The sequence below is a fragment of the Drosophila obscura genome, unplaced genomic scaffold, assembly GCF_018151105.1.
Source record: "Drosophila obscura isolate BZ-5 IFL unplaced genomic scaffold, ASM1815110v1 contig_176, whole genome shotgun sequence".
Lineage (NCBI taxonomy): Eukaryota > Metazoa > Arthropoda > Insecta > Diptera > Drosophilidae > Drosophila > Drosophila obscura.
Window position 1 is genome coordinate 330,346 of NW_024542763.1, and position 144,179 is coordinate 474,524.

The window sequence follows — 144,179 nt, forward strand, 5'->3', positions numbered from 1 at the left end:
CCACCTTCATGCTCTACATGCGACTTCGTTAGACAGGGTGATTTTGGCTACGTCGATCGTAAGTGTCAGAATAATAAACGGTGAACACATTTTGGCCAGAGCTCTCCTTGACTCTGGATCCCAAACAAACTTCATCAGGGAAGTCCTCGCCCACCGCTAACAGATCCGTAGAGAGGAGTCGTGTATTGGTATTGGTGAATCCAATTCTCATGTAAAGAATAAAAGTGATTTTTGGATCCTGAAATCCATTACAGGTTATGACCCTGACCAATCAGTTAATGTAACTGATTGGAAAATCGCAGAGAACCTAACACTGGCAGATCCATATTTCTACAAGCCACAAAGAATATACATGCTGATTGGAGGTGAATCATTCTTTGTGTTATTAGCTGTTGGTCAAATCCAACTCTTTAGAAGACACTTCATGGCTGGGTTGTTTCGGAAAAATATTTTTCCCCCCAAACTGCAAACAGTTTGAATTGCAGTGAAGAGTTGTTCGTTTCCATTGATAGAACCTTGCAAAAATTCTGGTCACTGGAAGAAATGCCATCTTCAAAGCAAATTATAAAGGATTTGGAATTCATGGAGAGTACCTCTCCTCAGGTCATATGTCGCCGACTGACAATACGGTTCATTCTACTCCACACTACGTTATTCCACATCAGTGTGTCTTTCGGCCCCAAAGTACGTCCACCAAGCTTCGCGTCGTGTTCGATGCGTCGTCGAAGACGTCCTCTCAGGTGGCCTTGAATGAGATTCTGATGGTCGGACCGACCATTCAAGAGGAATTATACTCAACGCTTCTCCGCTTCCGTCTGCACAGGATCGCCCTGACTGCCGATGTAAAAAAGATGTATCGCCAAGTGATGGTAAATGAAGCGGATAGGCAGTTTCAGATGATAGTGTGGAGAAGAGACCCATCTGAGTCCTTAAGATTATACAAGCTTAACACCGTGACGTATGGGACTGGACCAGCCCCCTTTTTGGATATTCGGTGTTTACAAAGGTTGAGTGAGTCTGTGAAACTATCATTCCCTAAAGCTGCTGACGCTATTGGGTCCGACTTTTACGTTGATGACATGTTGACTGGTGCTGCATGCGTAGAGGAGCTAAGGACAACTAAGTCTGAAGTATCTCAGGTTCTTCAGACCGCAGGGTTTGAGTTAGCGAAGTGGTTTTCGAACTCACCTGAGATCACCGCATCTGAGAGCACAGCAAAGCCCATAGCGATCCCGCATTCAGAATCGACTAAGGCGTTTGGATACAGCATGGAATATGTTGAAAAATACACTGTCTCAATTGGAAGAGATTGTGTATTCCGATCCGATGTCACCGGTCCAGATACATGCCAGATACATGCCTGACGCCTCCATGAGAGCTTTACTGCAGAAGGTTTAAAAATATCATTGTTGACTTCAAAGTCCAAAATAGCGCCGCTCAAGACCAAAACGCTCCCACGGCTTGAGTTATGTACCGCTCACCTTCTCGCGGATCACTGTCAGAGAATTAAGCCCCTATTATCGAACGAGCTGTTTATTGGTCAGACTCTGAAGTGAACACGGATTCGGTCGCATCTATCTTCGTTGTCGACGTTCGTTTCGAATAGGGTGGCTGAGATTCAGGGGTGGTCAGATGAAGCTACGTGGCGGCATGTCCCTACAAAACAGAACCCAGCAGATATTGTCAAGAGTTTGTGACGTCTAGGAAATCGTCCAGTCAATCTGGTTTAAAGGGCCATCATTTCTGAAGGATGAAGAAGAGAACAGGCCTTAAAACTCTCATTTCGAGCCTTCAGAAGATGTTTAGCAGGAGAAGAGGAAGAACGCGGTCGGGCTGACCGCTGCTGTGGAAGTTTCGGAATTAGTAGATGTCATCGAGGGATTCTCGTCACACCTCAAGCTGCTTCGAGTGTTTAGTTAAACTCATTTTTGAGTACGGCTATAAAAAATTCACTTTTGTTTTCGTTTTTAAAGTTTGAAAAATCGTTGTTTGGAAAAATCGTAAAAACTTGTAAGTTACTTATTGGGAGTTGTTTACGTACTATCAACTTTTTCAATAAATGTATGTTTTTATACCCGTACTCAAAAAGAGTTAAAAAGGGGTGCCACAGAAATCACTTCCCGCCGTGCACACCGATTTTTCAGCGGAATCAAAATCGCTCACAATTTATACAGCGATTTGATTAAATACCCCCATAAAACACACCTAAAACGATTCGAATCTTACTTTACCATAAAGGTTGTTCAATTGGTGATTAATCCTCATCCAAATAATTTAACATTATACACGTTAAGTTAATAAAATAAGCATTTTAGTAAATCACTATCCAATCCGCACACTGAATTTTCACTTAACAATTCCGCGCTCAATCCGCTGCAGTCCGAGGTGGCAACCTAGGGCGATTCGGACTTTCGAAGTTAATACAGTAATGCCACCTTTTTTAAGTCGAATTCGGAGCAATATATTTAATATTAATTATATTGAAAGCATTCTGTTCTTCTTTAATTAATAATTAAAAAAAAAACACCTGTTCGGCTAAGTGCAGACCAATGGCAGCACAAATAGAAGCATAGCGATCATTATACCAAAAACTGGTAGTTTTAATGAACTAAATTAGCAATAGTTTGAGAAAACAATCACAAAAACCACATACGTATCGTCTGAACGATGCGCATCTGAGAAGCCTGCGCTGCAAGGTTTATATTCTAATATGTTGCCTCCGTAGTTATTCGATGGCCAACAGTCTCGGTAAAAGCATTTAATTAAGTTTACCGTAAAATTCAGATGTGTGTTTTTTATGAACAGCTGATTGTTGCCTTGCACGGAGAGTTGCCAGACAACTGCTGGAGTTGCTGAGTACATTGTTTGGTTTGACTCGCACGATATGGGATGTTTTTTTGCTTTGAAATTATAAAAGTACAGCTTTGAAAAATCAATTATTTTATATCATAAAAGAAAAAAATAAAAACCAATTGTTTTGTATATGATAAAATCAATAAAACTGCAAAGTGAACCCTATTCGAATTGAATCTTGAAAGCTGTCAACCCTAGCCTTAGTTCGAATTTGGTTTGTGACAATGCTAAGAAAAATGAAATCGCTCGGAATTCTGTGGCCTGGCGGAAATTTGTAAGCGGAAATCCTCTGCGCGGTTTTCCATTTCACTATTGCTTCCTGTTGCATATATTGGCTATATAGGCTATATATTGTATTTGTGGTAAAAGTGAATGTCTGTCTGTCCGTCTTGTTGAGCGCCTAGATCTTAGAGACTATAAGAGCTAGGGCAACAAAATTTGGTTTCCAGACTCATGTGATATCACACTGGTACAAGTGTATATCAAAATTTCGCCCCGCCCCCTTCCGGCCCAACAAAGGACAAAAATCTGTGGCAGTCACATTTTTAAAAATACGATAAAACTGCAAACGCAGTATCGTATCGTAGAGAATGACCATATCTACCAGATTGAATCAGATCTGAATCAGATCGGATCATAATTATAGCCAGAATGAAGAAATAAATTTTTTTCAGTTGCTTCCCCCGCCCCCCACAGCCAGAGACCCGCTACTCATTCTCATTCTCGCTCGCACACTGCCTCGTTATGTACGCGAGCGCCCCCTAAAAGAGGAGATGTTGAATCTAAATGGTACATATATAATCTACATGTTATATGTAGAATATACATTGTAGATGTAGATAACAGATGTCGCAAAAAAATGTAAATATTTTTTATACCCGTACTCAAAAAAGAGTTAAGGGGTATATTAGATTTGTGGTAAAAGTGGATGTGTGTAACGCAGAGAAGGAAACGTTTCCGACCCCATAAAGTATATATATTCTTGATCAGCATCAAAAGCCGAGTCGATATAGCCATGTCTGTCTTTCCGTCCGTCCGTCTTGTTGAGCGCCTGGAGTATTTGGGGTATTTCTTCCATTCTTTTTTAGGCTAGCCTTTGCATCTGCCTTCGGCTTCGTCAATGCCTCGACCCGCGTCAAGTCGAGCCACAGAATACACCAACAAAATATGAAGTCTGACGACAGGAATTGGACCATGGCCGGATTAGCAGTTGCCTAGGGCCCCCCTAGGGCTAAAAGAAAAATTTGTTGAAAAAACAAAACTGCAAATAACACTACTCGACAAAATTGAACTTTTTATTTAGGCTGAGAACCAAAATGACTTTTTCTGATTAATTTCGGGATTTAAACATTTTTGCAGTACTTTTATTTTTGTGGTCATTTTTTTTTAAGAATTTTTAAAATCTGTTATTTTTTTCATGGTTTTTTTCAGAGGTAGTGCATCTATTTTTCACATAACTTAAGTATCTTTTATCTTATTGCATAGAACTTTGCAGTTCTGTAAAGCTGAAGCGCAGCTATAAATCCGACCCAGACATTTTGTAGCTGCAGCCTAACGCCTGGAAGATATTAAGCTTTTAAATTCAAATTTCATAATTTTTTGCGGTATTTTTTTTTCCAAATTTCGACTTTAAAAACTCGGGAAAAGTCGAAAAAAAAATAATTCTTGTCATGCATTTTTAGTTTTAATGCGTCTAGTATTTAGGCGTCGTTTAAGGTATTGTTCATTAAAATCTATGGATAAACGGTCAACTTGCAGCCGTTTGACCAAAACTACTCAAAACGAATTTTACCTGAAATTAGTGCTTTTATTTTTCACATGACTTAAGTATCTTATATCTGGTTGCATAGAACTTTGCACTTCTGAAAAGCTGACAAATGCACTTGCCAGCTTATCAAATGCTGCCTGTCACAACACAAAATGTGATATATATATTTTTATAATTTTCGATTTTCCGACAGTAAACTAATTTTTCAGATGCGCCTTTTTATCCGTTTGTTCCACATGAAAATCATTTCTAGCGGACCCGACAGACGTTGTGCTGTCTTAACTATAAATATTGATTTCGAATTGGTATCATTAACTAAAAAATATTTCAGAAAGAAAGTGTTTATTATTGTAATGCTTTATGATAAACAACATTCTCTGTTTTTTTCTCTGGCGCGTATATAAATAGTTTGGTTGGTACTCCGACTCGTGAACAAGCGACATATAACTGGCCATGCGAAAAACATTGATTTTCAAGATTAATGCCACAAACAATTAGCGACAGCCTTTGAGATTTATTTATCGACATTGCAATTGCTAGCCTCACTGGAAACTGTAACCGGTTAAAGTCGAATGGCATGTCGTTCGAAATCAAAGGAATCCGTGGTATAAAAAAAGTCTTCTCCTTTATACATATTTCCCTTTCAAAATTGTGGCTTCGATGACGTTGTTCATTTTTTCACCGCAAGTCGGGTGTCATTAGAAAGAAGTGGCTGGTTTATATTCCGCATCATAATAATTACCGATCCGATCTTAGTTGCAGATTATGAGGTGGTAATCCGGGCAATTCCATCGAATTTAAGAACTCCGTTGGATAGGTGACAATATCATCTTGGTAAGTAACGGACTCAATCGATTTGTATGTTATTAATTCGCCAGCTATATTATTTTGAATTTGGAAATTTATTTCGTTGACATCAATGTTTTTTGTAAGTTCGTCGGCTGGTGTTGATTGTGGTATCACTGGTAGTGTTTGGCGAAAATCTCCTGCTAATAAAATCAGTGCACCACCAAGCCGGGTTTGGTTATTTCGGAAATCTTGCAACTTGCGGTATAATGCTTCCAATGATTTTTTGTGTACCATCGTGCACTCATCCCAAACTATTAATTTGCTCTGTTGCAACACTTTGGCCATCGCAGAATTTCTTGAAAGTTTGCAAGTTGGTGTTTCATTTATTTGCATGTTCAACGGCAACTTGAGTGTGGAATGAGCTGTTAGACCGCCTTCCAACAACGTAGCTGCAATACCTGACCAAGCAAGTGCAAGTGCGAAACCATTTTGCGATCGAATCGTTGCCAAAATCAATAATATCAAAAACGTTCCCCAGTCCCACCGGAAGCATCTAAAAAAAAAAAAATATCCGCCAGTTCCATCGTTCACTACTTTCATTAGCGTACCGTAGACATATTTTTGTTGCTCATTTAAAAGGGAAACGTTTCTTTGAACGGTTTCTTTTAATGCTTCGGAATCATATTTCGTTTCGCGTCCCAACTATTTATTAAATGCGTCGTGCATTTGGCGATTGGGCGTTGTCATTCCTAAGCTCAAAAATGTATATACTGACTGAGTACGGGTAGAAGTAGAGTCGCGTCCCCAGAAGCGACTCACACGTTCCTTCTCGTTTTAATTCTAAAATTCTAAAAAATCAAATCAAAATCAAAAATGTATAGTACGGGTACGGGTATAAGTAGAGTCGCGTCACCAGAAGCAACTAGCACGTTCCTTCTCGTTTTTTTTTTTGGTAGTTGTTATACATGTACTTAGGCCGGCGAAAATCCTCCAGCTGAACCCTCCCAGAGGTTGCCGGCTGGGCAGTGGGCACTGCATTATCCCGGATCGGGTAATGCATAGCCGCTTGCTCTTTCCGGGGTAATGCAGTGTCTAGCCAAGGCCAGGTCCAGGTCTTCCCGACCAAAAATTTGGGGGAACTGAACCATGGCCATGGCTGGAGGTGCCTGGCGGGTAGGCATAAAACGCTAGGGGGTGGTCCCCCCGAAAAATATTAACCAGTGTTTAAGCCGCAAAGTAGGCACCGATGCAGCCAATAGGCTGCAAGCTTATGCTCCCGAAGCATGAAAGCTTTTGGAGCGGCCTCTTCATTGCTCATTAGATCTAAGCTTAATCATGTGTAGTTAGTTGAAATCAGACCTTTGACTAAAGAACGACGCGCACGCGCATTATTTTCCGAAAATTCTTACATCTTCTTTTTTATTTGGTTTGGGCACCTAAATCCCACGATCCAAGATAATTGAAGGAAGAGACAAGCAGGCAAGGATCTCCCACTACAATCATTGGTCCTTCGAGCCGGATGGCAGAAGAGTCTTCTGATTCCGTCTGTGAAGACAATTTCATTCAAACTACTCGTAGAGATTCAAGTGGCAGATATATGGTGTCATTACCCTTTTGAAATCCTGAGTGTGTCGACTTAGGCCATTCAAGATCAATTGCGCTGGCTCAGATCCTCAAAAATGAAGGCCGTTTACAACGGAACCCACCTTTAAAAGAGCAGTACGACAGTGTCCTCCAGGAGTATGTAGACTTAGGTCACATGCGACGAGTACCTCCAAGCAATGACTCTGACAACTTCTATATGCCCCATCATTCTGTCCTTAAACCAGACAGCACCACTACAAAGTTACGGGTAGTATTTAACGCCTCCAGTCCATCTTCAAATGGCAAGAGTCTTAACGACATCCTACATCCAGGACCGGTTCTCCAATCAGATCTGACCATTCAGATACTGAAATGGCGTTTCTTCCAATTCGTTTTTAATGCTGACATCACAAAGATGTATAGGCAAATCACCTTCGAGCCAACGCAGACAAAGTTCCAAAGAATCCTTTTCCGGAACAAAGAGGGCGAGCTCGGGGACTATGAGCTTACAACTGTCACTTTCGGTGTGAATTGCGCACCATACTTAGCTATTCGCGTGCTAAAGAAACTTGCTCAAGATGTGCGGGAGATATACCCACTGGCAGGCGACATCATATCCGATACCATGTATGTTGACGATGTGCTTGCTGGCGCGCACACAAAGCAGACGGCCATTGCAGCGATCAAAGAGCTTCGCGCCGCTCTAGATAGTGCCGGGTTTCCGTTGAGGAAGTGGACTTCTAACTCGAAGCAAGTCCTTCAGGACATTCCTACGGACCATTTACTGTGCGCCGATTTCCTTGAAATGGAGGATTCCAGCTCTGCAAAAATATTAGGTATCCGGTGGCAGGCTCAGAGTGACGAATTCTTTTTTAAACCATCCGAGGTAGAAAAAGGTTCCTCATACACGAAAAGGGAGGTCCTCTCCCAAATAGCGAAATTATTCGACCCAGCGGAATGGCTGGCTCCGTTTGTAGTCCGAGCGAAAATCTTTATGCAGGAAATCTGGCTTAAAGAGCTCGGATGGGATGACTCTCTGCCAACAGACCTCCTCCAAAGGTGGCGAGACTTTCTTCTCAGCTATCCCGCTCTCCGCGAGATTCAGATACCAAGGTGGGTACAGTATCACCCCAGGGCAAAACTGCAATTCCACGGGTTCTGTGATGCATCCCAAAGTGCCTTTGGTGCCGCAATCTACGTTCGTGTAGAACGTGACCGAGAGGTCTCTGTCCATCTACTCACAGCGAAAACCAGGGTAGCTCCTGTGAAGACCGTGTCCTTACCTCGTTTGGAACTATGCGGGGCGGTACTTCTTGCTGAGCTGTCCTCGTCGCTCCTTCCTCAACTGTCCATTGAAAGCTACGAGTGCTTTTATTGGACAGATTCCACCATCGTGTTAGCTTGGCTGAACAAGCCACCATGCAAATGGACAACGTCAAGAGGTGTCAGAAGCCAGACACCCAATTTCCAGACGAGCTCAGTAGCAACGAGCTATCCGATACCCAAGAGCGTATGATCATCCATACTCAGCGCTTAGAATATTCCAACGAATTCCGGCACTTGCTAAATAAGTAACCTCTTCCTACGTCTAGCTGCATCATTAACTTGAATCCATTTATCGACCAACACGGGGTCATAAGAGCATACGGTCGTGTGAGAACATCGGAGTCCCTAAGCTATGATGAGAAGCACCCGATCATTCTCCCGTATTCAAGCGCATTTACACGTCTCCTCGTTCAGTTCACTCATCGCATCGCACTGCATGGGGGGAACCAATTAGTGATGCGGCTCAACCGATCCAAATATTGGGTTCCGAAACTACGGACCTTAGTCAAAACAACGATAAACTCCTGTACGGTCTGTGTGGTCCATCGCAGAAAGTTGCAAACCCAGCTTATGGGAGACTTGCCCGAAGAGAGGACATCGTTCTCTCGTCCATTCACTTGTACAGGTGTCGACTTCGCTGGACCATTCGAGATCAAGACGTACGCAGGTCGAGCTTGCCGCATCACCAAAGGGTATGTGTGTGTCTTCGTGAGCTTCAGCACGAAGGCGATCCATTTGGAAGCAACCTCTGATCTCACAACCAAAAAGTTCCTCGCAGCTTTTAATCGGTTCGTAGCAAGGCGAGGTTGCCCTCAGAAAATGTGTTCCGACAATGGGAAGAAATCCATAATCAACCGTCAACGACTACAGACGTATTTTTGTATCGCTCCGCGGTGAAAATCAATTAAATCAATTAATCGCGATTAATCATAAATTAAATTCGCGAAAAAAAAAAAGCGCTCGGGGTAGGCATGGGTACTAGCGATCGTGCTGCCCATGAATACCATCCAATCGAGTAATAAAGACTAATAGAAATAATAGAAAAGAAAAAGTGTCAACGTTTAAGAGCACCAGCTCGGTAAAGAGCACAAGCTCTGTAAGCAAAGCCAAAATGAGCCAAGCCCGGCAACAACAACAAGACGAGCGTCGGCTCTCGCAAGCAAAAAACAACGCGTACTTCTCTATACGCTCGCCAAAGGCAGCAGTACCAACAAAAACTGCATCACTGCAAGTGAACGAGGAGAGAGCACGCTCTCTCTCCCCTGCATTGCAAAGTGGGTCATGGAGTGCTCAGTGCCCATCCCCCGACTCGTACTGCCTAACCAGCGATTTGCTAATATCGACAACAACTAGTACAATGCCCTCGCTCAAAACTGTGTCTTCGACCACAACAACGACAACAACCACAACAACAACCACTGCAATTGCTCAGCGCCCGATACTGTCGACCCACTGCGACAAGCCCCAACTCTCCCAACCAATAAGTTCAAAAAATGCTAACGGAGCGTTAATTCAGACTGGGCTCGATCGCTATGTGCAAATCAAAAGAAAATTGAGCCCACAAAATGTGAAGAACAACAATGCAGCTAAAATAACTAAAATAACCGAGAACACTGTGCCACATAAGGCACTAGCAAACAATAGATTTGCGATACTAAGTGTCCCAAATGAAGATGAGATCACCCAAACACCCAAGGCCAAAAAATTAAGACCGCCACCTATTTATGTTCGACAGGCAAATTGTGCTGAACTGGTCAAAAAAATAACTGATACAATTGGCGCAAACACATTCTATGTCACGTACATAAAAAGGGGTAATATAAATGAAACAAAAATACAAGTCAATGACGAACAAAACTATCGATCAGTTGCGAAATACCTCGAAAATGAAAAAATGAATTACTACACCTACCAACTTAAAAGTAGCAAAGGATTACAAGTGGTTATCAAAGGAATCGAACCAACAGTCCCAATCAATGAGATAATAGATGGACTTAACGATAAGGGCTTCGAAGTCAAAATGGCAATGAACATAATAAATAGAAACAAAATTCCCCAGCCAATGTTCAAAGTAGAACTGACACCTGAAAGTATGCATATAAGTAAAAATGAAGTTCACCCAATATACAAGCTTCAATATCTACTTCACCGTAGGATCACCGTTGAGGAACCACACAAACGAAATGGACCGGTCCAATGCACAAATTGCCAGGAATATGGACACACGAAAACCTATTGCACTCTACGGGCAGTCTGCGTTGCCTGTGGTGATGTTCATCCCACTGAGGCCTGCCCCGTAAATAAGGAGGACCCATCTGCCAAAAAATGTAGCAACTGTGGGGGAAACCATACTGCCAACTATAGAGGTTGTCCTGTCTATAAAGAATTGAAAAATCGCCTAAACCAACAAATAACTGCAGCTCGTAACCCGGTCGTCCGACAAAACTTAACATATATACCATCAACTACGACTCCAGGAGTTTCTTTTGCTCAGGCGTTAAGTTACAACAACGGGTCGTACGCCTCAGTCTCTAAGCCGACACTTCAACCAACCACAGCTGGAATAATGCAGAATCAGGCATCAAATCAGATCCCAGAAATCTCTGCCCAACATACCCCTGCTAATCCATCCCAATTGCCTAGTGGAATTGAGTCAATGCTGGTAACTATAACAAATACAATGGTAGCAATACAACAAACGATGCAGGAGCTTATGCGCAACCAAAATCTCCTCCTGGAGCTCCTAATCAAACAGAAATCTATTTAAATGGCCTGTCTAAATATGTGTTTCTGGAATGCAAATGGAACTTCGCAGCAGAAATGCGAGCTCTTACAGTTCCTCGCTCAACATGACATTGACGCCATGCTCATATCAGAGACTCACCGAACAAATAAAAACTATTTTCACCTCGATGGCTATAACTTCTATGCGACAAATCATCCCGATGGTAAGGCACATGGACGTAAAGCCTTCTGATCGAGAATCTCATTAGGCATTATCCATTGCCTTCATTTGCTACACATTATCTACAGGCAACAGCAATTCATATTGAAATTCAGAGCGGCTACCTAAACCTAGCCGCAGTATACTGCCCACCACGTTTCTGCATTTCCGAAACAGAATTTGTAGCATTCTTCGACCTACTAGGTAACCGATTTATAGCAGCTGGTGACTACAATGCCAAGCACACCCATTGGGGATCTAGACTTACCAACCCGAAAGGAAGACAACTATATAACGCTATAATAACCCCCCGAAACAAGCTAGACTTTATCTCTCCGGGCAAGCCCACATATTGGCCCACAGATCCAAACAAGCAACCCGACTTGATTGATTTTGCAGTTACACGAAGGGTGCTGCAAGCTCAGATTAATGTAGATCACTTAACAGATCTATCATCGGATCACTCGCCCATTCTACTTCACCTTTACGACCATCCACAGCATTCGGAACGCCCACACTTTCTAACTTCTAGCAAAACAGATTGGCTCAAATACAGGAAGTACATAAGCTCTCATATTGATAGCTGCCCAAACATTAATTGTAAAGATGACATTGATAGGTCAGTCGAAGCATTGGTTTCCTCAATGTCACTGGCGGCAAAACACTGAACACCAATATTAGCATCTAATAAACATTCCAACAGCAGTCGTATTTCTAGGCACATTGAAGTGCTGCTACGCGATAAAAGAAGGCTTCGCCGAGAGTGGCAAGCACACAGATCACCTGCATCGAAAGAGCGGCTAAAAATAGCCAACCACCTACTACGCAGAGCCCTAGAAGATGAAAAAAACCGAGCTCAAATATCCTATATGGAGCAACTCTCCCCAACTAGCAAACGATTCCCACTGTGGAAAGCAAAATCAGGCGTATGCCCACCAATCGAGAGTGAATCACCTTTGCGTACACAAACAGGAGAGTGGGCTCGCAGCAACAAAGAGAAGGCAAATACATTTGCCGTCCATCTAGAAAACGTCTTCAAACCGCACCCAGCAACGAATAGCTTAGTGCTCCCACCAACCAACAATCCCGAAGCTACTCCGCCTATCATATTCCAATCAGGAGAAGTCACAAGGGTCATTAAAGACCAAATCTCAAAGCAAAAGAAAGCTCCGGGCCACGATTTCATCTCTCCTAAAATGATCATAGAATTGCCGAGCTGTGCAGTGTATTTTCTTACTATGATATTCAACAGCATGATGAAATGGGGCTATTATCCTCAAGAATGGAGGAAATCAGTCATCACAATGATCCATAAAGCCGGAAAAGACAAGTCCAAGCCATCATCATATAGACCTATCAGCCTACTGCCTTGCCTATCAAAGATATTTGAAAAGCTGCTCCTGAATCGTATCAAACAACACCTACACATCAACGGTGCCAACCCGACTCACCAATTTGGATTTCGCGAAAAACACGGAACCATTGAACAAGTAAACCGTATAACCTCTGAGATACGAAATGCATTTGAAAGACGGGAGTATTGCTCCGCTGTTTTTCTGGATGTCGCACAGGCTTTCGACCGCGTTTGGTTAGATGGCTTAATCCACAAAATCAAAATATTACTTCCACAGAACATCCATGGAATAATGGAGTCATACCTACAGCAAAGAAGTTTCGCAGTACGATGCAAAGATTTCCTCTCTGAATATCATCCAATTGAAGCTGGTGTACCGCAAGGCAGCGTGCTTGGACCGACACTGTATATCATATTCACAGCAGATCTACCGACAAACAGCCTAACAACAACTTCGACATTTGCTGATGATACTGCCATATTAAGTTGCTCCAAGTGCTCAAGAAGGGCCACGGAACACTTATCATCTCATCTCGTGGCCTTAGAAAAATGGCTAGTAGACTGGCGGATACATGCCAATGAGCAAAAGTGCAAGCATGTCACTTTTACGTTAAACATTCCAACATTCCTCAAACCAGCGAAGTAAAATACCTTGGTGTTCATCTGGATAGAAGGCTTACTTGGAGTAAACACATTGAAGCGAAGAGAAATCTACTTAAATTTAAAGCTAGTAATCTACATTGGCTAATAAACACCCGTTCACCACTAAAACTGGAGTACAAAGTACTTTTGTACAATGCAGTTGTCAAACCCATCTGGACATACGGCGCCGAGCTATGGGGAAATGCTTGCGTTAGTAATTTAGAAATAATACAGAGAGCTCAATCGAAGATACTAAGAAGTATCACTGGGGCACCATGATACATACGGAATGAAAATATCCGTAAAGACTTAAATGTAGGATCAGTTAAAGATGAAATTGCCAAAGTGAAAGCAAAGTACCAGGCCAAGCTTCAAGCTCATCCTAATAGACTTGCGCAGGCTTTAACTTGGCACACTAGCCATACACGACTCCGGCGAAGAGACCTTCCCACCCAGCAATAATACTTAGCTAGGGACGTACTCTAAGTAATTAAGTGTAAATAATTAAATAAATATATTAGGCTAAGATTTGTATACTTGTCGTAAGTCTCTAATAGGGAAGATTCGATAAATAAAATCCCGTAATAATAAAAAAAAAAAAACAATTGGAAGACGTTTGTCGGAGCTGAAAAAGCCCTTTCCCACGATTTCCTGGTCGCCAACAGAGCAAGTGTTCTTGCAGCATATCCGCAGCAGCACCTCACGTGGCGCTTTAACCCTCCAAGCGCACCTCACATGGGCGGCCTGTGGGAAGCGGGTGTGAAAAGTTTCAAGACGCTTTTCTACAAGTCTACCTCAACATGGAAGTATACTTTCGAAGAACTGTCGACCCTCCTTTCCAAAATCGAAGCGTGCTTGAATTCGCGGCCCATTTCCCCTATGTCAGAAGATCCAACTGACCTTCTAGCCCTAAATCCAGGCCACTTTTTGAAAGTGCTGAAAAGCGTTTACGGGCAGTGATCATTAATAAGTACTGCCACAATTGCCTGGCCCACCAACACTCAGGGAGCTCATGCCGAAGCGGCGACACGTGCCGGGTTTGCGGGAAGAACCACCACACTCTCCTCCACATAGGGGGATCACAGCGGACTCCACGTCCCAAGGCTCGCTCGACTGGGCCGAAGGCAAGCTCGCCCACAGCGAGATCGCGCTCCAGATACGCTGCTCCTCCAACGACGCTGACATCGCTCCTTCAGTCCAGGAGCACTAGCGTCCTCCCAACAGCAGTGGTTGTGATCGACACGGGCCTCAAGACGTTCGAGGTGGGCGCTCTAATTGATCCGTGCAGTCCAGTCAGCCGCATCAACGCATCCTTGGCAACGGCCTTCGGGCTTTCCGTCACTCGCGTTGGTGCGGAAGGTGCTTGCACCACCTTCATCCTTTCTAAGGTGAAGAGCGATGTCAGGCTAGAGGTGGTCCTGACGGTGGAGCCTCAGCTCCAGATACGAACACCGACGAGACCCCTGGGAGACCACGTAAAGGAGCACTTCGCCAACATGGACCTGGCGGATGCTCACCTCTGATATGACGGGAGCAGGTCATATCAGTTGCAATGCTACTGCCACAAAAACGACTCACTCCAGGTTGAGCCGCACAGGTGCCGTGGTCGATACAGACTCGGACCTGGAGAGCGTGCTCTCTGTAACCAAGACGGAGGAAGACAGCCTTCTCCGCTCCCCGGAGCCAGGTTCCAGCTCCCTGCGTACGGAAGGGCCGAAGCGTTCCAAGGAGGGGTTGAAGGCGAAGGCACAGTACAAAGCGGCCCTCAAGATCATGGGACGGCTCCAGGGCAGGAAGGACCTCTCTGAGGAGGAGAAGGCCAAAATGACCTGGGCCGAGCAACGGATAGAAGAGGGACGGCTGCACTTCTCGCAGATGCCGCAGATGAAGGCATCGACGGAGGAATTTACCAACAAGGTGGAGGAGAGTCTCGCCACCAAAAGGCAACGCTCGACCGAGAGTGCCATCAAGGACACTCCGGTGAGCAAGCGGCAACGCGGGCCCAAGCTGGCAGGCCCCACACCCAAACAGGCGAAGCGACCCCAAAAAGCGAAGGACAGTGAGATGACCAAACGACACTTAATCGTGGCACTCATTGACCGGAGCGAAGAAAACGGCAAAAAAACCGGCGGCGCGGTGGAAGACGGTGCACGCGCGGCTCGTGGATGCGCTGTTCGCTAGAATGGAGGAGGACCCAACGGCCCCCATGCGCACGTTCGATGGTGCAGGGTGGCTTAACGGGGTAAAAATACTTAAATGTATTGACGACCCCACACTCAAGTGGCTGACGCAAACGGTCTGCCAACTGGATGCGTTGTGGGAGGGGGCCAAGCTGGAGGTGGTGGACAGGTAGCTAATCCTGTCCATACCAAAGGCAAAGGTACTCTTCCCCATCGTAATCCAAGGGGACCGTGCGCTGAAGCTGCTACAGTGGCAGAACCCTGATGTGCCAACGGCGAACTGGAGGATTCTGCATATCGGGAGCCCACTACCCAATGAGGGGGGCCAGAGTGCGATCATCCAGATCAGCAAGGAGGCAGAGGACCTGCTGTACCCAAGATTCTGGAAGATGGCGTGGGAGATGGGCAGTGTGTACCTGCGGCTCAAAAAGCGCCACCCCGAGGACAAAGATGCGCACACTCTGCAGGCGGGCGAGGTGGAGAAGGACCTTGGTCTGGACACCATCGTGGAGGCCGCACAGGGTCTTGCGCTGGACTCGGAGGAAGAGGGGGAGGACGGTGACCTGACGGTAGTAGTCAACCCGTCGAGTGGAGCTGAGCCAGACGCACATGGTGAGTGTGCTGCAGCTCAACCTCCACAAAAGTAAGATTGCGTCTGCGGAGCTCCTCTTTGCCATGGAGCAAAGGCCAAAGGACATAGCCTTAGTCCAGGAGCCATGGGTTGCCTCAGGCAATGCTGTGGCCGGACTAAAGTCCTCACATTTTAACGTGTTCTATCCACCATCGGTAAGCAGGAACAGAACCGCCGTACTCGTACGAAAGGGAATCCATGCTCACCTTATGTCTCATTACAGCACTGATGACCTGGCTGCGATGATGCTTGAAAGCGAGGACAAGCGCCTTATGGTAGCATCCTGCTACATGGCACACGAGCTCCACCGGAGGAGCCAAGGAGTCTGGTGGCGGAAGCCAGTCCGAAAGACCAGCAACTCATAGTTGGTAAGGTCGCCAATGCCCACCATAGCGTGTGGGGAAGCCCCGATATCAACAAAAGAAGTGAGTCACTTCTAGACTTTATACTATCCACTAATCTAGATGTAGCAAACGTGGGGGAGGAGCACACCTTCGTAGGCCCCACCTCGTCTAACGTACTAGATATAACACTCGTAACGGGAACAGTACTTTGGTATCTAGCTGGAGAGTCCTTGAAAGACCATCCTTCTCAGACCACAAGTACATTCAGTTTAAGTGCGAATTGAAATACTCTCCGAACATAACTTTCTATAGAAACCCCCGGAACACAAACTAGGAAAAGTTTATAAAGACAGTTACTTCAAAGCTCGCGACTCGTCCGGGCACAGTGCAATCCCCGGAAGAAATAGAAACGTCCCTAGAGACCCTCTCCAAGGAGCTACTGGATGCGTACCACGCAGCATGCCCACCCTCGAGAACGAAAAAGAGAACCAGACCACTCTGGTGGAACCGGGACCTATCGCTTCAAAGAAACAACCTCAAAGAATTCTTCAAAATCGCCAAACAAGCGAGCGATGAAATGATCAATGAGGAATATAAAATCCTACTCAGGGAGTACAAGAAGGATATACGAAGGGCACAAAGAAACTCGTGGAGGAACTTCTGCTCCAACATCGAGAAAGTCCCAGAAACAGCTAGACTCCGGAAGCTGCTATCAAAGCAACCTACTATACTACCATACATACATACAAAGCAACATACCAGTCAGCTCAAACGAAACGATGGACAGTGGACTGAGGGCAGTGAAGAAGCCCTAACAGAACTAATGGAAGCTCACTTCCCAGGATGCACCGAGGTTGCTGACGCTACAACGCATCAGGACCTAGCAACTGAGGAACAGCATCCTTCCAAAGGCAGAAGAGTGTAGCCATATGAGCCCCAATGACTACAGATCGATAAGCCTCACCTCGTTTCTACTCAAAACACAAGAAAAGCTGCTGGATCTACACATCAGAAACGATGTAGGGGGCGAATGTCAACCAACCAGCATGCCTACACCAATGGGAAATCGGTGGAGACGGCACTGCACTCGATAGTAGCCACCATCGAAAATGCCCTTTAAAATAAGAAGTATGCTCTAGGAGTGTTCGTAGACATATCCGAGGCATTCAATAACGTGAATACCAACGCAATAATGGACCACCTAGAAGCGACCAACACGCATCCCGCAATCAACCTCTGGATAAAGAACCTTCTAAGTTGTAGACGGGTGTACTCAGAACGGGGCACCGCTTCCTTGGTGAAAGGGGCACACAGAGGCACACCTCAGGGTGGGGTCCTCTCGCCCCTCCTGTGGAACCTGGTGGTCGACGACCTAATAAAGAGATTCGAAAGGAGAGCCCCAAAAATAACAGCTTATGCTGATGACATAAGCATAATTATTACGGGAGTATGTCCATCGACATCAACACTCAGGGAGATATGTGAGTGGGCGGGAAAAGTAGGACTCAGTATGAACGCGGACAAGACGGACCTCATCCTCTTTACCAAGAGATACAAGGTACCGGCATGGATCCCCCCGAAAATTGGAAAAACCAGGCTGACCCCGAAAACACATGTCAAACACCTCGGCATAGTACTGGACAGCAAGCTGGCGTGGAGACCCAATGTTTTGGAAAGGGTCAAGAAGGCCACCATTGCGCTATATGCATCCAAGAAGATGCTCAGCAGCACATGGGGCTTGTCACCTGCTCTAATGCACTGGATCTACATCTCGGTGGTGCGACCGTGTAGTCAATCTGTTCGTGGACATCCAGGCGGCGATAAGATCCATGCAGTCGTCAGCTGTCAGTTCCAAAAATGTCCTGGCAAGCAGGGAGGCATTAGATTTAGAAGACAGTGCGGATCTATTGGGTTCCCAGCCACCAGGGCATCGAAGGCAACGAGACAATAGACGTGCTGGCTAAGGATGGCGTCGGGCTGGCAAATGACAGGACTGAGAACGTGCCTGTCTCTCTCAGAGCGCTTCAAAGCGGTCTAGAGAAGAGGGCACACATACAGACCAGCAGCAGGTGGAGGAGAACCATTGTGAGGTCCTATTTCAGGCTGAGGTAAGCATCAGCCTGTCCAGGGTCCACTACAAGACAATTTGTAGATCGCAGGTGACTTTCAGGTTTGGAGCGGCCTTGTCTGACCGAAAGAGGTAGGACACCGGAGGAGCGTTTTGTTGCTGACGAAAACACTTCAAGAAAATCGTGGTTTTCGGTTTTGCTGGTGTTTATTATTTTTATTACTTAATTCTTTGTGGGTTTGTTTACGATGGATTACCCGCGGATCGTGTTACTTGGCCTGTGAGCCGGTGGTTGGTTGTTTTTGTTGGTGTTCTTTTGCGTTGTTTCCTTTATTATTTAATTCTGGTTTGTTTACAATGACTTAACTCGCGGATCTAGTTACTTGGCCTTGGAGCCGTTGGACTGGGGTAGTGCAGTGTCTTGTGTTTGGGCTGAGGGACTGCCTAATGCAGTGTCTTGGGTGTGTGACTGAGGGACTGCGTAGTACAGTGTCTTGGGTGTGTGACTGAGGGACTGCGTAGTACAGTGTCTTGTGTTTGGGCTGATGGACTGCCTAGTGCAGTGTCTTGTGTTCGGGCTGATGGACTGCCTAGTGCAGTGTCTTGTGTTCGGGCTGATGGACTGCCTAGTGCAGTGTCTTGGGTGTGTGACTGAGGGACTGCCTTGTGCAGTTTCTTGTGTTTGGGGCTGATGGTCTGCGTAGTACAGTGTCTTGGGTGCGTGACTGAGGGACTGCGTAGTACAGTGTCTTGTGTTTGGGCTGATGGACTGCCTGTATCTTGTATTCGGGCTGATGGACTGCCTAGTGCAGTGTCTTGGGTGTGTGACTGAGGGACTGCGTAGTACAGTGTCTTAGGTGTGTGACTGAGGGACTGCCTTGTGCAGTGTCTTGGGTGTGTGACTGAGGGACTGCGTAGTACAGTGTCTTGGGTGTGTGACTGAGGGACTGCGTAGTACAGTGTCTTGGGTGTGTGACTGAGGGACTGCCTTGTGCAGTGTCTTGTGTTTGGGCTGATGGACTGCCTGTATCTTGTATTCGGGCTGATGGACTGCCTACTCTTTCAGCCGATCTTGGCCCTTTTATGCAGCTGGCGATCGCACCTGAGACCCGGAAATAATTAATTCTTGCTAACTTATGATTACGACAATAAATGTGGGGCTAGTAAGTGGGTCGAAGCTGGGTGGTTCGTTGACAATTGTTAGTGGGGCAGTGTGTTTTTGCTGAGGCTGCATCCCGGAAGGTGCAGTTGCAGTTGGGAAAGGTGATATCTGAATTTGGGTCGGTAGGTCGATAATTTTATGCTAGCTTGACTTATTGTGAACTAACGCAAATGATATTTCTTATGTAGGCCGTCGATTGCGAAATGTCCCAAGAGGTGGGGTGTTTTAAATTATTGTGTGGACAAGAATGTGTAGAGTTGTTGGTCGAGAGTTCTTAATTAATTGTGAGCGTTGCTTAAGACTATTTTATTTCCCGGAGTGCTGACACACCGCTATTGGTGGCTAGAGCCATGGTTCTTCTGTTCTGCATATTTTAGTTGAATTTTGGTTGCTGCCTACCGTAGAGGTGTCGCTGTGGGAGTTGTTTGCAACGAGCCATGGGTAGAACCATGGTTCGTTACACCCCCCCCCCCTTTCTTCCGGGTGGGTGAGGGAGAGATTAGTGGCGTCGCTTGGCGGGTGCTGAGGATCGCCTTTTTATCGGGTTATCCTGTCCTTGGGCTTGTGCCGAGTCTTTGGATTCGTCGGTGTTAATCTCGTAACGTTATATTTTCTACTGCTGCTGTGATCGTGGAAGTTTTTCTTCGGTTCTGGGTGCTTTGTAGTTGGTGTCTGCTTGGTGGGTCGATTATCCCATATGACGATGGTTTTCTCGGCGGTTTTCTTCGGTCGTTCTTTGCATTCTTGAATTTGATTCGTTTTGATTCGGTTGATTCGGTTTGATTCGGGTCTTTCCGTAGGATGGGTCTGTCGAATGTAAATGCTTGGATCTGCGGGGCCAAGTCCGGCGGCCACGGCTCCGGGACTGGTTCGGGCTCATGTCCGGTTGGATCGGCGGCTTCGGAGTCAAATGGCTGAGAGGGTTGTGTCGAAGGCGCTGGGCGTTTCGATCCTCCGTTGGTAGTCGCTTATGTGGGCGACGATGGGTGTGGTGTCGACCATGGGTATGATGTTTTGGTACGCCGGGTGTAGTACTCGTGTTATACTACAGCCAGACTGGTACGTGAACAGGTGAGTCGCGATGACCCCTCTGGTATCGCAGCAACGACTTGTGTGGGCGACGAAGATCTCGAACAAGGCTCTAGGCATGGCTCGCTGCATGGCGCTAAGAATCATGTCAGTACGCGGAAGGTACTCCGTTGTGTTGGCGAGGATCGGTGTGGCGTCGGCCGTGGGTCGGACAGGACGGCCGGGCCCTCGTTGAGGGGCTCTGTGGAGATCAGTTCGATTATGGGCCCCGTCCAGCGTGGGGTTTAGCGTGGCTGTTTCCCGTGTGGCTGGGCTGTCGGATGGTGGTGGCCGTTGTCCTTTTTCGCTGCTGGCGGTCGGTTTTGAGGGTGTCCGTGCGTTCCCTGCTTCCGATGCGGTTTCTCTGCGTGCTTGCTCTGTTGCTTGTCTTGGACATGGGCTTCCTGTTCGAGCGCCGGGTTCAAGTGTGTTTGTCTCGTGTGTGAGATCCTCGTGGTTTGTTTGGGGTGTGTGTCCCCTGTGGTTGGCCTAGGACGCGGTTGCTCCGTAGTGACCGTGGGACTCGTTTTCCCGATTGCTTGGTTGTGGTTGGCTTGTGTTGGCCTCGGATTCGTGTTCTCCGTTGTGGGCCGGCGTTTCGTATTCGTTGCGATTGGTTTGGGTGTCAAGTGCTGCGTTGCGTTATTGGGTGCCGTGTGCGTTGTGGTAGGTCGTGGACGTAGGTTCGTTGCGATTTGTTGGGGTTTCTGGTATGGGGTTGGCGTCTGTACGTGGATGGTAGTAAGCACGGGTTCAGTGGGCATGGTTTGACGGTCTCGTAGCTGTAGCAGCGTGGAACCGATTGGATCGTCGTTTCGGTGGCACCTAGGAAGTCCATGCCAACAATAACTTGTCCCAACATGTTTGGCAGGACCAGGAGCGGGATTTGAACCTTCGTTGATCCAGCTTGATGTGCGCCAGTAGAACTTGTGAGTTCTCTGACCGAGCCATCGGCCACGTATGGACGATGCTTGCAGGTTGGTGTTGTTGTAGTTGTCGGGCGAGGTTTGCGCTGATGAAGCTTCTGGATGCCCCGGTGTGATTGTGGCTTCCGTTGCGTGTCCTCCTATGGTCACCATCGCCACTATCCGGACGTTGCTTACGTGTAGAGAGTTATTTAGTCGCGGGTTGGAGGAGGCGTCGTTCCCGGCTGATCCCGTGTCAGTTGGGGACGCATGTCGTTTCCCGACGTGTTTTGGCGGCAGCAATTTACGGTCCGTGTGCCGCGTTTGCCACATTCCCAGCAGAATAGGATGGAGGGATTATGGCAGTCGTATGCCGCATGCCCGGCTTCACCACACCGGCGACAGGCTGCGCGTGGGTTGGTGATGGGGGTCGTGATCATGTGATGGGCTATGTCGGGATTCGCCGTACTGTTTGGATGAGCTGGTGGTCTCCCTGGTGTGTCTGTCGATTCCCAATGGGGACTCAGAAATGGCGTCTGGTGCGAGTCGCAATTCCTCGGCTCTGAAGCCGGCCTTGCGTATCTTGGAGTGTTACGCGGGGGTGCGAAAGTGGTCGGGATGGTCCGCTCTTGGATGCTCTCGATCTCGGTGGCCAACATTGTGAGCTGCGCCAAGCTTTGGAGTTCGTGTCGCCGCACGTACATCTGGTATGCTGGCAGGGCGTTATCGTAGATCCTGTTCAGTTCCTTGGCTGCGTCGTACCTGGCGTGTTGCATGAGTAGACGTATCTCGATGAGGTAATCCTTGAACAATTCTCCTACCGCTTGCTTGCGGGCTCGGATCTGGTCTTCCAATTGTTCAAAATACCGTGGCGGCAAGAAGAAAGTCAAGAATTCTTGGCGGAAATATGCCCATGAGCTGCCTTGTAGTTGGCTGGTGCGGTACCAGCGACTGGCCCGATCGGTGAGAAGCTCTGTCATGGCCCGAGGTAGCTGATTTGTGTCCACCCCATATGAGAGAGCACGTTCCTCGAGTAGTTCCAGAAACGCGAGTGGATCGTCCTGTCCGTCGAACCTGATCCCCCATTTCCGAATCTGTTCCGCGATGTGGGCGGTGGAAGAGTCCATGGCTGGCACGATCCTCTGGGTGGGCGAGCGGCTGGTCTCCGTAACTGGAGGTCTGGGCAGATCGGCTGGCGTTACGATGCGTGGTGGGCAGGGTGTGCTGTATTCGGCCGCTGTGGGGACTTGTAACCCGGCTTTTGGGTCGGTTTTCCGCTGGTCAGACGGCCCAGGAGTGGTGGGCATGGGCGACTTGGAGCGTCCTGCTGGTCTGGCGTATTGCCGTTCGAGGTCGGCCAGTCGAACCCAGGCATCCTGCGAGAGTGTTCCGGCGACTAGTGCGGCGAATCTCTTTCTTCGTTCCTCGACTGTTCCGTCGTTTCCGAATCCGAATTCCTCGGCCAGGACTTCCAGCTCATCCCGCCGGAGTTTGTAGATCCAGCCGGTGGTGACTCCTGGATTGGTATGGTGTCCCTCCGGGCAAAATTCGTCGGGTTGACCGGCTCCGTGGGCTTCCATGGTGTGTTTCTGTGGTCTTACGTGTTGTTGGTGGTATTTCTGCTTGCGACCGGATTTTGCGTTTTGTGCTTGACGGCTATTGATCCTTGCTAGCCTAGTTTCTTTCAGTGGCCGTGGGTCTTTACTCCACAAAGCTCCGTATTAAGGTGTTAGTCTCCTTAAAGTCACCAAAAAGTCCCTGCTCGGGCGCCACTTGTGAGGTCCTATTTCAGGCTGAGGTAAGCATCAGCCTGTCCAGGGTCCATTACAAGACAATTTGTAGATCGCAGGTGACTTTCAGGTTTGGAGCGGCCTTGTCTGACCGAAAGAGGTAGGACACCGGAGGAGCGTTTTGTTGCTGACGAAAACACTTCAAGAAAATCGTGGTTTTCGGTTTTGCTGGTGTTTATTATTTTTATTACTTAATTCTTTGTGGGTTTGTTTACGATGGATTACCCGCGGATCGTGTTACTTGGCATGTGAGCCGGTGGTTGGTTGTTTTTGTTGGTGTTCTTTTGCGTTGTTTCTTTTATTATTTAATTCTGGTTTGGACTGGGGTAGTGCAGTGTCTTGGGTGTGTGGCTGAGGGACTGCCTAGTACAGTGTCTTGGGTGTGTGACTGAGGGACTGCGTAGTACAGTGTCTTGGGTGTGTGACTGAGGGACTGCGTAGTACAGTGTCTTGTGTTTGGGCTGATGGACTGCCTAGTGCAGTGTCTTGTGTTCGGGCTGATGGACTGCCTAGTGCAGTGTCTTGGGTGTGTGACTGAGGGACTGCCTTGTGCAGTGTCTTGTGTTTGGGGCTGATGGTCTGCGTAGTACAGTGTCTTGGGTGTGTGACTGAGGGACTGCGTAGTACAGTGTCTTGTGTTTGGGCTGATGGACTGCCTAGTGCAGTGTCTTGTGTTGGGCTGATGGACTGCCTAGTGCAGTGTCTTGGGTGTGTGACTGAGGGACTGCGTAGTACAGTGTCTTGGGTGTGTTACTGAGGGACTGCCTTGTGCAGTGTCTTGTGTTTGGGCTGATGGACTGCCTGTATCTTGTATTCGGGCTGATGGACTGCCTACTCTTTCAGCCGATCTTGGCCCTTTTATGCAGCTGGCGATCGCACCTGAGACCCGGAAATAATTAATTCTTGCTAACTTATGATTACGACAATAAATGTGGGGCTAGTAAGTGGGTCGAAGCTGTTTGCTTCGTTGACAATTGTTAGTGGGGCAGTGTGTTTTTGCTGAGGCTGCATCCCGGAAGGTGCAGTTGCAGTTGGGAAAGGTGATATCTGAATTTGGGTCGGTAGGTCGATAATTTTATGCTAGCTTGACTTATTGTGAACTAACGCAAATGATATTTCTTATGTAGGCCGTCGATTGCGAAATGTCCCAAGAGGTGGGGTGTTTTAAATTATTGTGTGGACAAGAATGTGTAGAGTTGTTGGTCGAGAGTTCTTAATTAATTGTGAGCGTTGCTTAAGACTATTTTATTTCCCGGAGTGCTGACACACCGCTATTGGTGGAGAACCGTGGCTAGAGCCATGGTTCTTCTGTTCTGCATATTTTAGTTGAATTTTGGTTGCTGCCTACCGTGGAGGTGTCGCTGTGGGAGTTGTTTGCAACGAGCCATGGGTAGAACCATGGTTCGTTACACCATCAACTGCAAGATCGCGAAAACCATGTTCAAGGAGAGCAATGGTAAACTCAGCCAATACCTACTGCACCTACCACGGAAGGACTGTAGGATGCTAATATGTATACTCACAGGTCATTGCCTGGCTGCAGCACATGCAGTCAAACTAGGCATCACCAACAGTGACAAGTGTAGGAAATGTGATGAATCTGGGGCTATCGAAACCCTGGAACATCTGATCTGCCAATGCCCGGCCCTCTCAAGGGCAAGAAACAAACATCTTGGCAGCCCGGTACTGGCATCGCTGGAAGATGCATCCAAGAGGACGCCAGCGGAACTCCTTGCCTTTGCAAAACTCTCCTCGATCCTCACGGATTTCGAAACCGCGTGAAAACACTCAGAAGGTACATACGCACTGATCCGGACAACTAAGGGCCATATTGGCCTATGCGTGGCCCCGTGAGGGCCGTCCGGGACAACCTAACCAACCTATACATGTACTTATGTACATATATTTTAAAACTATTGATTATAAATATGCATTACTAATAGATATAATTTTAGGTGGGGAACATGGACGTGCATTAATTAATTCGAATTTTTTTAATTAAGTCATATCAAGTCGACTCAAAGGTCAGATTAACTTTTGACCCCATTATAGTTTATATAAAATGACCTCCTCATGTTGTTCCCTGAGTACCGATCTTCAATCGGGAGCCAATATGAGCGGCGACTTGATGTAAATATGTACAAAAAATACATATACATACATACATGTATGTATATAACATTATTTTAGTTCATATCACTTTTTTTATATGTAACTAGCGGACCCGTGGAACGTTGTACCGCCCCATTTTATCGCCTTCAGATAAACTCCACCTTGATTAATCCAACAGACTACACTAGTCAACACGAGAATTATGCTGGGGACCAAAATGACTTTTTCTTATAGATTTCGGGGTTTCAAATTTTTTAACGAATTATGGTTTTTTTATAGTTTAGTTTTGTTTTAAAGAATTTTTTAAAATCTGGTATTTTTTTAATGTTTTTTTTCAGAGGTAGTGCATCTATTTTTCACATAACTTAAGTATCTTATATCTGGTTGCATAGAACTTTGCAGTTCTGAAAAGCTGAAGCGCAGCTATAAATCCGACCCAGACAATTTGTAGCTGCAGCTTAACGCCTGGAAGATATTAAGCTTTTAAATTCAAATTTCATAATTTTTTGGTATTTTTTTTCGAAATTTCGACTTTAAAAACTCGGGAAAAGTCTAAAAAAAAATAATTCTTGTCATGCATTTTTAGTTTTAATGCGTCTAGTATTTAGGCGTCGTTTAAGGTATTTTTCATTAAAATCTATGGATAAACGGTCAACTTGCAGCCGTTTGACCAAAACGACTCAAAACGAATTTTACCTGAAATTAGTGCTTTTATTTTTCACATGACTTAAGTATCTTATATCTGGTTGCATAGAACTTTGCACTTCTGAAAAGCTGACAAATGCACTTGCCAGCTTATCAAATGCTGCCTGTCACAACACAAAATGTGATATATATATTTTTATAATTTTCGATTTTCCGACAGTAAACTAATTTTTCAGATGCGCCTTTTTATCCGTTTGTTCCAAATGAAAATCATTTCTACCGGACCCGACAGACGTTGTGCTGTCTTAACTATAAATATTGATTTCGAATTGGTATCATTAACTAAAAAATATTTCAGAAAGAAAGTGTTTATTATTGTAATGCTTTATGATAAACAACATTCTTTGTTTTTTTCTCTGGCGCGTATATAAATACTTTGGTTGGTACTCCGACTCGAGAACAAGCGACATATAACTGGCCATGCGAAAAACATTGATTTTCAAGATTAATGCCACAAACAATTAGCGACAGCCCTTGAGATTTTTTTTGGAGAGAAGGAGTATTACCGAAAGTGAACGGTCGTGTTTTTAAATACTCCAGTGAAAGTGCCAAGTTGCAGGTGAAGAACCTCCCTAAAAAACAGGGGAAGTGTAAGAAAGAGGAGTCCAAAGGGAAGGGGTACGTACCGAGCCAGGCCTACACGCCAGGGGAACATCTCCGAGCGCTTCTACCAGGCAGAAGCGGTGCTCCATCCCAGGAGGAGGGGCGGAGGGGACACTCAACACTGTTCCACGCTCTCTCCTTTTGTTCTCCTAGCAACAATAAAAGAAATTCCACGCGCAATTTTGCTTTCCTTTTCCTCGCCGACTCGCCAAACAGCTGACCACGATCGATAGTGCTGGGTAGTGCATAAATCTACCAGCTGGCACCCATCGGCTACGACTCCACCGTAGCAGGCAGTAGCTGTCAGGGTGCAAGAAAGTTGCAGATCACGCAAAAGCATTGCATACCCCCTGGCTGAACACGAGGCAATGAAGGAAGTGCATACTTCGAGGCTTAACCAGGCAGCACAGGTGGCACGTGGGAAAAGGTCACGGACCCGACCAACCTCCGATCCCACGCTCAGGCGGTGTCCCGGTCAACGGGACGTCGGTGACCGGGGAGGGGCGGTATATCCCCCATCGTGAAGCCAAGGGGAAATATGTGGCCAGCGCGGGAGCCACCTAGTGCAGACCAAGAAGCAGAGGAGATGGAAGCAGCAAACCCTTTCGCGGGCAGCTCGCTCATCCGTTCGCCACCATCCACGTCAACTCCAGCAGCGGGACTGAGCACGGACCCGGACACTAGGGAGGACGAGAGACCCTGCCAGCCCGGCAAGCTCGCAGATAACGACGCCGCCCAAGAAGAGCAAGGCCTCCCAGGAGGCAACCTGCCTTGAAAACCTCGTGGAGTTGGGGGAGCTATTGCAGGAGGTGACCACCAAAATGATGGACAAGGCGTCGCGCCACATCACCATCCCCACGAGGGCGACATTTGTGCGCATGAAGGTGCTTCACTCGAGCATCCTCGAGGCGAGGCGAGCAGCCGCAAAGGGCGAAGGCGGCAGGCAGGAAGGCCACAACGCCGAATTCATGTGCCCGAAATGCTCACAGAGCACACAGAGCGCTGATAAAGAGCAGCAGACGACGAAAGTCTGGACCAAGAAGGCCGCAGCGCAGACGGAGCCGTGGCGAAGGCTGAGCCAGCCGGTCGTGGAGGAAGCATCGGTAGCGGAGCTGGTTCCGCCACCCCCACGCCCAGCGCAGCGGAAAGGCGCCCCAGCACACAGGAGGACCCGAAGAAAGCCCCAAATGGAGCCTCAAGAAGAGGACGCCACTCACAGCGCTGCTAGGAACCCCGAGAGCCCAGAGAACCCGGAGAGCGGATGGAACGTGGTAGCCAAAAAGCCGAGGACTGCACGCCGCGCACGCCCAGACGCGATCGTGGTGCAGGCAGGCGGCAAGTCATACAGCGAGGTACTGGCCATGGTGACTAAGAGGGAGGACAAGCAGCTGTCGGACCTGGGAAGCTGCGTCAGCAAGGTACGCCGAACCATCAACGGCAATCTTCTGCTGGAGGTGGCCAAAGATAGTGTGGAGAGCGCTGAGGCCATGAAGCCTGCGGAGCCTGCACCGCAGCTACGCAGAGTCACAGATGGCAGTGGTCAGCTTGCCTTTCTCCTTGGGTAAAGCCGTCCTACAGCGCGGTGAGGTGCGGATCGGTTGGACCGTCTGCAGGATCCGGGAGAGAGAAGGTCTCCCAAGGTGCTACCGATGCCTGGAACCCGGGCACATTGCGGGTAACTGCAAGAGCACGGTGGATAGGAGCGGCTGCTGCATCAAATGCGGAGAGCAGGGGCACAAGGCAGCCGAGTGCAGCAATGAGCCATCGTGCTTCATCTGCTCAGCAGCTGCAAAGAAGGAGGTCAGGCACCAGGCAGGCAGCGTAAGCTGCCCAGCCTCAAGCAGAGGGGTCGGAAACTCCAGACCAAAATGCAGGTGATTCAACTCAACTTGAATCACTGCAGAGCTGCGCAGGATCTCCTGGCGCAGACGGTGCGCGAACTGGGTTCGGAGGTGGCAATCCTCAGCGAGCCTTATAGGGTGGGCAGCAGCAGCGAATGGGCCACGGACCGCTCTGGCAAAGCGGCCCTGTGGCTCTGCGGAGCGGAGGCGCCACAGATGCGCGACACCAAGTCGGCAGAAGGATTCGTCCGTGCGAGTGTAGGCGGGATCTGGCTATATAGCTGCTACTTGGCACCTAGTCTCTCGCTGGAAACATTCAGCCGGATACTGGATGAGCTGAGTAGCGACCTGCGAGGACGGAGCAACGTCGTGGTCGGGGGCGATTTCAACGCCTGGGCCCAGGAATGGGGGTCATCCCGAACAAATGCCAGAGGCCGCACGGTGCTGGAGGCTTTCGCCTCTCTGGATGTAGTCCTGCTCAACGAAGGGTCCCAGCAGACCTTCAACAGGGCAGGCGCGGGGTCGGTAATCGACCTAACATACGCCAGCAGCTCGCTGGCACGCCACGCCCGATGGAGGATCAGCGATGTCTACACCGCCAGCGACCACGAGGCCATCGAGTGCTCGGTAGGCATGCCCCGGCGAGGGGGTGGGACTCCACCCCAGCAGAGGAAGGCGTACCGGCAGGACACCCTGAGGACGCAGTCCTTTGTAGGCGCTCTGGAGAGCATCACGGCAACCGAGACGGATGGAGCCAACGAGAGGGCGAACAGACAGGCTGCCGCAGTGGAAGATGCCTGCGACCAGAGCATGCTTCTGAGGCGGTCGTTCAGGAAGCACCACGTCCCGGTGTTCTGGTGGAGTGAGGAGATTGCAGAACTCCGAAGAACGTGCCTCCGCGCCAGAAGGCTACTGCAACGTGCCAGGGGCACTTCGCGCCTAGACCCTTGCATCGAGCGCTACAAAGCGGCGCGGAAAGAGCTGAAGAACACCATCAGGGACAGCAAACGGGAGTGCTCCTCAAGCTGTGCGACGCAGCCGAAGCAGATCACTGGGGATGCGCCTACAAAATGGTGGTGAAGAGGCTCAACGCGGGCGGCAAAGCCCCAACTGATCCCGTGGTACTGGAGGGAATAGTCAGCGCCCTGTTCCCGCGAGGACAACAGGTTGAGAGCTTTCCACGGCCCGAGATTGGCCTAAACGAGATCTCCGAGGTCACGGTAGAGGAGGGCAGACACCTTAAGCCCAAAAAGGCACCGGGCCCTGATGCGATTCCCAACAGAGCGCTAAAGCTGGCACTATCGCTGCTTCCGGTGGAAGTTGCTGGGCTTTTTAACCAGTGTCTGCAGGAGGGCACTTTCCCCGAGAGGTGGAAAAGGCAACGGCTGCTTTTGCTGGCCAAGCCGGGCAAGCCTCCAGGAGAGGCTTCCTCGTACAGGCCCATCTGCCTCCTGGAAACAATTGGGAAGGTCTTCGAGAGGGTGATCGCAACGAGGATGAGTGCAGCTATCGAAGCTGCTGGCGGTCTCTCCCCGAACCAATACGGCTTCAGGAAGGGAAGGTCAACGCTGGACGCCATCTCGAAGGTCGTCAGAACGGCAAAGGAGGCTGCCGCAGGAACCAGGTGGAAAGGCGGGACCAAGTCCTACTGTCTAGTGGTGACACTAGACATCAGGAACGCCTTCAACTCGGCCGACTGGAGCCGAACGCTGGAGGCCCTGAGAGGCTTCAACATCCCGGGTTACCTGCTGAACATAGCCTACAGCTATTTCAGCGCCAGGGTGCTTACGATGGACACGAGTCTGGGTTCCAGGGCATTCGAAGTCTCAGCCGGAGTCCCGCAGGGCTCCGTCTTGGGACCCCTGCTCTGGAACGCCATGTACGATGGAGTGTTGAGGCTTCCGATGCTAGCCGGTAAAAGTATGGTAGGCTTCGCGGACGACGTTGCGATAGTGGTGGTCGCAAAGGAACTCGCCGCGGTGAAGAACCTCGCCAACGAAATCACAGCATCGTCGAGAGTGTGGTCCCAATGAGTGTCATTCTCGAGCAGTCCCATACGTTGACATGCTTCTCTGTATGTACCGCACAATTCACCATTAACAGTTCGCAGATGTTGGAATGATGTTGGGCCACGAACATTGACTAACAGTAAACGCAAATTAAAACACTCGTCTTGGCTGGGATGCACTGTGTAAAGACGTCTTAGTGCATCTGTGGAAAATACTTGTTGGTAATTTGGAACTGGCTAGCCTTGTTTTCGTCGTTGAAATTTCTTTAATGATTGATTCCAGGTATAATATCGTGGCATTTCGGAATTGTAAGTGTTCTTGTAAAGTCATCATTCTGGCACATTTCAATGAAGCTGGTCAATGTTGTCGATGGCGGCCTCTCAATTCGTTGTAATACGTTAATCGTTGTAACGTACACCCTTTGACCATTTTCCAGATTTACGGCCAAATGAACAACAGTGGGGTATCTTTCATGTACTGGAAATGAAAAAATACGCCACATCGCCTCATTACTACTGACATAGCGTAACATTTATGTGTGCTTTAAATGTTTTGGAGAGTAACGGCGAAAACGGAACAACGCAACGATTATCAACTTCAATGTCATGCTGATTCACTTTGACTGTTGTCCTTCCGTTGTCGTCAGTGGATCACCTGCGATAAAGTGGGTAACCATCATTTCCAATAATAGTTTCTGCTACTAATTAGCTTGGAAAGCGTTTTGAACATTTTCCATTCACCATACACGGAGAATTTTGATTTAATGTTTCACAGCGACCATGAATCATATTTTTTGTAACAATCTCATATAACAATGGATCTTCATCATTATTAGGAATTTCCGCAGATATGACATCGTTGATTTTAACCGGTCTTATCCTCTCTACCAACCAAATGAGGATGTGTGCATGTGGCTATCCGCGCTTTTGCCATTCGACTGAATACATCAAACATCGCGTTTCGCCGAATACACGATGCTTAACAATGTAATCCATGAGTGATTTTAACTTTCTTTTGAACACCTTTGCGGTAATGTCGTGGCGATCAATGGGTGATTGGCCATGAAATAATTCTTGTCTAATTTCTGTCCACTTTGGATTGCATGTGAACGTTATAAACAAATCTGGTGTGCCATAATTACATACATACGGCATAGCATCCTGAGCGTATTCATGCATATGTCGCGGACTTCCGACGTATGTTGCTTGGAGAATAGTTGTTCTACCTGCATTCTCTGCATTTCCGTCAGCATTGATAGCATTCCGAAGATGAATGTATTCTTCAGAACGCAGCTTTGCCTGGTTCAACCTGATAAATGTCAATTTATGCAACCAATTCGTTATGTTGATGGAAAAACGTTTGGAGTTGTTCCACAATTGTTCTTTTCACTGAATTGTTGTGTGGACAACGCTGATCGACTTGTCTTGCTGAATCGACCATAAAATAAATTTGCAAAAATTTTGAGTCACTACCCGAAGTTGGCAATAATGAACCTGTTAGATGATATATTTGACCCTGAATATTGAAAGTTGTCATAAAATTGTTTTGAATAACTTTTGTTGCGCCAAATGATGTCATCTGAAAGCAATTATTATATTGCTGGATATTATTCAAACGAGAAGAAACGTGTGAGTCGCTTCTGATGCCACGACTCTCCTTTTATACCCGTACACAGTCAGTATATAAATATGTGAGCTTATGATTTATGTATTATTTTAAAAAATTTGACATTTTACATTTTTTTACTAAACCTGTCATCTACATCTACAATGTATATTCTACATCTTATACGCAAAGGTCACGCACTACAAAGGGCAGAGTGTGTGCGAGCGAGCTCTACGGAGGTGGGGGAAGAAACTCAAAAATTAAAACTTAGCTTTTTAAAAAGAATGTTTTATTTAATCGAACTTATATTAGAACATAGGATATGATAATGAATTCCCCAACTTAATTTTAGAAAGTCTCAAACGGAACTGTCTTCTTATTCTCGGGCTATTGATCTTGAGACCTCTGTTGGGAAGCATAAAGCTTATCAACTTAAGCTTTCGGCTGATATTTTGTCTTCGTAATTGAGTTGTGATGGCTTCGGCTGAGAGAGTCGCAGCTTCGGTTGCGAGAGGCGTTGTTTTGGTGAGAGTGGCAACCAAATTTGGTTTCCAGACTCATGTAATATCACACTGCTACAAGTGTATTTCAAAATTTCGCCCCGCCCCCTTCCGCCCACACAAAGGGCGAAAATCTGTGGCAGGCACATTCATACCAGATTGCCGAATCTGAATTAGATCGGATCATAATTATAGCCAGAATGAAGAAATTAATTTTCAGTTTTTCCCCTACCCACTCCTGACAACGACCACGCACCTCCTTTTCCTTCTCGCTCGCACACTCTGCCGCGTTCAGTGCGCGAGCAACCCTTAGCGGAGGAGATGTAGAATCTAAATGGTACATGTATAATCTACATGTTAGATGTAGAATATACATAAAATATGTAGATGTAGATAACAGATGTAGCAAAAAAATGTAAAATGTAAAATTTTTTTTTTTTAATTCTTAAATTCTAAAAAATCAAGTGCTCAAAAATGTATATACTGACTGAGTACGGGTATAAGTAGAGTCGCGTCCCCAGAAGCGACTCACACGTTCCTTCTCGTTTCATTTCCAATACATGAAAGATACCCCACTGTTGTTCATTTGGCCGTAAATCTGGAAAATGGTGAAAGGGTGAAATGTGCCAGAATGATGACTTTACAAGAACACTTACAATTCCGAAATGCCACGATATTATACCTGGAATCAATCATTAAAGAAATTTCAACGACGAAAATAAGGACAGCCAGTTCCAAATTACCAACAAGTATTTTCCACAGATGCACTAAGACGTCTTTACACAGTGCATCCCAGCCAAAACGAGTGTTTTATTTGCGTTTACTGTGAGTCAATGTTCATGGCCCAACATCATTCCAACATCTGCGAACTGTTAATGGTGTATTGTGCGGCACATGCAGAGAAGCAAGTCAACGTATGGCACTGCTCGAGAATGACACTCATTGGGACCACACTCTCGAAGATGCTGTGATTTCGTCAAATGCTAACAAAATACGAACATTGTTTGCCATACTTTTGTCTACATGCTTCCCATCAACACCGATTGATTTATGGAACAAATATAAAGATCACATGGCCGAAGATATATTACATCAGGAGCGTGTTAGAACCTTAAATGATAATGAAGAAATGCACAATAAAGTATTAATTTTAATTGAAGACATGTGCTTGATGCATGCCAACAAAGTATTAATACAGTTAGGAATGACAACGACCAATCGACAAATGCTCGACGCATTTCATCAAGAGTTGAGACGCGAAACAAAATGAAAATGAATTTCTTCATTCTGGCTATAATATACACATCTATAATCTACATATATGTACGTATATATAAAAAGATCTTTAAGTGCAATTATATGGATCGTAAAAACAGGTCTCTGAAAAGTATATGTAAATTTATTGAAAAAGTTGATATTACGGCAGCAACGAAGTCGAAAGCCGACGAAATTTGCACAATATTTATGTACATAACTAACAATCAATGTATATGATAAATAATTTATTTAAAGCCTAGTACTCAGATCGAAAAAACACCTCGCGAACAGAATCAGGGTTGATATTCGTATGAAACCGATAAGAAATGTTTTACGGCAAAAACTGTTTTCTAGGCTCTGTACGGAAGGCAGTACTCAGATCAAAAAACAAAAAGGTCGGTATATACTGGAAAAGTATCAGAAGTATTTGCTTGTTTTTTTGGTATGTTTCGACCAACCTCGAAAAAGATATCAATTTGATATCTTTAGCCAGCAAATACGAAGCAAACATTGCAACAAGAGAACAAAAAACCAAATGAAATATTTTAATAATGAAGACAAATAGAATCTAATTAATGCAGCATTATATAAAGGTCAATTATATGGATATTATAATATAATATTTTTATTAATTTTCATAAATATAAAACAAATATTGCTTTCAAAACAGTTTTTCTTCACGGTGGTCGGCACGGGTGGCGTCGCCATCTGCTGCTGCTGATAGTCAGACTCTTTACCTTGCCAATAATATATTGGGGAGCCCAGGATATGCCTGGGGAAGAGCGGCCCCAGGCGAAGAAGTGCATTTTGTTAACTTTAAACAAAACCAAGCAGCGGTCTGAGCAGTGTAACCGTTCGGAATGCAGGTTCGCTCGAAAAATATATGACATCTGTTTGCTAGCAAACATTTTTTCGATCTGAGTACTAGGCTTAAGGTAAAAATCTACATATACCAATTCTTTGCATACATGTATAAATATATACTCTGAAAAAGGAATATATGTATATAGAAAAGTTCTCTGAATAATAGGAATTTATTGAAAAAGTTGCAAAGTCGAAGGCATTTGTACAATATTTATTTACATACGCATTTAATTTAGTATAAACTTGTCTGAAATAGGGATATGTATATGTAAGTGTGCAATTTCAAAAAAATAAACAAATAACAGATTTTATTTTTAAGTTTTAATTAATTTCCCATACCCAGCCCCACCTACTCTGCCCATTCCACATTTTTGTTTTGGCAGGTTAGCCCAGGTCGATACATCAGCCCTCAAAACAAGACAAAAAAACCAATTTCGGTTTAAGTGGCCATAAATTGTAGAACCCACACACAAGCACAGTATGTGTGAATAAATGCAACACACACATTTACGTATCCTGAAACTCACAACAAAAACGGTTTCGGAAAAAAAGAATTGATAAATATTTTCTCGCGTCACATACATTTACAATTCTCGGCTTGCTTTCGCATCTCGTCATGAATTGAACATGTCGAAAAAATGCCGAACGTCTCAGGTCCACGACCCGAACGTCTCAGCACCACGGCCGAATGGTTCGGTTTTCAGTCCCTTAACGTTTAGTGCGTGCTCGCTTGTCGAAGAGAAAGCTTTTCTGTAAGCATTGTTAAGGGACTGCTTTTGCCGACGAGGCCACTGATATTTCTGGTATGTTTCAACCCCCTCGAAAGTTATATCAATTTGATATATTTTGCCAGCAAACTGAGAGCAAACATTGCAACATAAGAACAAAATACCAAGTGAAATATTTAAATAAAATTAGTCAACACGACATTTACGCTGTGGCCAAAATGACTTTTTCTTATAGATTTCGGGGCTTACCTTTTTTTTTAACAAATTAAGGATTTTTTTTATGGTTTAGTTGTTTTTTAAAGAACTTTTTAAAATCTGGTATTTTTTAAAAGTTTTTTTTCAGAGGTAAAGCCTAGTACTCACGCGCTTTTCCGACCAACAGGGATGATACGATGAAACCGATAAGAACATCCCCCGGCGCGTCGCAGACCGGTACTCAGTCCGAGAAAAAGCCTCGATACATACAGAAAACAACCGGGACCCACGCGGAACATTGAAACAACCGCAAGACATGACACAAACACACACACACACACACATTAAATATGGAAGGAAACAGTCAAGCCAGCTAAAAAAGTGCAAATGAGATAAATTAAATAGTTAGGGCGAATAACCGATTGTATGGATATTATTATTTATTAATACCATAATCTGAAAAGGAAGATTAAAACCTGTTGATTGCAATACTCCGCAGATCGGATTATTCAATAGTGCCGTGTGCATTACGCCTCCAGCTCCACAGCGCCCACAAAAACCGCACAGCAAAACATTTGAAATCAAACAGATTTCTGTTGTAAAAGCATACATTAACTTGCCACACTAGGACCGAGGTATATAGCACTTTCGGTCGCTTAAAATTTAGCTTTCTCAGAGGCTTAATGCTGAAAAGCTGACAAATGCAGCTATAAATCCGACCCAGACTCTTTGAATCTGCAGCTTAACGCCTGGAAGATATTAAGCTTTCAAATTAAAATTTCATCATTTCTTGCGGTATTTTTTTTTTTAATTTTGAATTTAAAAATTCGTTCTGAAAAGCTGACAAATGCAGCTATAAGTCCGACTAAAGCTTTCAACTTCGAATTTCTTCATTTATTTTGCGGTTCTATGCAAAGTTCAATGCAACCAGATATAATACCCTTTTTACACTGCGCCGCATCATTTGATTTTCCGTTAAATGGAACATGCGACAATGATGCCCATCAGGGCCCTGTGGATAAAAGAAGACAATGATGCGGCCGCATCTTTAATCATGCGGCGCATCATATGCAAGTGTTGCCGTCTAGTCTAGTATTTTTACAAAATACTGAAATTATTTTGATAATTTCTTTAAATATCTATAAAAATACTTTTGCTCTCTTTTTCTTGCTTACCGAGTTTTTTTACATTAGTAGTAGGCCGAACAGCTGACAGATGCTTCGAAAAAGATGCGGCTTTGGTGTAAAAGCCTCGAATCATTTTTCCTCACCTTCAACAATGATGCGGCAGTGTAAAAAGGGTATATGGTTAGTGGTACTGCGCTAAAATAAAAAAAAATATATTTTCAGTATGTTTTGAAAATGAGATAGTATAGATGGTATATTCTTGTGGGTCAGACCGAATATTTCATCGATACTATATATATTTCATCGATAATATACTGCTGCTTTGTAACAGAGTCAAAATTGCATTTATTACCTTACCATGTTTACCAATAATATATCCGACTATAAATTAAACTCTACAATTAAAACTGGAAAATTTGGAACACTATATAAAGCAAATTATCTCAATAAAAATAAATGTGTAGTTATTAAGAAGATTTCAGTGGAACAACAAGCGGATAAACTGGCAATGATATGTGAAGATGTTTTAAAATTTCGACAGTTTAAACATAAAAATATAAATACCATCCTGCACTGTTTTGTTTATAAAAATTATGTGTACATAGTGTTTCCATTTATGTGCTTCGGAGACTGCCAAACATTACTTGAAAATGTTTTCACTTCTGGTAAATTAATTATATTATCTAGATTAAAGTTTATTCCCTAAACATGTTAAAGGCCTGTCTCCAGCACCGGAACATTGCTGCCAGGAATTTGCTAGTTATTCCGTGAGGGTGTGGAACATAGCTAAAACAGGGTTGATGAATCAGCTGTGTTTTGTAAACAGAGCCAATTGTGAAATTCAACTGAAATTAAAAAAGGAAAAAAATGAACTCTGACGATCAAGTGATTGTGTCGGTGGCAGCATACATTGTTGGAAAACAACGAAGAATAATTTGCATCTCTCTTTTTGGTTTTGCGCACAGTTTTTGCCTACATCTTGCACCATTCACTCCAGGAAGAATTGTAAAGTATATATTCCTAAGCTGGGTATCAGCTGTTCTCTCAGTCCACACACGGTCCCGATAGGCAACTATCGATATAATTCTGCTCCGCTCGTGTTGCTGGATACACACTCCAGGAAAACATAAGCGAAAAATTGCTGCCACAGTTTTTTTTATATGAAGTTTGATAGGAATTTTTAGATTCCGCGGCGCTGGATACTATCACTAACCATACAGTATATAGATGTGCCAGTTCATAGAACGAATGTGTCGCAGCTGAATGTTCTGTCCCAGGTCCCCATGTCTTCGACTCGTGGACCTGAGTCGTTCGGGTGTGGACCTGAGACGTTCGGCATTTTTTCGACATGTACGATTCTTGAAGAGATGCGAAAGCAAGCCGAGAATTGCAAGTGTATGTGTGTACACAGCACCAAAAAATATTTATCAATTCTTATTTTTCGAAACCGTTTTCGTTTTGAGTTTTCAGGTACCGTACATGTGTGTGTGGCATGTATTCACATATACTGTGCTTGTGTGTGGGTTCTACAATTTTTGGCCACTTAAAGCATAGTATCACTAACCATAAAATATATAGATGTGCCATATATAGATGTTCATACACCGAACGTTTCGCAGCTGAGTTTTTTGTCCCAGGTCCCCAGGTCTTCGGATGCTGGACCTGAGACGTTCTGGTCGTGGACCTGCGACGTTCGGGTCGTGGACCTGAGACGTTCGGCATTTTTTCGACATGTTCGATTCATGACGAGATACGAAAGCAAGCGGAGAATTGCAAATGTATGTGTGTACACAGGCACGACAAAATATTTATCAAGTCTTATTTTCCGAAAACGTTTTGAGTTTGTTTTGAGTCGTTTCCAGGCTACGTAAATGTGTATGTGCCATGTATTCACACATACTATGCTTGTGTGTGGGCTCTACAAGTTTTGGCCGCTTGAACTAAATTTCGGTTTTTCGTTTTGTTTTGCAGAGATAATGTTGCGACGGGCTCGCGGGGTATTTCTTCCATTCTCTTTTAGGCTAGCCTTTGCATCTGCCTTCGACTTCGTCAATGCCTCGACCCGCGTCAAGTCGAGCGACAGAATACACCAACAAAATATGAAGTCTGGCGACAGGAATTGGTCCGTGGCCGGATTAGCAGTTGCCTAGGGCTAAAAGAAAAATTTGTTGAAAAAACAAAACTGCAAATAACACTACTCGACAAAATTAGGCTGTGAACCAAAATGACTTTTTCTGATAGATTTCGGGATTTAAAGATTTTTGTAGTACTTTTTTTTTATGTTGTCATTTTTGTTAAAGAATTTTTAAAATCTGGTATTTTTTTCATGGTTTTTTCAGAGGTTGTGCTTCTATTTTTCACATAACTTAACTATCTTATATCTGTTATATCCATTAAGCTTTAAAATTCAAATTTTATTATTTTCTGCTGTATTTTTTTTCGAAATTTTGATTTTAAAAACTCGTGAAAAGTCGAAAAAAAATAATTCTTGGCCAACATTTTTATTTTTAAATAGACGCATTAATTATGCCTTGTTTAAGGTATTGCTCATTAAAATCTATGGATAAACGGTCAACTTGCAGCCGTTTGACCTAGACGACTCAAAAATAATTTTACCTGAAATTAGTGCATCTATTTTTCACATAACTTAAGTATCTTATATCTGGTTGCATAGAACTTTTCAGTTCTGAAAAGCTGACAAATACAGCTATAAATCCGACCCAGACTCTTTGTATCTGCAGCTTAACGCCTGGAAGATATTAAGCTTTCAAATTAAAATTTCATCATTTTTTGCGGTATTTTTTTTTTTTTCGAAATTTTGACTTTAAAAACTAAAAAGTCGAAAGAAAAATAATTCTTGGCCGTCGTTAGGCGTCGTTTTAGGTATTAAAATCTATGGAGAAACTTTGGAGCTAAAATTCGTTAACCAAACCTAAAAAATGAACAACAAATACATTTTTGAAGGTTGCGGGCCCAACTACCAATTGGGAATGTCGAAAGCTGCAGATACAAATAGTCTGGGTCGGATTTATAGCTGCACTTCAGCTTTTCAGAACTGCAAAGTTCTATGCAACCAGATATAAGATACTTAAGTTATGTGAAAAATAGATGCACTACCTCTGAAAAAAAACATTAAAAAAATACCAGATTTTAAAAAATTCTTAAAAAAAAAACTAAACCATAAAAAAACCATAATTCGTTAAAAAATTTGAAACCCCGAAATCTATAAGAAAAAGTCATTTTGGTCCACAGCCTAATTCTCGTGTTGACTAGTGTAGTCTGTTGGATTAATCAATGTGGAGTTTATCTGAAGGCGATAAAATGGGGCGATACAACGTTCACCGGGTCCGCTAGTTACATATAAAAAAAGTGATATGAACTAAAATAATGTTATATACATACAGCGGATTAATAATAAGGACCTGGCCAGCTGAAAACCAAAAATGCATGGAGGGGTGATCTTAATTTTATACCTGTACTTAAGGGGTATATTAGTTGTGGTAAAAGTGGTGTGTGAACGGGGGAAATTTCCGCCCCAAAAGATATAACGACAGCACATAGCCGAGCGTATAGCCATGTCTGTCTGTCCGTCGCCGTCCGTCCCGCCGCCGTCCGTCTGTCCGTCTGTCCGTCTGCCGTCTCGATGAGCGCCTGGATCTCAGAGACTAAAGGCTAGCGAAACCAAATTTGGTTTCCAACTTATGTGATATCCACTGCTACAAGTGTATTCAGATTTCCCCCGCCCCCTTCCCCCACACAAAGGACGAAAATCTGTGGCAGGCACAATTTAAAGATACGTAAAACAAAACCAGTATCGGGGCCCATACTACCAGATTGCCAAATCTGAACTAGATCGGATCATAATTATAGCCAGAATGAAATAATTATTTGTTCCTCCCCCCCCATCACGACGGAGACAACACAACTCATTTTCCCTCGCCCACACCTGCCGCGTTCAGTGCGCGGCAACCCAGCGGGGGATAGAATCTAAATGGTACATGTAAATATACATGTTAGATGTATAATATAAATAGTATATGTAGATGTAGATAACAGATGAGCAAAAAAATGTAAAATGTAAAATCTTTTTTAAGTTCTAAAAATTATATGCTTAAAAATGTATATGCTGACTGAGTACGGGTATAGAGAGTCGCCCCAGAAGCGACTCACACTCCTTCCGTATTATAGTACCCATAAAAAAAACCCATGGTGAAAAAATAAAAAAGCGGCCCCGCTGCGACCCAAAACTGACACGCGCGGCAACATGTTGAATTAGCTTTGAATTTAGAAAAAACTCATAAAACAAGTAATAGGGAAGGGCCAAGCCGATACCCATGGACTGAAAAACCAAGCGAACGAATTCCAACTGCCCAGGAAGTAATGAAAGCATAAAACATATTATTTAGGGAACACAGAAAAAAACAAAAAATTCCAATAAAATTGGACGTACAAGCACATTTAAAAACTATAATTAAAAAAACTATGGCAACCCCAAAATGATAATACTACACTAACAAAACAGGCCCCAAAAAGTTCCTGTCTATTGAATATCGTATACCAAAGATGATGATGGTCGCTGCGGACCATGAACCATGCACCCCCATCCATAATTATGTAATAGTTTAAGTCTCAAATTGTGTTATTGGTCTCCACATGCTGAGCTTTCAAATAAAGTAGAAAACATTACATTTTGTCTATTCGACCAAGATGCTGCGCTATTAGTCACAGGCCCATGGTTCATGGTCCGCAGCGACCATCATCATCTTTGGTATATCGATATCAATAGACACGGAACTTTGGGGTCTCTTGGACTATTGTTAGCTGTAAGATACATATTTTAGGGGTCCCCATAGATTTTTTTAATATAAGAATTTTTAAATGTGTCTCCCACAACCACACATTTCTCCAGAATTCGAATATTTTTGTGTTTCCTCCTAAATAAATGTTATTGCATTACATACCCTTGGAAACCAGAACCTCAAACCTACTTCGCCTGGTATCGACTACACGTCCCCCCACCCTAATATATAAACTTTGTTTTATGGATGTTTTTATACCAAAAGCTAATTACAATCAATAGTTTAAGACCAAACCCTCTAACTTGTACAAATAACTGTCCACATTTTCACCTATGGGTTTTTACTTTTATGGAGACAACTACTATAATAAAAATTAAGATCACCACAAAACTCCAGAAATAGCTTTTATAGAGTATTTTCTGAAGCATGGCCAAGTGTCCTTATTATTAATCACATGGCTGTATATGTATGTATGTACATATATGTATTTTTTGTACATATTTACATCAAGTCGCCGCTCATATTGGCTCCCGATTGAAGATCGGTACTCAGGGAACACCATGAGGAGGACATTATATATAAACTATAATGGGGTCAAAAGTTAATCTGACCTTTGAGTCGACTTGATATGACTTAATTTAAAAAATTCGAATTAATTAATGCATATCCATGTTCCCCACCTAGAATGATATCTATTAGTAATGCATATTTATAATCAATAGTTTTAAAATATATGTACATAAGTACATGTATGGGTTGGTTAGGTTGTCCCGGACGGCCCTCACGGGGCCACGCATAGGCCAATATGGCCCTTAGTTGTCCGGATCGGTGCGTATGGACCTTCTGAGTGTTTTCACGCGGTTTCGAAATCCGTGAGGATCGAGGAGAGTTTTGCAAAGGCAAGGAGTTCCGCTGGCGTCCTCTTGGATGCATCTTCCAGCGATGCCAGTACCGGGCTGCCAAGATGTTTGTTTCTTGCCCTTGAGAGGGCCGGGCATTGGCAGATTAGATGTTCCAGGGTTTCGATAGCCCCAGATTCTTCACATTTCCTACTCTTGTCACTGTTGGTGATGCCTAGTTTGACTGCATGTGCTGCAGCCAGGCAATGACCTGTGAGTATACCTATTAGCATCCTACAGTCCTTCCGTGGTAGGTGCAGTAGGTATTGGCTGAATTTACCATTGCTCTCCTTGCACATGGTTTTCGCGATCTTGCAGTTGGTGGTTCTCCTCCACCTGCTGCTGGTCTGTATGTGTGCCCTCTTCTCTAGATCGCTTTGAAGCGCTCTGAGGGAGACAGGCACGTTCTCAGTCCTGTCGTTTGCCAGCCCGACGCCTTAGCCAGCACGTCTGCTGCCTCGTTGCCTTCGATGCCCTGGTGGCTGGGAACCCAATAGATCCGCACTGTCTTTGTCGTGCTTAGGAAATCTAATGCCTCCCTGCTTGCCAGGACATTTTTGGAACGGACGACTGCATGGATCTTATCGCCGCCTGGCTGTCCACGAACAGATTGACCACATTATGTGGGCGTTCCGTACATCGAGCAACCTCCGCCGCTTTCCGTATGGCAAAGACTTCTGCCTGGAATATGCTGCATTGGTCCGGTAGCTTATAGGACAGCCTTATTTCAGGGTCTGTACAGTATATGCCCGCACCTACTCCTCCCTCCATTTTGGAGCCATCCGTGTATATGTTGAGGTGTTGAGTCTGGTCCCGACCCCTTTTCGAGTCGTCGGGTCCCATAAATGAGGTTGTGTTTACGTCCAGGCAACCTTGTGCCGGTACCTTGTATCTATTGGTAAAGAGGATGAGGTCCGTCTTGTCCGCGTTCATACTGAGTCCTACTTTTCCCGCCCACTCACATATCTCCCTGAGTGTTGATTCCATTATGGAGCTTAGAGTCGATGGACATACTCCCGTAATAATTATGCTTATGTCATCAGCATAAGCTGTTATTTTTGGGGCTCTCCTTTCGAATCTCTTTATTAGGTCGTCGACCACCAGGTTCCACAGGAGGGGCGAGAGGACCCCACCCTGAGGTGTGCCTCTGTGTGCCCCTTTCACCAAGGAAGCGGTGCCCCGTTCTGAGTACACCCGTCTAATACTTAGAAGGTTCTTTATCCAGAGGTTGATTGCGGGATGCGTGTTGGTCGCTTCTAGGCGGTCCATTATTGCGTTGGTATTCACGTTATTGAATGCTCCGGATATGTCTACGAACACTCCTAGAGCATACTTCTTATTTTAAAGGGCATTTTCGATATAGCCCGTGCTCAGGCAAGCCGAGTATATTGCAGAGAGCCATGGGGTGATCACGTCTTTGGTCACCTGTAGCATGGCCGGAAATATACCGTCTAGTCCAGGTGCTTTCGTACCCACAAAGGAGTCTATGGCCCAGTGGATTCTCCTAGACGATATGAGACCCGTTGGGGGATGCTGTTCCTCAGTTGCTAGGTCCTGATGCTCTGTAGCGTCAGCGACCTCGGTGCATCCTGGGAAGTGGGCTTCCATTAGTGCTGTTAGGGCTTCTGCGCTGCCCTCAGTCCATTGTCCATCATTTTGTTTGATCTGACTCTGTATGGTAGGTTGCTTTGATAGCAGCTTCCGGAGTTTAGCTGTTTCTGGGACTTTCTCGATGTTGGAGCAGAAGTTCCTCCACGAGTTTCTTTGTGCCCTTCGTATTTCCTTCTTGTACACCCTGAGTAGGATTTTATATTCCTCATTGATCATCTCATCGCTCGCCTGTTTGGCGATTTTGAAGAATTCTTTGAGGTTGTTTCTTTGGAGCGATAGGTCCCGGTTCCACCAGAGTGGTTTGGTCCTCTTTTTCGTTCTCGAGGGTGGGCACGATGCGTGGTACGCATCCAGTAGTTCCCTGGATAGGGTCTCTAGGGACGTTTCTATGTCTTCCGGGGATTTCACTGTGCCCGCACGATTCGCGAGCTTCGAGGTAACTGTCTTTTTAAACTTTTCCCGGTTTGTGTTCCGGGGGTTTCTATAGACAGTTATCTTCGGAGAGTGTTCAAATTCGCACTTAAACTGGATGTACTTGTGGTCTGAGAAGGATGGTCTTTCAAGGACTCTCCAGCCAGATACCAAAGTACTAGTTCCCGCTACGAGTGTTAAATCTAGCACGTTTGAAGAGGTGGGACCTACAAAGGTGTATTCCACTCCTACGTTTGCTACTTCTAGGTTAGTTGATAGTATGAAGTCTAGGAGGGACTCACCTCTATCGTTGATGTCGGGGCTTCCCCACTCGTTGTGATGTGCGTTTGCGTCCGTACCGACGAGAAGTTGCTGGTCCTTCGGGCTGGATTCCGCCACTAGATGCCTCAACTCTTCAGGTGGAGCCGGCCTGTCGTGTGCCATGTAGCAGGAGGCTACCATCAGGCGCCTTTCCTTGCTTTCTAGCATCACCACGGTCAGATCGTCAGTGCTGTAATGAGACATAAGGTGAGCATGGATTTCCTTTCGTACGAGTACGGCGGTTCTGTTTCTGCTTACCGATGGTGGATAGAACACGTTAAAATTTGAGGACTTTAGTCCGGCCACAGCATTGCCTGAGGCAACCCATGGCTCCTGGACTAAGGCTATGTCGGCGGGCCTTTGCTCCATGGCAAAGAGGAGCTCCGCAGACGCAATCTTACTTTTGTGGAGGTTGAGCTGCAGCACACTCACCATGTGCGCCTGGCTCAGCTCCACTCGACGGGTTGACTACTACCGTCAGGTCACCGTCCTCCCCCTCCTCCTCCGAGTCCAGCGCAAGACCCTGTGCGGCCTCCACGATGGTGTCCAGACCAAGGTCCTTCTCCACCTCGCCCGCCTGCAGAGTGTGCGCATCTTTGTCCTCGGGGTGGCGCTTTTCGAGCCGCAGGTACACACTGCCCATCTCCCACGCCATCTTCCCGAATCTTGGGTACAGCAGGTACCTCCTTGGTGCCTCCTTGCTGATCTGGATGATCGCACTCTGGCCCCCCTCATTGGGTAGTGGGCTCCCGATATGCAGAATCCTCCAGTTCGCCGTTGGCACATCAGGGTTCTGCCGCTGTAGCAGCTTCAGCGCACGGTCCCCTTGGATTACGATGGGGAAGAGTACCTTTGCCTTTGGTATGGACGGGATTAGCTACCTGTCCACCACCTCCAGCTTGGCCCCCTCCCACAACGCATCCAGTTGGCAGACCGTTTGCGTCAGCCACTTGAGTGTGGGGTCGTCAATACATTTAAGTATTTTTACCCCGTTAAGCCACCCTGCACCCTCTAGCGAACAGCGCATCCACGAGCCGCGCGTGCACCGTCTTCCACCGCGCCGACGTTATTTTGCCGTTTTCTTCGCTCCGGTCAATGAGTGCCACGATTAAGTGTCGTTTGGTCACCTCACTGACCTTCGCTTTTTGGGGTCGCTTCGCCTATTTGGGTGTGGGGCCTGCCACCTTGGGCCCGCGTTGCCGCTTGCTCACCGGAGTGTCCTTGATGGCACTCTCGGTCGAGCGTTGCCTTTTGGTGGCGAGACTCTCCTCCACCTTGTTGGCAAATCCCTCCGTCGATGCCTTCATTTGCGGCATCTGCGAGAAGTGCAGCCGTCCCTCTTCTATCCGTTGCCGTCCCATGATCTTGAGGGCCGCTTTGTACTGTGCCTTCGCCTTCAACCCCTCCTTGGAACGCTTCGGCCCTTCCGTACGCAGGGAGCTGGAACCTGGTTCCGGGGAGCGGAGAAGGCTGTCTTCCTCCGTCTTGGTTACAGAGAGCACGCTCTCCAGGTCCGAGTCTGTATCGACCACGGCACCTGTGCGGCTCAACCTGGAGTGAGTCGTTTTTGTGGCAGTAGCATTGCAACTGATATGACCTGCTCCCGTCATATCAGAGGTGTGGCCGCTGGCGACACGCAGAGAGGATTACTCCTCCCCGTGCCCGCCGGTGGTAGCAGCCACGCTTTCCACCGACGTTTGGGTTGACATCCCAACCCTTGCTTCATCTTTCGTCCGCTCCATTGTTGGCCCAGAGGGTCCATGCTGGTTAATATTTTTCGGGGGGACCGCCCCCTAGCGTTTTATGTCTACCCGCCAGGCACCTCCAGCCATGGCCATGGTTCAGTTCCCCCAAATTTTTGGTCGGGAAGACCTGGACCTGGCCTTGGCTAGACACTGCATTATCCCGGAAAGAGCAAGCGGCTATGCATTACCCGATCCGGGATAATGCAGTGCCCATTGCCCAGCCGGCACCCTCTGGGAGGGTTCAGCTGGAGGATTTTCGCCGGCCTAAGTACATGTATAACAACTACCAAAAAAAAAAACGAGAAGGAACGTGCTAGTTGCTTCTGGTGACGCGACTCTACTTATACCCGTACCCGTACTATACATTTTTGATTTTGATTTGATTTTTTAGAATTTTAGAATTAAAACGAGAAGGAACGTGTGAGTCGCTTCTGGGGACGCGACTCTACTTCTACCCGTACTCAGTCAGTATATACATTTTTGAGCTTAGGAATGACAACGCCCAATCGCCAAATGCACGACGCATTTAATAAATAGTTGAGACGCGAAACGAAATATGATTCCGAAGCATTAAAAGAAACCGTTCAAAGAAACGTTCCCCTTTTAAATGAGCAACAAAAATATGTCTACGGTACGCTAATGAAAGTAGTGAACGATGGAACTGGCGGATTTTTTTTTTTTAGATGCTTCCGGTGGGACTGGGGAACGTTTTTGATATTATTGATTTTGGCAACGATTCGATCGCAAAATGGTTTCGCACTTGCACTTGCTTCGTCAGGTATTGCAGCTACGTTGTTGGAAGCTCATTCCACACTCAAGTTGCCGTTGAACATGCAAATAAATGAAACACCAACTTGCAAACTTTCAAGCAATTCTGCGATGGCCAAAGTGTTGCAACAGAGAAAATTAATAGTTTGGGATGAGTGCACGATGGTACAAAAACTATCATTGGAAGCATTATACCGCAAGTTGCAAGATTTCCGAAATAACCAAACCCGGCTTGGTGGTGCACTGATTTTATTAGCAGGAGATTTTCGCCAAACACTACCAGTGATACCACAATCAACACCAGCCGACGAACTTAACGCATGTTTAAAGAATTATATTGGCTGCAAAAACATTGATGTCAACGAAATAAATTTCCAAATTCAAAATAATTTAGCTGGCGAATTAATAACATACAAATCGTTACTTACCAAGATAATATTGTCACCTATCCAACGGAGTTCTTAAATTCGATGGAATTGCCCGGATTACCACCTCATAATCTGCAACTAAGATCGGATCGGTAATTATTATGATGCGGAATATAAACCAGCCACTTCTTTCTAATGACACCCGACTTGCGGTGAAAAAATTAATGAACAACGTCATCGAAGCCACAATTTTGAAAGGGAAATATGTATAAAGGAGAAGACGTTTTTTATTCCACGGATTCCTTTGATTTCGAATGACATGCCATTCGACTTTAACCGGTTACAGTTTCCAGTGAGGCTAGCAATTGCAATGTCGATAAATAAATCTCAAAGGCTGTCGCTAATTGTTTGTGGCATTAATCTTGAAAATCAATGTTTTTCGCATGGCCAGTTATATGTCGCTTGTTCTCGAGTCGGAGTACCAACCAAACTATTTATATACGCGCCAGAGTAAAAAACAAAGAATGTTGTTTATCATAAAGCATTACAATAATAAACACTTTCTTTCTGAAATATTTTTATACCCGTACTCAAAAAAGAGTTAAGGGGTATATTAGATTTGTGGTAAAAATGGATGTGTGTAACGCAGAGAAGGAAACGTTTCCGACCCCATAAAGTATATATATTCTTGATCAGCATCAATAGCCGAGTCGATATAGCCATATCTGTCTGTCCGTCTGTCTGTCTGTCCGTCTTGTTGAGCGCCTAGATCTTAGAGACTATAAGAGATAGGGCAACCAAATTTGGTTTCCACACTCATGTGATATCACACTGCTACAAGTGTATTTGAAAATTTCGCCCCGCCCCCTTCCGCCCCCACAAAGGACGAAAATCTGTGGCAGGCACATTTTCAAAGATACGATAAAACTAAAAACGCAGTGTCGTAGAAAATGCCCATATCTACCAGATTGCCTAATCTGAATCAGATCGGATCATAAGTATAGCCAGAATGAAGAAATTAATTTTCTGTTGGTTCCCTCTCCTTCTCCAGCGCTGCTGACGCTTCTGATTCTCTTTCTCGCTCGCACACTCTGCCGCGTTCAGTGCGCGAGCAACCCCTAGCGGAGGAGATGTAGAATCTTAATGGTACATGTACAATCTTCATGTTCTAAAATTCGTGTTCTAAAATTCTAAAAAATCATATGCTCAAAAATGTATATACTGACTGAGTACGGGTATACGTAGAGTCGCGTCCCCAGAAGCGACTCGCACGTTCCTTCTCGTTTAGTTAATGATACCAATTCGAAATCAATATTTATAGTTAAGACAGCACAACGTCTGTCGGGTCCGCTAGAAATGATTTTCATGTGGAACAAACGGATAAAAAGGCGCATCTGAAAAATTAGTTTACTGTCGGAAAATCGAAGATTATAAAAATATATATATCACATTTTGTGTTGTGACAGGCAGCATTTGATAAGCTGGCAAGTGCATTTGTCAGCTTTTCAGAAGTGCAAAGTTCTATGCAACCAGATATAAGATACTTAAGTCATGTGAAAAATAAAAGCACTAATTTCAGGTAAAATTCGTTTTGAGTCGTTTTGGTCAAACGGCTGCAAGTTGACAGTTTATCCATAGATTTTAATGAGCAATACCTTAGACGACGCCTAATTAATGCGTCTATTTAATACCAAAAATGTTGGCCAAGAATTATTTTTTTTTTCGACTTTTCCCGAGTTTATACAGTCAAAATTTTGAAAAAAAAATACCGCAAAAAATTATGAAATTTGAATTTGAAAGCTTAATATCTTCCAGGCGTTAAGCTGCAGCTACAAATTGTCTGGGTCGAATTTATAGCTGCACTTCAGCTTTTCAGAACTGCAAAATTCTTTGCAACCAGATAAAAGATACTTAAGTTATGTGAAAAATAGATGCACTACCTCTGAAAAAAACCATGAAAAAAATACCAGATTTTAAAAATTCTTTAAAAAAATGACCACAAAAATAAAAGTACTACAAAAATGTTTAAATCCCGAAATTTATCAGAAAAAGTCATTTTGGTTCTCAGCCTAAATAAAAAGTTCAATTTTGTCGAGTAGTGTTATTTGCAGTTTTGTTTTTTCAACAAATTTTTCTTTTAGCCCTAGGGGGGCCCTAGGCAACTGCTAATCCGGCCATGGACCAATTCCTGTCGTAAGACTTCATATTTTGTTGGTGTATTCTGTCGCTCGACAAATGCTTCGACAAATGTCGAAAAAATGCCGAACGTCTCAGGTCCACGACCCGAACGTCGCAGGTCCACGACCAGAACGTCTCAGGTCCAGCAGCCGAAGACCTGGGGACCTGGGACAAAAAACTCAGGTGCGACACGTTCGGTGTATGAACTGGCACATCTATATATTGAATGGTTAGTGATACTATGCTTTAAGTGGCCAAAAATTGTAGAACCCACACACAAGCACAGTATATGTGAATACATGCCACACACACATGTACGGTATCTGAAAACTCAAAACGAAAACGGTTTCGAAAAATAAATATTTTTTGGTGCTGTGTACACACAGAAACCGGTTGCTAATGAACTGGCGATTTCAAATCAAATTGCACATAGCACGTAAATAAAAACCTGCATGAACGGGAAAAAATTATGAACAACTCTGCTTTAACTTTGTTTTAAGTTTATATTTATATAATTAAAACTTTTTTTTCGTATATCCCAATATATTTAATAAAATTATTTCTAAAGGTCCCTAATTTAACCTCACCAAAATAAACATAAACTACAACAAAGTGCGAATTCCCATTTGACCGATAAAATATCGATATCAAAATCGGCTTGGGGTAAAAATGTCGTATGGTTCTTGTTTTTTGTTTTGGTATCATGTAATGCAATTGCCAAAATGATATTTAACTAAAATATTTCCATTTCCAAACCAAACAAATTTTTTTTGAAACAAAGGTTAGGTTAGGTTTATAGGGCTGCTCGACCGAAGTCGAGGTCACTCGGAGGCAAATCTGCCCATTGTGATGCCCACACTCGGCACGAGATATTGTCTGGTGCCTAGGGAGTTTTGTCTGGACGTTGATATGCAATGTCTGCACCATCAAGTGGCCCATGCGACACCAAGCCGAAGCCTGTTACGCGCGGAACCCAGGCAGAAACGCAGCCCTCCTCCCGCCCAACCGACCGAGGGGCGCTGCCGCATGACGCGCGACGCGTGTTACCGAACCGATCGCGAGCATGCAGGAAAGATAGGTGTTAGACTAAAATTCGAGGAAAATTAGAGCTAAACACAATTCAAAGAGCTAAGCATGCAAAGATAGCTAAAAAATATAACTAATTACGGGAAAGGTATGTTAGTATTAGTGATTTAAGAAGAGGAAGGGAATTAGTAGTTGATATTATGTGGTAGAGGGAATTGAAGTCCGAGCAAAGTACCCTAAATGGTTCGTGCAAGGAATAATTCGATCTACAAAGCGGAAGGAAAAGAGGAATGAAGTTTCTAGTAGATCTAATAGGAATCGTAAAGTTTATGCGGCTCAACAAGTCAGGGCTATCTACATCACCCTTGATCAGGTTGTGCATAAAAATCACGACTAACTAAGGTTGGAAGGTTTATTAAAAGCAATCTACGAGGATAAGATGGCAGTCTCACACCTGCATCCCAGTTAAGGCCACGCAGAGCAAAAAGTAAAAAGTTTTTCTGGACTGATTCTATACGGTCCTGGTGTACTTTGTACTGGGGAGCCATACACAAGAGCCGTATTCTAAAATCGGACGAACAAGCGAGATATAGAGAGTCTTCGTTATATAGGGGTCGTCAAATTCCTTTGACCACCTCTTTATAAACCCAAGCACACCCATGGCCTTATTTACCATGGTAGAAATGTGTTCAGAAAACTTCAACTTTGGGTCTAATTTAACACCAAGATCATCAACCAAGGTAATTCTCTCAAGAGAACCACCGCAGAGGCTATAAGGAGCCAATAGGGGGCTGGAGCTGGAGCGATGAAATGTCATTACTTTGCATTTCGAGGCATTTAGGTGTAACATATTTGCACAACACCATGATTGAAAGTTATTGAGATCGGATTGCAAGCGAGGGTGAAATGAAATGTCCTTATACTGGACACAAAGTTTAACATCATCCGCATACATGAGTACTCGAGAGTTTGTTAATACTGAAGGCAGATCATTAATAAAGAGTGTGAATAGTAGGGGGCCTAGATGGCTGCCCTGTGGTACTCCAGAAGTAACCTTAACAGGTGAAGAGAAGGAGTTTTTGAAGAGGACTCTTTGAGACCTAGAACAAAGGTAGCTAGAAATCCATCTCAAAAGATTAGGCGGAAACCCTAAAAGGTCAAGTTTTTGTGCTAAAAGGGAATGGTTTACAGAATCAAATGCTTCGTTCGTTCGTTCTCTTTCGTAGTGACCAGACGTGTTTTTGTTTTGCGCTCCGCATTTTCCTTTTGTTTAACTTAAACAGCCGGTGTTTTTTATCTATAATTTAACTCTCTTACTAACATACATTAAAATCATTCTTTACCGCGGGTGCATGCCTGTTAATTGTGTAAAAACACAACTTATTTAATAAATTTTGTGCGTCGGTTAGTCGTGTGTTTGTGTTGTTGCTTTTCGTAAGTACGCCCTCTCATTACATTTAGCCGCTCTTGTCGTAGTTATTGCCTTCTATCACTCTCTCTATCACCTAACTCTCAATAACTGTTCTTTCGCTCTCGCTCTTGTAACCTTTTGTGCAGTAACGCTCTCACTTATAAGCTGTTGCTGCAACCACTCCCTTTTTTTCCGATTTCGCTTTAAGCATTGCTCTAAGCATTTGCCTGCACAGTGGTCTGATTGCTATTTGTTTTGAACTTTTTTTTCCCGAAGAAAAAAAAATAAAAGCATAAATATGGAATTTTCTGTCGTCTGTGCAAAAAAACCTGCAAGAAGCAGATCACCCATGACCAGCCCAATATCCCCTGCTGGCTTTGCGAAAGCGTAGTGCATGCAAAATGTGTAGGGATCTCGGGCCGTGTAGGAGACGCCATTTCACAAAACAACGGCCTACATTATAGTTGTGAGGAATGCCGTGCTGTGGAAAACGACATGCGTTCGTTCATGAGGCAGACGCGGAGTGGATTCAAAGAGCTGATCGTAGGCTTTAAACGGCAATATGATCGGCTCTTGGCCATGAACACTCAGTTCAGCAGTTTACAGCTGCTGGCTGAGTCTCCGAGGCGCAAGAGGTCTACTCCGCGGGACTTGCAAGTGCCGACTGCCTCATGTCCGCCGGCATCCGAAAAACTTACTCCGACCACTCCCTTAGTGCAGCAGTTGATTACGTTTGCTACTCCAAGGGCAACGATCGCTGCTGGTGATGCAGATTCGGGAGCCGAATGCGTCACTTCGGAGAGTATGCAGTTAGAAATGTCTGTAGAGTCCGTGTCCATCGAGTCCGCACCCAACCCCTTAACTATCCCCTCAGTTTTGCTCCCACCAGCTAATAGATGTCCAGGACCACCGGATACTGCCATCACAGGTACTAGGCCTGTGGTGCCAAAACCACTGGTGGGAGTCCCACCAAAGCGACAGTTTTGTCCGCGGCTAGCCCCTGACCTCACATCCAATGATGTGACCGCTTTTATACAAAGCAAAATAAAAGCCGTCGGCTTAAAGGTGGAAAAATTTAACTTTTCTTACGCCAGGAGATATCTTCCTTCAAGATAAGCGTCTCCCAAACTCAATTTGAAACCATTTGTTCCGCCAAGTTTTGGCCAGAGCATTTGGTGGTTAAAGAGTTTAAGGCTAAGAAAAAGAATAGGCCCCCCATTACCTCCAGCATTCAGACCAGTGCTCCATCCTATCCTCATCTTCCACCTCACTTCCACCCATCCAAAAAACTAACTTCCCCTTGTAGTTACCTACCAGAATGCTAAGGCTTCGTAGTAAGCTCACACCTCCAGGCCATTCTCATCCCACGTTATTGTGTTCACCGAGACCTGGTTAAAGCCGGCATCCTTAGTTCCGAGTTTTGCAGGTCGGTACACAATTTTAGAAATGACCGTTCGTCTCGACGGGGAGGTGGCGTCCTATTGAGTGGACTCAAATTTCACGTCGGAACATTTCATGGTCCAGGTTCAACAAGACCTGGAATTCCTGTGCGTAAAACTGATTCTCCCAGGCTTCCATTTCATTACTTGCTCGTATATTCCACCTTCCTCGGATATCTTAATATAAGCATCACCTGACCGCTTTAAAAACTGTTTCTTCCTCGCTATCAGATAAAGACCATATGTAGTTCTAGGTGATTTTAATTTGCCAGGTGCTGTTTGGTCTTCGGTAAACGAGTCTAATAACCTTGTGCCCATGTCACGACATGACTTTATCGACGGCTTGCTAGACCTATCCCTGTCTCAAGTCAACCATGTGAAAAATCCTTGGGTCGATTGCTTGATCTGTGCTTTGTCTCGGATCCGACCATAGCGTTGTTAACCCGAGCCCTTCCGCTCAGTATACCTGAAGACTCCTACCATCCTACATTCGAAGTGTCAGTCGATATTGGCCCTACTGTATTGGATCGAATGGTAGGCTATCCGAACGTGTCCGCTGCTTTCGTAGACGAGTTACGAAGCTTAAAACCTTATTAGGGATTTTGATTGGTCCGCTCTGTACTTGTGCACTGACGTTATGAAAGGCACACACATTTTTACAATGTACTGACACATTTTTGATTCTTGTGTCCCACTTTCTTGTCCTGTTAGATCTGGAAAGCCTCCTTCGTTACCAAGGGTTACCAGCTAAAAAATTTAAATCAAGACTTTATAAAAAATTTCGGAAGTTGGTCCCCCTTCTCTTTCTCACTATGTAATAGCCGTCAATTTCTCCGTTCTTAACGCTCAATGCTATAAAACACCTACCGATCAGGATACGATTTCACAGGACCCAAACAGTTTTACAGCTTCGTAAATAGTAAGCGTAGACGTCCGTACATCCATCCTCGTTATCCCAATAGTCAGCAAACAATGTCAGGCAATTGCCGATCTTTGCCAACCAAACAACCATCCATGAAAGCTACCTGGTCAGCCGTACCATACAGTTTACCAAGGTCGAATCTCTCAGCCCCTTGTTAAATGAAAGCCACTGCCATGACTTCGACTAGTTAAGCCGGTGTTTCACCAGGTCCCGACGGAGTTCCCGGCTGTGTACTCAGGTACTGTTCCGACGCTCTGTGTGGACCCTTGCTTAAACTATCCACCCTATCTATTAACTCTTCATGCTTCCCCCCATCTGGAAGGAATCTTTTATTATTCCGCTCCATAAGAAAGGTAGCAAGTCTGATGCAAATAATTATAGGGGTATATCTAAGTTATCCGCTATTCCTAAAATGTTTGAAAAAATTTTAACTCCGCACTTGCAACATCTCTGCAAATCACTTATATCTCCGTCCCAGCACGGATTTATAAGGCGACGATCAACAACCATAAATTTATTAGAGTTTACCTCTTTTATCATTAAAGGCTTTCAAGGTAACTTGCAGACGGATGTCATTTACACTGATTTAAGTAAAGCATTTGATTCTGTAAACCATTCCCTTTTAGCACAAAAACTTGACCTTTTAGGGTTTCCGCCTAATCTTTTGAGATGGATTTCTAGCTACCTTTGTTCTAGGTCTCAAAGAGTCCTCTTGAAAAACTCCTTCTCTTCACCTGTTAAGGTTACTTCTGGAGTACCACGGGCAGCCATCTAGGCCCCCTACTATTCACACTCTTTATTAATGATCTGCCTTCAGTATTAACAAACTCTCGAGTACTCATGTATGCGGATGATGTTAAACTTTGTGTCCAGTATAAGGACATTTCATTTCACTCTCGCTTGCAATCCGATCTCAATAACTTTCAATCATGGTGTGTGCAAATATGTTACACCTAAATGCCTCGAAATGCAAAGTAATGACATTTCATCGCTCCAGCCCCCTATTGGCTCCTTATAGCCTCTGCGGTGGTTCTCTTGAGAGAATTACCTTGGTTGATGATCTTGGTGTTAAATTAGACCCAAAGTTGAAGTTTTCTGAACACATTTCTACCATGGTAAATAAGGCCATGGGTGTGCTTGGGTTTATAAAGAGGTGGTCAAAGGAATTTGACGACCCCTATATAACGAAGACTCTCTATATCTCGCTTGTTCGTCCGATTTTAGAATACGGCTCTTGTGTGGTGCCCCAGTACAAAGTACACCAGGACCGTATAGAATCAGTCCAGAAAAACTTTATACTTTTTGCTCTGCGTGGCCTTAACTGGGATGCAGGTGTGAGACTGCCATCTTATCCTCGTAGATTGCTTTTAATAAACCTTCCAACCTTAGTTAGTCGTAGAAAAATGCTTGGTGTGATTTTTATGCACAACCTGATCAAGGGTGATGTAGATAGCCCTGACTTGTTGAGGCGCATAAACTTTACGATTCCTATTAGATCTACTAGAAACTTCATTCCTCTTTTCCTTCCGCTTGTAGATCGAATTATTCCTTGCACGAACCATTTAGGGTACTTTGCTCGGACTTCAATTCCCTTTACCACATAATATCAACTACTAATCCCTTCCTCTTCTTAAATCACTAATACTAACATACCTTTCCCGTAATTAGTTATATTTTTTAGCTATCTTTGCATGCTTAGCTCTTTGAGTTGTGTTTAGCTCTAATTTTCCTCGAATTTTAGCAACACCTATCTTTCCAGCATGCTCGCGATCGGTTCGGTAACACGCGTCGCGCGTCATGCGGCAGCGCCCCTCGGTCGGTTGGGCGGGAGGAGGGCTGCGTTTCTGCCTGGGTTCCGCGCGTAACAGGCTTCGGCTTGGTGTCGCATGGGCCACTTGATGGTGCAGTCATTGCATATCAACGTCCAGATATAGTTAAAATCAGTGTAAATGACATCCGTCTGCAAGTTACCTTGAAAGCCTTTAATGATAAAAGAGGTAAACTCTAATAAATTTGTGGTTGTTGATCGTCGCCTTATAAATCCGTGCTGGGACGGAGATATAAGTGATTTGCAGAGATGTTGCAAGTGCGGAGTTAAAATTTTTTCAAACATTTTAGGAATAGCGGATAACTTAGATATACCTCTATAATTATTTGCATCAGACTTGCTACCTTTCTTATGGAGCGGAATAATAAAAGATTCCTTCCAGATGGTGGGGAAGCATGAAGAGTTAATGGATAGGGTGAATAGTTTAAGCAAGGGTCCACACAGAGCGTCGGCACAGTACCTGAGTACACAGCCGGGAACTCCGTCGGGACCTGGTGAAAACACCGGCTTAACTAGTCGAAGATCATGAAACAGTGAGCTTTCATTTAACAAGGGGCTGAAGATGCCATTCGACCTTGTTAAACTGTATGGATACGGCTGACCAGAGTAGCTTTCATGAGAATAGGTTGTTTGGAAAAATTTGGCAAAAAGATCGGCAATTGCCTGATCATTGTTTGCTGACATATTGAGAAAAGATAACGAGGACGGATGTACGGACGTTCTACGCTTACTATTTACGAAGCTGTAAAACTGTTTAGGGTCCTGTGAAAATCGTATCCTGCATCGAGATAGGTAGTTCTTATAGCATTGAGCGTTAAGAACGGAGAAATTTGACCGAGCTATTACATAGTGAGAAAGAGAAGAGGGAGAACCAACTTCTCGAAATTTTTTATAAAGTCTTGATTTTAAATTTTTTAGACTGGATAACTCCTTGGTAAACTAAGGAGGCTTTCCAGATCTAACCGGACAAGAAAGTGGGACACAGGAATCAAAAAATGTGTCAAGTACATTGTAAAAAATGTGTGTGCCTTTCATAACGTCAGTGCACAAGTACAGAGCGGACCAATCAAAATCCCTAATAAGGTTATTAAGCTTCGTAAACTCGGCTTTACGAAAGCAGCGGACACGTTCAGATAGCCTACTCATTCGATCCAATACAGTAGGGCCAATATCGACTGACACTTCGAATGTAGGATGGTAGGAGTCTTCAGGTATACTGAGCGGAAGGGCTCGGGTTAACAACGCTATGGTCGGATCCGAGACAAAGCACAGATCAAGCAATCGACCCAAGGAATTTTTCACATGGTTGACTTGAGACAGGGATAGGTCTAGCAAGCCGTCGATAAAGTCATGTCGTGACATGGGCACAAGGTTATTAGACTCGTTTACCGAAGACCAAACAGCACCTGGCAAATTAAAATCACCAAGAACTATCATATGGTCTTTATCTGATAGCGAGGAAGAAACAGTTTTTAAAGCGTACAGGTGATGCTCGTATATTAAAATATCCGAGGAAGGTGGAATATACGAGCAAGTAATGAAAATGGAAAAGCCTGGGAGAATCAGTTTTACGCACAGGAATTCCAGGTCTTGTTGAACCTGGACCATAAAATGTTCCGACGTGAAGTTTGAGTCCACTGCAATAAGGACGCCACCTCCACGTCGAGACGAACGGTCATTTCTAAAAATTGTGTACCGACCTGCCAAAACTTCGGAACTAAGGATGTCCGGCTTTAACCAGGTCTCGGTGAACACAATAACGTGGGACGAGAATGCGAGACTCTCAAGGAAAAGAGTGCTATGCTTACTACGCAAGCCTCTAGCATTCTGGTAGGTAACTACAAGAGAGGAAGTTAGTTTTTTGGATGGGTGGAAGTAGAGGTGGAAGATGAGGATGGAGATAAAGCACTGGTCTGAATGCTAGGAAAAGTAATGGGGGGCCTATTCTTTTTCTTAGCCTTAAACTCTTTAACCACCAAATGCTCCGGCCAAAACTTGGCGGAACAAATGGTTTCAAATTGAGTTGGCGAGACGCTTATCTTGTCTGGACGTTGATATGCAATGACTGCACCATCAAGTGGCCCATGCGACACCAAGCCGAAGCCTGTTACGCGCGGAACCCAGGCAGAAACGCAGCCCTCCTCCCGCCCAACCGACCGAGGGGCGCTGCCGCATGACGCGCGACGCGTGTTACCGAACCGATCGCGAGCATGCAGGAAAGATAGGTGTTAGACTAAAATTCGAGGAAAATTAGAGCTAAACACAACTTAAAGAGCTAAGCATGCAAAGATAGCTAAAAAATATAACTAATTACGGGAAAGGTAAGTTAGTATTAGTGATTTAAGAAGAGGAAGGGAATTAGTAGTTGATATTATGTGGTAGAGGGAATTGAAGTCCGAGCAAAGTACCCTAAATGGTTCGTGCAAGGAATAATTCGATCTACAAAGCGGAAGGTAAAGAGGAATGAAGTTTCTAGTAGATCTAATAGGAATCGTAAAGTTTATGCGGCTCAACAAGTCAGGGCTATCTACATCACCCTTGATCAGGTTGTGCATAAAAATCACGACTAACTAAGGTTGGAAGGTTTATTAAAAGCAATCTACGAGGATAAGATGGCAGTCTCACACCTGCATCCCAGTTAAGGCCACGCAGAGCAAAAAGTAAAAAGTTTTTCTGGACTGATTCTATACGGTCCTGGTGTACTTTGTACTGGGGGCACCATACACAAGAGCCGTATTCTAAAATCGGACGAACAAGCGAGATATAGAGAGTCTTCGTTATATAGGGGTCGTCAAATTCCTTTGACCACCTCTTTATAAACCCAAGCACACCCATGGCCTTATTTACCATGGTAGAAATGTGTTCAGAAAACTTCAACTTTGGGTCTAATTTAACACCAAGATCATCAACCAAGGTAATTCTCTCAAGAGAACCACCGCAGAGGCTATAAGGAGCCAATAGGGGGCTGGAGCTGGAGCGATGAAATGTCATTACTTTGCATTTCGAGGCATTTAGGTGTAACATATTTGCACAACACCATGATTGAAAGTTATTGAGATCGGATTGCAAGCGAGGGTGAAATGAAATGTCCTTATACTGGACACAAAGTTTAACATCATCCGCATACATGAGTACTCGAGAGTTTGTTAATACTGAAGGCAGATCATTAATAAAGAGTGTGAATAGTAGGGGGCCTAGATGGCTGCCCTGTGGTACTCCAGAAGTAACCTTAACAGGTGAAGAGAAGGAGTTTTTGAAGAGGACTCTTTGAGACCTAGAACAAAGGTAGCTAGAAATCCATCTCAAAAGATTAGGCGGAAACCCTAAAAGGTCAAGTTTTTGTGCTAAAAGGGAATGGTTTACAGAATCAAATGCTTTACTAAAATCAGTGTAAATGACATCATTCTGCAAGTTACCTTGAAAGCCTTTAATGATAAAAGAGGTAAACTCTAATAAATTTGTGGTTGTTGATCGTCGCCTTATAAATCCGTGCTGGGACGGAGATATAAGTGATTTGCAGAGATGTTGCAAGTGCGGAGTTAAAATTTTTTCAAACATTTTAGGAATAGCGGATAACTTAGATATACCCCTATAATTATTTGCATCAGACTTGCTACCTTTCTTATGGAGCGGAATAATAAAAGATTCCTTCCAGATGGGGGGGAAGCATGAAGAGTTAATGGATAGGGTGAATAGTTTAAGCAAGGGTCCACACAGAGCGTCGGAACAGTACCTGAGTACACAGCCGGGAACTCCGTCGGGACCTGGTGAAAACACCGGCTTAACTAGTCGAAGATCATGAAGCAGTGAGCTTTCATTTAACAAGGGGCTGAAGATGCCATTCGACCTTGGTAAACTGTATGGATACGGCTGACCAGAGTAGCTTTCATGAGAATAGGTTGTTTGGAAAAATTTGGCAAAAAGATCGGCAATTGCCTGATCATTGTTTGCTGACATATTGAGAAAAGATAACGAGGATGGATGTACGGACGTTCTACGCTTACTATTTACGAAGCTGTAAAACTGTTTAGGGTCCTGTGAAAATCGTATCCTGCATCGAGATAGGTAGTTCTTATAGCATTGAGCGTTAAGAACGGAGAAATTTGACCGAGCTATTACATAGTGAGAAAGAGAAGAGGGAGAACCAACTTCTCGAAATTTTTTATAAAGTCTTGATTTTAAATTTTTTAGACTGGATAACTCCTTGGTAAACCAAGGAGGCTTTCCAGATCTAACCGGACAAGAAAGTGGGACACAGGAATCAAAAAATGTGTCAAGTACATTGTAAAAAATGTGTGTGCCTTTCATAACGTCAGTGCACAAGTACAGAGCGGACCAATCAAAATCCCTAATAAGGTTATTAAGCTTCGTAAACTCGGCTTTACGAAAGCAGCGGACACGTTCAGATAGCCTACTCATTCGATCCAATACAGTAGGGCCAATATCGACTGACACTTCGAATGTAGGATGGTAGGAGTCTTCAGGTATACTGAGCGGAAGGGCTCGGGTTAACAACGCTATGGTCGGATCCGAGACAAAGCACAGATCAAGCAATCGACCCAAGGAATTTTTCACATGGTTGACTTGAGACAGGGATAGGTCTAGCAAGCCGTCGATAAAGTCATGTCGTGACATGGGCACAAGGTTATTAGACTCGTTTACCGAAGACCAAAGAGTACCTGGCAAATTGAAATCACCAAGAACTATAATATGGTCTCTATCTGATAGCGAGGAAGAAACAGTTTTTAAAGCGTACAGGTGATGCTCGTATATTAAAATATCCGTGGAAGGTGGAATATACGAGCAAGTAATGAAAATGGAAAAGCCTGGGAGAATCAGTTTTACGCACAGGAATTCCAGGTCTTGTTGAACCTGGACCATAAAATGTTCCGACGTGAAGTTTGAGTCCACTGCAATAAGGACGCCACCTCCACGTCGAGACGAACGGTCATTTCTAAAAATTGTGTACCGACCTGCCAAAACTTCGGAACTAAGGATGTCCGGCTTTAACCAGGTCTCGGTGAACACAATAACGTGGGACGAGAATGCGAGACTCTCAAGGAAAAGAGTGCTATGCTTACTACGCAAGCCTCTAGCATTCTGGTAGGTAACTACAAGAGAGGAAGTTAGTTTTTTGGATGGGTGGAAGTAGAGGTGGAAGATGAGGATGGAGATAAAGCACTGGTCTGAATGCTAGGAAAAGTAATGGGGGGCCTATTCTTTTTCTTAGCCTTAAACTCTTTAACCACCAAATGCTCCGGCCAAAACTTGGCGGAACAAATGGTTTCAAATTGAGTTGGCGAGACGCTTATCTTGTCTGGACGTTGATATGCAATGACTGCACCATCAAGTGGCCCATGCGACACCAAGCCGAAGCCTGTTACGCGCGGAACCCAGGCAGAAACGCAGCCCTCCTCCCGCCCAACCGACCGAGGGGCGCTGCCGCATGACGCGCGACGCGTGTTACCGAACCGATCGCGAGCAACTCAAAGAGCTAAGCATGCAAAGATAGCTAAAAAATATAACTAATTACGGGAAAGGTATGTTAGTATTAGTGATTTAAGAAGAGGAAGGGAATTAGTAGTTGATATTATGTGGTAGAGGGAATTGAAGTCCGAGCAAAGTACCCTAAATGGTTCGTGCAAGGAATAATTCGATCTACAAAGCGGAAGGAAAAGAGGAATGAAGTTTCTAGTAGATCTAATAGGAATCGTAAAGTTTATGCGGCTCAACAAGTCAGGGCTATCTACATCACCCTTGATCAGGTTGTGCATAAAAATCACACCAAGCATTTTTCTACGACTAACTAAGGTTGGAAGGTTTATTAAAAGCAATCTACGAGGATAAGATGGCAGTCTCACACCTGCATCCCAGTTAAGGCCACGCAGAGCAAAAAGTAAAAAGTTTTTCTGGACTGATTCTATACGGTCCTGGTGTACTTTGTACTGGGGAGCCATACACAAGAGCCGTATTCTAAAATCGGACGAACAAGCGAGATATAGAGAGTCTTCGTTATATAGGGGTCGTCAAATTCCTTTGACCACCTCTTTATAAACCCAAGCACACCCATGGCCTTATTTACCATGGTAGAAATGTGTTCAGAAAACTTCAACTTTGGGTCTAATTTAACACCAAGATCATCAACCAAGGTAATTCTCTCAAGAGAACCACCGCAGAGGCTATAAGGAGCCAATAGGGGGCTGGAGCGATGAAATGTCATTACTTTGCATTTCGAGGCATTTAGGTGTAACATATTTGCACAACACCATGATTGAAAGTTATTGAGATCGGATTGCAAGCGAGGGTGAAATGAAATGTCCTTATACTGGACACAAAGTTTAACATCATCCGCATACATGAGTACTCGAGAGTTTGTTAATACTGAAGGCAGATCATTAATAAAGAGTGTGAATAGTAGGGGGCCTAGATGGCTGCCCTGTGGTACTCCAGAAGTAACCTTAACAGGTGAAGAGAAGGAGTTTTTGAAGAGGACTCTTTGAGACCTAGAACAAAGGTAGCTAGAAATCCATCTCAAAAGATTAGGCGGAAACCCTAAAAGGTCAAGTTTTTGTGCTAAAAGGGAATGGTTTACAGAATCAAATGCTTTACTAAAATCAGTGTAAATGACATCATTCTGCAAGTTACCTTGAAAGCCTTTAATGATAAAAGAGGTAAACTCTAATAAATTTGTGGTTGTTGATCGTCGCCTTATAAATCCGTGCTGGGACGGAGATATAAGTGATTTGCAGAGATGTTGCAAGTGCGGAGTTAAAATTTTTTCAAACATTTTAGGAATAGCGGATAACTTAGATATACCCCTATAATTATTTGCATCAGACTTGCTACCTTTCTTATGGAGCGGAATAATAAAAGATTCCTTCCAGATGGGGGGAAGCATGAAGAGTTAATGGATAGGGTGAATAGTTTAAGCAAGGGTCCACACAGAGCGTCGGAACAGTACCTGAGTACACAGCCGGGAACTCCGTCGGGACCTGGTGAAAACACCGGCTTAACTAGTCGAAGATCATGAAGCAGTGAGCTTTCATTTAACAAGGGGCTGAAGATGCCATTCGACCTTGGTAAACTGTATGGATACGGCTGACCAGAGTAGCTTTCATGAGAATAGGTTGTTTGGAAAAATTTGGCAAAAAGATCGGCAATTGCCTGATCATTGTTTGCTGACATATTGAGAAAAGATAACGAGGATGGATGTACGGACGTTCTACGCTTACTATTTACGAAGCTGTAAAACTGTTTAGGGTCCTGTGAAAATCGTATCCTGCATCGAGATAGGTAGTTCTTATAGCATTGAGCGTTAAGAACGGAGAAATTTGACCGAGCTATTACATAGTGAGAAAGAGAAGAGGGAGAACCAACTTCTCGAAATTTTTTATAAAGTCTTGATTTTAAATTTTTTAGACTGGATAACTCCTTGGTAAACCAAGGAGGCTTTCCAGATCTAACCGGACAAGAAAGTGGGACACAGGAATCAAAAAATGTGTCAAGTACATTGTAAAAAATGTGTGTGCCTTTCATAACGTCAGTGCACAAGTACAGAGCGGACCAATCAAAATCCCTAATAAGGTTATTAAGCTTCGTAAACTCGGCTTTACGAAAGCAGCGGACACGTTCAGATAGCCTACTCATTCGATCCAATACAGTAGGGCCAATATCGACTGACACTTCGAATGTAGGATGGTAGGAGTCTTCAGGTATACTGAGCGGAAGGGCTCGGGTTAACAACGCTATGGTCGGATCCGAGACAAAGCACAGATCAAGCAATCGACCCAAGGAATTTTTCACATGGTTGACTTGAGACAGGGATAGGTCTCGCAAGCCGTCGATAAAGTCATGTCGTGACATGGGCACAAGGTTATTAGACTCGTTTACCGAAGACCAAACAGCACCTGGCAAATTAAAATCACCAAGAACTATCATATGGTCTTTATCTGATAGCGAGGAAGAAACAGTTTTTAAAGCGGTCAGGTGATGCTCGTATATTAAGATATCCGTGGAAGGTGGAATATACGAGCAAGTAATGAAAATGGAAAAGCCTGGGAGAATCAGTTTTACGCACAGGAATTCCAGGTCTTGTTGAACCTGGACCATGAAATGTTCCGACGTGAAATTTGAGTCCACTGCAATAAGGACCCCACCTCCACGTCGAGACGAACGGTCATTTCTAAAAATTGTGTACCGACCTGCCAAAACTTCGGAACTAAGGATGTCCGGCTTTAACCAGGTCTCGGTGAACACAATAACGTGGGACGAGAATGCGAGACTCTCAAGGAAAAGAGTGCTATGCTTACTACGCAAGCCTCTAGCATTCTGGTAGGTAACTACAAGAGAGGAAGTTAGTTTTTTGGATGGGTGGAAGTAGAGGTGGAAGATGAGGATGGAGATGGAGCACTGGTCTGAATGCTAGGAAGAGTAATGGGGGGCCTATTCTTTTTCTTAGCCTTAAACTCTTTAACCACCAAATGCTCTGGCCAAAACTTGGCGGAACAAATGGTTTCAAATTGAGTTGGGGAGACGCTTATCTTGAAGGAAGATATCTCCCTGGCGTAAGAAAAGTTAAATTTTTCCACCTTTAAGCCGACGGCTTTTATTTTGCTTTGTATAAAAGCGGTCACATCATTGGATGTGAGGTCAGGGGCTAGCCGCGAGACCAAAACTTGTCGCTTTGGTGGGACTCCCACCAGTGGTTTTGGCACCACAGGCCTAGTACCTGTGATGGCAGTATCCGGTGGTCCTGGACATCTATTAGCTGGTGGGAGCAAAACTGAGGGGATAGTTAAGGGGTTGAGTGCGGACTCGATGGACACGGACTCTACAGACATTTCTAACTGCATACTCTCCGAAGTGACGCATTCGGCTCCCGAATCTGCATCACCAGCAGCGATCGTTGCCCTTGGAGTAGCAAACGTAATCAACTGCTGCACTAAGGGAGTGGTCGGAGGACATTAGGCAGTCGGCACTTGCAAGTCCCGCGGAGTAGACTTCTTGCGCCTCGGAGACTCAGCCAGCAGCTGTAAACTGCTGAACTGAGTGTTCATGGCCAAGAGCCGATCATATTGCCGTTTAAAGCCTACGATCAGCTCTTTGAATCCACTCCGCGTCTGCCTCATGAACGAACGCATGTCGTTTTCCACAGCACGGCATTCCTCACAACTATAATGTAGGCCGTTGTTTTGGGAAATGGCGTCTCCTACACGGCCCCAGGTCCCTAAACATTTTGCGTGCACTACGCTTTCGCAAAGCCAGCAGGGGATATTGGGCTGGTCATGGGTGATCTGCTTCTTGCAGGTTTTTTTTGGCACAGACGACAGAAAATTCCATATTGATGTCTTTTTTTTTTTTTACTTCGGGAAAAAAGTTTAAAACAGATAGCAATCAGACCACTGTGCAGAGCAAATGCTTAGAGATGGTTTTCGCTAACCATCCCGAGGCCTCTATAAAGAGCACCAGTTTCTCTAGAGGCATGTTTGCCAGACTGTCCAGGTCTTCGTAGAAGGCGCCGCCGAGTATTCGGTGACGCCTCCCCATGAGTGCAGGACAGTTGCAGAGAAGGTGCTGGATTCTTTCTATTTCCTCCTCGTCCCTGCAGCTGCGGCAGAAGTCATGATGGGGCAGTCTGTACCTGGTGGCTATGCGGCCGATGACACAGTGCCCCGTTATAACTCCCGTCAGTGTTCGCACCCGCACCTATTCAGTCAGTCAGACGTGTTTACATCGAGCTCAGCGAATACTTTCGATTTGTTGTGAAGAACCTGCGAAAACAACATATGAGCTGCTGATGTATTCAGATAAGGTGTTAAACATCATTCCCGCACTGCCAGCAAATCCCAAACTTTAGGATAATAACTGGTTTTAGGTTTTTGTTCGTCCAACGTCGAAAAGACATTCAATTTTGGCGAAAGTGTAGAAAGAAGGCCGAAAAAAGCTGCAAATAAAATTTCACTGAAAGAAAAGTGCAATCAAAGCAACCAAAACACAATTATAGGTCACACCAGACAGCTGATCAACGATCGATAGCACCTGCCACCTCGGTTTGGATAAATTCCACCAGAGGGCGCTTAGCATCAGTGCAAAGCAGTGCATCAAAGCAGGGCGACCGTTAAAAGTTTGAAACTTGTAACTTGCACTAAAAATGTCGAAAACTGCATCAAAACGCGGTCGTAGCGACTCATCGCTTGATCTGAGAGCTGGTCGCGTCTCTGAAAATCTGTCGCCCCAACAGCACAAGTTAAGGAAGCCGAAGAAATAATTCTGCGTGAGATGGCTGAGAAGTTTGAGACTAAGCTAAGAATGGTAGAGCTTGAAGAGAGAAGCGATACAGTACGTGCGTTATGCAGCAGGAGGTGGAGGAGTTAGAGGCAAAAGTCTCCAGTGCAATACACTCCTCAGCGGTATATAGCATATAACAATTTAATTGACTTATTATCGATACTGACACTTACTTATACAGATGTAATACTAGCTGGGGACTTCAACAGAAATATACTGAGGGAAAATCACTTATCGGATGACATAGAAGCTATGGGATTAAAGTTAGTAAACACATCTGAACCTACCAATTTTTCTAATTACTGTGATACTTTACTAGACTTATTTTATGTAAACCATAGTCACAATGTTTCTACGTTCAGTCAGCTGTCCATGCCAATGTTTTCGAAACGACTTAATTTTCTTGACCTATAATTTTAATACAGACTTAAACGAAAGCATTGACTGGGGATGCACCGAGGTTGCTGACACTACAGAGCATCAGGACCTAGCAACTGAGGAACAGCACCCTCCGACAGATCTCATATCGTCTAAGAGAATCCACTGGGCTATAGACTCCTTTGCGGGTACAAAAGCACCTGGACGAGACGGTATATTTCCAGCCATGCTACAGGCGACCAAAGACGTGATCACCCCATGGCTCTCTGCAATATACTCAGCTTGGTGAGGCACACCTCAGGGTGGGGTCTTGTCGCCCCTCCTATGGAATCTGGTGGTCGACGACCTAATAAAGAGATTCGAGAGGAGAGCCCCAAAAATAACAGCTTATGCGGACGACATACGCATAATTATTACGGGAGTATGCCCATCGAGCCTCAGCTCTATAATGGAATCAACACTCAGGGAGATATGTGAGTGGGCGGTAAAAGTAGGATCCTCCCGAAAATCGACAGAACCAGGCTTACCCCAAAAATACAAGTCAAATACCTCGGCATAGTACTGGACAGCAAGCTGACATGGAGACCATCCAAGAAGCATCCAAGAAGATGCTTAGCAGCACATGGGGCCTATCACCTGCACTAATGCACTGGATCTACATTTCGCTCAACTGACTGCAGGTAAGGCAGCACAACGCCTAGTCGCATCAGGCAATATGTCGCTGCAAGGATTCGGGCACATCATCTGAATACATGATCCCCCGAACTTGCCTGGACGTCAAAACAGCGATACACATGGGACCCGACGACTGGAAAGAAAGTTGGGATCAGAATGAACACCTAAACATATACACGGATGGCTCCAATATGGAAGGAGGAGTAGGAGCGGGCATATACTGTACAGACCCTGAAATAAGGCTGTCCTATAACACTACTCGACAAAATTGAACTTTTTATTTAGGCTGTGAACCAAAATGACTTTTTCTGATAGATTTCCGGACTTACAAATTTTTTTTTATTTTTATTTTTTTTATGGTGTAATTTTTTTTTTTTTCATGTTTTTTTTTCAGAGGTTGTGCTTCCATTTTTAACATAACTTGAGTATCTTATATCTGGTTGCAAAGAACTTTGCAGTTCTGAAAAGCTGACAAATGCAGCTATAAATCCGACCCAGACCTTTTGTAATCTGCAGCTTAACGCCTAAAAGATATTAAGCTTTCAAATTCAAATTTTATCATTTTTTGCGGAATTTCTTTTTTTCAAAATTTTGACTTTATAAACTCGGGAAAAGTCAAAAAAAAAAAATAATTCTTGGCCAACATTTTTGGTATTAAATAGACGCAGTAATTAGGCGTCGTCTAAGGTATTGCTCATCAAAATCTATGGATAAACTGTCAACTTGCAGCCGTTTGACCAAAACGACTCAAAACGAATTTTACCTAAAATTAGTGCTTTTATTTTTCACATAACTTAAGTATCTTATATCTGATTGCATGAAACTTTGCAGTTCTGAAAAGCTGAAGCTGGCTACAGATTTTTTTTCAACCTCGAAATCCGAAATCAGCCTAATTCTAGTGTTGACTAGTGTAAGCTACCGAACCAATGCAGCAGATTCCAGGCGGAAGTCTTCGCCATACGGAAAGCGGCGGAGGTTGCTCGATGTACGGAACGCCCACATTATGTGGTCAACCTGTTCGTCGACAGCGAGGCTGCGATAAGATCCATGCAGTCGTCAGCGGTCAGTTCCAAAAATGTCCTGGCAAACAGGGAGGCATTAGATTTCCTAAGCACGACAAAGTCAGTGTGGATATAGTGGGTTCCCAGCCACCAGGGCATCAAAGGCAACGAGACAACAGACGTGCTGGCTAAGGAAGGCGTTGGGCTGGCGAACAACAGGACTGAGAACGTGCCTGTCTCCCGCAGAACGCTTCAAAACGATCTAGAGGGCACACATACAGGCCAGTAACAGGTGGAGGAGAACCACCACCTGCAGGATCGTGAAAACCATGTGCAAGGAGAGCAATGGTAAACTCAGACACTACCTACTGCACCTACCACGGAAGGACTGTAGGATGCTAATGGGTATACTCACAGGTCACTGCCTGGCTGCAGCACATGCAGTCAAAGTAGGCATCACCAACAGTGACAAGTGCAGGAAATGTGATGAATCTGGGGCTATCGAAACCCTGGAACATCTAATCTGCAAATTCCCGGCCCTCTCAAGGGCAAGAAACAAATGCCTTGGCGGCCCGGTACTGGCATCGCTGGAAGATGCATCCAGGAGGACGCCAGGGGAACTCCTTGCCTTTGCGAAATTCTCCTCGATCCTCATGGACCACACTCAGAAGGTCCATACGCACTTATCCAGACAACTAAGGGCCATATTGGCCTATGCGTGGCCCCGTGAGGGCCGTCGGGACAACCTAACCTAACCTAACCTAAACGAAAACATAATAGCTTATAGGGATTTTAAAAACATTGACTATGCCTTGTTAAGTGCTGACTTGAATGGGACTCTATAAATAACAATCCTAATATTGACTCACAATTGACTGTCCGCCAAAATAATATAATATATGTACCTATATACTAGATCAATACCTCTTGTGGCAAAAACTGATAAACCTCGTGGCAATCCCTGGTTCAACACGCAAAATAAGAATTTTAATAAAAAAACGCGACACTTCATTTCGAAAATGGAAGCGGTACAAAACTAGCCAACATGCTGAGCAGTATAAGCTACTTAGGAAGAAGATGATAAAATTAAACAACTCAGAGAAACGCAAACTCAAACAAGCAGACATGGTCCTACATTAAGCAGCTGTATATTGGTAAATCCAACAATGAACGCATCTGGGATGTTGATCCTGATGTACTTAATGAACAATTTTTAGACTGCAAAGTACCTGAAGTGACTAAAACTGACTATGTTGAGCACTTGCCCCAAAATCTATATAGAAACTGTGATGATGTAAACTGCTTTTGTGATAATGGTACCTGTGATAATAGTTTTAGTTTTTCATGTGTAACTGAGTCAGATGTCCTCGAATCAATGTTACAAATTAATTCAAATGCCACTGGTATTGATGATATAAATCCAAAATTTATAAAATTGTTATTGCCAAAAATACTGCCATACATAACCCACATATACAACACAGCATTGACTCAATCAATATATCCTGATTCTTGGAAAGTAACCAAAATACTACTAATTCCAAAATCTGCCAACGAATACAGGCCAATTTCTATTTTACCTTTATTATCAAAAGTGTTAGAACGACTATGGCTGGTCAGATGACAAATTACTTGACAGCTAATAAACTCTCGACTGACAAACAGTCAGGTTTTCGTGTGGGAAGAAGCTGTACAACAGCAATAATAAACGTAGTGGAAGCTATAGGAGAAAAATTGGACAGTGACAATATAACGTTCTTGACTCTTTTAGACTATAGTAAAGCTTTTGACACGGTTAACCACGAAATTCTTTGTTTTAAACTAAGTCATCTATGTAATTTTTCGAGTGCAGCAATAAAGCTGATCTTCTCTTATTTGAGTAATCGGATGCAGACTGTGTCCATTAACAATGTGTATTCGTCTTTCCTATGTCTCAAGCGTGGCGTTCCTCAAGGATCTGTCCTCGGTCCATTTCTATTCTCTGTGTATATTAATGACTTTCCGAGTGTATTGACAAATTTTGAAGTACATATGTATGCTGATGACGTTCAAATGTATGTTAGCCGTCCTATTAGTACAATTAATGACTGTGTTCGTGTTTGTAATAGTGAATTAAAAGCCATAAGTCAGTGGGCTTAAATCAATGGGCTAGGATTAAACCCAAATAAGTGAAAATGTATAGTCATATGTAAAAGTTCAATACTAACACTACAAAAATTATCGATTGAAAATATCCCTATAGTATATGTAAAACCGGCCAATAATTTGGGTTTTAAATTTAAGTAAATCAGTCGGAAAAACATATGGAATCCTTAGATCGCTAGACAGAACGAAAGACTTTTTACCACTGAAAATCAAACAAACAATTGCGACAATGTACCTCACACCAGTACTTCTTTATGGCATCAAAGTCTTTAGTGACTGTAAATCCGCTAGCCAACAAAAGCTGCAAGTTGCTTTTAATAATATCGCGAGATATATTAATAATAGACACAGAACTGACCGTATTTCTGACGTTATGATTAAGATATTCGATATGCCACTTAAATCCTGGACAAACCATAGGGTCTTGACATTATTGCAGAAAATTATATACACCAAAGAACCTTGTTACCTATACGAAAGACTTAGGTTTAGCACGTCAAGAAGGACCAGAAACATTATGACAGTTAAATAAAAGTACTTCTGTACAAAGCGGCAATTCTTTGTATATGTTGTCCGCATTTGGAACCAATTTCCCCACGGCCTTAAGGCCATAAGTGGCGCGAAGCAATTCAAGATCGCACTGGAGGAACATCTGCGCACTGCCTAGCTCTAATAACACTACCCGACACGATTTTTCCTCAAGGAACAAAACCAACTTTTTCTAAAGATTTGGGGCTTAGAAATGGTATATTAGATTTGTGGTAAAAGTGGATGTGTGCAACGCAGAGAAGAAAACGTTTCCGACCCCATAAAGTATCAATAGCCGAGTCGATATAGCTATGTCCGTCTGTCCGTCTGTCCGTCCGTCCGTCTGTCCGTCTCGATGAGCGCCTGGATCTCAGAGACTATAAGAGCTAGAGAACTGCTACACTGCTACAAGTGTATTTCAAAATTTCGCCCCGCCCCCTTCCGCCCCCACAAAGGACGAAAATCTGTGGCAGGCACAATTTTAAAGATACGATAAAACTAAAAACGCAGTATCGTAGAGAATACCCATATCTACCAGACTGCCGAATCTGAATCAGATCGGATCATTATAGCCATTATAGCCAATTATAGCCAAAATGAATGAAATTTCCTGAGTTTTTAAAGTCAAAATATCGTAAAAAATACCGCACAAAAATCATCATTTTTGAATTTCAATGCTTTATATTTCCTAGACGGTAAGCTGAAATCACAAAGTGTTTGGGCTCAACTTCCAGCTGTTTTAATTATCTTTTCAAAATAGCAAATTTCTTTACAACCTGGCGTAAGATACTAGAGTTATGTGATAAAAACAAGCACTACCTCTGAAAAAAGCTTTAAAAAAAATACCAGACTTCAAAAATTCTTTAAAAAAAAGTTCTGCCATAGAAAAAAAACCATAATTCTTTAAAAAATGTTAAAGCCTCATATCTATCAGAAAAAGTAGGTTTGGATCCTTGAGGAAAAAAAAAGTTCGATTTTGTCGAGTAGTGTAATTTAAACTTTTGAATAGTGGGGATGGATGAAGAGAGAGCGAGACCTATAGAAATTAAATTAAATATATTCTGTCAGTAAATGTTAGTAAATAAGTTCAATTATAATTCTAACTGTAGTTATTCTTAGATGTTACTATGTATTCTGAATTTTTAAATGTTAATAACTATTAGAATTGTTGTGACTAGCGCCTTAATTTATAAGTCTTATATGCTTGTCGCGCTAGGATGGAAAATACAAAATACAAATACTCTTCCTCAAGCTTAGGAGAGTCTTGGTGCGTTCGTATCACGTACGAGTCTGCTTGTGGTCTTGCAGGATACCAAGGCTTTGATGGCAGCCTGGCTGCCGACGCAGATTGCTATGTTCCTCGGAGGTATTTCCAAGGTGTATACCAACTTAGCCGCTTGCCATACTGCATATATCTCCCTAAGACTACTAGACTGGTGCAGTGTATTACCAGTCTGTAGTCTTAGGCTAGACATATCCCAACATATCCCTAAGACTACTAGACTGGTGCAGTGTATTACCAGTCTGTAGTCTTAGGGATATGTTGGTTGCTAATTCCTCAGAGAAGATGACCTTTTACCCGCTCCTCCCCATCTGAAGAAGAAGGTCGTTCAGGACCAGGTTCTGAGTGCCTCGTCTTTCTTGACGATGAGGAGCCTAGGTTGGCGCTTATCGTTCTGATACTGAGAACGCTGTCTAGCCATTTGGTTATCGTCGGGTGTGTGCCAATCTTGGCCAGTGTGGCCGCTATTGACTCGATCCTGACGTTCTTGAAGGCCCCCTCTATATCAGGAAGGCCGACAAGGCAGATTCCTTATGGCTTAGAGTCTTTTCGATATGCCCAGCAACTTCGTGTAGTGCGGTCTCAACTGATCTACCTTTGAGGTAGGCGTGCTGAGCTCCGCTGAACACTTGTTTGTCTTGCTTGGTTCTAATATGTAAATTCATTAGTCGCTCCATCGTTTTTAATAAAAAATGAGGTGACAGATGTGGTTTATCTTCCCTGCCTTGGGGATGAAGACCACTCTCACCTCCCTCCACCCATGGGGGACGTACCCAGTTAGGAGGCATCCTTCGAAAATTTTCTTCAGCCATGGTAGAAGGTGCAGGCACGCTACTTGCAGCAAGGCTGGTCGGATATCATCCGGTCCCTGTGACTTGTAGGGACTGAATGATTTAATGGCCCAGATAATCTTGTCTGGTGCCATTATATCTCGTATGAGATCCTCGATTTCCTCTCCTTGATGATCCTCAGTGTCGTTGGTGGCGCTGGATTCGTCACCGGTGACATCTGAGAAACCCGGGAAGTAAGTACTCATGAGGAGCTCCAGGAATTCTTGACTGCTCTCTGCGAAGGTACCGCCCTGGCTGCGGAGCAGGCCTGGTGTGGTGGATGCCTTCGACAGTACACGTCGAAGCCTTGAAGCCTCAGTGGTACCATCTATGGCTTCGCAGAAGGCTACCCATGACTTCCTTTTCGCCCTCCTTTAGGTGTTCTTGTAGGTATTAAAGCTGCGGCGATAATCATCCCAACTTTCCTGTTTGTCTGTCACTTTTGCTTTGTTGAAGAGTTTCCTCGATTCCTTTCTGACTTCGCTCAGCTCCCTTGTCCACCACGGGTTGTGATTGGACTTTGGGGGTCGGCTGATCGGGCATGATTTGAGAAACGCCATCTGTAGAGCATTAGTAACGTTCTGCTTAGCTTCCTCTAGTGCTTCCGTTTGAAGTATGTCCCTTCCGGTGGGTTGGGCAGCACCTTCTGTACGGTTGCGGAGAAGCGGTTCCAGTCTGTACGCTTGTGATTGCGGTAGGCCTTGGGCTTCTCCTTGTTCCATTTGATTCTGTCGATCCTGTAATGGTCCGAAAAGGAACACTCACTGGACACGTGCCAGTCATCGATGGTTGGGGAGACGCTATTGGAGGCCAGTGTTATATCTATAACCTCTGCACGGTTCCTGTTGCGGAAGGTGACGTGGTCTCCCTCAGAGGGAGTGATGGGCATTCGCGTCACAGCCTAGAAGAAAACAGAACATAAAGCTCGTTCCTTACCACGATATAGGTTCTTGGCTTACCCTCGGGGTGTGGCGTGAGAAGGCGGTATCAGTCCCTGAACCCTTTCACTTACGATCCAGGGCTCTTGGATGAGGGCCACGTCCATCGCCTTCTCCTCCATAAACTGCAGCAGGTCCGACGATGGTACACTTGAGTGATGCAGATTTATCTGCACTACCTTCATGCTATTCAGCGGACCTGGGGTGTTGCGGTACTGATGCTGCCAGGGTGCCCAAACCGAAAGATATGCGGCAGTCCGTTGCTAGGAGTTTGGCAAGGCTTTCCTGACCAATACTGATCCAGAGTTCCTTGCCGTTCCCCTTGTCTCGCGCTATCGCCCTTGTGAGTGTGTCCTCCACCGCCTTGATCGGGGGAGGATCCACACCTTCATGATCGTTCTCCTGGGAATCTGATCTGTGGGGACCACGAAGAGTGCCGCTCCTGGCCAAAGATCACCAAAACCTTGGACTGTGGTTTTGAGAAACTAAAGAGTTTCTGCATTACCACAGGCCACTTCTTTGGCTCCCTTGTACCACTTGATACCCTTGAACTCGCAAACAAACGGGTTATCTGCGCGCACAATGGCATCCTTCATGGCGGTCAGGATCTTCGATTCCGTCAATTGACGTCCGATAGCTTCCCCTCTGGGTGACTTCGGTCGATTATGGCTACCTGCAGCTCGGCCGGCGATCCTAGGCTGGCCAGAATGTCCTCTGGTTTGGCTTTTTTCGGTCTTGGCCTCCGACTTCTCGTCCGTCACAGGTGGTGGACCCGAGTCGACCTGGATGTTGGCTCCGCCTTCTGCGGCTCCTCGTTGTATCCGAGTCGAGAGAAGGCCGTAGCCAACTCTGCCTCTGACACTGAGGGACCAGTGAAGACGAAGCTTCCGTCTGTGGTTCCCGGTTCCAGATCCTCTATCGTCCCTTTCTGTCTGCGGATCTTCTGTTGCTTGTGGCATTACACGATTTGAAAGCTCAGCACTCCACTGCCACCTCGGGTTTTCTGCAGTCACAGGATATCGACGCCGGGGGCCTGCGCTCGCACCCCCAATCAACGCCGGTACTGGGTCTCCGACTCCCTGCACCTTAACTGTTAAATCGTTATCGGACATTTCCCCCATAACGGATGCGTTTTAGCGCAGCATACGCTACCGACGGTTTAGCTCTTGGCTTCCTTACGCTTACTAGGCCCCTTCATCGCGGCAAGATGGTAGTTCTCCGAGGGGGTTGTGGCAAGTTACAAGTTTCAAACTTTTAACGGTCGCCTGCTTTAATGCACTGCTTAACTGATGCACTGATGCTAAGCGCCCTCTGGTGTAATTTATCCAAACCAGGTGCTATCGATCGTTGATCAGCTGTCTGGTGTGACCTATAATTTTGTTTTGGTTGCTTTGATTGAACTTTTCACTCAGCGAAATTTTATTTGCCGCTTTTTTCCGCCTTCTTTCCACACTTTCGCCAAAATTTATGGGCTTTTCGACGTTGGACGAACAAAAACTTAAAATCAGTTATTATCATAAAGTTTGGGTTTTGCTGGCAGTGCGCGAATGATGGTAAACACCTTATCTGAATACATCAGCAGCTCATGTATATAATTAAGAAACTATGTCAATAAAGGAGAACAGAAACTACGCAGTAATTTATCCGTTGGTCCTTCTATTCGCATTGTTGCTGAGAGCGAGTTTGAGAACGAGAGAGAGTCGTCTCAGTCGAGTGTGGCGCGGTTGTGTGTAGGATGCTTTTGAGAGAGAGGAGGATCGAAATGGAATTGCTAAAGAGAGCAATTGGATGATGCAATACGGTGTCATGTATTGCGTAAGCGAAAAAGAGAAAACGAGAATAGGAGTTCAGTTCAGTTCAGTTTGCTAACGGAATGGAATGAGAGACGTAAACGCGATTCACTGCGCTCAAGTGCCACAATGCAGGAGGAACAGCTCCCAAATTTTCTGCCCCCGACATCAGAAGTGGGATCGGCTCAGGCCCAGGAGTGTCACGCTCGATCTTTACTTGAAGCACAAAACCAAAGATTTATGGAAATTATAAAAACAATGCAGAAGCCTGCGTCAACTACACCAAGTGAAAAATCAATGAGACTGCCAAAGTTCAATCCAGACGCGGCTGAAGCTGATGCCAGCGCATGGGTCAAAACAGCTGATATGATCCTGACGGAGCATCCTCTGGAAGGCAGTGCGCTGGTTATGTGACTGAGCGCTTCCCAATGGCTTGCTCAGATCAGCTTTGCTGGCATAACCTGGCTACAATTCAAAGAATTGTTCGTTCACCGCTACGATGACGCTGAGACACCGGCCGCTGTCTTATTGAACATCCTCAACGGACGGCCGAAAACAGGCGAGTGCTTGTCGGCATACGGTTAGTAGCCGGCTAGTGACGTCGTTAATGACCAAATGGAAGTCGATGGACATGGAAGAAATAGCAGTGTCTTTCTTATTGGCACACACGTCGCAAATCGACACCAGACTGCAACGTCTACTTTTCACCACCAATATAACGAACAGAAATGAACTTCAGCTGCAGTTGAAAGCATTTGCATACAGCAAGCAAAGCGAGTATTCGGCTTCAGACCATTCGATCAGTCCCGATAAGAAGAGGTTCAAGGCACACACTCCCATGAAGTGCCATTACTGTGGGAATCCCGGACATAAAATGCTGGAATGCCGTAAGAGGAATGCAGAACAATCAAAGTCAAATCAATCGTATGGACTGGAGTGACTTGTTTTAAATGCGGAAACGTCGGTCACATTGCATCCGCATGCACGAAGGGTACGTCGGCATCGAATAGCAGTGTGAACGAGAAGCGAGTAGACGTCTGTGCAGTGTTGGAGCCCAATGGAATCTTATATCAATTTGGTGAGCCCTTTCCATTCTTCTTCGACTCGGGTGCCGAGTGCTCCTTGATCAAGGAAAAGTTAGCAGACAAGTTAGCTGGAAAAAGATTTAATAACTTAGTCATTCTGAAAGGAATGGGTGAAAACGTTGTACGATGTAATTTACAAATACTGTCTACTATACAAATTTGTCAATTAAATCTGGAAATTATGTTTAATGTAGTTATGGGCGAGCGTTTGAAACATGACATAATGATTGGTCGTGAAATTTTAGCTCTTGGCTTCGGCATAACTGATAAATTTAATATTTTTAAAACTAAACAGATTAATGCGATTTCCAATGAAACCATTACAAATTACGATAAGCTATTTGACGATAATTTTGATTTAAATGATAATGATAAGTGTAAGCTTAAGAACATTTTTAATCTATATTGTCTTGGCGTAGATGAAAAAGAATTAGTAAGAAATAAAATCAAGGAAATGTTGGCGGCAAATGGGGGTAAATACTTTTCTTGCTTAGACATGGCCAGTGGGTTTTATCAGACTCCCATAGATGCAGGATCCATAGAGCGAACCGCCTTTGTAACTCCCGAGGGCAACAAAAAAAAAATGCGTACTTCTATGCAATTGTTTACATTGATGATGTAGTGATAGTCGCAAGGTCAAAAGAGGAAGCATTTGACAGATTGGGAATTGTGCTAAAGGCTCTATCGGAAGCAGGATTTTCCTTTAATATAAAAAAAATGCTCATTTCTCAAAACTGAAATAGAATATCTTGGATACTTGGTCAAAGACGGTAGTATTGAACCAAATCCGCGGAAAATACAAGCTCTGTCTGGACTATCTGAACCATTAACTATGTAATCGGCAACCCTGTGAGATTACACTCTTTTTGCGAGTCGCTCCGTCTGTTTAACTTAAAAATCGGTTTAAACCAGCAAATTAAACATCTACTAGCGCGTTTAACACATAGTTACGAGTCACAAATCATTTCAACTACGAAAGAGGAACATACAATAACTAAAACTACGTCTGTTCACAATTTAATTTGCCCGGGAGGCAATTACACAAACACATACACAGCAATAGCCAAAACCAAAGCATACACAAACAAAAATAAACTCTCACTCACTTTCAAGCAACACTCAAAAATAAACGGTTAATCACTCAAAAATACAAAAAAACACACAAAAACACTCAAAATGCCACCAGCACCAAAACGCCAGCGGGAACAAACGTCTACGGACCTGAAAGTCGCTCGTTCGTCGGAAGCCCCTTCCCCCCTCTTGGTCCAGCTCATCGAACAGAAGATGAGTGAGCAGCTCCAGCAAATCACAGACAGCATTAGGCAATCTGAGGATCGCATTCTGCTTGACCTTCAGGATAGGCTGAAGGTGATGACCGGAGATATCAAAAATCTCACTCAGCGGGTACACCATCTCGAGTCGGAGGTTGGTGTGGTCCAACAATTGAAAGTTCGGGTTCTGGAGCTGGAGACCGAAGTTGGAGAAATGCACTGCGGGGACAGGTGGGCGAGATGGAGGTAAAACTGGCCGAGCAAGCAAATCAAAGCATTGCTTGTGACCTGCGGGTACACGGTGTTCCTCTTAGCCAGGAGGAGAATCTGAAAACTCAATTTCACTCACTGTGTTTTGCTTTAAAGCTCACACCGCCACCGAGAATTAAAGAAATTTTCCGCATCACACGGCACAACAAAAACGCTGCCACTGATCCAACTATAATTGTTAAACTGGAGCACGTGCGAGATAAGGCCGCTCTGTTGCGAGCAGTTGGCAATTATCGGCGGGAGCTTAAACAACCGATAACCCTGCAGCTTTTGGGTATAAACTCTCAAGCTGCCTTCTACATTAACGAGCAGCTCTCAAGAGAGACGTATGAAATCTTTAAAGAGGCAATGCGCTTAAAAAAGCTCAAGTGTCTCTCTTCGGTTTTCACACGTCGTGCAGTAGTGCATGTAACTCAATCTGCGGGAGCGGAGGTAATGATGATATTTAATTTGAAAGAGCTTCATGCATTGCGCGTCCAACCTCCCTTAATTAATGCTAATACTAGGCACAGTGAAGAGAATAGAGAAGAGCAGGCAAATACTCGTAAAAATGATGATAGCTTTCGCTAAACCGATGCTCTCCTCTGCTCTCTTACCTGTCAAGTTCAGTGTTAGTTCTGTAAGTACTATATGTTTCGCATTAAATGTTTTGTTTATATATTTATACCTAATTTGTAAATTGCGTGTGCTACTGATAGGGAAAATATGCACACTAATATAAGAAGATCCACAGAGAATAGCAACACAATTATCAAGGTTCTTGCTAAGCAGAAAATCGGCTTACAAATATGCCATATAAATGCACAAAGTCTTTGCCAAAAAATTTAAGAGTTCAGGTATTTGTTTGTGAAGTCCAACGTAGATGTAATATGTGTCTCTGAAACGTGGTTTGTCTCTCAACTAGACGATGTCTTGATCACTTGTGACGGCTATGATTTATATCGATCTGATCGAGAAGGTCATGCAGGTGGGGTTGCAATATACACTAACAACAAACTGAAATCCAAAGTAGTAAGTAAACAACCCAGTGGAAGCGCAATAGAGTACTTGTTTCTTGAAGTCACTGGTAGAGGGAGTTCACCAAATATTCTTATTGGCTGTCTTTATAGACCTAATCGTTCTATTGACTATTCAGACGCAATTGACACAATTACGACTCTATCTTTAAGTTACGAAGACACAGTCATAACTGGAGACCTTAACAGCAATATACTAACTGAACGACACCTTGCCGATGCAATGTCGTCTTTGGGTTTAAACCTTGTTAATTCGTCTATCCCAACACACTTTTCTAATACTATTAATACGCTACTAGATGTTTTTTTCGTTAGTGATATAAATAAAATTCTATTATATGACCAAATTGACGTACCAGTATTTTCTAAGCATGATTTAATTTACCTGACGTATGAATTTAACCCACATCTGACTGACCAAATCATTTATTTAAGGGACTTTAAGAACTTTAATATTAGGCTACTTTGTACTGAAATTGACTTATATAATTGTAATGCAATATACTCACTAACGGACGTAAACTCTCAACTAAGACAATTGTCCGCGTTCCTTTAAAAAGGAAAACTCTTAAAGCTAGCCAAAAACCTTGGTTCAATCGAGGTATTGCTTGTAAAATAAGGGAACGTAATATTGCATATTCTAAGTGGAAGAGATACAAGACTTCTGAGCATTACCAGTAGTTTAAAATTTTAAGACGGACAGTAAATAAAATGATCTCAACTGATAAAAGTCACCATTACGCTGAAAAATTCAACAACGCCATATCAACTAAGCAAAGATGGGGTGAGCTTAAAAAACTTGGCATAGGAAACCTGAAAGCTTCCCCTAAAATTACTGCTGATGCCAACGAACTGAACAGAAAATTTGTGCAATCGACCGTACCTGAAATCATGACTAACCCTTACATTGACGCCGTAACAAATACTGACTGTGATAATAGCTTTAGTTTTATGTGCGTAACTCCCTGTGATGTCCTGAGTTCCGCCCTTAAAATTAAGTCAAAGGCTGTTGGTATGGATAATCAGCATCCCAAATTTATTAAAATGATTTTGCCTAGGATAATCAATCATGTAACTCATATATGCAACACAGCGCTTACAACATCAAGTTTCCCAGATCAGTGGAAATTGGCCAAAGTAATTCCAATACCAAAGGCAAAAAATGACTACAGGCCAATATCTATCCTGCCCTACCTATCAAAGGTACTCGAAAATCTCATGGCACAACAAAGCAATAATTACCTAGTACAACATTCGTTATTGTGCAATAAACAATCCGGCTTCCGTAAATTCCGAAGCTGTACTACTGCCATTTTAGATGTCACAGAAAACATTAGAGAGGAACTTGACGATAGGAAGGTTACATTTCTGACACTCTTGGACTTTAGTAAAGCTTTCGACACGGTAGACCACAATATCCTATGTACTAAGTTAAACAAATTCTTTAATTTTACTAACACTGCAGTAAAATTAATATCGTCCTATCTGCATGGAAGAAGCCAAGCTGTGAAAACTGACAGTGAAATATCAACATGTCTACCTGTGAGACGCGGAGTACCCCAAGGTTCAATCCTTGGTCCACTCCTCTTCACCCTATATGTTAATGATCTCCCTGGTTCGTTATCCAAGTGTAAAGCTCATATGTATGCCGATGATGTCCAAATGTATGTTAGTTGTCCGTTAAGCAGAATAAATGAGTGTGTATTGTTGTGTAATGTTGAACTGTCGAACGTTAGTAAATGGGCCAACTGTAATGGATTGTCGCTAAACCCTGTCAAATCTAAATGTATTATTATATATAAAAGGTTGCTGAGCACGGAAAATCTGCCTAAATTATCAATAAATAACACGCTAATTGAATATGTGGATCAGGCTGTTAATCTTGGAATCACCATAAACAAGACATTGTCCTGGAGTGACCAAGTACCCAAGGCAGCCGGTAAAACGTATGGAATAATAAGACAACTTTCCTTGACTCAGCAATTTTTGCCAAAACAACTCAGACTCTTAATAGCCAAAACATATCTTATACCCACGCTGTGTTATGGTATTGAAATTTTTGGAAATTGTGATAGGGCATCTCAGCACAGACTAAAAGTGGCATACAATAATGTAGCTAGATATGTCTTCAATGTTAAGAGGGGTGAACACATATCCAGTTTGGCTGACAGCATCAATCAGATGAAGTTTGAAACTTGGCAAGACTACAGAACTTTAATAATGTTGCATAAAATCGTTTATACAAGAGAACCGAGCTATTTATATGAAAAGCTGCGTTTTGGTGTGTCTGCAAGAACCAACAATATTATTAATATTCGTTACAAGCTTGGCTGTTCCGAGCGGCAATTTTTTATACATGCTATTCGTCTGTGGAATCAGCTACCACAAAACCTAAAGAAATTTAGTAGTGCATCGCAATATAGGGAAAAATTAAATTTATACTTAACAAACAATTAATAGTAATATAAGTAAAAATAATAAAACAGTAATAGTAAAATAAATATAATAAAACTACAAATTAAATAAATAAAAAATCAAAAAATTAACATAAAAATATAAATAAATAGGCTAAGTAGGTTAATCATATCGACTCACACCCAAACAAAGAATTATTTTCTTTCACGTTTCATGTTTTGTGACTAGTGCATTAATTTATAAGAAACTTTCTTGTCGCACTAGGAAATAAGTAAATAAATAAATAAAATAAATAAATAAAAAGAAATGCCTGCATCCAAAAAAAAAACTGTTACACAATTGAGACAATTTATAGGTTTAGCATCTTACTTCCGTAAGTTTGTCCCACAGTTTTCTGAACAGATGAAACCTTTATATCAGTTAACCTCTAAAATTAATGGCTTCATTTGGAAGGTTGAGCATGAAGAGATACGCCAGAAAATTATCTCAGTACTAACTCATGATCCTGTTTTGATTATCTTTGATCCCATACACCCATATGGTGCCATACTCATGCACAAAATAGACGGCAAGTCTAGAGTCGTTGAATACTATAGCAAGTGTACATCGCCCTCAGAATCGAAGTATCATTCATACGAACTAGAGACCCTGGCAGTGTACAACACTGTAAAACATTTCCGACATTACCTTCACGGTCGAAAGTTTGTAATCTTTACGGATTGTAATTCGTTGAAAGCAAGTCGTACTAAAGTAGAACTAACGCCTAGAGTACACCGCTGGTGGGCATATTTACAGTCGTTTGATTTCACTGTAGAGTATCGCAAGGGAAGTTGCATGGCGCACGTGGACTTTTTATCTCGAAATCCGATTGTCATTGAACGTGAGACCATAATTAGGGCATCCGAAGTCCGCATCAATCTGACTGAGGTGACAACGAACAACTGGCTTGTAGCTGAGCAGCAGCGCGATTTGTGCTTAAGGGAAATCATAGCCCAGCTGAATAGTGGGGAGTCGCAGGAGAATTTGACGAAAGCATATGAGTTAAGAACAGGAATTCTATATCGGAATATTCAGAGAAATAGTATAGTATAAATGCGCTGTCTACCTGTATTCCCGAAAGCCTTCAGGTGGTCAGTGGTTAATCATGTGCATGAGGCGATAATGCATTTGGGGTGGCAGAAAACGTTAGATAAGGTTTATGAGCAGTATTGGTTTGAACACATGTCCAAGTATGTACGAAAATTCGTAGAACACTGCATAACATGCAAACTATTAAAGGCACTATCAGGAAAGATTCAAATGGAATTGCATCCAATTCCGAAAGTGGAAAGCTGAGTGGTAAAAATGATACCAAGGAATATGTAATAGTGCAAATTGATGCGTTCACTAAATTTGTTCACCTATATCATACTTTGAATTTGGATGCAGAAAACTGTATTAAGGCTGTGAAATCGACCATCATTGCAGATCAAGGCAGAAGTTTCGCTTGTGGACGATTTCGAGAGTTCTGTTCAATGCATAATATAGAATTACATTTGATAGCGACAGGTGCAAGTAGGGCTAATGGCCAGGTTGAACGAATCATGAGTACAATTAAAAGTATGTTGACAGCTGTAGAGACAGGTGAACGTTCCTGGCAGGATGCACTATGTGAAGTTCAGTTAGCCATGAATTGTATGACAATCAGGGTAACGAAATTTAGCCCGTTAGAACTATTGATTGGAAGAGAGGCTAGGCCAATGGGCTTGTTGCCTATAAATGATGAAGCTAAAATGGATTGTAAGCAGGCAAGAGCTCAGGCCAAAGTAAATATGGAAAATAATGCGAAATACGAAAAAGGGCGAGTTGATAGGAAAAAGGCCAATATAGTAAAACACAAGGTTGGGGATCATGTCTTGCGTAGAAGTGAAGAACGTCATCAGAAAAAATTGGATCCCAAATTCAAAGGACCTTTTGTGGTTACGGAGTGGCTGGAAGGTGACCGATACCTGTTGAAATCATTGACCAGTAAGCGAACGTATAACTATTCGCACGAGAGTTTGCGAAGACGTCATCAGCAGATTTCTGACGAGAATGTTGAGAAAAACGACAGTTGTGAAAAAGACTCTGGTCGTAAGACCCGTTCTCGCACCTAACAGAGGTGAAGAAAGCATCAAACGCAGGGGCTAGATTTAGTCAACAATATTCATGCCAGGTATGGGTGATATTGTGTGATGGACATTGGATCTGAGTAGATCGTGGCACTGGAGGTGCAAAGCGTCGCAGGGGTGCGGCAAGAGCCCGTAAATGTGTTTTGATTACGAGAATATCCAAATGGGCGGGAGACAACGAACAATGCGAAGGAGCATGTGGGTTCCCCCACGAATGTCCTCGAGTGTAAGGTTTGGTGACCTAATCCTTTTGACTAATTTAAAAACATAGCCAAAAATTCGCTGCATCTTTCCAAACGAGTTAATATACTTTAATGTACGCGAAATGTCTACTCGAGCCGAAGTTAGCAGAGCCTTCTGCCGAACTTCAGGAAGTTCTCTCTCTGGCAAACAAGATCTAGGCCAATTATCCTTCTCCATTTGTAGAAATGCCGGTCCCTTTATCCACAGTCGTCTGCAAGAGTTCCTGAGGTGAGGCTCCCTTGGAAATTATGTCAGCCGGATTCAACGCGGTCTGGACATATTTCCATTCCATTCCCTGCGTCAGCTGCTGTATGGCAGCGACCCTGTTGGCAATAAACACGTTGAATTTCGAAGACTTTTCCTTCGGCGCCACAGAGGAGACTGACCAACAACAGAATTTGCAATTGAGCGCTTCTATCCTCAAGACCTCGCTAACCAAGTGCGCAAGAAGCGCAGCACCACAGAGCTCTAACTTGTGAATGCTGATCGTGTTCAGAGGTGCCAGCCGAGATTTCGAACAAAGTAGATGTGTCTGAACTTTAAGTGAGGTAACCGATCGCGTATAAATGCACGTTCCAAACGCAGCGAGACTGGCATCACAAAATGCATGCACTTCGAACCTGGCTCCAACTTGCAGAAACTTGCAACGAGGAAACTCAGCACGGTCAACTTGGCAAAATCCTGGCAGAATTGGGTCCACTCACTCACCAACGCCTGCGGCAAGCTCTCGTCCAAGTCCAAATTGCTTCTCCACATCTTCTAAAGAATTATCTTCGCCCTTGTCAATGTTGGTCCGATTAAACCGAGGGGATGGTCCGCTTTGTGTGTCGGCCAAGAGTGATGTTGGGTGCAAAAGTGAATAAGAACTTGTCCCTGCGTGGATCCCATATGAGCCCAAGAGTCTTCGTAATGTCGATCCTGTCGTCAAACTTTAGAAGGGTTTCCTTGTCGGCCTCTGGGACATCCTTAAGCACATCTACAGAGCTCGAGCACCACTTTCTCAAACGAAAATTACTACGACCAAGGAGTTGTGTGGTTTGAAGCATGACCTTCCGCACTTCTTCAATGGCATCGCCTCCTGAAATCATGTCATCAACATAGAAGTCCCGCAAAAAAGACTTTCGAGCCCAATGGATACGACGAAGACTCATCCATGGCGAGTTGTTTCATTGCACGAATGGCCAAAAATTAAGCAGCCTTGGTGCCATACCGTGTCCAGCTTAAATCTTGGATGTCATCTTTGGGTGAGTCACGCCTCCCGAGAACACCCATCCAAGGAGTGTTTTTTGCAGCAATGGCAATCCCGAAACTAAATGGATTTGGCCAGCGCACAGCAATTCAAAAAATAAATCTGCACCGTTGAGCAAATCAATTCGCTGTGATACGAAAAACGATGGATCAGAAAGCTGTATATTCGACGGTACGCTCCAAGATTCAATGTTGAACGAATGATTAGGCTGCTGGTCTGTTATACGCGGAGCTACAACGGCCCTCATGGTTGTTGCGACTCCGAGATTTTAGGACGAGATCGACTGAGTACCCTTCTGTGGAAAAGCTGACGTCCCAATGCCTGAAACTGCAACCAACGATTTAGTTTTGCGAAGTTTTAACTGCTCCACAAACCGAGAAGTGACGAAATGAACTTGGTAACCAGAATCCAAGAGAGTTCGACATGGTACAAACCTGCCAGCCAGATCCTTGATGAGCACAACAGCTGTTGCTAGAAGCACCTCATCAGACGAGATACGAAAGGACTGGGGAGCGCTGCTATCATGTAGGTAGGTACGGGCGATGGCATGTAATGAAGCAGAGTATGGTGCTTTGATTGGCAGGTACGGCAGGGACCTGATCGGCAATCTCCCATCTGCTGGGCCTTATTCAAGCAGTCGAGGAGACATCTTCTCAAAGCGCTTGAATTGCGAAATCAAATGGTCTTGGCAACGGCATAGCTCACAAAAACCTAAGCCCGCCGATGCAAGGAATGATTTTTTAGGGTACGTACTCACGGTCTTTACTGGCTTGTTAAGCTAACCAGAATTCCCATGCAGGGCGTGAAGAACGTTTTCCAGGGTACGACATCTTTTGTCCAGAAAGGCAGACAATTTCTCCCAAGAGGGAAGATCTTGATTCGACGAGCCTTCTTCCCATTTAGATTGAGTCGCCCTGTGCAACTTCTGCACGACTGCGTGAACGATTACGCAATCGGCGATCTCCTCCTTTATTGCCAGCGCACGAAGATGTGCGGTGACGGAGTCCCTCAGCTTGCCAACCGATGAATCTGCGCGTTCCAGCCGTCTATAATGTGTGCCTGTAGGATGAGACGTTTATTACTAAATCGTTTTTGAAGGATATCTAATGCAGTCGTTTAGTTGGCCTGGTTTATCTCCAACGAACTAATGGCGTTCAACGCCGCGCCGCTCAAACATGATAGCAAATGTTGCAACTTCTCGATACAAGTCAGATCAGCTTCACTATCAATCACAGTAGTGAACATTGAATATAAGCTTGACCACTCGGAATTGACTCCGCTGAGCTGCGGCAAGCGCGATCGATTGGCATTATACATGATGAATTGCGATTCACTGGGATCTATCCGAAAAGTGAAACCATGCAGAAGGGTTTTTAGCTTGAAAATCCTGCTCCTCCAATCGGTCGGGAGCGACAAAAATATTCTACTCCAATTTGTCCAACAGATCCAGAAAGCCTTTCAGATCATACTCGTCCAAGCTTCGCTACATTTCGAATTGTGAGCACAGGGCCTGAAGTTGGTCGAAGATGGCCATTGTCTTGAGGGTCAAGAATGCAATTCGGCTAGTAGCTGGATCAGCACTAGCCACCACTTCACCAACTGGAGCGCCACTCGACGGCGTGACATCCGAGGTTGACGCGTTGTTTATATTGTCGTCACTCATTATACCCGTACTCAAAAAAGAGTTAAGGTGTGTATTAGATTTGTGGTAAAAGTGTATGTGTGTAACGCAGAGAAGGAAAATTTTCCGACCCCATAAAGTATATATATTCTTGATCAGCATCAATAGCCGAGTCGATATAGCTATGTCCGTCTGTCCGTCTGTCTGTCCGTCCGTCCGTCTTGATGAGCGCCTGGATCTCAGAGACTATAAGAGCTAGAGAAACCAAATTTGGTTTCCAGACTCATGTGATATCACACTGCTACAAGTGTATTTCAAAATTTAGCACCGCCCCCTTCCGCCCACACAAAGGACGAAAATCTGTGGCAGGCACATTTTCAAAGATACGATAAAACTAAAAACGCAGGATCGTAGAGAATGCCCATATCTACCAGATTGCCGAATCTGAATTAGATCGGATCATAATTATAGCCAGAATGAAGAAATTAATTTTGTGTTGGTTCCCCCGCCCCATCCTGCAAGAAACCAACCACTCATTCTCTTTCTCGCTCACTCTCTCTCACCATGCCGCGTTCAGTGCGCGAGCAACCCCTAGCGGAGGAGATGTATAATCTAAATGGTACATGTACAATCTACATGTTAGATGTAGAATATACATAATATATGTAGATGTAGATAACAGATGTAGCAAAAAAAAGTGTTAATTCTAAAATTCTAAAAAATCATATGCTCAAAAATGTATATACTGACTGAGTACGGGTATAAGTAGAGTCGCTTCCCCAGAAGCGACTCGCACGTTCCTTCTCGTTAGATATGTAGTTATGTGTTGTTATTGAATTGCTCCATGTGTTGTTAGAGTGTATTTTTAGCTGTATACCAAAAAAGATACGTGTGTTCTGTAGAATATTACTTTTTTACAGCACAACCAATCAACAAGGTTAAAGTTAGCTGTTTTTATCCAATTAAAATAGAATCAAATGGTATTAATGGTTTCGGCCCGTTTTTTCTCCCTTTTGGGAAATGCTGCATTTTTAGATGTCAATGAGTTCCCTCATGTAGCGCTGCTTGATGTTTAGATCAACAACAAACGCAAAGCAGACGCTGTAAAAAGTTATATTTTAAAAAATATCGACGAAAACTATCTCACTGAAGGACAATCGATTGCAATTTCAAAGAGAGTGACCAATTTATTGCCTATGTCAACAACCACTTACCGAAAAACAACCGCATGTTGGAGCGATTCAAATAAAATCACAATTAATCAATCAATCAATAAAATATATTTTTTTTTAAGCTCAAGCTTTTGCTTAAGTATTTTTAAAAATAATTAATGATTTAAACCAATTTTGTATAAGGAATTTGTTGGGGAATTTCAGGCTGGGAAACCAGACCACATCTCTCCCCTTTTCCCCAATTAGAACCACCACATGCAAAAAATTCAACAGGCTAACCCTCCACAAAGCAACCAACATCAGCCTCTCCAAACTCAAAGAGAACACTACCCCACCAATAGTCTTCCACCAACTATTCCACTCCATCAAATCTCTCCCTAAACAAAACTACCTATACACAGATGGCTTACCGAGTCTTCAACAATAAAATCTGAACTGCTGCATCTTAATATGCTCCCTTATTTCTCCTTATATACATCCCAAAACATAACTCAAATGACACTTCCCACTTCCTAAAACAAATCCTTCAGTCCACACAAACCTTCCTCCCCACAAAAACTTCTACCTGGTACCAACAAATCGGCTAACTCTCCTCCTTTAACCCTATACCCCCCCATAAACGCTTCTACAAAACAGACGACATGTCCTTTCTGCCAACCCGCGACCATAGACCTACACCATATTCTATTCATCTGCCCCACCCTTTCCCCACAAAGATCATCAACATTCAATATCAATGATCCCGTGCAATGTATCGCCAACCAACCCCACCAACACAAATGCCACTATAATCCTCACATTCTTAGAAAAAGCAAATATCCTGCACTTCATATGAGTAAACAAAACTGTAAATACACCTCTGTACATACATATTCTTAATTCAACCCTACAGAGCTTAATGCCTCAGTAGCTATAGCTCCAACCATATTAATACTTAGTTTTAACTATTTATTAGAATTAATACTTAGTTTTAACTATTTATTAGAACTAAATAATAATAATAATAAAAGTAATTTTTAACTATTTCCGTGTTATTACAGGATTTCCAGAAATTTTAATAGCACTGATATTTAAAGATATAATGTGCGCTCTGATGTACATACACTCTCACCACTTCGTTCACGGATCTTTAAGGGCTAAAAATATACTATTAGATAACAATAAAGCCGTTTTATCCAATTTTCGTGACTCTCGATCTTTTATTAAACAAGGTAAAAGAGATAAAGTTTTATATGGATCAACAGTGGGAAAGAAAGAAAATTTGAACTGGACAGCTCCAGAGATATTATATCAAAATTTATATGGATACACAGAGAAGAGTGACCTATATTCGATTGGAATCACATCTTTTGAAATGGCAAATGGCTTTCAGCCATTTATGGATTCAGAACTAACTTTCATGTGCACAGAAAAAATTCGTGGAAATCTTCCTTCATTGTTAGATAAATCCAGTCAAGGTAATTATTCAGAAAAATCTGTTTGTATACTCGTACTGGAAAATTCGATACGTATGTATTTTTGTCTCAGAAGTAGCAGAAGTGAGATACTTTAACTAACCATATTCTATTTAAATTCTGTTTTGTAAATTTATTTTATAAGAAAGAGACTATATTTTATCTGCTTATCCAGGAAAAATGCGTAGCATGGAATAACTTTACAAGAAAGCTTTATTTATGGTTAGGTTAGCTCAAGGCGGTTGCTGGAGAGAGAGAAGAACATCTCCAAACTCCCTTGGACCTTTTAAAGCCCCATTCTGCGGCCGCATGGGTTAGAACCACTCCCTTTCCTAAATGAGCGTGACCATGTGGCGATGCCGATAGTCACGCGCATTTTTCACGAACGATGTATTCCAGATAACCACAAACAGATTGGAACAACCCATCATCTGTAGAAGTTCCAGGCAACTTTTTACGCAGTAAGTCAAGAAAATTAATGGCTAGCTCGTCAACGGCTTCGATGTCATCGATTTCCCTGAGTCTGGGATACCCATATTAGCACAATATCTAGCTTCTTTGCGATCTCACTAAGAGATCTGCGGCAGTCATTTACGGTAGGTGAGTTCGACCAATTTGACAAAACAGCTGTTTGGCCGTCTGAGCAGGCAACTACTCACTGGCTGTATATCGAGATTCGAACACACTGCAGTGCTCCGAGAGTCTAACACTTTGATTGAAGTTAAGCTCTGCAGAGTAGACTCCTTAGCCCATGCAGCCCTCTAACTTTGAGCCATCAGGGCTTCGATTCGGTTTTATCTAAATTAAGCATTACAAAAAATAGCTTATTGTAGTAAAACTTCCTTTACCTCAAACGTTTGCGTACTTTTTGTGCAAAGTGCGAAAACCTTTGACGTCAGTTGTAGTTCTACCAGGTGGCATCGCATTAAAATGTAAAACAGAATTAACAAACCACTTCTACACATTACTGCCATTGCATTTATGTTAAATTACCCATGTTTGGCTAAGCGCAGGCCCATGGAAGCACAAAGAGATGCAAAGCTCTAGTTCAGGGCTGCCCAGCCCATTGCTCCTCGAGCTCTTTTATTTTTGTAATTGCTCCCAGCATAGGAAACCAATTCTTGAATCCATACACAGCTTGTTCTGTGTTCACTGCATACCGAAAGCCCAACACATGCAAACTACTTTGTGCGTCCAGCAAAAACCGGTTTTATCTCTTCTCTGATTGGCGTTATGATTTTATTGTTGTCTTTTCTTCGAGTTTGCTCTGTTCCCTTATTGGTACTTGTATTTTCGTTGTGAGTATTGGTGAGTGCTGATTTTGGGCACCCCTTCTCTAGTTGTACGAAAAACAGTTAATTGTAATTAAACCAAGTTTAATGAGCAGAAAATCACAAAAACCACATACGTATCGCCTGTTTCTGAAAACGGTTCCTTTGCGCATCTGATAAGACTGCGCAATGCGCATCAGACAGCTTCTAGAGTTGCCGAGTACAATTTTTTGTTTGGCCCGCACTGTCGCTGGCGCAAACAGTTGCATCGGCAAGCGTTGAGTCCCAATGTATATCGTTTTCGAGCAAATTCAAACGTTAGTAAGTGAAACACCGTCCACACCATCCGCAAGGAAGCGAAGGATTTAGGGCCTCTAATGATCACTAAAAGCAAGCGAAGATAAAAGCATTTGTCTTGGCGTAGATGAACTGTGTATATTCGTCCAAATAGACACCAGCCAAGCCAGCAACAGCGCGCTGCAGCGTCACCTCTCTTTCGGCGTTGCAACTTCTTTGAAGAACCGTCCTTGCGAACGATTCGCTTTCGCACGTCGAAAAGAAATTTGTCAATGTTGTCGCTGGTGGTCTTGCTGCTCTTTGCGCTGCACTTGCGTCCGTAAAGTGCACACGCTGGCGGTTCTCCAAGTGAACTGCCAAATGCACGAAATTGGGGTGACGTTCATCGTTAAGGAAAAGGTTGGAACATATGGAACGATCCAGCTGTAATCGATAACGACATCTTTTGCTTTCACTTTCATCATGATTGATCTTCCGTTGTCATTTGGAGAACGACGCCGATACAATGGATATCCGTCCATTCCACTAATTGTTTCGTTCACCAACGGACGGGGACGCTTTGTGCAATTTCCGTTTTCTATACACGGTGAGTCTGGGTTGTGGACGTCGCAAGGCCCATTGATCATGTTCTTTGTCACAATGGAATGCAACTCCGGATCAGTTTCTGGATCTGGTATTTCGGCAGAGAGGATCGAATCAATATGATCTGGTCGAATCTTGTCGAACATTGAAAGCAAAATGTGTGCATGTGGTACATCGAACAACGAATTTCGCCAAAAACCTTTTCCTTAACAATGTAATTCATGAGTACTCTGATCTTTTTTTTGTATAATCGTGCAGTGATATCACCCTGACCTTCTTATTCGTTTGTTCTCCTGAAATCTGAATTTATCCTCTCCATGACAGAAATTCAATGGGTATTGAAGTGAATCATATGACCGATGATTCGACGATTTAGAACCATACCGCGTGATTCTACATTCTCCCCAACAATTACCACTGCGACTTCATTGATAGTTGGAGCATTGAATTGTCTTGCATGGCCTAGATGGTCTTTTGTCTGCTCTGATAATGATTTTTTGGTCGTCAGAATGCATTGTATCCAATGCGACTTTGAACAATCTGACCATTATGCTCATTTGGCAATTGGTGTATCATTTCACGTTTATTCGCAGTAAAAATTGCACAACGCCTATCTAGTTCTATTGTTGAATATCCAACGAAATAGATCTGAAGGAACTTATGATCTTCGTTTGGTGGTGGTAACAAAGCGCCCGCTCAATAGTGAATTTGCCCTTGAATCTAAATGAATCTAAGTCTAAAAGCCATTTCGAAAAAAATAAAAATGAGAATTGTTCATGTTGACGCCATTATCTTATAACTCGGATTGTATCCGGGTTGATCAACAACTTCGGCTCCAAATGACATCATTTGAAAGCTTCCGTTATATTTTTGCGTATTCGCCAGGAAATGTTTTGATTGAATTGTATTTCCATAGAGAAACAAATACAATGGTTCTGGCGGATAAGTCCAAACGGGCAATTTTACCTTTCCACAAGCGAAGCATTTTCCGGGGGTTTCCGATTGCAAACTTCAATGCATTGCAATGCTGGCATACGACAGACAATGAACCGATATCAACGAAGCGAAGATCTTGGTAGGCTATTGCGCTATTGCAAAAGTAGCGCGATTGAAGTCTACTGCTCGATTTTGAGGTGGTAATTGTGCAGCGCGTCTCCATTCATTTACTTCTGCACGTTCATCTTGCGTTAGATTAATAGAGATATTCCGATTTCTTATTTGACGACGTGTACGTCGTCCAAGGTTTGATCGTCTAATAGCAGGCATATTATAACTCAATTGATGAATAATATCTCGAGTTCGACTACGACAATTGCCTCTTCGCCTATTTAGCATACATTAGTCAAGCAAATAACCCAATTGATGAATAATGAACTCATCTTCAACTATGACAATAATCTCTTCGCCTACTTCCAAATGAACCAAATACAAAATCCCTCTTTTTCGCGATCGTATGTTGATTTTTCCAAAATTTTCTTCCGTAAAAAACTTTCGGTTGGCAAATACGAAAAACTGAAAAAAATGTTAACCAAATCTATTCGGTGCTGCTGACGCTATTCTCTTTCTCACTCGCACACACTCTGCCCTATGCAGTGCGAGACCTTTCGCAAAGAAGATGTAGAATCTACGTTGTAGATGTATAATCTACATTTCAGATGCAAGTTATAGCCTTTTTACACTGCCGAAACATTGTCGATGCGGAAAATGATGCGAGTCGTTTACACCAAAGCCGCATCTTTTTTCGCATCATTTTTCAGCTTTGTTTTTATTTTTTGATGCGATAAAAACAGCTGTTTGCTATCGATACCCGTCGATACCCCGAATAATTGCAGTATTTTGTAAAAATACTAGACAGAATATGACAACACTTGCTAATGAAGCGCCGCATGATTTAAGATGCGGCAGCATCATAGTCTTCTTCTATCCACAGGGCTTTTATGGGCATCATTGTCGCATGTTCCATATAACGGAAAAATCCAATGATGCGAACCAGTGTAAAAATGGTATTAGATACAGATGTAGATGACAGATCTGAATTTTACGGTAAACTTAGTTAAATGCTTTTACCGAGACTGTTGGCCATCGAATAACTACGGAGGCAACATATTAGAATATAAACCTTGCAGCGCAAGTTTCTCAGATGCGCATCGTTCAGACGATACGTATGTGGTTTTTGTGATTGTTTTCTCAAACTACTGCTAATTTAGTTCATTAAAACTACCAGTTTTTGGTATAATGATCGCCATGCTTCTATTTGTGCTGCCATTGGTCTGCACTTAGCCGAACAGGTGTTTTTGACATAAATGCAATGGCAATAATGTGTAGAAATGTTTTGTTATTTCTGTTTTGACATTTTGAAGCGATGCCACCTGGTAGAACTACAAATGACTACAAATTTTTTCACAATTTGCACAAAAAGTATGCACACGTTTGACGTAAAGGAAGTTTTACTGCAATGAGCTTTTTTTTAATTATTAATTAAAGAAAAACAGAATGCTTTCAATATATTTAGTATTAAATATATTGCTCCGAATTTGGCTTAAAAAAGGTGGCATTATTGTATTAACTTCGAAAGTCCGAATCGGAATTGTTAAGTGAAAATTCAGTCAGCGGATTGGATAGTGATTTACTTAAATGCTTATTTTATTAACTTACCATGTATAATGTTAAATTATTTGGATGCGGGTTAATCACCAATTGAACAAATTTATGGGAAGTAAGATTCGAATAGTTTTAGGTGTGTTTTATGGGTGAATTTAATGAAATCGCTGGATAAATTGTGAGCGATTTTGATTCCGCTGAAAAATCGGTGTGTGGCACCGCGGAATGGAATTGAGGTGGTTTTCCAGCGGAAGTGATTTCTGTGGCACCCCTGATAAGATCACAAATTTATATACTGACTGAGTACGGGTATAAAAGTAGAGTCCAGTCCAAAGAAGCGACTCACACGTTCCGTCTCGTTATCTCTCCATTATACAGGGGTGCCACAGAAATTTTGAAGCCAAATTCGGAGCAAGATACATATGTAATATGAATTAGATTGAAAGCATTCTGTTTTTCTTTTATTAAGTATTACAAAAAATAGATCATTGCAGTAAAACCTCCTTTACGTAAAACGTGTGCACAATTTTTGTGCGAATTGTCGCTTCCGTAGCTCTTCGATGGCCAACAGTCTCACTAAATGCATTTTTATTAAGTTTACTGTACAATTCAGTTGGCTGTTTTTTTTTAACAGCTTATTGCTGCCATGCACGGAGAGTGGCCAGACAACTGCTAGAGTTTCCGAGTACGTTGTTTGGTTTGCCGCGTAGGATATGGGATGTTTTTATACCCGTACTTAAAAAAGAGTTAAGGGGTATATTAGATTTCTGGTAAAAGTGGATGTGTGTAACGCAGAGAAGGAAACGTTTCCGACCCCATAAAGTATATATATTCTTGATCAGCATTAATAGCCGAGTCGATATAGCCATGTCTGTCCGTCTTTTTTGATGCCTGGATCTCAGAGACTATAAAAGCTAGAGGAACCAAATTTTGTTTCCAGACTCATGTGATATCACACTGCTACAAGTGTATTTCAAAATTTCGCCCCGCCCCCACAAAGGACGAAAATCTGTGGCAGGCACAATTTTAAAGATACGATCAAACTAAAAACGCAGTATCGTAGAGAATAATCATATCTACCAGATTGCCGAATCTGAATCAGATCGGATCATAATTATAGCCAGAATAAAGAAGTTAATTTTCAGTTGCTTCCATCGCCACACCCTGCATGAGACAGGCTACTCATTCTCTTTCTCGCTCGCACACTCTGCCGCGTTCAGTGAGCGAGCGCCCTTCAGTGGAGGAGATGTAGAATATAAATGATACATGTAGAAGCTACATGTTAGATGTAGAATATACATTGTAGATGTAGATAACAGATGTAGCAAAAAAATGTAATATGTAAATTTTTTTTTAAATTCTAAGAAATCATATCACTGATAGTAGAGTCGCGTCCCCAGAAGCGACTCACACGTTCCTTCTCGCTCTTTTTATAACTGGTACTTGAAGAGTATGCAAATATGTATATATTTATATACATATATTCATTTTTTTTGGATGTGTGTTATACCACCAACCATACAGTATACAGTATGTGCCAGTTCATACAACGAAAGGGGCGCAGCTGAGTTTTCTGTCCCAGCTCCTCGGGAGCCCATTCGGGTCGGGAGCCAGGCCATTCGGGTCGGGAGCTGGGCCGTTCGGCATGTATGACTCATGTCGGGAAGCGAAAGCAAGCTGAGCATTGCAAATGTATGTGTGTAAACAGACACGACAAAATTTTTATCAATTCTTATTTTCCGAAACCGTTTTGAGTTTGTTCTGAGTTTCGTTTCCAGGTTACGTTAATGTGTGTGTGCCATGTATTCACACATACTGTGTGGGCTCTACAATTTTTGGCCGAGACAAAAAACATTATTTTTAATTTACTTTTAATATTACTAGTGGGCTACTTTTAATATTATTTTCGGCTTGTTAATGATATTAAAATCGTATCGTAAAAGATGGCATAAAAGGCTCGCAAAAGATATTATAAAAGGTCCGCAAACGATACCTTCTGCGAGCTACCGAAAACGAAACTTTCACTGCCACAAACTGAGCGACTAGTGATTCATTTTCTTATCGTTTTTGGATCTGAATTCGATAGTTTTACCCGTTTGAGTTTCGCGTAACTCACGTTTGCGATATCGTTTACGAAGTTTTGGTCCACTGGGACAGCACTGTCTCGTATTTTGTTCGCATATTTATTATTTATCAAAATTTACACAGACGACTTATTCACATTAGGAATAATCACACAAGTCAACTCAGCCGACATGCAATGACCAAGTCTCACTCCGGAGGAACACGCCTTCGTGATCACGGTTAACCTCTGCGCCTCTGATCGGCATCGGGGTTTCCATGTCCTCACAGCTGGAAGCAGTTGGGAATTATAAACCTTACCTAGTGCTTCCCAAGAACACTGTATAGTTTTAAGAATTGTCCAGTTTTCACTCATTTTTAATTCCGTTTGCGATAATTTTGCGCGAATTTAGTCGACGCTTGGTTTTAGTATAATAAATGCTCTTTTCTGAGTCCGAACATTTGGCGAGACTTTACCGGTGGCTAGCTATTTTCTCCTCTATGTTTTACTTTCTTGTCAATTTTCACTAATTTTTAAGCCCGTTTGCAATAATTTTGCGATACTTGAACGTCCCAGGGTTTTTGTCCGCTAAATGCTCTTTTTTGAGTCCGCCTGCGAACATTTAGCGAGACTTTACCGGTGGCTAGCTATTTTCTCCGTTATGTTTTACTTTCTTGTTAATTTTTCACTCATTTTTAAGACCGTTTGCAATAATTTTGCGATACTTGAACGTCCCAGGGTTTTAGTCCGCTAAATGCTCTGCCGTGCCAAAGAATTGCGAGCGATTTCATTTTTCTTAGCATTGTCACAAACCAAATTCGAACTAAGGCTAGGGCTGTCACCTTTCAAGAATCAATTCGAATAGGGTTAATTTTGCAGTTTTATTGATTTTATCATATCAAAACAATTTGTTTTTTTTTTTTCTTTTATGATATAAAATAATTGATTTTTCAAAGCTGTACTTTTATAATTTGAAAGCATTAACCACTCCATATCGTGCGAGTCAAACAAAACAATGTACTCGGCAACTCTAGCCGTTGTCTGGCAACTCTCCGTGCATGTTCAAAAACAACAGAAATCTGAATTTTACGGTAAGCTTAATTAAAATGCTTTTACCGAAACTTTTGGCCATCGAAGAAATACGGAGGCAACATATTAGAATACAAACCTTGCAGCTCTGGCTTCTCAGATGTGCATCGGACTCGTTTTCGCATTCAAACGATACGTATGTGTTTTTTTTTATTGTCTTCTCAAACTACTGCTAATTTAGTTCATTACAATTACCAGTTTTTGGTATAATGATCGCTATGCTTCTATTTGTGCTGCCATGGGTCTGAACTTAGCCGAACAGAGGTTTTTGACATAAATGCAATGGCAATAATGTGTAGAAATGGTTTGTTAGTTCTGTTCTGGCATTTTGAAGCGATGCCACCTAGTAGAACTACAAATGACTACAAATTTTTTCACAATTTGCACAAAAAGTATGCACACGTTTGACGTAAAGGAAGTTTTACTGCAATGAGCTTTTTTTAAATTATTAATTAAAGAAAAACAGAATGCTTTCAATATATTTAGTATTAAATATATTGCTCCGAATTTGGCTTAAAAAAGGTGGCATTATTGTATTAACTTCGAAAGTCCGAATCGGAATTGTTAAGTGAAAATTCAGTCAGCGGATTGGATAGTGATTTACTTAAATGCTTATTTTATTAACTTACCATGTATAATGTTAAATTATTTGGATGCGGGTTAATCACCAATTGAACAAATTTATGGGAAAGTAAGATTCGAATAGTTTTAGGTGTGTTTTATGGGTGAATTTAATGAAATCGCTGGATAAATTGTGAGCGATTTTGATTCCGCTGAAAAATCGGTGTGTGGCACCGCGGAATGGAATTGAGGTGGTTTTCCAGCGGAAGTGATTTCTGTGGCACCCCTGATAAGATCACAAATTTATATACTGACTGAGTACGGGTATAAAAGTAGAGTCCAGTCCAAAGAAGCGACTCACACGTTCCGTCTCGTTATCTCTCCATTATACAGGGGTGCCACAGAAATTTTGAAGCCAAATTCGGAGCAAGATACATATGTAATATGAATTAGATTGAAAGCATTCTGTTTTTCTTTTATTAAGTATTACAAAAAATAGATCATTGCAGTAAAACCTCCTTTACGTAAAACGTGTGCACAATTTTTGTGCGAATTGTCGCTTCCGTAGCTCTTCGATGGCCAACAGTCTCACTAAATGCATTTTTATTAAGTTTACTGTACAATTCAGTTGTCTGTTTTTTTTTAACAGCTTATTGCTGCCATGCACGGAGAGTGGCCAGACAACTGCTAGAGTTTCCGAGTACGTTGTTTGGTTTGCCGCGTAGGATATGGGATGTTTTTATACCCGTACTTAAAAAAGAGTTAAGGGGTATATTAGATTTCTGGTAAAAGTGGATGTGTGTAACGCAGAGAAGGAAACGTTTCCGACCCCATAAAGTATATATATTCTTGATCAGCATTAATACCCGAGTCGATATAGCCATGTCTGTCCGTCTTTTTTTATGCCTGGATCTCAGAGACTATAAAAGCTAGAGGAACCAAATTTTGTTTCCAGACTCATGTGATATCACACTGCTACAAGTGTATTTCAAAATTTCGCCCCGCCCCCACAAAGGACGAAAATCTGTGGCAGGCACAATTTTAAAGATACGATCAAACTAAAAACGCAGTATCGTAGAGAATAATCATATCTACCAGATTGCCGAATCTGAATCAGATCGGATCATAATTATAGCCAGAATAAAGAAGTTAATTTTCAGTTGCTTCCATCGCCACACCCTGCATGAGACAGGCTACTCATTCTCTTTCTCGCTCGCACACTCTGCCGCGTTCAGTGAGCGAGCGTCCTTCAGTGGAGGAGATGTAGAATATAAATGATACATGTAGAAGCTACATGTTAGATGTAGAATATACATTGTAGATGTAGATAACAGATGTAGCAAAAAAATGTAATATGTAAATTTTTTTTTAAATTCTAAGAAATCATATCACTGATAGTAGAGTCGCGTCCCCAGAAGCGACTCACACGTTCCTTCTCGCTCTTTTTATAACTGGTACTTGAAGAGTATGCAAATATGTATATATTTATATACATATATTCATTTTTTTTGGATGTGTGTTATACCACCAACCATACAGTATACAGTATGTGCCAGTTCATACAACGAAAGGGGCGCAGCTGAGTTTTCTGTCCCAGCTCCTCGGGATCCCATTCGGGTCGGGAGCCAGGCCATTCGGGTCGGGAGCCAGGCCATTCGGGTCGGGAGCTGGGCCGTTCGGCATGTATGACTCATGTCGGGAAGCGAAAGCAAGCTGAGCATTGCAAATGTATGTGTGTAAACAGACACGACAAAATTTTTATCAATTCTTATTTTCCGAAACCGTTTTGAGTTTGTTCTGAGTTTCGTTTCCAGGTTACGTTAATGTGTGTGTGCCATGTATTCACACATACTGTGTGGGCTCTACAATTTTTGGCCGAGACAAAAAACATTATTTTTAATTTACTTTTAATATTACTAGTGGGCTACTTTTAATATTATTTTCGGCTTAAAATCGTATCGTAAAAGATGGCATAAAAGGCTCGCAAAAGATATTATAAAAGGTCCGCAAACGATACCTTCTGCGAGCTACCGAAAACGAAACTTTCACTGCCACAAACTGAGCGACTAGTGATTCATTTTCTTATCGTTTTTGGATCTGAATTCGATAGTTTTACCCGTTTGAGTTTCGCGTAACTCACGTTTGCGATATCGTTTACGAAGTTTTGGTCCACTGGGACAGCACTGTCTCGTATTTTGTTCGCATATTTATTATTTATCAAAATTTACACAGACGACTTATTCACATTAGGAATAATCACACAAGTCAACTCAGCCGACATGCAATGACCAAGTCTCACTCCGGAGGAACACGCCTTCGTGATCACGGTTAACCTCTGCGCCTCTGATCGGCATCGGGGTTTCCATGTCCTCACAGCTGGAAGCAGTTGGGAATTATAAACCTTACCTAGTGCTACCCAAGAACACTGTATAGTTTTAAGAATTGTCCAGTTTTCACTCATTTTTAATTCCGTTTGCGATAATTTTGCGCGAATTTAGTCGACGCTTGGTTTTAGTATAATAAATGCTCTTTTCTGAGTCCGAACATTTGGCGAGACTTTACCGGTGGCTAGCTATTTTCTCCTCTATGTTTTACTTTCTTGTCAATTTTCACTAATTTTTAAGCCCGTTTGCAATAATTTTGCGATACTTGAACGTCCCAGGGTTTTTGTCCGCTAAATGCTCTTTTTTGAGTCCGCCTGCGAACATTTAGCGAGACTTTACCGGTGGCTAGCTATTTTCTCCGTTATGTTTTACTTTCTTGTTAATTTTTCACTCATTTTTAAGACCGTTTGCAATAATTTTGCGATACTTGAACGTCCCAGGGTTTTATTCCGCTAAATGCTCTGCCGTGCCAAAGAATTGCGAGCGATTTCATTTTTCTTAGCATTGTCACAAACCAAATTCGAACTAAGGCTAGGGCTGTCACCTTTCAAGAATCAATTCGAATAGGGTTAATTTTGCAGTTTTATTGATTTTATCATATCAAAACAATTTGTTTTCTTTTTTTCTTTTATGATATAAAATAATTGATTTTTCAAAGCTGTACTTTTATAATTTGAAAGCATTAACCACTCCATATCGTGCGAGTCAAACAAAACAATGTACTCGGCAACTCTAGCCGTTGTCTGGCAACTCTCCGTGCATGTTCAAAAACAACAGAAATCTGAATTTTACGGTAAGCTTAATTAAAATGCTTTTACCGAAACTTTTGGCCATCGAAGAAATACGGAGGCAACATATTAGAATACAAACCTTGCAGCTCTGGCTTCTCAGATGTGCATCGGACTCGTTTTCGCATTCAAACGATACGTATGTGTTTTTTTTTATTGTCTTCTCAAACTACTGCTAATTTAGTTCATTACAATTACCAGTTTTTGGTATAATGATCGCTATGCTTCTATTTGTGCTGCCATGGGTCTGAACTTAGCCGAACAGAGGTTTTTGACATAAATGCAATGGCAATAATGTGTAGAAATGGTTTGTTAGTTCTGTTCTGGCATTTTGAAGCGATGCCACCTAGTAGAACTACAAATGACTACAAATTTTTTCACGATTTGCACAAAAAGTATGCACACGTTTGACGTAAAGGAAGTTTTACTACAATGAGCTATTTTTTGTAATACTTACTTAAAGAAAAACAGAATGCTTTCAATATAATTAATATTAAATATATTACTCCGAATTCGGCTTAAGAAGAAAGGTGGCATTACTGTATTAACTTCGAAAGTCCGGTGGCGGTCACCTCGGAATGTAGCGACTTGAGTGCGGAATCGTTAAGTGAAAATTCAGTCAGCGGATTGGATAGTGATTTACTAAAATGCTTATTTTATTAACTTAACATGTATAATGTTAAATTATTTGGATGAGGGTTAATCACCAATTGAACAACCTTTATGGGAAAGTAAGATTCGAATCGTTTTAAGTGTGTTTTTTGTGTGTAGTTAATCAAATCGCTGGATAAATTGTGAGTGATTTTGATTCCGCTGAAAATTCGGTGTGTGGCACCGCGGAATGGAATTGAGGTGGTTTTCCAGCGGAAGTGATTTCTGTGGCACCCCTGATAAGATCACAAATTTATATACTGACTGAGTACGGGTATAAAAGTAGAGTCCAGTCCAAAGAAGCGACTCACACGTTCCGTCTCGTTATCTCTCCATTATACAGGGGTGCCACAGAAATTTTGAAGCCAAATTCGGAGCAAGATACATATGTAATATGAATTAGATTGAAAGCATTCTGTTTTTCTTTTATTAAGTATTACAAAAAATAGATCATTGCAGTAAAACCTCCTTTACGTAAAACGTGTGCACAATTTTTGTGCGAATTGTCGCTTCCGTAGCTCTTCGATGGCCAACAGTCTCACTAAAAGCATTTTTATTAAGTTTACTGTACAATTCAGTTGTCTGTTTTTTTTTAACAGCTTATTGCTGCCATGCACGGAGAGTGGCCAGACAACTGCTAGAGTTTCCTAGTACGTTGTTTGGTTTGCCGCGTAGGATATGGGATGTTTTTATACCCGTACTTAAAAAAGAGTTAAGGGGTATATTAGATTTGTGGTAAAAGTGGATGTGTGCAACGCAGAGAAAGAAACGTTTCCGACCCCATAAAGTATATATATTCTTGATCAGCATCAATAGCCGATTCGATGTAGCCGTCTGTTCGTCCGTCTGTCCGTCCGTCCGTCCGTCTTGATGAGCGCCTGGATCTCAGAGACTATAAAAGCTAGAGTAACCAAATTTTGTTTCCAGACTCATGTGATATCACACTGCTACAAGTGTATTTCAAAATTTAGCCCCGCCCCCTTCCGCCCACACAAAGGACGAAAATCTGTGGCAGGCACATTTTTAAAGATACGATACACCTCTCATTCTCTTTCTCGCTCGCACACTCTGCCGCGTTCAGTGCGCGAGCAACCCCTAGCGAAAGAGATGTAGAATATAAATGGTACATCTATAATCTACATGTTATATGTATAATATACATTGTAGATGTAGATGTAGATAACAGATGTATCAAAAAAATGTAAAATGTAAAATTTTTTTTTTTTATTTTAAAATTCTAAAAAATCTTACGCTCAAAAATTATATACTGACTGAGTACGGGTATAAGTAGAGTAGCGTCCCCAGAAGCGACTCACACGTTCCTTCTCGTTTGCTTTGAAATTATAAAAGTACAGCTTGTTATATGATAAAAGAAAGAAATTAAAAACCAATGGTTTTGATATTATAAAATTAATAAAACTGCGATATGAACCCTATTCATATTTAATCTTGAAAGGTGTCCCTAGTCTTAGTTCGAATTTGGTTTGAGAAAATGATAAACAAAATTAAATCGCTCGCAATTCTGTGGCACCTGTACTCTCAGCGGGTTCCCATTACGCGCGCGATTTCTGTGGCACCGCTGTATATATACTTTATGGGGTCGGAAACGTTTCCTTCTCTGGGTTACACATATCCACTTCGACAACAAATCGAATATATGTACCCCTTAACTCTTCGAGTACGGGTATAAAAACTAAAAACAAATTTTTATGATATGATAAAATTAATAAAACTGCGAAATAAACCCTAGCCTAATTTAATCTTGGAAGGTGTCCACCTAGCTAAGTTGTCCAGTCCTCGTTCGAATTTGGTTTATGAATATGCTAAAAAAAATGAAATCGCTCGGAATTCTGTGTCACGACGAAATTTTTAAGCGAAATTGCTCTCCGCTGAATCCTATTCAGCGAGCGATTTTTGTGGCACGACGAGCTAGCAGGATTAGATCGTTCAAGACCGTGTCATATTGAAGACGCTGGGGTCGGTTCATGACGTCTTATTGAAAGCCCTAATGAAAGCGAGAGCGCGGTTATCGAGAGAGCGATAGCAAAGGCATATACATATGCGACGATAAAAGTATCAGATATGGCAAAGGCAGGTAGAAGACCAGATCAGAAATATTGCGAAGGCATGCTAGGGCAGGCAGGCCGAATTGGCCGTTCCCTTATAGATGCTGCGACTAGAGAGCGATGAGTGATCGAGAGAACGAGACAGCTAGAATGTAGTGAAGGAAAGAAGAAAGGCGCGAGACGAAGCGACGAAAGAACGGTTCAATAGGCTATTCAGTAAGGAGGCATATATGTACACTACATTGGGCTGAAAATCGAAAATGTTTGAATCTCAAGTCGGCTCGGTATAGAAAAGTTGTATTAAGGGATACTAAGGCGAGTGTAATTCAGGAGTTTGTACTTGGATGTGTGTAACGCAGAGAAGGAAGCGTTTCCGACCCCATGAAGTATATATGTATATTCTTGAGCAGCATCAATAGCCGAGTCGATAGAGCCATGTCTGTCTGTCCGTCTGTCTCATGTCACACTGCTACAAGTGTATTTCAAAATTTCGAACCGCCCCCTTCCGCCCTCACAAAGGACGAAAATCTGTGGCAGGCACAATTTTAAAGATACGATAAAAACGCAGTATCGTAGAGAATGCCCATATCTACCAGATTGCCGAATCTGAATCAGATCGGATTATAAATATAGCCAGAATGAAGAAATTAATTTTCTGTTGCTTCCCCCGCCTCCTATGGCAAGAGATCCGCTACTCATTCTCTTTTTCGCTCGCACACTCTGCCTCGTTATGTACGCGCACCCCTCTAGCGGAGGAGATGTAGAATATAAATGATAATTGTAGAATATACGTGTTAAATGTATAATATACATAGTAGATGTAGATAACATATGTAGCAAAACAATGTAAAATGTTTTTTTTTTATTCTAAAATTCAAAAAAACTATAAGCTCAAAAATGTAAATACTGACTGAGTACGGGTATAAGTAGAGTAGCGTCCCCAGAAACGACTGACACGTTCCTTCTCGTTAGTTTTAGATAGACGCATTAATTAGATGGAGAAACGGCCAAGATGCAGCCGTTTGACCAAAACTACTCAAAACTCATTTTACCTGAAAAAATACCGTCCGGTCCACCTGCAAAAATGGGATTGCAGGAAACAAACAGGACCTGTAATTTTGGTTTTACCGAGTCCTAGGTTTGGACAGTTACTTTTACTCCAATGCTGTGCAGAAAACCAGAGATTCACGGCTGTGAATGTGTCTTTTGTTCAGTCAAACTAACTGTAATCGGCAGATCCATGAAAGGGGTTACCCGAAACAACCTGGTCAAGCCTTTACGCTTCCTGCTCCTCCTTTAGATGAAATACCGCCACTAAAACGCAAAAAAAGGATATGTCGCCTTCGTCGCATGGAACAACGGATTCAAGTAATGACCAATCAGGAGAATATAAATATTGCAAGCTTCTTTCACAGGAACGATTGAACGATTTGTTGAGAAACCTGGATCTTCCTAAAAGTGGAGCCGAGCTTCTTAGATCTTTTTTAAAGAATACTCTTTTATGGAAGGAAGATTTCAAAATAACTCAATTCCGGACGCGTCATTTGGTTTACGCACAATTTTATATGACGAAGGATGACATGTGCGTTTGCCACGACATTTTCGGACTCCTCACGCAACTGGGTGAAGCTTATGACCCAAAAGGTTGGAGGGTATTTGCTGACAGTAGTTAGGAAAGTTTAAAGGCTGTTTTGTTGCACAATGGAAACCACAAGCTGTCTGTTCCCATCGCCCATGCTGTTAATATAAAGGACAAACAATGGCTAAATTGTTTGAAAATATAAAATATAGAACTAAGCATTACTCAAGAAAACTCTGCCTACAACGGAGGGAAAACACATTGTAGAATTGCAACATACAAAACAAACGTACAGTCATTCCGACTGGTTACAACAAATTTTCTGATGATCACGTTAATATCGTTCAAGACCAAAATAAGAACTATGAAAAAATTGGAGCCAATATGTCACTAAAACTCCGTATCCTGCACTCCCACCTAGACTGTTTTCCGACAAACCTAGTGGACGTTACTGATGAACACGGAGAGAGATTTCAGCAACAAATTAAAGCTATGGAACGACGGTATCAAGGTGTTTGGAATGAAAATATGTTGGGCGACTAGTGAGTGGGTGCGTGAGCGTGGGCGGGAGCGTAAGCGTGGTGAGTCTGCGCGCGCGAGAGCGCGTCACCGGAGTGAAAAACGCTCTTAAGCGTAAGAGCGAGAGCGAGGGCAACAGCTTGCGTAGCTGGATTACTAACAGTGGTGTGGCTGGAATGCCAACAGATCTGTTGCCCCGCCAGCGCCGTACTCACTCTGAACAAACAGTAACAAGCAGTAAAAAACCAAATTTATCACATACGTTTAAAAACTTGTAGCAACATAGTACCAAATAAAAAAAGAAAAACACAACGACAAAAAAGTAACTGTACAAAAAAACATTTAATGCCAAAGGAACACGTTCAGGTACCAAAAATTCAAACCCTTTTCGTTTGCTTTGTTCCCAATTGGCACCTTCCAAAAAGTATTTTTTTTGTCTATTTTTTCATGTTTTAGGTTTAGTTAACGAATTTTAGCTCCACCGTCTCTCCATAGATTTTAATGAACAATGCCTTAAACGACCTTTTCGACTTATCCTGAGTTTTTAAAGTCAAAATTTCGTAAAAAAAAATACCTCAAAAAATGATGAAATTTTAATTTGAAAGCCTAATATCTTCCAGACGTTAAGCTGCAGCTACAAATTGTCTGGGTCGGATTTATAGCTGCATTTGTTTGTCATGCAACCAGATATAAGATACTTAAGTTATGTGAAAAATAGAAGCACTACCTCTAAAAAAAACATAAGAAAAATACCAACTTTTTTAAAATTAAAAAAAACGAGAAGGAACGTGCGAGTCGCTTTTGGGGACGCGACTCTACTTATACCCGTACTCAGTCAGTATATACATTTTTAATCTTATGATTTTTTAGAATTTTAGAAAAAAAAAAAAATTTTACATTTTACATTTTTTTGCTACATCTGATATCTACATCTACATCTACAATGTATATTATACATCTAACATGTAGATTGTACAATGTACATGTTCCATTTAGATTCTACATCTCCTCCGCTAGGGGTTGATCGCGCACTGAACGCGGCAGAGTGTGCGAGCGAGAAGGAAAATGAGTTGTGTTGTCGTTTGCTGGAGGGGGGACAGGGGAAGCAACTGAAAATTAATTTCTTCATTCTGGCTATAATTATGATCCGATCTGATTTAGATTCGGCAATCTGGTAGATATGGGTATTCTCTACGATACTGCGTTTTTAGTTTTATCGTATCTTTAAAAATGTGCCTGCCACAGATTTTCGTCCTTTGCAGGGGCGGAAGGGGGCGGGGCGAAATTTTGAAATACACTTGTAGCAGTGTGATATCACATGAGCCTGGAAACCAAATTTGGTTGCCCTAGCTCTTATAGTCTCTGAGATCTAGGCGCTCAACAAGACGGACAGACAGACAGACGGACAGACAGACATGGCTCTATCGACTCGGCTATTGATGCTGATCAAGAATATATATACTTTATGGGGTCGGAAACGTTTCCTTCTCTGCGTTACACACATCCACTTTTACCACAAATCTAATATACCCCTTAACTCTTTTTTGAGTACGGGTATAAAAAAAACTATACCATAAGAAAACCATAACTCGTTAAAGAAATTTAAATCCCGAAATCTATCAGCGTACAGCGTAAATGTCGTGTTGCCTAGAGTTATTTTCCACCTCGTAGCGACGACTGACAAATGAGCTGATAATTTCCGCTATATCCTGCCATTGTCAAAGAAACAACAAAATATTGTCTGTAGTCCGTCACGTCATCCGTCCTTCCGATCAACTCTACTCGTTTTACCGAGTGCCGCTGAGCGAGCCTCTTGGCAGGCGATGGCTTTCACTCGCAGGAAGCGGTGATTGAGCTCGCCACCATAGGCCGTTTGTCACGAGGAACCTGTCCGTCCTTGTCGCCCCATCTAGGAATCTAATTAGGGTCAAATCTGTTCTCTCGCACACTAATGCTGACAGTTCCTAAAGCAATTTCCTACATACTATTGGACATACTCATTCATACTCATTATTATTCAATCCAAAAAAGTGCACTGAGTCTATTGAGATATAAGAATCTTCGTAACTAGTTGTATTAAAGTTTTGGTAAGTCGCGTGATCGCGTGAGATTGATTTTCTGAGCAAATTTGTATATAATCGCTTCCGACCCATATATGTATTGTTGACTAGCATCAATAGCCCGTCTGTCTTGATGAGCGCCTAGATCTCAAAGACAATAAGATCTATAGCTCCTTTTTAATTCGGCAGGTAGGCCTCTTCTTTCGCCCTTACCTAGAGTGAGAGCTTCATGTATTGGGAACACGTTCTTAGTGGATAAGGAAGTGTGCCATTGTTATAACAGTGTACGTAAGCGGCAGCGCAGCAGCAGAGCTCTATTCTATGCACATAACATAGGGCCTTGCCGATCGTTTCTATAGTGTAATCAATATTCTTTCTTGTTTCAGGATCAACTTCAATTCATTATTCTCGAGATCCAGTCCCAGGTGCAATGCACAACCAGCGAACATTTTCAGATGACTTTCACCAGTACATTGAAATTTGCCTAAATAAAAATCCAACGTGTCGCTGGAGTGCACAGAAATTGATGACGCATTCGTTTTTTAAGCAATGTCGGAATTCCTGTATCTCAGATCAAATCAAAGTATTGAGCTTCGAATTTCAAAGATGTATTTATGTTAAGGGTAAGTACGAGAGCAGCTGGAGAGTATTCCATTTTAAACATAGTTTATTTTGGAATTTTTGATAGTTTAAGCAAAGACAATATAGCCACTACAAGCGTAACAAGGAAGACCAACTGCCACAATTAAGCTCAATTTCTTGCAAGCTTGTATAATTTTAACGAGTTTCCCACTTTTTACTCTTTTTTACCCGATATTTTTATTTTTGCATTCAAATCCACTGGTAAAACAACGTCATTATTTGTCATCTAAAAATATAATTTCATTTCCCCGAATCATAAATTGGAGTGCGTAATAGTTTATTTCGCTGCCTTTTTTATAACCGTACTCAAAGAGTTAAGGGGTGTATTAGTTTTGTAGTCGAAGTTTATGTGTGTAACGCAGAGCAGGAAACGTTTCTGACCCCATAAAGTATATATATTCTTGATCAATATCAGTAGCCGAATCGATTTAGCCATGTCTTTCAAAATTTCGCCCCGCCCCCTTCCGCCACCACAAAAGGTCGAAAATCTGTGGCACCCACTATTGTGAAGATACGAGAAATCAGAATAGCAGTATCGTAAAGAATGACAATATCTACCAAATTGCCGAATCTGGATCAGATTGGATCACTATTATATCCAGAATAAAGAAATTTCCAGTGGCTACTCTCTCTAGCTCAAACAGTCTGGCTCGTGCAGTCTAGATATACAATCTACATGAAGATGTAGAAGTCGATGATAGATGTAGCCAAAAAATGTAAACAGATAAAATTTAAAATTCCACATAAATCATAAGCTCACATATACTCGTATACTGACTGAGTACGGGACCAAAGGAAAGGCTCGACAACAGCGTTCCCAATCGTTTTTTTTTACGGATTTGAGTCGCGAAAGATTCGTAAATAATTACACAAGGTTTTATAGTTGATGTGATGGTATTTATTTCCGTGCAAGACGGATATGAGGGAGATTTGATTCGATAGGTTATATACAGTAATAAACCGATATATTTTAGTTTGCGATTGGAATTATATGGCAGAAAAGTCACTGTGCCGGACAACAAAACGTTTGACTACGATCGATATTGAAGTGTATTTCTGCTCTGCTGATGAACCTCCCTAACAGCTTTCGTCGGCTGACGAACGCCCAGAAAAATCAAAGCACCAGTAAAAGCATATGCAAAGGCAACCAAAAGGATGATAAAGAGCTACGTTACATAGCTCATACATTGTGCAATACTTGGTGTCGTCTTTTGAATTCCCGAATACCCGCCATAACCAGTTGATCGACTTTCATTCCTGCCATATTGAGTTGATCGTCTTCCGTTCTCTGTTGCTACTGTGACGACTGCGAAGATTTTTTTGTCTAGTCTCACTATATTATCTTGAAGTGTTGTGGAATACGACCGTTAAGGGTATTTACATTTAATATTTTACCACTCAATTGCTTCCAAGAATCTCTTAACATTGAATTACAATTTCTTTTAAATCTTGATTATTTTCAGACGAACCAGTACGTTCAGCTAATGTCAATGTGAAACATTCGGATGATGTAAAATGGAGTTTTTAATTGATGTAAATTCAATATGTTAAATTGATTGAATGGCCACTAAGTTACTGATACTAATACTAGTTGATATTTTCTAAATAATATGCTTGAAATATAACAGCTGTGTGCAGACAGGTCTGTTGCTGTCTCGCCGACTTCATACCATTTATAAGATACTTAAATAAACTAATTGAACAATTTATATTTAAACACGAACTGCGTGTATGCGTTATCTCTACTGCGTTGAGGACGTTTAGATATCTAGCTTGCATTGCAGATGCTAAGCAGCGCACGAATGTCATATGGAACGTGAAAGACCAGCTTAGAGCTGCAACTGCAACCAGAAAGCGACGAAAGCGAGAAGAACTTAAAAAGCGGCCGCTGCCGTTTATAAACAAAGGCTGATCAACAATGATTTGTACAGTGGACAGTGAAAATAATGAACATTATATAATATTTAGGCTGCTTGACCCGACCATGAATGAAATGGACAAATTTTGCTTTGATTCACACGAAACACGTTTGCACTATGAACAATAAGAAGTGGAAACATAAACATGAATCTGCTTGATATTGCTGATAACACTACTCGACAAAATTTAACTTTTTTTCCCGCTGTGGACCAAAATGACTTTTCCTGCTAGATTTCGGGATTTACAAATTTTTATAGTATTATGTTTTTCTTTTATGGTTTAGTTTTTTTGAAAGAAATCTTAAAATCTGGGGAATTAATTAATTTTGTAATAATAAAAATTATTGTAAATAAATTAATTTATTTAGTATTTTATTAATTTAGGGGAATTAATAAATTATTATAAGTATACAAATTATTTTAATGCTTATTTAAATAAATTATCAGATTTATTAATTAGTAAAAAGTATTTATAAAAATATTAAACTATTAATTTAAATATTTTATTAATTATTATATTAGTTAATTTGTTATTTTAAATAAATTTTCAGATTTAGTGATTAAAAATAATTATTTAAATCTTTACATAAATAATAAGGTTCATTTTAAAAATAATTACTTAAGCGTAGAGGCGTCTGGAAGTTCACAGTTCAGAATTCCCAAAATAAGACGTGGTGGTTCCAACTTCTTCAGTCTATTCGCAGTTTTTATTCACTATAATTATATATGTATGTAATCGCGTGCAAAAGCCGGTCGTTTGCTTGTGGGTGAAGAAGCGCATTATTACTCTAGTCGAAGTCAGCTGCCGACGGCTGTCGGCTGCGGGAGCGGGTGCGTGAGCGTGGGCGGGAGCGTATGCGTGGTGAGTCTGCGCGCGCGAGAGCGCGTCACCGGGGGGAAAAACGCTCATAAGCGTGAGCGCGAGAGCGAGGGCAACAGCTTGCGTAGCTGGATTGCTAACAGTGGTGTGGCTGGAATGCCCACAGATCTGTTGCCCCGCCAGCGCCGTCCTCACTCTGAAATTCGACAAGAAAAGGATGCAGCTTGATGGCTCGTCGTATTGGACGCGGGACCAGTGAGCACCCAACCAAAAATGGTTTCTTGGCCGAGAAGAGAGCCACATATATTGGGCTGTAAGCCGCTTGACATTACCGATGGTAGGATATCGGTTCCAATCAGGACATCGATTGGTGAGCTCTCGAAGAATGTAGGATCCGCCAATGGAAGACTCGGCATATCTTTCAAAAAACTTGGCGAGATAGGATGCAACTGAAGATTCTTTGCCAATTCCGGGGTAACATAGGCCGTGGCGTTTAATCGTAAACCCGGCCTCGTTGGGGAGCGAATGGAGAATGGCTGGAAATCTGTGTTTGAATACGTTGGAATAGCAATTGAATCGTGTTGAAAAGGCGTTCCGTAATGAGCGTTGCTTTAGAGCCCGAGACGATCAGAGCGCGGGCGCGGAAATTTTTCCCCAGGTGGCAAATATTAATAAATGCCGTGCCTAGAAGGACAGAGCTTGTGCCGGAGGTGCAATACGTTTGAACGTTAGGATTAGGTTCGGAAGAACTTGAATTTTCTGCGGAAGGTACTGGTCGATTGACGTCTGGCCAAGCTGTGGAATTGGGTACGGATGTGGAATTGGGTACGTGACTTGCTGGAAACTGGATTGCCACGATGCAGAAGCGTGTGGTGTCGTCGTCCACAAGTGTTGCAATTGTGGGAGCTTGAGCAGTCGCGAAGCTGATGGCCTCTTGCGAAGCAATTTAGGCACAGCTGTTTTGTCTTAATGCAACTAGAACGTGCATCAGCGGACATGTTGAGAAAGCACGGAAATAACCGGATCGGGTGATTCTCCTTGGTACAGAGATCACAAGTGCTCTTGCTCGGATTCACGTTGCTTTGGAACGAGTGCGCTGTCCTTGGAACAGGACTGCCTTGAGAACGGAACGGATTGGACTGGCTTTGGGAGGATGGCGGATTCTGACTGCCTTTGGCGGGTGGCGGATTCGGAGCGCCTTGGGACGTGGATAGCCTCGATAGCCTCTAGCGTTAGGTATCGCTGAGTGAGAAAGGAGTCGATTTCCTTCCAGGGCGGCACCTCCTTTTTGTCCGTTACGGACGCTTCCCATAACGCCCGGCTCAAATTCGGCAATTTGGAAGCGCAGATGGTCACAAGCAGACTATCCCAGTTGTCCGTGCAGACGTTGGAGACCGCTAGCACATTTAGGACTCCTTGCATCGTACTTTGAAGATCCTTCAAGGCACGACTGCACTCGGACGTTACGCGGGGCAAAAAGGAGGATGTTAATTTGGTTGGTCACCAGAAGCCGACTATTTTCATATCGGCTGCGGAGAGCCAACCATGCGGACTCGAAACCGTCATTGGTGAGTTGGGATTTTTCTACGATGGCCTTTGGATTCTCTGGTATCAAAAGGTTTGGTCTTCTCGGTTAGGTAGTAGAATTTCTCAAATTATTAATCACGACCGCGGTGAACAGATCCCGGAATGTGGGCCAGCGGACGTAGTCCCCTGAGAAAACTTCAATGTTGACGGAAGGCAGTCGACAGCCGCCCTGTTGGACTGGCTGTGCAGGAGGAAGGACTGTGGATGTGGCCAGCTGAGCATTGAGGTCACTGAGGCACTGCTCAAATACCCCATAGCACTCGCCGTATGTGTCATGGATGTCCGCTTGGATTTCTGGATCCTCATCAGTCATCAGCGCGGAGCAGGCCTTGTACTCGGCCTCGACGTCCGTCCACATGCTGAGGATTTGGCCTCGACGGACCTCGGACAGAGAGGCGGATGGGACGGCGGTGATGCGCTCTGCCAGCTGCGACAGTCGGCCAATAGCGGCAACCAATTTGGTCCGAGCGACTGAGGTGGCGGATTGCGCCATTGTGATGCAGTGGCGAGAGCTGACGGGACTGCTGACGAAGGAGCCTTCCGGATCTTGTTTGGTCACAGCTGGAACCTTAAGAGTGACATTAGACGGAAATAGAACCGATTTGGTCCTTGCCGCAGGGCTGCTACTGGCTGCTCTCGGAGTGAGGGGTGCCTTGATTTTCTGAGTCGGCGTAGTACCGGAGGCGGAAGAGGTGCGTAGCCGGTTGGAAGTGGTCACAGGCAAAAGCTGGTTGCCGTCCTTGTGACCTGTTGGCATATTGCGAACTCACACACGCACAGAAAATCGGATTTGGAAGTCTTGGAGGGACAGAAGACTGATCTGAGTAGAATTCAAACAGAAAGACGCCAGGAAACAAATATAACCCACTTATGGAAAACTGTCAGGAAAAAGGCCTCGAGCTTGTTGGAAAACAATAGTCGGGTCGACTCGGATTGTTTGAGATCACCGTGAAGTGAAGGACCGGTCACACTGATTTTGGCAATATTTTGCAAATATTATTAGTGCGGGCTCCTCCTTTTACCTCTTTGACGCAGTCGTGATCAGAACTGGGTTATTTGCGGATGGACGGCGGACGGAATGGTATTTATATCCTCGATAGCTGATTGGAATGGGCGATAGTTTGCTCTTTATGTCGGTTTGGATCGACAAAGTGCAGATAAACCTAGTCGCCGGAAGCTACAGTCAAGAATATGACTACGGAGTGGGCTCTGGAGAACTATCGGGAGAAATACCGAAGGAAAACAGAACAAATCCGAAAAGGATGACGAAACGGTTTAAATTAGAAATCGTGGATCGTTCAATTTATTTCTTGTAGTGTCGGTGTGTTTGTTTGGAAATTGTCAGATGAGAGTAAGGTTTTCTTTTTATTTTTTATTTATTTATTTTTGGTCGAACGCAAGATATACAGATACCGATATTTTTGGATTGCGCCACCTCTAATGCACGGAACAAAAACAACAACAAAAAACCGAAACACCCATTTGCCAATTGGCAGTGGAAATTGCCAAATAATTACTATAAGTGCGCCGTGCCTTGGTCGCGAATAATTTGTTTGGAAAGTGGAGAATGTTGGAGTTGGGGTAGCGATCGAGAAAAGTGGCTGGAGTGCACGAATTGCACGAAATCGCGAATTTTATATTAAATATGGCACTTGCGCGTAGTATGTATGTAGTATGGAGTGCAGTATTTAAATACGGAATGTGGTATATTTATGCGGGGTGTAGTAATTGTATGTACATGTATAGTTGGCAATATGGAATATTGCGGCCAACTATGGAAATAAATGTATGTATGCATGGAAATAAATGTAGGTATGTGTATAGGCATAGGAATACAACACTTAATTTTAATTGTGGTTGCACTCGGAGTGTGCCAATGTATATTTTTATTGGGGTGGGTCGTGCATGGAATGCACTTTGAGAGACACGGATGTAGGTGTGTGTGTATGTACGCAAGCCGCTCTCATGGGCTGGAATGTGCGTACATACATATGCTCGGAATGCACTTTTAATAAATTAATTTTTATTTATTTAATTTGTCCGCAAATCATGGACAGACACAAGGAATCGAAGAAACTACCGTATCACTGGTAGTTGGAGGTGAACGAAGGGAGAACGGCCGGAATCGCCAATAATATGCCGGTGTCGAAAAAAGAAGTGACACGGATAACGGGTGGCACAGAATAAGAATAAGAATATATATATGTACCTATATCGCCTATATCACCGGGGTGAAAAACGCTTTTAAGCGTGAGAGCGAGAGCGAGGGCAACAGCTTGCGTAGCTGGATTGCTAACAGTGGTGTGGCTGGAATGCCCACAGATCTGTTGCCCCGCCAGCGCCGTCCTCACTCTGAACAAACAGTAACAGCAAAAGAAAACCAAACTTATCACATACATTTAAAAACTTGTAGCAACATAGTACCAAAAGCTACAGCACACGAAACGAACGATGGAAGAGGAATAAATACGGTTATTTTTGGGATTTTTATTTCAACTACTTTTTGTGATATTATTCGGCTTTATTTGTGTGTTGTTTCGTTCTTGGCCCGCCCCGCTGAATATATTGGGCCCGTTTAACAAACATCAAACATTTATATCCCACTGTACCACCCCCACGGATTCGTAATTTTTACCAGTTATTCTTGCGCTCTCCGACTCATTTTTGCGCTTAAAGCATGAGTTTTGAGAGAGGATTTCGGTGCGAACGCATTTGGAAAACAAAGAAATGCCACGCAAAGCTTGCACGAATTTAATTAAAATTTAAAAATTATATGGAATCATGCTAGATAGAGTTTAGTTTCTCAATGAATATATGCTTATAAAGTGTTGTCATATAAATATGGAGTTAAAATTTTCTTTTCATCATTCTCCGCAGCATAATTAATTAATACGGAGATTCCACATGCGCAACATTGTAGCAGGCAGCTTTCCACAGTCTTGGCTTAGGCGCGGATTTCGAAATATAAAATTTGTATTGTATTAATTTTAAATTTCTCCATCCAAACTTTCTATATATTTTTTTAAAGAACGGAAGAATTTCTTTTCCGTTAGAGCATCAAAAAGAAGTATTGCTGACATTCAAAACATATTTGCAATAAAAATGACTAATTATGATATTAGATTTTTAATTTCCTTCTTTTATATCCATTTATTTACAATATCTACACAGTTCAGACTCACCTTGAACCACTTTCCTTTACTATTTGGCCTGAAAACGTCACAACTTATCTTCGATTTCCTTACATTTTTGCATTGAAAGTAATATCTCGCACAAACTTGAACGTAACCTTGCTCTATAAACAATTTAATGTTCTTTGTGGCGGACGAGCCGCTTGCTTAGCCTCAATTAAAACTAAAAGATGGACACGCAATCGCATTCTGTCTCTTTGACTCTCATTCCTTGCTGCTCTTTCTTTTTTATGTTTATTAATTGAAAAGTATGAACAAGAAAATGGAAAATGGGCGACTTCAACATACCATTTCTTTCTTGGTAGCAGGATGAATCAAACATGCTGCTACCTGGTAGCTGCATTAGCAGTTGACTGTTAGATCTCACCTTCGACAGGGATGCTTCTCGAGCAACGGTTGTCAGGTTAGTCCTATCTCTTTTCCTGAAGATCCGCACCATCCAACTTTGTCTATAGTTGTCGCGTTTTCGAATATAAATTTCATTATACCTTCAACAAATCGAATAAAGTGTTTTCGTAAAACGAATTTCACCGATTTTAGTTTACATCTTTTGCAAATAGATTGGTCCTGTCTTCAGTCGTTGTCAGATATAAACGGGACAGTCAACTCGTTTTACGACGAACATTCGAGAAATATTTGAATGAAAATGGAATCATCAGGCAGCTACCTGTACCACACACACCTCAGCAGAATGGTGTGGCAGAAAGGATGAATAGAACACTCGTGGAAATGGCTCGCAGCATGATTTTGAATGCTGATATGGATGAGGAAATTTTTGGCTGAAGCAGTGCATACAGCAGCATACCTAAGAAATCGATCTCCAACAAGAGCAGTGGTAAATATGACACCTTATGAGGTTTGGTATGGACAGAAACCAATTTTGAGTCATCTGCAAACATTCGGTTGTTCGACAATTGCACTTAATAAAACTGAGAATAAGAAATTCCGCCCAAAAGGGAAAGAATTGATAATGGTCGGATATTCTGATACAAGCAAAGCCCATAGTTTGGAAGACAGAGTACCAGAAACTGTTGAAGAAGCTATGGAAAGCGATAACAACAGAGAGTGGTGGACGGCTATGCAAGAGTAGTACAATGCGCTAATTCAAAACGAGACATGGGAGCGAGCGCAATTGCCGTCTGGTCAAAAAGCCATTGGATGTCGCTGGGTGTACGCTATCAAGCGCGATGCAAACGGAAAAGCTGATCGCTACAAGGCTAGGCTGCCAAAGGATGCGGTCAGATATACGGCGTTAGCTACGACGAAACCTTTTCTCCTGTCGTCAGATACGCTACAATCCGAATGGTTTTGGCAATAGCAGCTGAGCTGGAACTTCATGTGCACCAGTTGGACGTATCAACAGCGTACCTCAACGGAGACTTGACCAAAGAGATGTACATGAAGCAGCCTAAGAAATTCGAGCAGGAGGATGGTCGTGTTTTGAGATTAAAGAAATCTCTGTATGGACTCAAACAATCTGGTCGAATGACGAAACTAGACGAAACTCTACGGCGAAAAGGTTTCGCAGCATGTGCAAGTGAGCCGTGAGCATAATTACTGTATATGTTGATGAACTAATAATCTGTAGTTCAGATCGTGGTGAGTTAGGGGAAATTAAACATGTAATTTCGAATGCGTTTCAGATTGTCGACAAAGGGCCGATTCATCAATTTCTTGGCATGAGTATCGAGCGAGATGGTTTAACTGGCGCTGTAACGATAAACCAAAAACAGCATTTGTTTCAGCTTTTACAGAAGTATGGCATGATCGATTGCCGTACTGCGTCAGTGCCGTTGGTTCCCGGATTTGAAGGAAAATGTGACAGCCAGTCATGTAATCTAGTGGATCAGACTGAGTACCAATCTCTGGTGGGCTCACTCATGTATATGGCTATATCGACGAGACCTGATATTTTACATTCCGTTTGTAAGCTATCACAGCACAACATCAACCCACACAGCGAGCATTTGGCAGCAGGAAAGCAGATCCTACGATATTTGAACACAAAGCAGCATCTTAAACTCAAATATCAGAAGACTGGAAATATGGTGTGCGGATATCTGGAGGCAGACTGGGGCGGCGATGGCATCGACCGCAAATCCTATTCTGGTTGGCAACGCTTTTGCATGGGAAAGGAAGAATCAAGCATCCGTGGCACTAAGCAGCACTGAAGCTGAATATATGGCATTGTCCTTAGCAGCAACTGAAGCTGTGTATATTAGAAAACTTTTAAATGAAATGAAATTGTACTTCAATGAAAAACAAATAATAATCTATGGAAATAATATTAGCACTATGAATTTAGTTTAAAATCCTGTGTATCATGCCTGCAGCAAGCATGTAGACATAAGATATCATTATGTACGAGAAATTTATAGTAATAATGTAATAGATCTAAAATATTGTCCTACTGATCATATGAGTGCAGACCTACTAACAAAGAACCTTTGTAAAATCAAACACGAGAAGTTTACACACATGCTTGGTCTGAATACATACAACAAATAAGAATTGTCATTACTTATATGAATCAATTTAGAACTACCAGTTTTGAAGAGGAGTGTTGGATTATACAATAAGATAAGTCTAAATATTGAATACCCCAAATGAATATACTTATACATTTCCTGATCATGGATTACCCAGTATCATTAAGCACGCTTAAAATAAACGGTTCTGTTCTAATAACCTTCTGATCATTAACACATGTGGTTTCTTCCACGCACAGATCAGCAAAGCTTTTGATTCTGTTAATCATAATTTGCTGATCCATAAACTCTCTCTGTTAGTTTTCCTTTCAAATCTCGTAAATTGGATATCGTCGTATCTGTAAAATCGCTCCCAGCGTGTTGTATTCTCTAATGTTTTGTCAAATGTCGTGAATGCAACCTCAGGTGTTCCTCAAAGAAGTCATATAGGTCCGCTGTTGTTCAATCTGTTTTTGAATGATCTACCTTAAGTTATTTTGCACTCAGTTACATTAATGTATGCTGATGACGTCAATTTTTGTTTTTTGTATTGCGATTGGTACTCGCACACTCGCCTTCCACTTGACCTTGATGAATTAAACAAGTGGTGTTCGTCTAACCTACTGTTTTTTTAACCATTTTAAGTGCAAAACCTATGACGTTTCACCGCCGTGCTCCACATTTTGTGTCCTACTCTCTAGGACAACATGGATCGAATATCCACATCAAATGACCTAGGAGTCCTGTTTGATCATAAGCTATGCTTTAACGGCCATATTTTTTCACGGTGAACAAAGCTAAGGGAGTTCTAGCGTTCATTAAGCGTTGGTCAAAAGAGTTTGTGGACCCGTATAAAAAAAATCACTGTACGTATTATTGGTACGCCCGATGTTTACGCGAAATCAAAATTGGTGAGTCGGGATGGCACCGTTGATGTATAGGTATTGTTTGATACAATTCAGGAGCAGCTTTTCAAATATCTTTGATATGCAAGGCAGAAGGCTGATAGGTCTATATGATGATGGCTTGGACTTGTCTTTTCCGGCTTTATCGATCATTGTGATGACTGATTTCCTCCATTCTTGAGGATAATAGCCCCATTTCATCATGCTGTTGAATATCACAGTAAGGAAATACACTGCACAGCTCGGCAATTCTATGATCATTTTAGGGGAGATGAAATCGTGGCCCGGAACTTTCTTTTGCTTTGAGATTTGGTCTTTAATGACCCTTGTGATTTCTCCTGATTGGAATATGATAGGCGGAGTAGCTTCGGGATTGTTGGTTGGTGGGAGCACAAAGCTATTCGTTGCTGGGTGTGGTTTGAAGACGTTTTCTAGATGGACGGCAAATGTATTTGTCTTCTCTTTGTTGCTGCGAGCCCACTCTCCTGTTTGTGTACGCAAAGGTGATTCACTCTCGATTGGTGGGCATACGCCTGATTTTGCTTTCCACAGTGGGAATCGTTTGCTAGTTGGAGAGAATTGCTCCATATAGGATATTTGAACTCGGTTTTTTTCATCCTCAAGAGCTCTGCGTAGTAGGTGGTTGGCTATTTTTAGCCGCTCTTTCGAGGCAGGTGATCTGTGTGCTTGCCACTCTTGGCGAAGCGTTCTTTTATCGCGTAGCAGCACTTTAATGTGCCTAGAAATACGACTGCTGTTGGAAAGTTTATTAGGTGCTAATATTGGTGTTGAGTGTTTTGCCGCCAGTGACATTGAGGAAACCAATGCTTCGACTGACCTATCAATGTCATCTTTACAATTAATGTTTGGGCAGCTATCAATATGAGAGCTTATGTACTTCCTGTATTTGTGCCAATCTGTTTTGCTAGAAGTTAGAAAGTGTGGGCGTTCTGAAAGCTGTGGATGGTCGTAAAGGTGAAGTAGAATGGGCGAGTGATCCGCTGATAGATCTGTTAAGTGATCTACATTGATCTGAGCCCTTCGTGTAACTGCAAAATCAATCAAGTCGGGTTGCTTGTTTCGATCTGTGGGCAAATATGTGGGCTTTCCCGGAGAGATAAATTCTAGCTTGTTTCGTGGGGTTATTATAGCGTTATATAGTTGTCTTCCTTTCGGGTTGGTAAGTCTAGATCCCCAATGGGTGTGCTTGGCATTGTAGTCACCAGCTTCTATAAATCGGGCACCTAGTTGGTCGAAGAATGTTACAAATTCTGTTTCGGAAATGCAGAAGCGTGGTGGGCAGTATACTGCGGCTAGGTTTAGGTAGCCGCTTTGAATTTCAATATGAATTGCTGTTGCCTGTAGATGAGGTGTAGCAAATGAAGGCAATGGATAATGCCTAATGCGATTCTTGATCAGAACGCCATTACCTCCATGTTCCTTACCATCGGGATGATTTGTCGCATAGAAGTTATAGCCATCGAGGTGAAAATAGTTTTTATTTGTTCGGTGAGTCTCTGATATGATATGGCGTCAATGTCATGTTGAGCGAGGAACTGTAAGAGCTCGCATTTCTGCTGCGAAGTTCCATTTGCATTCCAGAAACACATATTTAGACAGGCCATTTAAACAGATTTCTGTTTGATTAGGAGCTCCAGGAGGAGATTTTGGTTGCGCATAAGCTCCTGCATCGTTTGTTGTATTGCTACCATTGTATTTGTTATAGTTACCAGCATTGACTCAATTCCACTAGGCAATTGGGATGGATTAGCAGGGGTATTTGGGCAGAGATTTCTGGGATCTGATTTGATGCCTGATTCTGCATTATTCCAGCTGTGGTTGGTTGAAGTGTCGGCTTAGAGACTGAGGCGTACGACCCGTTGTTGTAACTTAACGCCTGAGCAAAAGAAACTCCTGGAGTCGTAGTTGATGGTATATATGTTAAGTTTTGTCGGACGACCGGGTTACGAGCTGCAGTTATTTGTTGGTTTAGGCGATTTTTCAATTCTTTATAGACGGGACAACCTCTATAGTTGGCAGTATGGTTTCCCCCACAGTTGCTACATTTTTTGGCAGATGGGTCCTCCTTATTTACGGGGCAGGCCTCAGTGGGATGAACATCACCACAGGCAACGCAGACTGCCCGTAGAGTGCAATAGGTTTTCGTGTGTCCATATTCCTGGCAATTTGTGCATTGGACCGGTCCATTTCGTTTGTGTGGTTCCTCAACGGTGATCCTACGGTGAAGTAGATATTGAAGCTTGAATATTGGGTGAACTTCATTTTTACTTATATGCATACTTTCAGGTGTCAGTTCTACTTTGAACATTGGCTGGGGAATTTTATTTCTATTTATTATGTTCCATTTTGACTTCGAAGCCCTTATCGTTAAGTCCATCTATTATCTCATTGATTGGGACAGTTGGTTCGATTCCTTTAATAACCACTTGTAATCCTTTGCTACTTTTAAGTTGATAGGTGTAGTAATTCATTTTTTCATTTTCGAGGTATTTCGCAACTGATCGATAGTTTTGTTCGTCATTGACTTGTATTTTTGTTTCATTTATGTTACCCCTTTTTATGGGTGTACTGTTGTTTGCGCTAATTGCATCAGTAATTTTTTTGACCAGTTCAGCACAATTTGCCTGTCGAACATAAATAGGTGGCGGTCTTAATTTTTTGGCCTTGGGTGTTTGGGCGATCTCATCTTCATTTGGAACACTTAGTATCGCAAATCTATTGTTTGCTAGTGCCTTATGTGGCACAGTGTTCTCGGTTATCTTAGTTATTTTAGCTGCATTGTTGTTCTTCAAATTGTGTAGGCTCAATTTTCTTTTGATTTGCACATAGCGATCGAGCCCAGTCTGAATTAACGCTCCGTTAGCGTTTTTTGAACTTATTGGTTGGGAGAGTTGGGGCTTGTTGCAGTGGGTCGACAGTATCGGGCGCTGAGCAATTGCAGTGGTTGTTGTCGTTGTTGTGGTCGAAGACACAGTTTTGAGCGAGGGCATTGTACTAGTTGTTGTCGATATTAGCAAATCGCTGGTTAGGCAGTACGAGTCGGGGGATGGGCACTGAGCACTCCTTGACCCACTTTGCAATGCAGGGGAGAGAGAGCGTGCTCTCTCCTCGTTCACTTGCAGTGATGCAGTTTTTGTTGGTACTGTTGCCTTTGGCAAGCGTATAGAGAAGTACGCGTTGTTTTTTGCTTGCGAGAGCTGACGCTCGTCTTGTTGTTGTTGCCGGGCTTGGCTCATTTTGACTTTGCTTACTGTGCTTGTGCTCTTTACCGAGGTGCTCTTATACGTTGACATTTGTTCTTTTCTATTATTTCTATTAATCTTTATTACACGATTGGATGGTATTCAAGAGCAGCACGATCACTAGTACCCATGCCTACCCCGATCGCTTTTTCGCGAATTAGTTTACGATTAATCGCGATTAATTGATTTTTACGGCGGAGCGATACAAAAATACTTCTGAAGTCGTTGACGGTTATTTTGAATGAAGAAAAGAAACATTCAGAGCCGTTACTCTCTGATTTTCTCCACAGCATTGGAGTAAAATTAACTCTCCATACCTAGGACTCGGTAAAATAAAAAAAAGGACTCGGTAAAACCAAAATTACAGGTCCTTTTTCAATCCCATTTTGGCAGTTGCACCAGCAACGTACCATACGCTATTTTTCAGGTAAAATTAAATTTGAGTCGTTTTGGTTAGGTTAGGTTGAGGCGGTTGTCGAGATCGCCAGGAACCCGACACACTTGGGCCGGTTACGGCTCGTTGTGATATTTCGTGTATCATATCCTCTTCCCTTGTGAGACACTATGTCAGCAGTTATCCCATCCGGATGCCCTTATGAAGTTTGCGATCCTTCTGGGACTCATTGTAGACATGTCAGATAGGTCGTTCATGAAAGGCATTCCCAAGTATTGTAGTCTCCTTCTACTGAGAGCCGGACAGGAGCAAAATAGGTGTTCCACCGTTTCTTCCTCGTCCTCATCTCTACAGCTAGGACAGAAGTCGTTGTAGGGGGTACCCGTCCTGTTTGCATGGGTGCCTATTAGTGCCAATGTCCTGTGAGGGAGCGTATGACTGAGCTGCACCTTTTTCTACTGAGCTTGCAGAGCTCAGCGATGCGCTTCTTTGTGATACTAGGCCACGTTTGCCGTGTTATGCGACATTGCGGTACAGTTTGGCACCTATTGTCTGTAAGTAGCTTAGAGTGCTCTTTTGTAGTGTGCTTACAAGTGGCATACGAATCCCCTTTTTATCTTGGAGAAGGGGGATTTTAGTACCTGTTCTGGCCAGCTCATCTGCTATGCAGTTGCCTCCAATGTCCTGGTGGCCCGGGACCCATATTAGGCTAATAACAAACTGATGAGCCATCTCGCGGAGAGATTTGCGACAGTTTGCCACGGTAGCCGAGCTCGATGTTATGGCATTTAGCGATTTGATCGCAGCTTGGCTGTCACTGTAGACTTTTAAACGAGTTACCGTAGTGGCAATTTCATAAAGCCAACTCAAAGCTTCCTTGATCGCTATGACTTCCGCTTGGAAGACACTGCAGTGATCTGGGAGCCTGAAAGAGTGTCTTAAGTTTCGCTGTTCGGTGTAGATCCCCCCTCTGGCCTAATTGTCCAGTTTGGAACCATCTGTGGAGATTTGTATGGCTCCGTCTGGGCCTGGTGGTCCCTCGAGCCAGTTGTCTCTGTGAGGGATAATTATTTCACAAGGAATATCTATGTACTCCCTCGGAACACAGTAGTCTGTTTTTGTTGGGACGATCTCGTTTCCGTTTAGGATAGATGCGTGACCGGTGTGCTGTGACAACCATTGGTCGGAGTCTCTCAGACGAATTGCTGTCATTTCTGCCTGCTCCCTGCCTGCAAGGTCTAAGCTCTGGAGGCATAGTATGGCATATAGCGCGTCATTTGGTGTGGTGCGTAGGGCTCCACTGATTCATAGGGCGGCAGTTCGTTATACCTTGCCCAGTTTTTTAGTGATGGGCTCTTTTGATAGGGCAGGCCAACACACTGCGATTCCGTAGAGTAGTATTGGCCTTACTATTGCTGTCCATTGGACTATGCTTGGGTTCATGCCCCATTTCAAGCCAATGGCCTTTTTGCAATTGTAGAGGGCTATCGTGGGCTTCTTCACTCTGTCTTTGATATTCAGGTTCCAACACAGATTCTTGTCAATTACCAACCCTAAGTATCTGGCATTGTCGCTGAAGGAGAGCTTGCATGCGTTTAGTATTGGGGGGTTGAGAGGAGGACTTTTTATAAGGTTGTGAACAATACAAGTTCCGTTTTCGAGGAATTGACTCCCAGTCCGCGTGACTTTGTCCATTCAGACAGTCGCGTTAGCTTTGCAGTCATTAGATCGCAAAGTGTTTGAGGGAATTTTCCCGAGAAGATGATGGCAACATCGTCCGCGTATGCCACCACATTACAGCCCCCCCTTCCAGGTAGCACAGCATTACCATGTGACCATCCACCCCAAGGTCAGTCAGTACTCCGTGATGGCCTCTGGTATGACGTTGTTAAAAGCTCCCTCTATATCTAGGAAAGCTATTAAGGAGTATTCTTTGACGTTTAGGGATTTCTCCACCGTCGAGATTACTTCATGGAGTGTCGTTTCTGTGGATTTTCCTCTTCGGTAGGCATGTTGTGCGCCTGACAGCCACTGAGGATTTATGGTTGTTCTCAGATGTAGCCCGACTAGTCTCTCAAAGGTTTTGAGAAGAAAGGACGGTAGGCTAATTGGTCTGAAGTCTTTTGGGGTTGAGTGTGAGGCTTTCTCTGCTTTGGGGATAAAGACTATTTTATCTTCCTGAAGATGCATTGCATCCAGTTAATGGCTGTCTCTCCGGCTTTTTGTAATTGAGCCGGAATGACCTGGTCTGGACCAGGTGATTTGAAGGAACTAAAGCTGTTTAGTTCCAGCTGATGTTCCTTTTGGTGAGGATGTGCGCCATCGATGTTGCCGGGCATTCACTGGGGGGGTCTGCCAGCTCGATGGTTATGCACCCTGGAAAATGGGTATCGAGTAGGATATGTTTCGTTTTCTTTAGGTACCCCACCGAGGGGGTTATTTTTGAGAGGATCTTACGGAGCCTTGCGGCTTATGACGTCTCCTCAATGTCAGAGCAGAATTTTTTCCAATTTTTTGCTCTTCTAGTTTCCCTCTTGTATAGGGCTAGACTACTTTTGTATTTTGCTCCTTTTGTTACTCCTCGTTATGGCTTTTGGCTCTATTGAAAAGAGTCCTGCAGCTTTTACGTAGGATATCTATTTGTTTTGACCACCAGGGGGTTTCTTTTTCCCCCTAGGTTTGGTTGAGGGGTATGCTGCCGTAAAGGCCTTGTTGCATTCTTTCGTGAAATTTTCCACTAGAGGATTAAGATCGTCTTGAGTGTCTGGGCATTTCGGTGTTAAGAGGGGGAGTAGTTACTCCATTTTTGTACTATATATATATCCCAGTTGCCTTTCCTGTGGTTTATACAATTAGTGGGTTTAGGGCTTTCGATAGATAGGACTGTCTCGATATACCTATGATCAGAGAAGGAGTGGTACTCTAGGACTTTCCAACTCTTAACTATGTCTGACAGTTTGTGAGACACTAAAGTGAGGTCGATAACCTCCTGTCGGTTTTTTATAATTAAGGTGGGATCGCTCCCCCGATTAGAAAATAACCAAATTCGAGTTTAGAATGAAGCTGAAAAGTGACTCACCCCTTACATTTATGTCCGAGCTCCCCCATTGAGTGTGGTGAGCGTTGGCCTCGCAGCCTATTATGAGGCCTGTATCCGACCTCTCGCTGTCGCTGGCTATCTTGCGAACGAGGATTGAAGGATTGCTTTCCTCGTGAGCCATGTAGGACGACACCAGTCTTAGGGTGTCCCCTGTATCTCTAGGCTAGCCGTCGTGCTGTCGCCATTGCTAAAATTGTGGAGCAGAAAGATATTTAGGTGTCTTTTTGCCAGTATGCAGGTACGAGTTTTACCTTCTGTTTGGGCTACAGTAAGCTTGTAGTCCTTCGTCGCTAATCCACACCCCTTGCCTCCTACCACCCAAGGCTCCTGGATTAGGACTACGTCGCCTCCGCTTGAAACCAAGCGGAGTATGAGAGCAGCGGATGCTGCCTTTCAGTGGTGGAGATTGATCTGCAGAAGTCTTAGAGACATCGTTATGATCAGTCTCCACCACTGCTGTGTCGGCGTCCGAGTCGTCGGTGACACACACGTCCTCGTGACACATTGCCTCAAAGTCTCTCATGAGGGTCGAGTCTGTGAGGTATCCATCCTGTTCTGGCCCAGCTCGGCATCGGGTGCTTCGATCTCCGAGGCAACATCCTGCTCGACTGGCTTGTCGACAGGACGTGCCTCGGCCGCTGCGTCTGACTTGTACACCTTGATGATGACCGAGCTGAAGCCGAAGTTCAGTTCACTTTTAGCGGCCTCAATCGGGCCCAGCGACTCCTTGTTAAGAACTCGGACGCCGACACAACAGTGGTGGAGATTGATCTGCAGAAGTCTTAGAGACATCGTTATGGTCAATCTTCACCACTTTTGTGTCGGCGTCCGAGTCGTCGGTGACACACACGTCCTCGTGACACATTGCCTAAAAGTCCCTCATGAGGGTCGAGTCCATAAGGTATCCATCCTGTTCCGGCCCAGCTCGTCATCGGGTGCTTCGATCTCCGAGGCAACCTCCAGCTCGACTGGCTTGTCGACAGGACGTGCCTCGGCCGCTGCGTCCGACTTGTACGCCTTGATGGTGACCGAGCTGAAGCCGAAGATCAGTTCACTCTTAGCGGCCTCAATCGGGGCCAGCGACTCCTTGTTGAGAATGACCACGACTTGGTTTGTGGGGCCCTGTGTCGTCTCAACTTTTACAACCTTCCAGTAGGTGTGGATTGCATCGCTGCAACATTTTGAGGAAGCGCGCCTCCTTCATTGAGGCTGACGCCGACTATCTGAGAAAATTCATTTTGGTCCACAGCGGGAAGAAATGTTGTCGGTTAGTGTTATCCTCGAATGTTAGTCTAACCCCTATCTTTCCTGCATGTTTGCGATCGTTTCGGTAACACGAGTCGCGCGTCATGCGGCAGCACCCCTCAATCGGTTGGGCGGGAGGAGGGGCCGCGTTTCTGCCTGTCTTTCCCGCGTAACAGGCTTCGGCTTGGTGTCGCATGGGGCACTTGATGATGCAGTCATTGCATGTCAACGTCCAGACCATTTTAAATATAATTCTTTATAACTAACCCGTACGTGTACTCGATGTTGATCTTCCGTGAGGACCGATTCGCAGCGCGAGACTGAATTTAATTTAATTTTATAAATCGTTTTTTTATATTGTTAGCTATGGATTTGAGCTTAAACCAATGAGTCAAGCTTATATATGCGGTGAAAGGTGCAATGGATCGTAAAATGGAGCTATCTTATTTTGATCTGTTTGAAATATTTTTAAAATGTTATAATGTGAAGTCATTTGTGTTAGTTGTGTCAAATGTAATACATTTTTCGAGTATAAGTCTACACGAAGATTCGTTAAAACGATTTTATAGTACTTTACGAGACAAATGGATTGATCAAAAACGGACTAGAGAAAGATTTACAACAAAGTACGAATCGTGGCTTCAAGAGAAATTTATTTTTGGGGATGTACAATTTGCCAATAAAATACAATAAAGACAGTAAAAGGATTCAACCGTTTTAGTAGCGAGCCCTAAAAGGCTTCAACGAATAAAAGAAAATATTTCGACTCCACCGCAAACTAGTTAAATTATTCACTACACTATCGAAGAGCCTTTCCTTTTTGTTTTTTTAATTCATATTTTAAATTTTTTCGTTAAAGGTTTTTTTAACTGGGCGCGTCTGCTATCGATATCGGAATAGACGCAATGAAGCCGAAAAGGCGTATATATTGGCATCAAATTTTGAGAAATCAACAGAATTATGCAAGACGACAAGAAAATTGACGAAAGAGAATTTATTCTCATATTAATTTATTATTTTCAGACATTTCTTTGTAGAGTTTGTGCGAGTTCTTCTTTAAATTATGAAAATTATCGAAGTTCGTCTCCAGCAGTGTCTTAATGGCATCAAGGGTCACAAAATTGTCGTATGATAATAATACAATCAGTTTCAAGTATTTTATTTAATGATTTTATGTATATTTTTACCTTTTTGTACAACCATAAATTCTTAGCGCCAAAATTTAATTTTTGATCTACAAGTTTTTGTTGTTATTAGTGGTGATAGTTGCGCTGATAGGTAAAAATGTGCAAAAATGTGCTGTTAGGCGCAAAAGCAATCGAATATATCGAATAGACGCACATGAATCAGAGACCGACGCAACTTTTTGCCACCACTAGGGCCCTATGCTTAACCTATGTAAAAAAAACTGGGTCTCCGGCAAGACGCAAAGAAGCATGACGCAGCCCCAGTATAAACGGCCTATTAGAATCCTTCCAACATTCCGAAGTAGAAATACGACATCTGTAAGACATTGGTGGGAAAATCGATGGCTGGCCGATCCGTAAAAGGCACTGCCTGGCTTGTAGACGTGGCAGTCCATCAGCCATAGCAGTCAGGCAAATAACAAACACGCAAGTCAGGCAGTCGGTCAACCATACGCGTCATAGAACAAATAAAAATAACCTAATACATAACATAACACGGTAGCATAATAATATGGAAAATAAAGATACCCATTAAAAATCAAGGAACCAAAAGTGTTGTGATTTCGCTAATCATTTTATTTCAGGTGCTGGCAAAGTCCCCGTTTTCCAATAAAGTCCTCGTGAATTATAAATTATATAGTAATTCAGGACTCTGGACAGACTGATGCATATCCCAGCCTGACACAAGCCGACTCACCAATAACAGCTCATCAATAACAAATGACAGTGACTCAGTGCCAAAATCAACAGAAAACCACCATGGAATATCACGACGAGGAAGAACCAGAGGAGGCATACCCTGCGGGACACTTTTGCAATCCAGGGGTCAGCACCGGCTGGATCCACAAACTCTGTCGGGACGAACTAGAAGTCCTCGCCGAAGAATTTGGATTCGGCAGCGAAGGAACGGTCGATGAACGCCGAAGGAAATTTGCTGCTCTAGTCGCCGGGCCACTCGCGCAAGAAAACTGGGTCCGCCTAGGAGAGTTCGAGAGGCACTATGCCAAGCCAGCCTCACGCTCTCGTTCCAAGTCACCACTGCCCACTACTCCTGGACCATCCGACACTCGCCCAATGGATCCTAAGACCGGACTACGAGTCCCCGCAGCCACCGAATACCGCAATCCTGCCGCCCCGTTTCCAAGGCCCCTAGCTACAGAGACCCACCCAGCACCCGTACCGAGGGTCTTGCCAGCGATCGACCGACCCATGGAAGGGCACCACTACAACCACGCTGCACCAATGGCGGAACGCATCCGAAAGTGGGGAATCCAGTTTGACGGCCAAGATGACCCTCTATCATTCATCGAACTGCTCGAAGAACGCGCGCTCTCGTATGGGGTAGATACAAACCATCTGCCGCGGGCCATGGCCGAACTTCTCACAGACCGTGCCAGTCGTTGGTTCCGCACCAGCCGCCTACAAAGTTCCTCATGGGAAAATTTCCGCCAGGAATTCTTAACGTTCTTCTTGCCACCACGGTATTTTGAACAATTGGAAGACCGGATCCGAGCCCGAAAGCAATTGGCTGGGGAGCTGTTCAAAGATTTCCTCATCGAGATACGTCTACTTATGCACCACGCTGGGTACGACGCAACCAAGGAGCTAACCAGGATCTACGACAACGCCCTCCCAGCCTACCAGATGTACGTGCGCCGCCACGAACTGCAGGACTTGTCACAGCTAACACTGCTGGCCACAGAGTTTGAGAGTATTCAAGAGCGGACCATCCCGAGCACTCTCGCACCACCACGACACGCTCCCAGATACGCACGGCCTACTACAGATCAGAGGAGCGACGATTCCAATCGGACACCATTCTGGAAGCCTCATTGGGACTCGGCAGACTCACCAAGAAGACAGCCATCCAACCCAGTGAGTACAGCAAATTCCGATGTAGCGCATCCCATGATCACGACCCCCATCGCCACCCCACGCGCAGCCTGTCGCCGGTATGGTGAAGCAGGACATGCGGCATACGACTGCCATAATCCCTCGATCCTGTTCTGCTGGGAATGTGGCAAGTGCGGCACACGGACCATCGATTGCTGTCGCCTGACACGGGAGCTGTTGGAAACGACGCCTCCTCCGACCCGCGACTAAATAATCTCCTACACGTGAGCAACGGCAGGATAGTGGCGAAGGTGATCATAGGAGAACACGCAACGGAAGCCACGATCGACACCGGGGCATCCCGAAGCTTTATCAGTGCAAACCTCGCCCGACAACTAGACAACAGCACCAACCTGCAAGATGCATGCGTCCGCATACGCCTGGCCGATGGCTCGGTCAGAGAGATCTCACAAGTTCTACTGGCACACATCAAGCTCCTGGTCCTGCCAAACATGTTGGGACAAGTTATTGTCGGCATGGACTTCCTAGGTGCCACTGAAACGACGATCCAATGCTGCTAAACGCTGCTACAGCTACGAGTCGCCCCATGCCCACTGAACCCGTGCTTACTACCATCCACGTACAAGACGCCTAGACCCGAAATAAGAAACCCCAACAAATCGCAACGAACGCATGTCCACGACCTACCACAACGCACACGGCACCCAATAAAGCAACGCAGCACTTGACACCCAAACCAATCGCAACGAATACGAAGCAACGGCACACTACGGAGAACACGAATCCAAGGTCAACACCAGCAAATAGCCATCAAGCAATCGGGAAAACGAGTCCCACGGTCACTACGGAGCAACCGCGTCCTAGGCCAACAACAGGGAACACGCATCCCAAAGAAACCACGATGATCTCACACACGAGACAAACACACTTGAACCCGGCGCTCGACACAGGAAGCCTAGGTCCAAGACAAGCACAGAGCAAGCACGCACAGAATCCACAACGAAAGAATTGAACACACGGACACGGAACACAAGGCGACCACCAGCATCGAAAAAGGACAACGGCAGCCACCATCCGACAGCCCAGCAACACGGGAGACAGCTAACCCCACGCTGGTCGGGGCCCATAATTGAACTGATATCCACAGAGCAGCTTAACGCGGGCCCGGAAACCAGGACGATGCCCCCACGATGCACAGACCGCCGCCCTGTCGTACCCACGGTCGACGCCACACCGATCCTCGCCAACACAATGGAGCACCTTCCGCGTACTGATATGATTCTTAGCGCCATGCAACGAGCCATGCCTAGAGCCATGTCCGAGATCTTCGTCGCCCACACAAGTCGTTGCTGCGATACCAGAAGCGTCATCGCGACTCACCTGTTTACGTACCAGTCTGGCTGTAGTATAACACGAGTACTACACCTGGCATACCAAAAGATCGTACCCATGGTCGACACCATACCCATCGTCGGCCACATAAGCGACTACCAAGCGCCTTCGACACAACCCTCTTACCCGAAGACCCCAGCCAGCCATTTGACTCCGGATCCGCCGATCCAACCGAACATGAGCCCGAACCAGTCCCGGAGCCGTGGCCGCCGGACTTGGCCACGCAGACCCAAGCATCCGTCGCCCAACCAAGCAATTGGTCCAACAAAAGAGACATCGTCGAGACAACCCAAGTGTTCCACCAGAGCTACAAAACTACTCTACCCGCGGCCAACGCCTCCCCGATCAGCGCCCACATAAGCGATTACCACCGGAACATCGATCCGTCAAGCACATTTGACAAACCCATCCTTCCGAAAAACCCGAATCAAACCTTTGACCCCGGAGCCACCGAAGACGACCCAGAACTACCGACGGATCCATGGCCACCCGACATAGCCCGGCAGATTCGAGAATGCCTGGACAAATAACGACCAAAGAAAACCGCCGAAAAAACCATCGTCATATGGGATAATCGACCCACCAAGCCGACACCAACTACAAAGCACCCAGAACAGCAGAAAGGCCACGATCACAGCAGCACGATCTCGAACCATGGTTGTCAGCGCATCCACGCTAGTCGGCAACAATAATCAAACTGATATACACAGAGCCAACGAACCACGGTTCTCCACAAATAGTTGTGCGTCAGCACATCCGGAAACAGCACGGAATTCTCGGTCCCCCACTTCTTGGCGATATTTCGCAACCACTCGGCCTCGAAACATTGACCCAAATTCAGAAACATTTCCCAACTGCAGCCCGCACCTACTGCGATGCTGCCTCAGCTAAAAACACTCTCATCAAAATACACTGACCCTGACACTAAGCCCCACAATTATTATTACCCAATAATCATAAGTTAGCAATAAGCAATTATTTCCGGGTCTCAGGTGCGATCGCCAGCTGCATAAAAAGGCCAAGATCGGCCGAAATAGTAGGCAGTCCATCAACCCGAACACAAGACACTGCACTAAGCAGTCCCTCAGTCACACACCCAAGACACTGCACTACGCAGTCCACCAGCGCACCACACAGCCGAAAGCAAGGGCAACCACGTAACGAACTAAGTGAATGAAAAGTTGTGAATAAACCAAGAAACAACCAAACCCAAACTCTCTCGTCATCATTTCTCCCTTGCCCACTGCATTTTCAAGCCAGCCCGACACCTGAAGTCACCTGCGATCTACAAATATTCTTGTAGCGGACTCTGGACAGACTGATGCATACCTCAGCCTGAGATAGGACCTCACAATACACACATTGAAGAACTTGGACTTGCCCTGTCTTTTTATGAGAAGTGATTGTTGGAACCCCCTTAAGACGCCTCTTCGCTCAAACATTGGTGCTTCGAGCCGGATTTTCCCCGTCGCCTTCCCTATAAGGAATCCAGCCTTCGAGCATCGGCGCTTCGACATCACCACCAGAGGATCCTAAGATAAGTACGACTTTCGTGTTCCACAAATCTCTTCCATTCAATTTCATTTCCATTTCCATTTCCAATTTCCGCAAAGTCCGAGTTCCGCGATATAGGTACATATATATATTCTTATATACATATGTACTTATTTCTTCTTTCTGTGCCATCCGTTTTCCGTTTCGCTTCGTTCTTTTCGACACCGCCATATTATCGGCGATTCCAGCCGTTCTCCGTTCCTTCAACTCCAACTACCAGTGCTACGGTAGTTTTTCAGTTCCTTTTTGTCTATGCATTAATTGTGACAATAATTAAAAAGAAAAATATTCAGCAAGTGCATTCCAGCTCACAACAAAAACTCCGGAGCTAATCTGCAAATATTCAAGTTCAAAATACCTGCATCCATACATAAACATATACCTTGCCACACTCCAAGTGCAAGGAGAATATAAATAGAGTGTCTTAATATCATTCAATTACATCTAAATTCATTTCTATAGTTATACTCTCTGCACACTGAGTCCATCCTGGGGGAACGGTGGGAATTTTTGAAATATGTGAAACACCGATTCACATTGACACCATCCTCCATCCACCATCCATGAGAAACAGCTGTTGCTCACAATTGCGTGAGGTGAAAATTTGTTTACTTTAATTAAAATGAATATAAATAACATTTCAATGGTCGTGAATGTGATTCAGCAGCAAAACATATTCTTGCACAAGCTAATCATGTTGTTGGACATGGACGATGATGATGAAGATAACTTTGACGAGGAGGAGATAATAGAATGGATATCTGTTTTGAAAACACTGAAGCCCGGAAGGTTGTGGTCATTTGTGAGTGCTTCTAATAAATGCAACCAATGTTTAAAGTACAAACATATATGTTATGTTTTTCAGAAGCGGTTCGGTACATTTTGGGAGAAGGATGTACCCGAAAACAACGAGGCGTTTTTTAAGGAAAGTTTTAGGATGGAGAGATCCTGCTTTTCTCTGTTGGTTACTCGCTTGGAAGTGCTACGGAAGAAGGACACAAACTGCCGAGCTGCAATTCCTCTGGAGAAGCGTATCGCCATATCTTTTTATACTTTGGGATCTTCTTCTGAAAAGAGTGTTTTTCGGAGTGTCAGCCAACAGCGTCTGCAATATCCTGCATGAGTTTTGCAGAGCATTCATCAACGAATTCTCAGAGGAATACATGTCCAAAAACTATCTCACTTCAGAGAAAATTGACGAGTGTGTCCAAGCATTTGAAGAAATTGGGTTTCCTCAGTGCCTGGTGCAATTGGTAATAATGCAATAAAATCATCCATAATATATGGATATACATATATGTAAATTAATTTCATTACTTAATTTTTATGTTAGATGGATGTCACATCAAAATAAAACCACCTGCAGCAGAAATTTGATATTTTTTATTTTTTGCGTGCTTTGTGAGATCTGATGGGGTTATTTTGTTTTATTTTTATATTTTCCTGTCTGTCATTGTTTACATTTTCGTAGTGATCTCCGATTTTTTGTTGTGAAATATGGTTGCATTTGACAATTATCGAAAAAATACCGCACTGAAACGTGAGAATTAGGAACATCCCAGATGGATGGTGGAATAACTGGGAAATTTTCGGAACGGCAAAACCTCACGGACCATCCCAGAAATGGATGGTGGATGGTCCCACTAACCATACAGTATATAGATGTGCCAGTTCATACAACAAAAGGGGCGCAAGCTGAGTGTTCTGTCCCGGCTCCCAGCGCTTCGGCTCTGTGAGGCTGAGACACTCGGGTCGGGAGCTGGGCCGTTCGGGTCGGGAGCTGGGCCGTTCGGCATGTATGACTCATGTCGGGAAGCCAAAGCAAGCTGAGAATTGCAAATGTATGTGTGTAAACAGACACGACAAAATTTTGTATCAATTCTTATTTTCCGAAAACGTTTTGAGTTTCGTTTCCAGGTTACGTAAATGTGTGTGTGCCATGTATTCACACATACTGTGCTTGTGTGCGGGCTCTACAATTGTTGGCCGCTTGAATTGGTTTTTCGTTTTGTTTTGAGGGCTGATGTGATGTAGCGACATATTCAGGCATATATCCCTCAACCGGGCCCTGGGCAACCATCAATCTGGGGCCCTCCTTTATTTTGTATTTTTCTCAGTGGCTATTATATTTTTTATTCATTATTTGGAGTTTTGTTTTTTCAACAAAATTTTTCTGTTATTTCTAGGAGGGCCCTATGCAACTACTAATCCGGCCCTGGACCTATTCCCGTCGTAAGATTTCATATTTTCTTGGTGTGTTCTGTCGCTCGACTCGACTCGAGGCATTGACGAAGCCGAAAGCAGAGGCAAAGGCTAGCCTAAAAGAGAATGGAAGAAATACCCCGCGCGCCCGACGCAACATCAGCTTTTCAAAACAAAACGAAAAAATATTTTATGAACGGCTTCGTCAATGCCTCGACCCGACCCGCGTCGAGTCGAGCGACAGAACACACCAAGAAAATATGAAGTCTTACGACGGGAATAGGTCCAGGGCCGGATTAGCAGTTGCCTAGGGCCCTCCTAGAAATAACAGAAAAATGTTGTTGAAAAAACAAAACTCCAAATAATGAATAAAAAATATAATAGCCACTGATAAAAATACAAATTAATAAAGCAAACTTTAAATGTATAAGTTTTTATGTCAAATGAAAAAAGAAGGAACTGGCGTGAAAAAAATGGAGGGCCCCAGATTGATGGTTGCCCAGGGCCCGGTTGAGGGTTGATCCGGCCCTGAATAGGTCGCTACATCACATCAGCCCTCAAAACAAAACGAAAAACCAATTCAAGCGGCCAACAATTGTAGAGCCCGCACACAAGCACAGTATGTGTGAATACATGGCACACACACATTTACGTAACCTGGAAACGAAACTCAAAACGTTTTCGGAAAATAAGAATTGATACAAAATTTTGTCGTGTCTGTTTACACATACATTTGCAATTCTCAGCTTGCTTTCGCTTCCCGACATGAGTCATACATGCCGAACGGCCCAGCTCCCGACCCGAACGGCACAGCTCCCGACCCGAGTGTCTCAGTCTCACAGAGCCGAAGCGCTGGGAGCCGGGAGAGAACACTCAGCTTGCGCCCCTTTTGTTGTATGAACTGGCACATCTATATACTGTATGGTTAGTGATGGTCCCCAGTGTGAAAAGGCTATTAGCGGCAATATAATTATATTTTCAACTATATACATACATATAAACCTACCGCACATACATAAAAATACTACACCCCGCATAAAAATACCGCACTCCATACTACCGAATATACTCCGCACATACTGGCACTATTTAATATAAAAATTCTGCGATTCCGAGCAATTTACGCGTTCCAGCCATACGTTTTGGTCGCCACACTAACGAATAGTATCTCCAAACACACAATAAATTATCCTCAACCAAGGCACGGCGCATTGTCCGTACTTATTTGACCCTTTACATTGCCAATTGTCAAATTGGTGTTCGGGAGTTAGAGGTGGCGCAATCCAAAAACTATCGGTATCGTAACCGAATCTTGCGTTCGCCCAAAAATAAATAAATAAAAAATAAAAGTAAAACCTTAATCTCGTCTGAAAATTTCCAAAAAAAACACACCGACAGTACAAGAAATAAATTGAACGATCCACGATTTATAATTTAAACCTTTTCATCATCTTTTTTGGATTTTTTCTGTGTTCCTTCGATATTTCTCCCGATAGTTCTCCAGCGCCCACTCCGAAGTCATATTCTTTACTGAAGCTTCCGGTAACGCTTACGGCGACTAAGTTTATCTGCACTTTTTCGATCCAAACCGACATATAGAGGAAACTATAGCCCATTCCTGTCAGCTATCGAGAATAAATGCCATTCCGTCCGCCGTCCATCCGCAATTAACCCAGTTCTGATCACGACTGCGCCAAAGAGGTAAACTGAGGAGCCCGCACTAACAATATTTGCAAAATATTGTCAAAATTAGTGTGACCGTTCCTCTCCTCGGCTCAGCGCAATATAAGTCACTCATTGTTTGAGAAATTTCACTTCACGGTGATCTCAAACAATCCGAGTCGACCCGACTCTTGTTTTCCAACAAGCTCGAGGCCTTTTTCTAGCAGCCTTCCATAAGTGGGTTATATTTTCGAACAAATATTTGTTTCCGGCCGTCTTTCCGTTTGAACTCTACTCAGAGCAGTCTTCGGTCCTTCCAAGATTTCCAAGACCGATTTTCTGTGCAGGTGTGAGTTGGTAATATTCCAACAGGTCACAAAAACAGCAACAAGCTTTTGCCTGTGACCTCTTCAAGCCGGTTCAGCCAGTCCAACAGGGCGGCTGTCGACTGCCTCCTGTCAATATTGAGGTATTCTCAGGGGACTACGTCCGCTGGCCCACATTCCGGGATCTGGTCACCGCGGTCGTGATCAACAATCCTAGATTGTCTCCGGTAGAGAAGCTGTATTACCTCACCGAGAAGACCCGGGGCGATCCGAAGGCCATTGTAGATGGCCCTCACCTCCCCCCTCACCAATGACGGTTTCGAGTCCACATGGTTAACCCTCCGTAACCGATATGAGAACAATCGGCTTCCGGTTACCAATCAGATTAACATCCTCCTCTTCTTGCCCCGCGTAACTTCCGAGTGCAGTCGTTTTTTGAAGGATCTGCAAAGTACGATGCAGGGGGTCTTGAATGCACTAGCTGTCTCCAACATATGTACCGACAATTGGGACAGTCTTCTAGTGACCATCTGTGCGTCCAAGTTGCCAAAGTTGAGCCGGGCGTTGTGGGAAGCGTCCGTAACGGACAAAAAAGAGGTGCCGCCTTGGAAGGAAATCGACTCCTTCCTCACTCAGCGCTATCTGACGCTCGAGGCTATTGAGAGCGACCCTACCACCTCACGAGGGGCTACGAATCCGCCACCCTCAAAAGGCGTCCAGTTGGCAGTCCGATGCCAAACAAGGTTCACTCGTTCAATACCTAAGTGAGTCCGAAGAAACGAACGTGTGACCTCTGTTCCAAAGAGAATCACCCGATTCGAGTTTGTCCCCGCTCTCTTAACATGTCCGCTGATGCTCGTTCCAGCTGCATTAAGAAAAATCAGCTGTGCCTAAATTGCTTCACAAGAGGTCATCTGTTTCGCGAATGCTCCAGCAGCCACAATTGTTCCACTTGTGGGACTAGGCATCACACGCTTCTGCATCGTGCCGCTCCTTCATCCGGCGTGACGGCTTCGACATCCGCCCAAACCCCCAGCTCATCCGAATCTCAGCCCAACGTACAGAGCTATTTCGCCTCCAGCACAAGTACCGTTCTTCTGGGCACGGCACTCATTAATATTTGCCACCTGGGGACCAATTTCCGTGCCCGCGCACTGATTGACTCAGGCTCCGAGGCGACGTTCATCACCGAACGTCTCTTCAACATCATTAAGCCACCGTTCGAAGCCATCCAGGCTCAAGTCGCAGGTTTGAACCAAACCGTAGCGGCTAAAGCGCAAAAACGTTGCCACTTCCTGCTCGGGGCCGCCTCCAGGCCAGGACTCAAGATCGAGACTACGGCAAATGTTCTGCCACAATTGGCGGGCAGCCTGCCCTCGTATCCGATACCGCAGCACCTTTTGGACGAGCTTCCAAGCCTCCATTTGGCAGGCCCCTCCTTCCACCGAAGCTCGCAGATTGACGTGCTTTTAGGCGCGGACGTCATTCCTTCTATCCTGTTAAGCGGCTTCCGGTCTAACATTTTTGGCTCGCTGCTGGGACAAGAGACCATCTTCGGATGGGTCCTATCCGGTCCGGTAGGGTTGAGAAAAAAATCGATAGCGCTATCGATACTATCGATGGTTGAAAAATTAGCCAACCATCGATTGTTTCGGTTCACCATCGATAGTATCGACCGGCAGAATGCTTCATTGAGTGAAGTTGGTGAAATCGCTCCAGAAATGCTTACGGCGGATGAATTTTCTATTTTTGAAGATCTGCTAGTGCTGGGATATTTTGATAGTGCCACCACAAAATGTTCTGCAAAAGAGGTAACAATATACCTGATAATTCCAATCATATGCGGGCTAAATACAGAATTACTCGAATCAACAAAGGCACTAAAAACTAAAGAAGGTAAATAAGTATGCAGTTTTCTATTGGAAAAAATAAATTCAAGACATTCCCACTATGAAAACCGATCAGTGACCAAAATAGCAACGATTTTAGACCCACTGTTTAAAAAAGATGGATTCCGGTCTAATAATATAGCACAAAATGCAGTCATTTTAATTGAAAATGAGCTTGCTTCTTTGAAAAGTCAATCTCCCGAAGAACTGCCAATTTCACCAGATGCTCCAGAAGAATGTGAAACGTCCATTAACGATCTACTTTTCAGTTTTTTAAAAGCCAAACACGCTGACAAAGCTGGTTCGAAAAGGGTAGATTCTATCAAAGCTCTAAAAACTTACATGGAGCAGAGCCATCTAAATCAGGACCCTCTTGAATTTTGGAAGGTAAATACAATTAAATTCAACAATTAAAAAGCTTAGGTTAGGTTAGGTTGTCCCGGACGGCCCTCACGGGGCCACGCATAGGCCAATATGGCCCTTAGTTGTCCGGATTGGTGCGTATGGACCTTCTGAGTGTTTTTACGCGGTTTTGAAATCCGTGAGGATCGAGGAGAGTTTTGCAAAGGCAAGGAGTTTCGCTGGCGTCCTCTTGGATGCATCTTCCAGCGATGCCAGTACCGGGCTGCCAAGATGTATGTTTCTTGCCCTTGAGAGGGCCGGGCATTGGCAGATTAGATGTTCCAGGGTTTCGATAGCCCCAGGTTCATCACATTTCCTGCACTTGTCACTGTTGGTGATGCCTAGTTTGACTGCATGTGCTGCAGCCAGGCAATGACCTGTGAGTATACCAATTAGCATCCTACAGTCCTTCCGTGGTAGGTGTAGTAGGTATTGGCTGAGTTTACCATTGCTCTCCTTGCACATGGTTTTCGCGATCTTGCAGTTGGTGGTTCTCCTCCACCTGCTGCTGGCCTTTACGTGTGCCCTCCTTTCTAGATCGCTTTGGAGCGCTCTGAGGGGGACAGGCACGTTCTCAGTCCTCTCGTTTGCCAGCCCGACGCCTTCCTTAGCCAGTACGTCTGCTGTCTCGTTACCTTCGATGCCCTGGTGGCTGGGAACCCAATAGATCCGCACTGACTTAGTCGTGCTTAGGAAATCTAATGCCTCCCTGCTTGCCAGGACATTTTTGGAACTGACCGCTGACGACTGCATGGATCTTATCGCCGCCTGGCTGTCCACGAACAGGTTGATCACATTATGTGGGCGTTCCGTACATCGAGCAACCTCCGCCGCTTTCCGTATGGCAAAGACTTCTGCCTGGAATATGCTGCATTGGTCCGGTAGCTTATAGGACAGCCTTATTTCAGGGTCTGTACAATATATGCCCGCACCTACTCCTTCCTCCATCTTGGAGCCATCCGTGTATATGTTGATGTGTTGGGTCTGGTCCCGACCCCTTTTCCAGTCGTCGGGTCCCATAAATGAGGTTGTGTTTACGTCCAGGCAAGTTTGGGGGATAATGTAGTCAGATATACTGGTCATGTCTCGGCCAATTGAACTGTGCCCGAATCCCTGTAGAGACATGTTTCCTGATGCTACTAAGCGTTGTGCCGCCTTTGCTGCAATCAGTTGAGCGTGGATGTCCAGGGGGTCGATTCCGATTATGGTTTCGAGAGCTTTTGTTGGGGTTGACCTCAGCGCCCCCGTAATGCAGAGCAGTGCCTGCCGCTGGGTCCTTTCCATAAGCTTATTATACGTCTTCTTTTCTGTCGCTTGCCACCACACTAAGACTCCGTACAGCAGAGTCGGTCGCACCACCGATATGAAGATCCAGTGCATTAAAGCAGGTGACAGGCCCCATGTGCTGCTGAGCATCTTCTTGGATGCATATAGCGCAATGGTGGCCTTCTTCACCCTCTCCACTACATTGGGTCTCCACGCCAGCTTGCTGTCCAGTACTATGCCGAGGTATTTGACTTGTGTTTTAGGGGTCAGACTGGTTTTTTCAATTTTCGGGGGGGATCCATGCCGGTACCTTGTATCTCTTGGTGAAGAGAATGAGGTCCGTCTTGTCCGCGTTGATACTGAGTCCTACTTTTCCTGCCCACTCACATATCTCCCTGAGTGTTGATTCCATTATGGAGCTGAGGGTCGATGGACATACTCCCGTAATAATTATGCTTATGTCGTCTGCATAGGCTGTTATTTTTGGGGCTCTCCTCTCGAATCTCTTTATTAAGTCGTCGACCACCAGGTTCCACAGGAGGGGCGACAGGACCCCACCTTGTGGTGTGCCTCTATGCGCCCCCCTCACCATGGAAGCGGTGCCCCACTCTGATTGCACCCGTCTGCAACTTAGAAGGTTCTTTATCCAGAGGTTGATTGCGGGATGTGTATTGGTCGCTTCTAGGCGGTCCATAATAGCGCTCGTAGTGACGTTGTTGAATGCTCCGGATATGTCTACGAACACTCCTAGAGCATACTTTTTATTATGGAGGGCTCTCTCGATGGTGGCTACTAGCGAGTGCAGTGCCGTCTCTACCGATTTCCCTTTGGTGTAGGCATGCTGGTTGGTTGACATCAGTCTCCCTACATCATTCCTGATGTGTAGATCCAGCAGCTTTTCTAGTGTTTTGAGTAGAAAGGAGGTGAGGCTTATCGGTCTGTAATCCTTGGGGCTCATATGGCTGCACTTTCCTGCCTTTGGAAGGAAGACAATCCTCGAGGTCCTCCATTGAATAGGGATATAGCCCGTGCTCAGGCAAGCTGAGTATATTGCAGAGAGCCATGGGGTGATCACGTCTTTGGTCACCTGTAGCATGGCTGGGAATATACCGTCTAGTCCAGGTGCTTTTGTACCCGCAAAGGAGTCTATAGCCCAGTGGATTTTCTTAGACGATATGAGACCTGTTGGGGGATGCTCTTCCTCAGTTGCTAGGTCCTGATGCGTTGTAGCGTCAGCAACCTCGGTGCATCCTGGGAAGTGAGCTTCCATTAGTGCTGTTAGGGCTTCTTCACTGCCCTCAGTCCACTGTCCATCTTCTCGTTTCAGCTGACTCTGTATGGTGGGTTGCTTTGATAGCAGCTTCCGAAGTCTAGCTGTTTCTGGGACTTTCTCGATATTGGAGCAGAAGTTCCTCCACGAGTTTCTTTGTGCCCTGCGTATTTCCTTCTTGTACTCCCTGAGTAGGGTTTTGTATTCCTCATTGATCATATCCTCGTTCGCCTGTTTGGCGATTTTGAAGAATTCTTTGAGGTTGTTTCTTTGGAGCGATAGGTCCCGGTTCCACCAGAGTGGTTTGGTCCTCTTTTTCGTTCTCGAGGGTGGGCACGATGCGTGGTACGCATCCAGTAGTTCCCTGGATAGGGTCTCTAGGGACGTTTCTATGTCTTCCGGGGATTTCACTGTGCCCGGACGATTCGCGAGCTTCGAGGTAACTGTCTTTTTAAACTTTTCCCAGTTTGTGTTCCGGGGGTTTCTATAGACAGTTATCTTCGGAGAGTGTTCAAATTCGCACTTAAACTGGATGTACCTGTGGTCTGAGAAGGATGGTCTTTCAAGGACTCTCCAGCCAGATACCACCGTACTTGTTCCCGCTACGAGTGTTAAGTCTAGCACGTTTGAAGAGGTGGGACCTACAAAGGT

The 144,179-nt window shown here is 43.6% G+C and overlaps 2 protein-coding genes, 3 long non-coding RNA genes and 2 pseudogenes across 6 annotated transcripts in view; 3 read left to right on the forward strand and 4 right to left on the reverse strand.

Moving 5' to 3' along the window:
- The window catches only part of LOC121403926, a 21,688-nt gene extending 20,134 nt beyond the window's left edge, over positions 1–1,554 (reverse strand). Inside the window, exons 1-2 of the mRNA XM_041592217.1 lie at positions 1,482–1,554; positions 1,189–1,383 (exon numbers count right to left, since the gene is read on the reverse strand). Of these exons, the coding sequence (XP_041448151.1) occupies positions 1,189–1,270 (82 nt within the window). The 5' untranslated portion in view covers positions 1,271–1,383; positions 1,482–1,554. The remainder of the gene's footprint in view (positions 1–1,188; positions 1,384–1,481) is intronic.
- A 29,288-nt stretch (positions 1,555–30,842) lies between these two features.
- On the forward strand, positions 30,843–31,148 carry LOC121403927. Its single transcript, XR_005967561.1, has 3 exons — positions 30,843–30,899; positions 30,961–30,986; positions 31,115–31,148. It is a non-coding gene; the product is annotated as an uncharacterized LOC121403927 (long non-coding RNA).
- Positions 31,149–33,258: 2,110 nt separating this feature from the next.
- On the reverse strand, positions 33,259–34,295 carry LOC111079329. Its single transcript, XR_002608330.1, has 4 exons — positions 34,205–34,295; positions 33,527–33,893; positions 33,440–33,465; positions 33,259–33,381 (listed from the first exon to the last, which is right to left on the reverse strand). It is a non-coding gene; the product is annotated as an uncharacterized LOC111079329 (long non-coding RNA).
- A 2,959-nt stretch (positions 34,296–37,254) lies between these two features.
- On the forward strand, positions 37,255–111,338 carry LOC111079328 (putative serine/threonine-protein kinase STE20-like). 2 transcript variants are annotated; one of them, XM_041592210.1, is made up of 5 exons: positions 37,258–37,619; positions 55,398–55,406; positions 90,067–90,483; positions 109,377–109,613; positions 111,096–111,338. In XM_041592210.1, the coding sequence occupies exons 1-5, from the start codon at positions 37,313–37,315 to the stop codon at positions 111,158–111,160; spliced, it is 1,035 nt and encodes a 344-aa protein (XP_041448144.1). In that variant the 5' UTR covers positions 37,258–37,312; the 3' UTR covers positions 111,161–111,338. The 2 variants fall into 2 exon arrangements, with proteins under 2 accessions (XP_041448145.1, XP_041448144.1); XM_041592211.1 differs by lacking the exon at positions 55,398–55,406 and having other exon boundaries at positions 37,255–37,619.
- LOC121403929 lies at positions 97,411–97,561 on the reverse strand (annotated as a pseudogene).
- On the reverse strand, positions 101,147–101,297 carry LOC121403930 (annotated as a pseudogene).
- A 29,128-nt stretch (positions 111,339–140,466) lies between the features above and the next one.
- LOC121403925 overlaps positions 140,467–144,179 on the forward strand; it is a 6,025-nt gene continuing 2,312 nt past the window's right edge. Inside the window, exons 1-2 of the long non-coding RNA XR_005967560.1 lie at positions 140,467–140,597; positions 140,860–140,977. This is a non-coding gene — a long non-coding RNA (uncharacterized LOC121403925). The remainder of the gene's footprint in view (positions 140,598–140,859; positions 140,978–144,179) is intronic.

Excerpts from the sequence above, each read along its gene's own strand:
- LOC111079328 (XM_041592210.1), top strand. The coding sequence starts at position 37,313 with ATGTTTACCAATAATATATCCGACTATAAATTAAACTCTACAATTAAA. Across the intron at positions 90,484-109,376 it reads GTTAGATAAATCCAGTCAAG|GATCAACTTCAATTCATTAT; the intron begins GTAATTATTCAG and ends TTCTTGTTTCAG. Across the intron at positions 109,614-111,095 it reads AAGATGTATTTATGTTAAGG|ACGAACCAGTACGTTCAGCT; the intron begins GTAAGTACGAGA and ends GATTATTTTCAG.